Genomic DNA, 144,179 nt, shown 5'->3' with positions numbered 1-144,179 from the left:
GGACAATCAGGACATTTGACTCCTTACTAGTTTATAACAAGGTTTTCTGAGAAGTCAAATTGGGAATTAATACAACTTTGTCTCGAATGTAAACTGGCTGTTCCTGACTCTTGACTTGCCGAAACAGAAACTTCATGCAAAGAGCCACTGATATGCTGGTCCCTGAATTAATAGAGTACATGGCAAGAGTATCTTGCCATGACAAGATATGCATGGAAGTTTCCTGACAGCTTTATTTTAATATTCAACCTAATGAATGGTCTGCTACTAATCTTTGATTGGCCAGAAGTTATTTTTAATGGAAAGAACTAATGACATAATAAGCAGTGACTGAAATATTTAACAAGAAAAAGGTAATTCTAATAATATGTAGCAGCAAATGATTAAATTGCTTTTTCTTTGTTACATGAATTAATAAAGAATGTGCTTTAATCATTCTCTGTGAATTAATGAATTGAACCCAGAATTTGAAACTGTGTCAATCTGATAAAAGAATTAATAAAATATATAGATGACAGGCAGCTTTGTCCCATACATCTGGCGAGGCTCAACTCTGCTGACAGTCTGGAGAGTTCACTTTATAGAAGAGTGCATGTGGGAGAAGAAGGGAATTATGTGGAAAGGAACTGGGTCATCCCCACAGATTTTTTGTTTTTTTGGCCAGATGCAAATGAGTTCATAAGAGAGATAAGCTACCTAAAATGACTGTAGGCACCAGTGCAATTAATTGCAAATCCAGTGGCATGCAGTTATTAACAGCTTTGGTTGCATCATTGCAACCAATAAATGGAGTCACAGTAATTGATAGGATTTACATTATGTTTAAATATATGGACCATAAATTTGGTCAAATTGTCTAGTATCAATTTAAGATGATTGAGCTACAAAAAAGGGCATTTAGAGAAGTTGCAGAAAAACATTAAGGGCTGATTAATCTTGCAAATGTTTAAATGTGTTAGAGATTTAGTAATAATTTAGCTCTGTGGATTATACTTGGACAAGCAAATGCTATAATCTTGGGCAATATTGAACAGTATGCTATAGAAGAGCTAGCATGGTTAGAATATTGGACTAGGTCTGAGAAGCCTAGGTTTAAATCTCTACTCTGCAGTAGCAGCTCACTGGGTGACCTTGAACCCGTCACTCTTTCTTACCTCAACTCACTTCACAGGGTGGCTATTCTGAGGGAAATGATCTTGTGTGCTGCTTTGGGCCCCAACTGAGAAGAAATGCAGTATATAAATATCTAAATAAAAAAGCAAGATAAAAAAATGAAAATGCATAGGTAGTTCTTGTATTCATATGGTCTCAAGAAAAACAATATCCAGACATAAAAACGAAACAAAGAACTAAGATTGTTTGACTAAATATTGCCTCTGATAAATACTTTCTGTGGCTTCTGGGTAGTTCCATATGACCTTTTTACCAAGCGGTAAACATCACTCTTTTTGTGTGTGGGGGGGGGGTGGGGGTGGGGGGTGGGGTGGGAATTTGGTAATCTAGTGTCCATGCCCAAGTGGAAAGTTTTACAATGCATCATGCTCAGATATGTGGTAAAATGGTCATTTGTATCTACCCTTAGCAGCAGAGGACAATTGGTAATATTTGTGTACCTACTGGCCCCCTAAGCTGAGCAGATTTGATATACAGGTAGATTGGTTAGTCAGTGTCCAAGACAGAGCATCTTGTCCAATAATTCTGGCAATCAGCTTTGTCCCAGATGTATAGTATCCAAGAATAGAGTAGGATATGTACTGTGATAGTGCTTACAGGTTTCCCTGCTTTCCTTAAGGATACTGTAATTTAATCCATATGGTTATGAAGAGGCGAGGGTACTTTTTCTGTTGCCTTTCCTCTCTTCTTCTCCCAGGCTGTGGTCTATGTGAATAGTTTTCTTTAAATGCTGGATCATGTTTATCCTTTCAAATGAGTAAGTCTGGGTATCATAATTTTTGCCTAACCCACAGTAATAAAATTGCTTGCAAAAAGTGTTGATGTATTTGAGGCAGAGGTGATTAGTTCTACTTGACAGTATTTCATAACAAGGAAATACCAGTGTTAACATTACTATTTATAATGTAATCCCATTGGAAATAATAATGGTACTTTGTTTTATATTGTATGATATTAGTTTCTAGTCCGTATTTAGGAGACTTCCAAATAGCCTCTTAATGCTACTGTAAATCTGTCAACCCTCGACCGTGAAAGCAAACACGTGCTTGTGATTGTGCAAGGGGTTTCTACCATCTCCTTGTAGACACATAATTTTTTTTGATTTACGAAGGATCTAGGTACTTAAGTAGTCATCTGAAACAGAAGTCTCTTTTTTTGCTGCATCTCCTCGATTGATATTCAGAACTTCCTAAATATGTTAATCCCATCAAGAGTAGTCTAGCTTTTGAAATGAGTTTTTGGCTTGCCAACGGTAAAAATATATTCTTCCTAATATGATTTTCTCTTTGAGAAGAAACATTGACACAGCACTGAACAGTAAAATCAAGAGCAAAATTATATGCAATCTAGTTTTCTTTAGTACTGGGGGAATTGCAAAGCAGAAGGGTTTTGTCGCTAAGTTTTCAAAGCGTTTCCCTTAAGAACCAAGCATTCTACGTAGTTTATGGAAAATTTTGCTCTTAGTTTTTAGAGCTGTGTTAGTATTAAAACGTATTACACACAACGGTTCGTTTCCAGAAAGTTATGCCAAGAAGAAAATAGCAGGTCAAGTATAAGAAGAGCCCTTCTGGATCAGAGCAGTGGCCCAGCAAGTCCAGTATCTTGTGTTACATGGCAACCAAACCAAGAGGACCAGGAAAGCCCTGCAGGCCAAGGGCTTCCCCGAGTGGCTCCCCATAGCACTGATACTCAGAGGTTTGCTGCCTTGGTGTATGATGGCTCCGTTTACTCACCATGGTTCATAGCCATTGATGGACCCGTCCTCCATGAATCTAACTCCCACTTAAGGCCATTTGTGCTCATGGCATTGAATCCCACAACTTAATTACTCATTAAGAAAAGAAGTATTTCCTTTTCCTGTCCTGAATCTTTTCATTGGGTGCCCCTGAGTTCTAGTATTGAGAAAGAGAAAAATCTCTCTGTATCCACTTTCTCCACCCCATGCATAATTTTATAAACCTCTGTCACATCACCTCTTTTATAAACTAAAAACTCCCAGACTCTTTAGCCTTTCCTCATAGGAGAGGTGCTCCAATCCACTCCAGGGGGGTAGAAGAGTCTCAATAGGATTAAAATACTTCAAGTGCTTCGTATGTTGGTTGAGGGAGAGATGGCAAAAGTGTACTTATATTTTAAAATCCTTGTAATACATTTGTTATTAAAACGTGCTCTCGGTCTGCAGCACATTGAACTATTGATTGTTGTTCTTGGATCTGTTCTATGGAAAACAAACATAAAGGCAGCTGGAATTCTCTTTGTATATTTCTTTTCGAGGATATTTAATGGCCGAAAATACCGAATTTTCTTCAGACGTGTTTTTGTGTCTGAATACCATTAGGGCCAAGCTACATGTGACAGTTGCAGCTACATTGTCAATTGTGTATCTACCTTAATCATGTATAAAGAATGCCTGCAGTGGGTTTGGCTCTAATATAAACAGGAACAAACAGGTGATGGGCGCCAAACCTTCCTCCTGCCATCATATAGCACCTCTTGAATTGGTCACCTGCTCTCCTCAGTCCCTGTACCAATACTGGAAGTGATCCTTGCTGTGGTAAAAATACTGAGGCAAGAGGTAAGGTAAGGAAGGTTACATTTTTCACCTGCACACCTGTTTTGATTTTAACATCAAGTACCTTGCTCCTGTGGCTTTATATTCCAATACATGATGAAACAAACATGGCTCCTGCAGTCTTGTCTTATCTGGCCCTTAAATACAGCCACTGTTTCACCTATGCATGCAGATATTAAACTAGGGTAGACCTCCCAATAGAGAAGCATGGTGTTCTTGGAGAAGGTATATGAAGTTCCAGGGAGGTATAGGATCCTGAAGCAGGTGGTTTTCCTCTACCCAAGACGTGGCTGAGCTGAAGTCCACTGGAGAAGTCCCTCAGTGTTCCGTTGAGTGGGACAGGGGTGACTGTATCCTCTCTTAAGACCGCCAGCCATTCCAGTATAATTGGAGAAGTAGGTAACTCAGAAAGATGGATCCTGTTAAAAAAATTATGCCCATATTAGAATTAATACCAACAGAAAAGAGAGAGAAATTTCTCGTGGGAATCAAACCAAGAATTAATATACTTTTTATATGATATTATAAGGTAATTTCAAAGGTAATTGCACGAAAATTATACAAACTGTTTATATATAGCCAATAAAGATGTCCAGAGAGTCTATCATCTGTGTGTATTCCTCAATGTGTATTCCTTAATCGCAGAAATATCACGGTGTGCAGATGAGTCTTCACAAAGTCTTCTCATATAAATTCAGCCAAACAGCTTCTCATATGCATTCAGCTTGGAATATAATCACAAAAGTCTTCTCATATAAATTCAGCTAAACAGCTTATCATATACATTGCCACGCCCAATCTGGGGCCGGCCACAAACAGATTTCGTCCCCTTCTTCAGGGGCGTGGTTTATAGCTGTAAAAAACAACATTCTTACTTTAATATACAATAACCAACATTTAAGTATTATTGCAATCCCCCAAGCGGAACTGACCTGTTGTATTCACACAGCATAGGGTATTTGAATCAATAATTATTGTGGAAACGTGTGTCTCCAGTATCACAGTCACAGCAGCTGTATCTTCTCCTGCTTGTGGCCAAACCCTTCAACAGCAGTTTAAATCACATACTCATTATCCAATCTCAAAACTTTAAAGCAACATAACTGATTATAAAAAACAATTCAATGATAGTTCCGTGTTGAGGCCGTGCGGTCTGATCGTCTGCAGAAAGACAATCCAAAATGCTTCCCTCCTCAGTAGCTTAATTTGATTTGCATGTCCCTTAGTTACAACCTCCAGTACCGCTACTTTAAAGGAATTTTCTTCATGACGATGCTCGATAAAATGTTGTACCAGGGGTGCTTCCATTACTCTGTGCCTAATTCTAGACATATGTTCAAAGATCCTAGTTTTCAATGGTCTTATCGTACAACCCACATAAAAAAGAGCACAGGGACATTCAAGTAAGTATATCACACCCGATGTGTAACATGATGCAAAGTGTTTAACTGTCAGTTTCCGTTCCTTAACAAAAATCTCCTTCCCCTCTAGCATAAATTTACACAAAGTACATCGGCCACATTTAAAATTTCCCACAGGTAATGATGTTTCCTGAAGTTGAGTGCGCATCATAGCATGAACTAAATCATCCCTTAGGCTCCTGGATCTTCGTAAACCACATAACGGTGGTTGTTCACATCCCGCAATCTCCTCAATAAGGGGCCAATGGCGAGCTACGATTCTTTTAATTTTATATGTTAAGGGTGTGTAGTCCAATGCCCATCTAATTCTTTGATCTGGTAGGGCTTCCCGAGTCTGAAATAGTACAGATCTATCTATAGCTCTAGCCTTAGAAAAGGCTTGAGATATAATTTTAGATGGGTAACCTCTATTAGTAAACATTCGTTCCATCTGCCTACCAGCCCTGTCGAAATCAGTTATTGTGGTGGAATTCCGTCTGATGCGCAAAAATTGGCCATATGGTATATTTTGTCTAAGGTGCCGGGGATGGAAGGAACCAAATTCCAAATATGAATTCCGATCTGTCTCTTTACTGTAGGTTCTAACCTGTATCTTTTGGAAGGCATCCCGATATGTAACTACATCCAAAAAATTGATTTGGTTGGGGTCTGACCGCCAGGTGAATTTAACATTCGCATCCCGTTCATTGAGCCATTTACAAAAATCCGGTATCTGGGCAGCTCCCTGAAATAAAAAATATAAATCATCCAGATATCTACAAAAGAAAACAATATTACCCCTGAAAGGGTTGATGTCTTGTAAAATGTGAAATCTCTCCCAACGGGCCATAAATAAATTTGCGATGCTGGGTGCCACCGGGGACCCCATAGCAACGCCTTTTTTCTGGAGGAAAAATTGATCATCAAAACAAAAATAGTTTTTTTCCAAAACTAAATCGAGAAATTGTAGTAGGCAAGATGATGGGATAGTGTTTTCTGTAGTTGTAAGAACTTCTTCTACTACCTCTCGGGCTTCCTGATGAGGAATGATGGTGTATAAAGAGTTAATGTCCATCGTTAAAAATACTGTGTCCTCCGACAGGGTGATGTTCTCAACTTTTTTAATGAAATCACGTGTATCATGCAATAGACCTTCAATTTTAGTAATAGCCGGTTGTAAAAAAGAGTCCAATAAGATTGCCAATGGTTCCAAAATTGAGCCGCAACCAGATATAATTGGCCTACCTGGCGGGGGCGTTGTTTTCTTGTGAATTTTTGGAAGTACATAGAATAATGGGATTCTAGGTGAAGTAACCTGTAAAGCATAATAGAGGGTATCTGTAATTTCCCCCATCTCCCTTGCCTCATCCAAGACAATCTTAATTAGGTCTTTAATATGATTAGTTGGATCCGAAGAGATCCGTGTGTAAAAGGTGGTATCCCTAAGCTGTCTGTGAACCTCATTAACATACATATCTTTATCCATGATCACAATACCCCCGCCCTTGTCGGCAGGCTTAATGACAATGTTAGCGTCGGAACGTAAGGTTTCAAGAGCCCGTCTCTCTAAACGAGACAAGTTGTGCCAAGTACCGTAAGGTTCATTTTCTAATTGAGAAAGGTCCCTGAACCTTTTGGGACAGAGTTGGGGGTGTCCAGAAGATAGAATCAATTTTGAAAGGGCAAAAGGAGAACAAGTTCAAAAAGTATGAGAGACGCTGACATGCATGAGAAAAGGCATCCTTAAACACTCTGTTTCTCTTACATCATTGAGACAAGAACATGCTCCCAAATTAATGTTTCAGAATTAATGCTTTGTGACGTCAGTTTCATAAAAGAGCTGGATTTGCTTAATCACTTTTTGTTTACTTTGGACATTTAAAAGGCCTCCTCTTCCATATATATCCTAGAGGGGAAGAACTTGTGCCACTAAACAAGCCAGCAGCAGCACCATTTTCTCTGGGTTTTTTCCCCCTCTAGAGAAGGAATGGTAGAAATGAGCATATTGTGAAAAAACCTTGAGCTTTGGTCCTATAAAGAGGTCATGGTTTTAAAAGGCTGGAGACTTCTGGTGTAGAAGCCCTTTTAAACCCATTGAGTGGCTTCTCTGTTGAGCGGACTGCAGTTTCTGGAACGCCTGGTTATTAAAAATGTGTTTGGTGATGGCGACAACCCATTTGCAGAGGGCAGCCTGCGTGGGCTGTTGTGTTCATGTCTTTGTGAATCATAGACTGCATGGTATTGCCAAACGGTTCCTGGCTTAAAACTTTAAGAAATCTCCTTTTCCTCTCCTGTACCACAATAGCTTGATAAAAATTGGCAAACACATTTGGGAGTGGGGAGGGATGATCTAATAAATAGTAGAAGCTAACACTGTATCATTTGAAGTTGAAGTGAGTACAAAATGTTTCTAACTCTCTTCTAACCCTGTTTGTTGCCGGTGCTTTAGATTAGAATTGTTCTGAGAATGTGTGCAGGTTTTTCTAATAAACTATTTTTTGTAAAAGCTGGAGGAACTGACCTCTTGTATTGAAATGAGTCCAGGCATGGTGCATAAATGCTTTCCAAATTAGTAAAACGTGATGTCTTGAGTAGTTAACCAGTGTGTGGTATCATACAGTCTTAACAGCTGTTGATTGCTCCATGTGTGTATATATTAAATTGAAAATCAGTCTCTGGGAATGCAGTTGTCTTTCTGCACAAGGTTTTGGTTACTTTTGAAAAACTGAATATACACCTGGCATAAATAATATATGGCTGAAAATCCTGACCCCTTCTCTGCTCTTAAGGAAAGGAAATGATAAAAATTAAAGCCTGGTTCTAATTCTTTTAGAAATTTACAAGAAGGAAATTCAATAAAATTGTTAGGTAAAGTGTAATTTTCTTTAAAAGTTAAGATTTTTGGACAGCAGAAATGTAAGGCAATATCCATATTTAATCCTAGACTCAGTTTTACGTACACACAGGCAGCAGCAGCAGTAGCTTGTTCATGAGAATACCCTCTTCTAAAATTCTGGGCCTCGCACTGGCAGCGTATGACAGTTTGTTTAGCCTCCAGAATTTTCAGTCTGTTTTGCCTTTGCTTTCCTGCGTTTCATATGCTTTGGTGTGATTTTTTTTTAAATGGGTCAGTTTCAGGATGAAAGTTCCCATGTAGAACAGAGTTGTTCATCAGGCAAGGTGAGTATTCTTCAGGACATAAAATGATATCTCAGAGATGTTAGATGAAAATTTCAGGCTTAAATACTTGTTTTGCTCTGCATGCACATACTTGAAGTAGTACATTTTTAAAAAAATGTTCATCCAATATAAATGGTTCATCCAATAGAAAGTATTACTTCACTGATTGCGATGGGAAAAAGTTTGTCAATCTGTGAACAGTGGAAAATTTGCAATATTTTCATTTCTCCAGGTTATATAAAGTAATACTGGCGATAAACTGGATAGAGGTGGTGGTACCTGGTGCTGGAGAAGACTAGAGGTGGGCACGAGTTGAAATAAGAATCGAAGTTCGTCACGAACCGGGCCAGTTCATGGTTTGCAAACCAGCGGTTTGTGGGAGATCATTTCTCACAAACCATGATGAATTTTAGCCAAATTTAGCCTGTATTTCAGTTCATCACTGCAGATAGCCTGGCGCCGATCTGTTGGTTTCCTAGGCAACCGGGTGGGGGGGAATGGGCTCTCTGCAGACCTTTTGCTGACCCGGAAGTGATGTTTTCACGAACTGAATGAACCAGTTCGCAAACTGGGGCAAGTTCATGAAGGTTCGTGGTTTGTGAAATGTGATGAACCATGAACTGCACAGTTTGGAATTTTCCCAGTTTGTGCCCATTCCTAATGGAGACATTTCATTTTCTATTGAGTATATACTGCAGGGTATGTAAGAATCTGGCCAGACATGAAGAGAGAAAAGGGGACAATGTCAGAAGGGAAGGAAGACTAGGTTACCAGATCTAGTTCTAAAGAAGGAAGAAAGAAATATGTTTGGCAGTTACTTCTCTCTGTTCTCTAGGGTATGGTTACATAACTAGTTGTTTTGTGATAGGCACTGTGAGATCACCTTATCACCTATTTGATTGCATTTTCTGGATTAGAGTGAGATGGGAAAGCATCAGTGATCCATGGCAAAATCAGGTGCGTGACATCTCTCTTTGATGCTTCTGGGTTTTATTGACTGGCTTTTATGGTTGTTAATTTTAATGCTTTTATGTTTCTGTGATATTATCTTTTATTTTGTGAATAATTTCAAGCAGATCTCTGAAGAGGGGCATAGAAATGTTTAACTATCCTGGTATATAGTCATGAGGTAGACAATTCAGTATTGAATGGGCTGGACTGGGGACCACTCTGAATAGAGGCTCACAGCTCTTAGTTGTTTGGGATGGTAGATTTCTTTTGGAAAATTAAGAAATTCATACTTTTAGATTTCATAAATGTTCCAAATAGCACAATTGGGTATGCTGCCTAAGTTATAAGTGATGCATTTTATACAGATTTTTTTTGTTTGCTTATTTATAGTCTGCTTTTCTCACTGAGACCCAAGGCGGATTACACAATTTGAGGGGTAGGAAGGGCCTCCTCTGCCTCCTTCGCTGATGGCTGGATGGAGGGGGGAAGAGCTTAAAGGGTAGAAGGCTCCGCTCCCCGTTTGCAAACGGCGCACGGAGCCTCCTACCCTTTAAGCTCTTCCCCTCTCCCGCTGGCTGGAGGCACAGGGAGAGAGCTTAAAGGGTAGAAGGCTCCGCTCCCCGTTTGCAAACGGCGCACGGAGCCTTCTACCCTTTAAGCTCTTCCCCTCTCCAGCTGGCTGGAGGCACAGGGAAAGAGCTTAAAAGGTAGAAGACTCTGCACCTCATTTGCAAACATGGTGCAGAGCCTTCTACCCTTTAAGTTCTTCCCCTCTCCAGCTGGCTGGAGGCACGGGGGAAGAGCTTAAAGGGTAGAAGGCTCTGCGCCTTGTTTGGGAACGGGGTGTAGAGCTTCTACCCTGTAAGCTCTTACCCTCTCCAGCTGGCTGGAGGCACGGGGGAAGAGCTTAAAGGGTAGAAGGCTCCACGCCTTGTTTGCGAACAGCGCGCGGAGCCTTGTACCCTTTAAGCTCTTCCCCTCTCCAGCTGGCTGGAGGGAGGGAGGGAGAACTTAAAGGGTAGAAGGCTCCCTGCACCATTTGCAAATGGCGTGGGGAGTGTTTTTCCCTTTAAACTCCCCCCTTCAGCATGCCCAGGAGGCCCTTTAATCTTCAGCTTGCCCATGGGCCAGCTGAAGTTGAAAGGGCTCCGAAGGTTCCTGAAGCAACTTGAATCACTTCGGGAAGCTTTGATTCGGATGTTCCAAAACCTGGCCCCGATTCGGAAAACCCGAATCTTTACAGATCGGGTCCAATTTGGGCATTTTTTCCGAATTGGGAACCTGAAGTGCACACCCCTATTCAGAATACTTAGTAATAAAATACTTTTAGTAAGTAAGTTTGATAAGTAAACACCATATATATTCAGTTTCTGGCTTTTTGGAAGGCACTCTCCCCGTATCTTCAAATGTCCATAAATTTCTCTGTTCAAGCAATATAGTAAGAGAGGTGAAATAGAAAAGGAAGACTGAACTTGCAAAGTAAAAACCATCATAAGTTTGACTGCAGCTGAGGCAAGAATAGTGTATAATTGAAAGGAAAACATGAAGTTTACTTTGTGTAGGATAAAGTAACTTAACAAATCTGTATATGCTACTGTTTTGTTTCAGAATTATTTAGAAAGAGGGAAGCATAAAGAAAGGACAGTTATGTATGTCAAAGAATGCAACGTGCAGTGGTTCTCTAGGTTCCTGTTTAAATTTGGCATGTTTGTATATACAATTAGTCATAATTGGGAAAAATGCAAATTTGAAGCCAAGTGGATTTCATATGTATTTATGTAGTTAGCAGTGGTAGAATGCAATGCTACAGACAAGCTGTTGTCTGGCTGTAAGTTTATTTCATAGTGTATGTGGTTTTGTGTGTGAACTTTTTTCCATAAAAGTCCTAAAATCTTCCAAGTTGCTGAAAACTGCATTGGCACAAATACTTTCCAAGGGAAGAACTGGCTTCAAATGAATTTAGCCTGAATCCTGTACATGCACCATTGAAATGAATGCTCTCAGTTACTTTGCATTCATCTGTAATTTAGTTGGCTATAGCCAATATGTCTCTAATAATGCATTTAGCCATTGTAATAGCATATAGACAAATCTAAAACTGTTAAATTCTTTCTCACAACTACACTGCACCCAGTCAAGAAATGTTGAGAAACATCCGCAAGCATGTACACTGCCCTGTGCTGAACTCATATGGTGGTGGAGAGTGCTGTCAAGTCATAGCTGACTTAATGGAAGGGAAATGGTTTCTGATGGCACTTTAAAGACAATGGGTGTAAATTTCTCCTAACCAGCAGCATACATTCTCAGAGTCATCAAAACAATACCTTTGAGGAAGCAGAGAATTGCCTTCAGAAGATCATGTCGCAATACATTTTTTCCCCAGTGCTGCAAGACTTTGTTTTAGTTGCTGCAACAGAAGAACACTTGTGATGTATACAGTGGCAGTTGTCACCTTTGAGAGCACATCGATTAGAGTGTGGATTGCATTGAGAACTACCCCTAAGAATCAATCAGTGTGGTCCAACAATTCAGAGTGCTGATCTTCTGGGAAGTGCGAGTACCCCCAGTTGCAGCCTTTTACTAGGAGAGAGCCGCTACTGGGATGGGAGAGGCTTATCCATTCATCCAGTAATGGTCCAGATCTCTCTTAAAAGCATCTATCTGTTCTTCGCATATCTATTGGACTTCACTGCAAGATATTTGCTTGTGAAGTTTCTCTGTGCTGCTCCCCCTCCCAGAAGCCCATGTAATCCAGAAGCCCTTATTAAACTCCTAGCTCTTGTAACACTTGGGTGAGTAGGAATGTGCATCTTCTGTGTTTGGTGGTGTTGGTTATTCCGTGGGATGTGGCATGTGGTTATTTCCCAGAATCAGTAGTCTTTCCTTCCAATGTCTTTATATTTACAAAGGATAGCAGCTCAGTATTTAGGAAAATAACACACACACTGGATTCTAGCACTATCAACATATTATGTACTCTGTATTTTAACAATCCTTTTAGCACACACTTTATATTTGTCTTGCTTGCCCCGTTTTTTCCTCTTTCTTTTTCTGTACTCCCTTTTTGTTTTAATAAAATATTTTAAAAAAACATATTCCAAAATTCAGAAGAGTTCTGGGAACACATTTCTTTATGAACATTAAAGTTAATTTCATTTCTGCATCTCCCCTATAGGCTTCCTTTACATTTTAAAGTAATCTGTGTATCTGAGGCCAGATACAACTTTGTCCAAGGAAATTTTATTGTTTCCACCTTCTTGTTAAGAGAAAGAAAGATGCCACTGTACTTAGTTAAGAAAACTTACCCTGTATTTTCAGCCTTCAGTGGCACAGACATGAAATTCTGACATTCTGTATGTTTTGTTCTTAATATTTTTTGCTGTTCCACTTAGAATGCCTGCACAAAAATTAGCAGCTATCAGATTTTACAGCTCCTTAATGGGGGATAGTTTTTCCAGACTTCATGTTACAGTTGAGATTGATGAGATACCCGAAGGAAGTGTTTCCTTCAGGGCCTGACTTTCTGTTTGCTGTTATGAAAATAACAATTTGTGATTCACTTTAAACATAGTCGCTTTGAGCCTCTTGTTTTCCTAAATCCCCCAAATGGGAGACTGCTTTGGAGACCAGTATCCTAGGAAAGGAGAAACTTAATTTACTCAGTGTGAATTTTGGAGAATATGTAGCAGCTTATAAACATTTTTCTATAGCATATGATTCTGGAACAAAGGAGGTTTTAAAAAACCCTTTGTGTTTATAAAGGTGTTGGAAGAAAGAAAGAAGCTTTGCTCTCAAAGCACTTAGCAGCTACTATAGTTGCTGTCATTTTGTGGAAAATATAGTGTGGTTGTTCATTTTCAAGTGTGCAACTTCAGTGGTAATTTTTCCCGTGTATTGACAATGTCTCAGCCATCCATTCCTGGTTCTGTCTTCTGCGGCTGACTTTTTTTCAGATCACTGTGATGGATAATGTTAGCTGATATTACTTGGCTATAGTCCTTGGATAATACAGCTCTTGAAAATCTGTGTAGTCTTACAATTGTTATGGTGCAGCTCTCAAGCTTAGTTCGATCTTGTTGAGCTTAAAGAGGGAGAGGTAGGAACTACCAAGGAATTTTGTGGATGCAGAGAACAAGCTGAGGCATGTTTCTTAATTGTGGGAGTGGCATGGTTGCTGGTCTCCCATGGCTCCACCACACCACTCCATAATCTGAGAATGTAGAAATGGAGAGAGGCATTTTAACATGGCCCTCTGGTCTGGGCCTCTGACACTAGCCTGTTCTTCTCACATGGACGGAGTCCTCTGGGCTGTAGAGCCCCCTAGGCTTGATGCAGTCTGTTTTCCAGAGCAGTGGAAGAGCATGAATGCATTGGGTCCATCTAGCCCAGCAGCAACCTGTTGAACCATTGAGTATTTTTGGAATTCTGTGAACAGATGTCACAACACAATGGCATCACAATAAAACAGATCACAACAAAATGGCTTTATATACACAACAGGTATCACAACAACATTGCTTGGTCCAATCACAAAATGATGGGAGGTTCTGCAGTGGAGGCAGCTGCTTGCAGACCAGTGTTGCCTGCAGGCACAGAGAAAATGCCTCGTGGGCTCTTCAAAAGCATTTCCTACTCTAGTGAAGCAGAGAGAATTCAGGATTGGCTCTTAACTTTAGAGAAGTGACGGTTTGGGGAAGAAGTGGATGGGCACTAGGAAATACGGCAGCAGGCACCATGTTGGGCACTACTGATTTAGCCTGTCCCTGTTCCCTCTGACTGAGGCGATCCAGGGTCTTGTGCAGAAGCCTCTTCTAGCCATGTTGCTTGTGTTATTTTTAACTGAGGATTCCATAGATTAAATCTGGGATCTTCTACAAGCAAATTATATACGCTTCCACTAAGATAAGGAAAGGGGAGGCAGGAGGCAGAGGGGAGGCCTTGTGCTGGTGTCACACTTTCCTGGCAGTAGCTGTCTGGTGTGAAAGCTTTTCAGGTAATGACAGCATCTCTATATAATATTGTAGACTGTGTTTTTATTACAGAGATGCTACTTCCACAAAACCCCAAATTCCTCTTGCCTGCATTATGATGTGCATATCTATCTTGAAAATGAGCAAAGAAGAAACACCTTGGATCAGAATGGAATGAAAGAAACTGAGGGAATGGAGTTAAGAGGAGGGTGAGATGGAAGAAGGAAGTGCAACACTCATCCGTTAGCCTTATCTACTTTGAATCTGTCCCTTTGTTCTCTGCTCTGAGTAGGTCCCTAACCCATCTAGAAGAGCGCAGTAATTGTAATTATATTGGACTACGTCTGCTTCCATTCAGGGGATGGATCAAAAGTAGATTACCTATCTCTTGAGATAATTGCCGTTTACTCTTCTGAGTAGAAAGGGTGTATTAAGGATGTTGCTGAATTGGGACCCAGAAAATTTACTAACTATTAATATCTGCATAACAATCCCTTGTAATAATTCTAATTTTGTGTCTGTTTGACAAGTACAAACTGGAGCGTAAACACCTGTTGGATTAATTACTATACCTTAATGTTGAATTATATGTAATATCTGGATTGCATTAGAATATCAATTAGGGCTTTTTTCTTAAACCTTCCTTTGCCCCAAATCCAGATTAAAAAACAAACAAAAAAAGGGAACAAAAATCAATTGAGATGCTGAACAAAAGTGCATGAAAGCATCACATGGAATTATTTGTCAAGAAAAAATTAAATGGGTCTGTTTGTGCTTTTTTTTTTAAAGAAATGCAACTGCCTGTTTTACAGGTTTACAGGTTTAAATGATACTCTCATGCAAGGGTTAAAATATATTCTGCTTGAAATGCTAACCGTCAAGTGGATTTCTTTTTCGAGTGAAGTGTTGTGTTTCTGAAAGCTGGTAGGGGAAGGATTCTTGCTCTCTGTGGGCTTTATCCACTTAGAAAAAGGTTGCAGCCCTGATTTGCAAGTCTCTTTTGTATGCTGTCTTCTCCCATCCGACTAAATTTAGATGAGCCTGTGTGTGCAGGAGTGCTCGCATTTCCAGTACGAAAGAAATGGAAAGAAAATGCTTTGCTGTTTCTTTAAGGCAACAATTAAATAGGGAGGGGTTGAGGGTGATGTTTTGACTGCTGGCATTTGTGGCCTCTTGGCAGTGTTTCATATTCTTTTCGCTTGCGTAAGAGGTGGACTGTCTTTACTGTAGCTACTGTTGCCATGGAGAGATAGCGGGGGAGGATTCCTAGGATCCCTAAGCTTGTGAGAGATTACGTCTTAGAATTGCTCTCTGAATATAGCATGATGTGGCAGGGCAATTCAGGTGTATTGTGCCACTGATAATGGGGAATGACCTGTCAGCTGTCGGGTAATGTGACTGTTAAACTGCTCTCTAATTAACATAGACTAAAGAAATGGAATAAACCAATGTGTACGAGTTAGATTTCAGGAGGAGGAGGAAGATTATGATTTATTTGCATTGGGGTGTCTTCTTTTAATACATTTTTTGAAATGTTGTATTCACTTATAAGGGAGATCTTATAAGGGGTGACATTATGACTGGACGTAATGCAAAAAAGGAATTCCTGTATGATATCTGTATCTAGCACCTGTTCTAGATTTGCCTGTCATGTGATCAAACTTTAAATCTGCATGTTAGATTATGATTGTTTAATTTTATTCAGTCTTTAGGCAAGAAACTGCATATGGCAATTGCCTAGTCAAAGTACGGTTGTTACAGAATTGCATGTAACTAGAAATACATTTGTGTGTGGTGCTTGTTGGTAAACACTATCTTAGTGCAGTAAGCTTTGTGCCAGTCTATTGATAGGGCTTTTTAAAAGCATGAATGAAGGAAGTGACAGAAGAAGGCATTGTTGTCTGCTTTGGTAAGTTCTTCTAGTCATTTCTAAAATTCTTCAGTTGTTTCCACCAGCCCTGACTGGGCATTGGAACGAGACTAGCTGTTGCTCATCTGTGGTCTCTCAAGTTGTCAACAATTTTCCTGCCTTTAAGATTATCATCAGTCTTAAGGAATTAATTAATTTCCTGGAATCTTTTCCAGGGGCTGTGTCTGAAATGGAAACAATTTTTTAAAAACAACCCTGATATGTTACATCTAAAATGAGTTAAGAATATATTTTTTTTGCATTCAGTCTTGCTTTAATCACTTCCTCAGATTCACTGTGTAGTTTGATTAGTAATCAGATGTGGAAGAACAGGAGAGGGGGGGAGAATGCCAAATGCTAAAATAATTCCGCAGCAGCCAGGTGAGAAACAATTTGGAATGTGAAGAAGGAGAAACAAGCTTGTATTACACCATAAAAGTATTTACTGTATATTAGTTGTGATTCCTATTGGCAGCAATTAATTGACTGGGATTTCCCCCCCTCCCCCCCTGCTGTGGAACTCAAACTGCACGCTAAGCACATTGGATGGATAAATTGTATTTTGGACGCAGAATTTCCTTGCTTTGCTTACTACAAATCTTAAGGGACAATGTACAAACTGTGGGGGTATGGATTCTGGAAAGCATGGTAGAGATAAATTCACTATTATATAAACAGTCTTGAATTGTTTATCATTATACTGAAAATTGCTCTGAGAAATAGATATTAGCTACCATGCAGCTCACTGAAGAAACCTTCCTGTAGTACATGTAAATTTGAATTTGTGCAGAAGATATACGTTATTAGCAAGTATAGGCTTGTGACTTGGATAGGTTCCATGTAATGACTAGAAATATGTGCTAGAGAATAAAGTTTACAAAATTTAACATTTTTTTTAAAAAAGAGAGTTATTTTGTGTTTTGTTTTTTGTCTTGTTCCTCAAAGAGCGTTGAAGATCATAATAAACATTTTTAAAAAGATAAAATAAATGTTGACAAATACAGAAGTGTGAGCTGGGGCAGATTTATTGTTGAAATGTTATGCTATAGTTCATAATCTGGATAGTTCATTAAAGAACGGAGAACAACAGTTTGGTTAAGATGAGGTGCAATAGTAAGATAATGGAGTCCATTAATGGATAATAGCACTACAAGTCAGAAATGTGCTGTTTATTGTAATCAGAATCACTTTTACAAATAAGTCATAACATAGAATTGGTTTTGTTTGTGTGTCTGTATAAACTGGGAGTTACTTTTGCAGGTAGTTGGTTGTACTACTTAAAATACTGTCATTTTATTCAGTGCTTGCGTGTGTATTTTTCTTCCATTTAGGTTCAGATTAATATCCAGCTATTCTGCTTCAGTCATATAATAGAGGTGGTGGTAGGGAATGTGTTGTGCAGTAGTTCTGCAACATTGTAAAAGAAGACAGCTAAATAAAAAAATAAAGCGGCACATACACTGCTATATTCTTTTTTCCCCTCCCCAAACTGGCAACTGTTTTGTAATGGATGTCATATTTAAAACTGAATCATCTAAAGGTATAATTTTCCTCAGCCAGTATATGCCATTCTCTCGCTTTAATGCTTGTTGTAGACATGGGGATCTATAATATTAGCTTTTCTTGGAATGCATCTCTTGTTAAGTATTTTGGACAGAATGTTAGCTAGGAAAATGGGGAGTTACTTGGCAAATGGATCAAAATTAAGATTGTGTTACTTGACCTTAAAATTATTTTTGGCTGCACTAGACATGTGCAGCTGAAAGCAAAGAATGAATTGTTTGTGTGACAGCGACCTTTGACAGTATAGGATTTCAGTAAATACTTCCTGTGGAAAGGAAGCAATGCATGACACATCTCCTGATTTAGTTCCAAAGTTCCTCTGAAGCTTAGTGGATTTGTGGAAGGCCTTCAATTATATAACTTACATATTTGATGAGGAAGGGATAGAATGGAATTGTACAACTGCCTGGGATAGCTTAGTGAGTTGTGAATGCTGGCATTCTAGTAAATCATTGTGTACTGTACTCAACTTAATTGCCTTGGAAAATGAATAAAGTCTCTCTTTTCCTGTGAAAAGTTTAGAATTTGGGTAATGTCTTGGGATGGACTTCTGTCTGTCACACAAATGATGCCCTGCTCTCCGTCCATCACCGGTATATTTACTGTTCATTCCACACTGCTCCATCCCACACATTATTATCCTTCAAAACACGTGCTAATCAAAATCCAGATATTGCGTCGCCTTTTCTCCTGCACCCTTAACTTTCACACCTGAGGCATATCAGTAATTATTCTGAAAAAAATCCTGCTGGACTCAAACCCTGCTGTCCTGTTGCAGGACAGCATTGCTACCCACTTCATTATTACTTTGGGATTTTGAAGAAAGAGTGTTCCATATGCTCACTAGACTTTTGACGAGTGGAGTTCAGAGAAAAGTATTTAATTAGAAGGTCTGATTTATTTGATCTTCCAACCAAAGTAATGACAAATTATCAACAACTTTGGGATGTTCAGAATTAAAGGGACAGGATTGGGAAAGACTTGATGGCTCTTTTAAAAAATATTTGTTGTTTAGTTGCATTGAATATGGAAAATCTTGCCATAGTAAAACCACCCTGAACAAACAAACAAACAAATCTTTTCAAAAATCTTGAAAATTATATTTAAGGATCAAACCAGATGAGAGACCGCGAGATCCAATTCCTGAGTATCTTTAAAATAGGTAAATGCCGACACAGGGAGTCCCTGATCAAAATGAGAGCCACAGAGGGAGGGGAAGAGATAAATCCCTCTCTGCTTTATCATTTTCGGACCTTAGATGGCTCATTGAAAATGCTGTTTACCTCACTGGGAAAAATGTAAAGCAACATGGAGTGGGGGGCATTTGAAATTGGAGGGGAAAACAAAGGGGCTGATCCCACCATTGCACACAATAAGCCCAATTCAAGTTAGGGACCCTTTTGTTGCTATTTATCAATAAAAATGTTATTTGGAGATACTCTAGTGTTTTGTCTTATTTTGTCTTAAGACTAGCCAAAGATAGAAAAGAGAAGCAACATGGACCTATTTCTGTGGGCCTGAGAAAGGACTTAAAACCTATAAAATAGTGTTGCTACTCTTCTCTTTGAACAACAGCAGTCAGAATGGTTTATGACAGGAGAACTGAGAAAGCACGTTGTCTGCTAGTATAATCAGGGCAGAGTTAAAGAGTAACTCACGCATTCCCTACGAGTTTCCCATGTCCTCCTATGTAAGGTAATGGGGTCAAGGTATTTGTCTAGAATATTTAGTAATTTGGAGAAACCGTTAATTTTTAAAAGTCAAGGACTATTCAAATAAAATACCCATTTATAAAAACAATCACGTATTTATTTATGTATTTATTTACTTAACTGATACTCACCATTCTCTCCAGCAGGGACCCAAAGTGGCTAATATCATTCTTCTCTCCTCCACTGTATCCTCACAAGAACCTGTGAGGTGGGTTAGGCTGAGGGTCTATGAGTGGCTCAAGATCATCAGTAAGCTTCTGTGGCAGAGCAGGGATTTAAACCTGGGTCTCCCAAATCCTGGTCTGGCACTCTACCTACTATACCACATTGTCACTTGGTGCAGATTTACTGAGCATTGTATAATTTCAAGTGCAGGTGGGAGTGGAATCTCATAAGTGAACAATCCATGTAAATAGAATACTTCTATATTTAAAAACTGATATAATTGAAGGGCTGTAGCGTGGCCTTCTCCCTGATGGAATAGTTTCTCTGTCATGAATCGATCAAACCCTGGAATATTGTACTGTGTGCTATTTTTTCAACATGCACATCAGCTCGAAGTTCTGAAGGATTAATTTCTAGGGAAATCCCATATACAGGAAGCCAGAATGAGGAAACTCAGGAGCTTAGAAGGGGTGTGGTATTAAGCCTATTTTGTAGAACATTCTCTTTAACTAGGAAAAAGAATTACGTTTTTTTAAATTTCACTTTTGATCAGTGATAAGCTGGCATAGTGATCTTTTTGGTACTTTGATGAGAAAATTTGCTAAGCATGCCAAGACATTAATCTTACCAATTATTCATTCATTCATTCATTCCTTAACATTATTTATAGTCTGCATGACTCAAGGCAGATTACATAGTGTTAAGTCAATACAGTCAACAGCAGGGACGTTCCATAAACAATGGAATAGAGTATATAAATGCAAATTTGAAGAGATTTAAAAACAAGTATAAATCCAATACAGAGGTGAATCAGTGCTGAAACAGAACATTAGCAGTTCTAAACCTAACATATCAAACAACTCAGAAATTACTTAGTAGGATCATACTTACAACAACAGACGTTACGTAGTAGTATAGTCTATAATCCCTATCCCTTTACCAATGCATCTCTTTGAAACCACTTGCCTCCTATTTCCTCCTACAGCTCTCCTATCTGAGTGGCCTCAAGTACAGCACAGACAGCTCTTGAAGAGATTGGATATGGAAATATACTAAAACAGTTATTATTAATTTGTAAAATAATTGATTTAAAAAGAGAAGCATTTATTAAATTTAAAAAGAAATGTCTCATACATAATCAGTGATGTCACATGCATTATCTTGTTATTCGTCATGAGACTTAACAAGATTAGATAAAGTCCCAGTTTCCTTGGTTCCAATAATTTTATTTATTTGTTTATTTTATTAGATATTTATTTTATTAGATTTTTATACTGTCTCTCCCTCAAATGAGGCCTGGAGTGATTTTCAGCATTAAAACAATAAATATTATATATTAAAACTTAAAAACATATCACTAAAAGTTGAGGGATCCCACAAAAATGCAACTAATCATTAAACTTAACCAGGTGGCAAAGGTTCTATGATACATCATGGCTCGTTAAAGGCCTGCAGGGCACATGTATTGTTGGACAGAGCATTCGACCAGGACGAGACTATCACAGAGACAAAGCCCTTGACCTGGTAGAAGAGAGATGAGCCACTTGGAGCCTGGGCACCACTAGTAGGCTATGAGATGAAGAACTCAGACTTTGTGGACGGTCATATCAGGAGCGCCAGTCCTTCAGGTATGACGGTCCCAGACCATGTAGGGTTAAAGGTTAAAACTAGCATCTTGAATTTGATCTGGAAACCAATTAAAAGCCAGTGCAACTGCAATAAAGTAGGCTGCATATGTACAAATAAGGATGAATTAGGTTAGGAGCCTAGCAGCTGCATTCTAGATGGCCTGCAGTTTCTGGAGCATCTTCAAGGGCAGCCTTGCATACAGCAAATTACAGTAATCTAACCCAGAGATAACTGAGGAAAGCGCCACATTTTTTTTGGAAACAAAGACATCGACTACAAGTTAAGTTTTATCAGCTCACACACTTTCTTTTTTGGTACTAAATGTTGCAACACCACTGGCAGGAGTGTTGCATGTTTATATCAATCCAGTGTGGAGCTCTCTAACCCGGGGGAGATTGCCTCATCCTCTTATTACGAATTGTCTAGCATCTGCTTAGAACTCTAATGTGTTAGAGGGCTTTTTAGTGGATTAATTGCTGCTGATAGTTTCTATTTGAATTCAAGGGAAGAGGGTTTTTTTGGCTGTGTGTGTTCCATTTTTGGACTTGTTCGTTGTTGTAAATGGTGCTTTTAAATTTACTGGAAACTGCCTAGTGGATTCAGTTAGTGATTGGAAGGGCAGGATAAACATATTCCAATAAAATAAACCAAACTGAAACTTTTGTCCACATGCAACATGATAGAAGGGCAGATTCAGGCGCTTTCTCCTGAGGAGGCCTGGAAGAGAAACCCAGCAGGCTCAGCTGCTTGTATATTGCAAACTGTGCCAGGGCAGATTGTGCAATAAAATAAATATGCGTTGTTGGAAACAGAAATCCTGACACTTGGTTAAGTGGTGGCAATCTGGATGGAGTATGGTGATCTGAATAGAGCAGGAGTTAAACCTGTGGCACTTCCTCCTGTGTCTGTGCTAGATCTGTTTAACTTTTACACCTGTTCTTTTCCTTCAGGGGTGACCTTTGGCCCAGCCACTCTCAGCCAAACTTAATCCACGGGTGGTGGTTGTGAGGATAAAACAAAGATGGTGAAATGACCTTGCTAGGCTCCTTTGTGTCCCAAGTGGGGAGAAAAGCAGGGTGTAAAGATATAAATAAACAAGGGAAAGGGGTGGGGATGATTAACCCTTCACCTGCCAGACTTTTGGCTATGAAACATTCCCCCCAGTGTTTTTTTTCCTGCCATGGGGCACTGTAATTCACAAAGTCAACACTGGACCATGGGAGAAAGGAGGGGAGAAGCAGAAGGGGGCAAAGGCATTTTAGGAAGGGAAAGCTGGCAGGGGAAGGGTTAAGTACTCCATTGCCTTCCACCCCTTCTCTGCTGCATGGAACCCTCTGCTGCAGGAAAAGGGTCACTTTAACCCTGAGATTCTCTTGGTACAGACAAGGGAAAATCCTCTATTTCGAACAATACTTTCCATCAGGCTTGCTCTTTCAAGTATCTTAAGCCGAGCTGTGGGCCTGTGTAGCCTCGCTGCTTTCTTGAACTACTTACCAGTTAATAGGTAAGAGAATGACTCTGGTGGATTGCCTTTGTCTCCTCTTGCTACCATCATGCGCATACAGAAAGTGTGCGATAAACTGTCAGCATCACTGGTTTTGTGTTCACTATTTCTTACATGAAGGATAAAGGTTGGTGCGGGACGTGATCTGTGCAAAGCTGACTCCTAGTGGTGATCTTCAGGTGGTGCAGGCCTCTTGTTTCTTTCTTGTAGCCTGGTTAGTTTGGGTACCGTCTTCAATCTGTATATTGTCTGCCATTAAATCCTGACTTCAAGTTAAAAAATAGACAAAGTTGTTTCATTACATATGAATAGCATGATTAAATAGAAGTGGGAGAAAGGTCTATTTTTAAAAACTCTAACTATAGTATTGTTGAGTTTAGAATTGGATAATGACATTATGTTTCATGTGGATCTATCTTCTAGCTGTAGTGTGAATATTTTTAGTGGGTTGGATATGATTAGAAGTTAATATTAACACAAGAGAACAGGAAAATATAATTGGGAAAAGAGAATCGAATGCCAATAGCAGTCACTGAAACCTCTGCCCATTGCAAACAGTACAACTTCTCAGACCAGAGTGAAAGCCAGCCTACACCGGGCATTGTGTCCCTAGACATTCAAGTATATCCAGAACTTAGCGGTGAGTAGACTGCCAGGGTAACATATTAAACGTATTAATACCAGCAACTGGATCTTGAACTAGCTTTTAATTAAAATATTGTTTATATGCCTAGCTATTCCAAGATTTTCTGCTGGTGTAAACATACGTGCATTTATAGTGATAGTTGTATATGCTGGTTACAGTTAATGGGGATAAAGGGTTATTTGTGCAAGGCTGGAAGTAACTGAGCAAAGATCTGGCTCTTCAGCTGACTGGTGAATAGACAGGCTTTTGGCTATACCTGATCAGTCAGCCTGTTACTATGGTTATGTCGTCTCTTGGCCCTGAAAGGGGGAAGCAGTTGCTGAAAATAAAGAACCTGTGTGTCTTGACAGTCTGGGAGTTTGAAGATATTCTTGAAACGCCATCTGCTTGGGCCCATCTGCTTCCTCACATCCTGTGACAAATCACTAGAAGTGCAATGCTAAGTACACAGTTTAGGTTGCAATTAACAAGCACGTGAAAATATAGAATGTGGTCACTGATTAGAAACCCCTGCATGCTTGCCTGTGGCGCATGGTATGTTACAGTTTTGGCTAGGGCGCAACCACATGGTGGTTATGCTAAATATAGTGTATTGCTTATTCCAACCTGGGTGTTCAAGGATTCTATTGCTTCACTAGAGCTTGTGGTAGACGGTGGATAATTGGATGTCGTCTGCCTATTAATTGTCTTATTCCAGATATTCTTTTGACTTCTCCTAGCAGCTTCATGTAGATGTTCTTTCTTAAGAGATGAACTTTCTTAACAGGCAATAGGATCAATTTCAGGTTTGAAAGATAAGCTTAGTCAATCTGGTTCTTCAAAGTAATGGCAAAAGCAACTTCAAATCAAGCAGTTCCAAAGCAGATATACTAAGTGTGAACAGACCTAAACACAGTTATATATAGGCGGCAAGTACCACATTTTGGAGGCTGGTGAAGTGCCTCTGACATCACAGAAATTGTTTAAACTGGTAGCTGTGGTGTGTGGACTTTGTACAGTTACACCTGCTAATGTGTTCATCTGAACAGCTCAATTCTCAATTAAGCCTTAGTTTTCTGTCTTGGAAATCTTTATTTAAATACCAAAATCCTAAGCGTACTCACTGAATGGTCTTTTCAGTTTCATTCTTCATCTCTAAAATTGGTTAAATTCCACTTGCTTATGAATAAAGTGTGCTGCCTCTGTTATAAAGGAAGCTGTTATTGAAGGCTGTAGTCACAAATGTATGGGCATACAAAGAGCATAATCTCTAACCAGGGCCGTTTCCAGACAGCTTACCTTCTGCCGCTCCATGCCGCAACGTCTCAGCTTGTGCCGGAGAAAACGTGAAATAGTGTGTTTTCTCGCGCGAGTTTTGCGCAACATCGAGCAAAACATGCGCGAGAAAACGCGATATTTCGCGTTCGCCCCGGCACGAGCCGCGGCGTTGCGGCATGGAGTGGCAGAAGGTAAGCCGTCTGGAAACGGCCCAGGTAGGTTGTCTTTTTAAAATCTGAATATTTTCCTTGGTGGCACTGGCTACCATTTCACTGCTGTTAGCACTTGACTGTTTTCTTTGGAAAACGTAGTACCCTAGTCATGCTGTTTACCTCAGTGGATCCTAACCTTTTGTTCTTCAGCTGTTGTCTTAGTGTACTATTATCACTAAATCACTCCCCCCAACAACAAGAAAAATTAGGACATAAAAAGTAACCCAGGCATTTATATGTTGTGTGTGTGTGTGTGTGTATACACACACATGTATATGTGTATATATATGTGTGTGTATATATGTATATTTATGACATAAACATATGATGTATAGATTTCAGTCATACATGTCAAGAGACCCTTGTGCCTGATGGTCATTTTTTTGTTTGATTCCTGTTTTCTATGTGTCACTTTTACAGAGCCTGGGTGACAAATCTACAGTCTTGGATTTTATCCTCTGGGTGGGTGAGTTGTATAAAACAACTTGCCTCTATGGGCTGTCAGAAATATCTGCAAATAGGAACAAGGGACTGCTTAAAGTCCCAAATGGGCCTTGTTCCTCCCACGTTGTTTAGAAGCCTTCTCCCTAAGATTTTTAAATTGCCTCTGGAGTGTGACCAGGGGGATATATCCTTGGTTAAGAATCATTACTTTATCTCAAATATTTGCCTATCCATTCCACTTCCTACTGCTTGGTCTTGAAATGAAGGAACAGTTTGGACTGCCTTTTCCACATGAACATCCAGGCTAGGTTCTTCTTCTCAGTTGTGGAATTAAGAACAAAGAATTAGAACAGAAGTAGACCATAGGATGAGGAGCTGAATACATACATACAGGGCTTTTTTTTCTGGAAAAAGAGGTGGTGGAACTCTGTGGGTTGCCCTTGGAGTAAATGGTCACATGGCTGGTGGCCCCACCCCCTGATCTTCAGACAGAGGGGAGTTTAGATTGCCCTCCGCACCACTGAGCGGCGCGGAGGGCAATCTAAACTCCCCTCTGTCTGGAGATCTGGGGGCGGGGCCACCAGCCATGTGACCATTTTCAAGAGGTTCCGGAACTCCGTTCCATTGCATTCCAGCTAAAAAAAAAAGCCCTGCATACATATCACTTGCTTGATTTGATTTTTTTTAAAAAAACACTCTCCTTTGTCTCAAGCATAACTCTGGTGTTTTTCCTCAACTGGGGTTGCAGCTGTCCATCCAAAGTTTTGCAACCGTTACTACTTGCAGACGCCAGCCTGAATGTAGGGCGGCTTTCCGTCTACACCAAACTGCTTCTGAATTGTTCTATAATCTTTGAAATTATAATTTGTTGGGACTATACAAGTCCATGAATTGTTATTGTTACTACAATTGTGGTTTAAATGGAAATATACCTTTTGCTGATATATCACGCCCAGTAGCGCTTTTTGGTGTGCTTTCTTGAGCCTTGGGCTCTCTTGTGATCTAATATTTGTCAGAGGAAGTGGTTCCCTGCCTTTTGTTTTGGTTCTGACCCCATACTGCATGAATGTCTCTCCAGAGTTCTGTATGCATTGTCAAAACACCCCAGTTAGTCTTCAAACTGCTTCCCAGACTTTTTTGTGTTCTACATTGCAAAGTAGATTCCTCCCCCCCCCCCCCCCGGGGCCAGGATTTCTGCAGTTTTTCTCATTGTGCACATATCCTGATGTTTTTTTCCTGCAAAGTCAAACAGTGGCTTTTTTGAAGTGCAGGATGCTTTCTTTACTGTAAAGACTGGCCCTGGACTTGCCTTTCACCCTCCCCTTCATCCCCCTGCATCCTGATTGGTTGAACAGCAACCAATCCATTAATTCTTTAAACCTAATTTTTAAAACAACAATAGTGCCATGTTGCAACATTGGTACTTAAAAAAGGTGCAAGTTTTCTAAGCCTATCAGCTGTGATATGGCTAAGAATAGACTAAAAAGTGTTGTGTGTACACGCTAACCTCGGCGGTAAGAAGTAAACCCCTTTTTATTTTTATTTTTTAAAACAACCATGTTGCATGATTGGTGCATTAAAAAAAACTTTGCAAGTTTACTCAGTCAATCAACTGATGGCCTCCTTAGCTGATCAGCTGACAAAACAGAGAGCCCACAGCAGAAATAGAGCATTTTTCTAGTGCAGAAAAAATAGACAGAAACCACTTTAATTTGATTCCCTAAACTGTGGAATTACAGAGGCCCAAAGCAGATCCAATTCTCGTGTATCAAATAACCAGAAAATCTGGTGTAAGTATGCATGTGGAAAACACCTCTGTCAGGAATTCACTCTGATAAGGGTATGGAAAGTTACATGAATGAGCTTATGCGTCCTATTATATAAAAGCCAAACTGTATTGACGACAACTCACTTTTTATCTTGGCACAGGTGCACTGAGGGCCCTGTGGATGTGCTTGCGCCAAGATAAAAGGCGAGTTGTTGGTACAGCCCAGTGTGCCATTGCGGCAACTGGGGGCCTTAGGAGGGCCATGCTGGGCCCCACCTGCACCAGGCCTCTGAGGAACTGCAGACGCGGTGGGAAGGCATGGTGCCACAGCCCATTGCCAAGGCCCTGCAGTGGCTGTGGAGGAGGCGGGGATGCCATGGGGGGTGGAGCTCTGTGGCCGATATGGGGCCTTGGGAGGGCCGTGCTGGTGTGGCCCTCCCAGTGTCCCGCTGCTAGAGCCCATTGTATTTTTTCAGACAGCGGGCTCTGCTGCTAATTTGGCATACAGTCATCATGATCTAATAAATGAGCCTTAAAGCCACTCACATGCCCTCACCTGTATAGCCGAGGCAAGCCTGATCTCCTTAAATCTCAGAAGCTAAGCAGGGTCAGCCTTGGTTAGTAATGAATGGGAGACCTCCAAAGAAGACGAGGGTTGCAGAGGCAGGCAATGGCAAACCACCTCTTAGTCTTTTGCCTTGAAAACCCCACTACAGATCACTGTAAGTGAGCTATGACTTGATGGTACTCCACCACCAAAGCCAAGACATAATATTATAAAGAAAAATGACTTCCTATTCTTAAGGAGTCCATGCTGGAGGTCTGGGGCAGGAGACCAAAGAACAGTAGGACTTCATTTTGGAGAATATGCCTTACCTCCTAAGGAAAGCAATCTTCATATCACTTAGGAGATTTCCTATTTTTATTTATACCAACTGTACTTGACAGTTATGTAGGGCTGGTGAAGTCATGACTAGAGTACGGTTTGGAGGAAACCTCCACCTTTCCTACCTGGAATATTTAAAGAAAGGAGGAAAGCTCCTCAACATTTATTATCTGGTCTCTTTCTTGCTGTTGATAGTCTAGTGGGTAGGAAGGATCCTGCGTATACCTGTTTTGAGTGCTGGGTTTGGAGATTAGGTACATCTGGGTTAAAATGTGCATTTGACGGGGGCAACAGCTGGGGGAGCCTTGGCCTCTGTGCGCTGTTGAGTCTCTAGAGGAATTGGTTCGCTGCTGTGTGAAATAGGATGCTGCTCTGAGCCAGCAGGACCCTCCTTAAAGCCAGCAAAATTCAAACATTTTCAGATGAGCCAGACTATTATCAGTGCCTTCAAGAGAGGCCCTGAACTCCCTCCTAAACAGTTTAGTTTTACAGCCCTTTCTGAAGGGCAAATAAGGATGGTCTTTCCGCTTCCCCCTTAGAGAAGCTGCTCGAAGGCATGAGGAAACGACAGGAAAAGGCCCAGGAGAGCACTGCAGCTGTCCTCAGCTTGGTGCACAAGGGGATGGTGAGCAGGTGCTTACCTGTTGAGGTAAACAGAGTTGCTACTCAAAATGAATATTGTACCTCAAATTATATATGGTTTGCGTGCTATTCCTTTTCTTATACTTATTCATAAAATTAATACTTTGTTTTGGAAATTTATGTGGGGTTCATTATGCCTCAGATTTCTTTAAAGAGGGTGCAGCTTTCGATCAATGACGGAGGACATGGTTTTCCTCATCTTAGTTTATATCAAGCATATTTGTTAACTTGTAAAAATTATTGGGAGTGCTCCTCTCAATTGGATTATCCCTCTCAGGATCTTTTGGGGGCTTTTTGTTTGGAGCCACTCTTTAAATGGAATGGTTTATTTATGTTAATATGGAATGTCTGCAGTTAGAGAAATATGGCAGATAGTATTACCACAATATCAATTTGACCCATTCTCACACACTAAACTAACATTATGGACCAATCAAGATATAAAAATTAGGAGGAAATCTTTCTTATGGAATGTTTGGACAGACAAGGAGATTTATTTTCTCGATCAGTGGATAGGCTGTGGTGTTGAGTTCCTGTCATTTTTTCTGCTGAAGTGTAGATATGATTTGCCACTTTTGCTGAATGGCAGTATTTACAGTTGTAGCATTGGTTGCTATTTAAATATGGCCCCGCAGCTTTGAGTGTTTCAGAATTTCTTCCACTTCTGGAAACTCTTATTGAATCAGCATAGGAAACGATACCCACAGTATTTGTGTATAAATACTTTATGTCGTTAATAAATACGATTTACAAAGTCTCAGACATGCATGGGATAGGGAGCTAGATCATCCGGTTCTGCCAAAGCAGTGGGACACAGCTTTAAGCATCATACTTGTTGCTTCTGTGGATCTTAAGCTGCAAGTTATTCAGCAAAAAAATTATGTTTAGGGTATATTGAAAACCACAGCACCATTTAAATAAAGGATTGAGTACAGTGGCCAGTTGTTGGCATTGTAATTAAGAAGATGCATCTCTTAAGCATATGCTTTGGACATATCCAGTTATTCCATCCTTTTAGGAGAAAGTCATTACTCATATTAATTTTGTATCAGAATACTCATTTAATTTTCAGGATGTCTATGTACTTTTTAAACTGTTTGCCTGTCTCATGGAAGTTAACCGATGGTCAACAGAAATGGACCCTTCATGCCCTTGCAGTCGCTACAGCACTGGAAAGACAAAAGCCCAAGTCATTGATTTGAAGACCTTATACATTTATTAACATTTGAATATGTATTATATAAATGACAACTGCATATGGACTTATTTTTACATATTTGGAGACCTTTTATAGAAGCCTATATATAAATTTGCCACCGTTGGTTTTAATTGTTTTTGTTTCTTTTTCTTTGCCCAAGTTTTTTGTTTAAAAAAAAACCAGTTGCTGCACAGATTCATAGAGGGATAGGTGCCCATTCTGTTAATTAAAATCTTAGAACGATATAGAATTGCTTGATTAAAATATAAAGTATTGCCTGTCTTTTGCTTGTTGTCAACAAGTATTCAAAAAGAAAACCAGCCTTCCTTAGTATACATACAACAACATGTATTTCTAATGCTTGGATGGTTGTGTGTGTGTTTGTAATTGTTCCCTTAAAAAGTTGTATCATATATGTTTATATGTATAAACACACACACACACACACATATCCCAAAGCTGCAGGTTGTATACGCTTTTCAACAGATTTATTACATATGTTGATGGCTAACTATATTCCTTCCCCTTCACTGTTGTGGCCTGGAACAGTGAAAAAAGATTTGGCCTGTGTACAATCAGAGTTCATAGGTTCAAAATGTATGCACTGACCATTATCACATATGTTGCCTCCAAGTCATTCAGCTATAAAGGTCTAATTACCAGATAGATAGAGGCATCTGAGATGGCCACTTTTCACAGTCTGGTCTTGTTTATTGAATGTTGTGAAATTTAAACTCTTAACCTCTGGCTCCAGGAAATTTATTCACAATATATAAACAGGTTTTCAACAGAAAACTGTTAAAGTTGGTTTAGGACTATTTAAAAGTGGAGAAACAATACAAAGGTTAATAAAAATACATAAACGGTGAAAATTTCCACTAACCTCAGATGCCTGATGGATTGAAAGGGTATCTCCTGCATATAAAAGTAACCTAAGGAGAATACAGATGGATTTCCCATTCAAGAGCTTTTCAAAATTGACAGCCATACCGTTCTAAAGGAGAGTATCCAGTGCAGGACCACAAGTACTTTATAAGGCAAAGAGGACTTCTTGGGACCCAAACTCTATAGTGCTTTAAAGATCAAAACCTGTGCTGTGAATTGGGCCAAGAAACGAACTCCGTAACCAGTGAAGGTACGTTAGAATAGGCACATTTTATAAACCCATTCTTATTTACAGATAGGTAATGGTGTTACAAATTAGCTATAATTTTTGAACCACCTCCAAGGTCAGCTCCATATTAAAGAAATTACTGTAATCTAATCTAGAAGTCTCCAATGCATGCCAACAGTAGTTGGATCTCTGTCTTTCAGCAATGGGCAAAACTGGCAAATAATTCAAAGCTGTTAGAAGACATTTGAGAGGCTATAATTACTGCTTGGGAATCCTAAAGCAGTGTAGGAGTACTCCCAAGCCCTTCAGGGGGACTGTCAGCCCATGAAGGATAGTTGTTTCTCCAGCTTGCCAGTCCATTGAGTTCCTTCTCTCAGTAGCAACAACAGTGATTTGCCTGAATTGAGCTTGAGGTTATTAATTTACACACAGCCCATTAGTGACCCAAACAGCACCAGGGAAACAACCACCTCATCCAGAACTGATATAAAACAGAACTAGAGTTGGGATCTTGCCTGCATGCTGATGCCACTTCACTCCATGTCCATGAGAGTAAGACCCAGCAGTTTCAAGTACATGTTAGAGTCTGAGGGGTAAAGATCTACCCTAAGGAACTCTGAATGAATTCCATTCCCCATGGTGAGAAACAACAGATGCTATTGAAAGCTGTCACAATGTCCAGAAGAACCAACAGGGTCATAGTCTGTTGGTGTAGATCATTAACCTTGGTGTGAGGCGTAGAATGGTATCAAGTGATTTACATAACCTTTTAGATTAAGAAGTAATTCGGCATCTGCATTCATGAAACATGGAAAGATCACTGGTGAAGACCCATTTCAGGAAAACAGTGGATACAGCTAGGTCTGCAAGATATTGTGGCTGGTTATAAATAGGAGTTTGCACCCCCTCCCCAAAAAAGGTTGGTGAATCTAAATCTGGGTTTCAGATATTACCCCCCCCCCCAAAAAAACCCGGTGTCCCTGAAATCCAGGTCAGATTATCTAATCCCGTTAGAGAATCCCAAATTCATCTGGCCACTAATCCTTATGGGGGAAACTATCGGCACAAGGGGCATTTTTCAAGCAAACTCAACCAAATTTGCAGGGAACCTACTCCTTTTCTGCTAAAGAACCCTTCCTCAAATTTTAGGAAAATTCCATTTCTGGGTCCAATTCTGTGAGCCCCTGAACAAGGTCCCCCAAGCCACTCTCCATCATTTCCTATGCAAGAAATATTTCCAAGGCTTTCCAGACAAAGGAGGACCTTAAGCAAAGGCAACCCCTGCTCAAAAGCCAGTCCCAAATGCAAGTCCCATTCCCAAAGCAAGCTGAACCAACAAGCCCAACAGAACCAACTACAGCAAGGGAACCAGAGAATCCCTATGTCAAACCAGAGAAGTCCAAACTGAAGCAAAGGGGGGGTGAGGCTCAATGGAGTAGTGGAGTTTAAAAAGGGGCTACCGGCAGCTTAAAGGTTATTTTGGAGCATGGATGGGGGTAGAGGGGTGAGAGGGGATGGGAATCCACTCTGCCTGCTGCCTCCTGTGCCCCACCAGCCTCACACCACTTTCCTGCCGCAGCACAGAGCTTGCCTCCACTTCGTGCAGCTGCCCTCTTGCTCGCTGGCTGCTGCTCCACCTCTGCTGTGGCTTCTTGCAGCCATATAATTCAGCCCATCAGAGTCCAATTTACTATATCCAATCTGGGATTCTCCAGTGTGATCCAGCTGTTTAGCTGGTTCACAAATCCCAGATCTCACATCCCTAGTTGTAAATTTCCCATGAGATTGTGAAGGTAATAATAGTGCATGTGTAAGTAGAATTGCACCCTTCTAAGCCTGCTGGATCCAAGTCAATGGATTCAGGAGCGTGTAACTCTTAGGATTGTACTGTAAATTTATTTTCTTACAGTGTCGGGCAAATAAAAATGCAAATTGGTTAATAATGAAGCTGAATAATCAGCATCATTTCTTCTGCTCCCCTGTTAAGGTGGCATTAAGACAACAACATCTAATACTTAAGGCTAATAAAGCATGTAATATTTAGAGTTGTAGCAATAGCTCTTGTCTAGAGGGCGTTTAAGGTAAAACTAAACTTCAAAAGTTAGAAAGTAATAGGTTTACCAATCCACATGGGACTTGACACAACCCGCTGACAATGAGCAGAGAGAGCTTTTGAATCCAGAAGCCATGACCATCTTCTGCCTTTATGAATGGCCAAGATCAAAATGGGATTCATTTCTCATACCATGCAAGCATAAATCCACTTTAATCACAGAGGTTGTCTGCTTAGTCATAATGTTCTACAGCTGAATCATTTAAAATGTCAGCATGTGTGCAGGAATGAGTTATTCTCCTTAGGATCATGCACATGCCCAGCTCTTAACAGGAGCGTTTTTGTCACTTTGTGCTGTATGTTCCACTAACAATCCCCCTGGGTTTTTTCGCAGGAATTACTCCCATTTTTTTTACACATTTTGCAGGTACCATGCACAGCTGTTTGAAGGCTACCATGTTAGCAGTGATCCTGTTACTGCGGTTTCACAAATGGGAGTTATTAAATAATTAAAAATAACTGATGCTTCTGGGAAAACTACTGGGCTCCCCAGAAAGAGGTTAAGAAGGGAGGCTGCATATATTTTAGCACATCTCATCTCTTATTAAACCTTTTGTAGATGATTTTTATGCCCTGTTATAAATTCCCTTTCCCTTGCACTGCATTTGGGCCGCAATGAAATGGAGACCACCCCCCACACACATTACAATGCTTGGTTAAATATATCTTGTGCTTGTCTGTGAACAGGCTCACTCTTCAGCTGAACTGAGCACCATTGCACACGAGTTCCTTTAAAGCGGGGATGCTAGGGATTTGTGCCTAAAATTTACATGTGCAAAGCATCTTCTCTGTAAGTGAGCTGTGGACCTGCCAATTGATTCTAATGGTCCTTGACGTTTGGTACTGACTGAAGTCCACCATGCCTAGTGATTCCTTTTGAAAAACGATTTAAGCAAAAACAACTGTGCATAGTTAGATAGAATTTTTAGCACTCATATTCAGGTTTCAGTTTCCTTAGCATCTAACATTACTGCTGCGTGCAATAAAGTAGTGCTAAATTGGGTAGTGTCCCCTAGAAGGAAATAAACAGGCGCTGTCTGAAAGTATCCTTAATAACCAAGGTTTTGGCCCCATTCCTATAAACTCCACAAATGCACCACGTTATTTTCTCCAGGTCACTGACTTGCAGAATTTAAAAAATCACAGAAGTTGGTGAAGAGAGGATAACATTCTTTCCTCCTTGATTCTTGCTTGCCAGAGATATCATACTGGGTTTGTCTCTACTTCAACTGTATTCCTGAGAGTAGGCGCCCCGGTTCTTTCAACGGCTGCGATTTTCCCCTGCAAAAAAATAAAAATAAATATAGAATATTGGATGTGTTGCTAGTAAAATATACAGACATTTAGATATTGAAATATGAAAACTCTAGGGATCTGTGAATCTTTGTAGTATCTGCGTCTTCATAAACTCTAGATTCTAAAGTCTTGGCCCTTCCCCAGAAATCAGTACCAGAAGTTGCATTGATCGTCAGTGGATTTGGTGCTGTAGTCTAATTATAGTTCAGATACCATCATTCTCAAATCTTTGATGTCTTGAGGTGTATGTTGATGCATTATAATTTTTCATTTGTTGAAGTTGTTGCAGGAGCAGCCTTCATAGTGGTCACGTTATTGAAAGAAACTATAAATAAATTACCACTTGCTGCAGAGTACGTCTTATTCAAGTAAGCAGACCAACAAAGCCCACTTCTGGGAAACAAATGAAATATTGGCTGTCAGTAATGATAAGTAGATGCTGTTATATAATGATTACTCGTACACTGTAAATGGTTGTTTTAATCTGTCGGTTCAGCTGGTGCCCTTTCTCCTTATTTGTTTCCCATATGGTTCGTCCCAATGGCTGTTTGCCATAGATTTAAAAAAAATCCTCAGCACACACACACACACACACACACACATATCTTCCCCCAATACTAAAGAAAGTTTTTATATCTCTAGGCCCAAATTTAATGAGATACTCAGTACTGGTAAATGGCAGCCACCGTGAGGGTAGAGGTACTGATTTATACTGTGGCCCTGCATAGTTTGTTCTGATTTCAAATGCCCCCTCCCTGAAACTGTGATTTTTATCTATTTTTATTTATTGGAGATGGTGGTTTTTGAATTGTGGGTATAGGATGAGGTTCTTAGAGAGCAATTCTAAGAATACTTTCCTGGGAACAAGCCCCACTGAATAGACCTGAGTAGGATTCTGATCACACCTGCTTACGAATGCTCTCTTAAGTTTGTATAATATTGTTTTTATTGTTTGTAATATCAGGTGTTCTAAGATCCTTAGGACTGAGTGGCTATGTAGAAACATATTGAATAAATATGTAACTCTTTACAGAAAATGTACATGTTGTCAAGATGCCTCATGAGTATATTGCTTGTCTTTGGGGAAGGGTTATTTGAGGTGGGGTTTGAGGTGAGGAAAATGGCATAGGGAAAGGATTAATCCCCCACTCACATGATCTCGACTTTTCCCCCACACCACCCCAGCTTCTATTTACCACACAAGTGCTTGTGCGCTCACGCGCTTGGAAGATTCAGAGCAGAACCACAAGTGACAAAAGGCACAGGTTGGACACTTGTCAGCTTCCCTCAAGTTTTGATGGGAAATGCAGGCAGCTTGGCGGAATGTTGGACAAGTGACAGTTGAAAAGTCCATTGGACAGCAGTCAGAGAGCCAAGCTGCAAGACTAGGATGCCTACATTTCCCATCAAAACTTGAGGGAAGCTGACAAGTGTCCAACCTGTGCCTTTTGTCACTTGTGGTTCTGCTCTTGGTCACAAATACTTCCGCTCTCATTCTTTGTTTCTTGAGCATCGGGAGAGGGGGCAGATCGGCCATTTAACTTGCAAGGGAAGTTCCTGGTGGCTGCTACCCTGCAGGGAGCGAGCAGAGACGAGTGCCAGTGCTTCCGCCCCAACAGTGCTTCCGGTGCCCCTCAGCTTAGTTTGCCCATGGACCTATATCAACCTCACTGTCCGTCCCCGGGATAATTCAGAGTGCTTTCTACGTCACCGTCGCAGCCTCTAGTGGTGTAATGTGTGCGTTTGCATTTCTACAAAAAGCCGCTGGGCGGCTGAAGTCAATTAGCTGTGTATTGAATATGTATATTTAATGTGTATTGAATACGGTATGCCTGTATGATGTAAAAATGACTGAACATGTATTTACATCCTAATACATAAATCAGAAAAGAACTTTAAAAATGCATGATACCAAATTAGTGATGAATCAGACGTATTGATCATGAAGTGATTGCAGTTCCTGATGGATTAGACCATCAGTTGTATAATGGCAATGGTACTTAAAACTTGGTGGTTGTGCAAAGGGGACTGGTGGTACTGGTGGTACATGGTCAGTATTGATCCTGAAAAATTATTACTGACCACAGAGTTTATATCAAGGAATGTTTGTAAAGCAGCAGCTTGAAAATCTAAGTGTACTTGGTGTGCTGTTGGATCGAGCACTTCACGTGATCAAGTCAGCAATTCACAGTGAGTGGCATTTTCATTTGTTTTGCATCTACACAGTGGCAGCATTTAGCATGTTGACTCATAGTCACAATTCGAATTACGTATGGCTCCAGTTCATCACGGACAACCCATGCGTCATTTGAAACCAACTGTATTTGAGGATATGTGCTGCTTTTGAGTAGTTAGGAGCATTCGTCTTGTTGGAGCATGCTCAGAATTCACTTAACTTCTCTGGTGGCAATGTCAAAAGGTGTAAATATTTTACAATTGGACATGCTCAGCATTGGTAGTCAGGCAAAATGAGCAACGTTGGAGTATTAGATAAACAAGCCATGAAGCTTCCTTCTCCCCCGTCCCTGACCACAACCGGAAGAACTGGTACAACTAAGGAAAACACCTTTTTAAAAATGGGGGTTTGTTATTGTTGTTCATAAAGTCTCAGTAGTTGAAATCACAGTTACCAACATGACTTGCACCTTTTGTCATTCTTACAGGATTAGTTTCTGATAGGATATGCAGGTAACGAAAGTTCACAGTGTGTCTTTTTGCACAGCTATGTCATGGTCAGTTATTTCTTTTCCTTGCCTGTTTTTTGTTGTTGTTGTCCCTTCCACTGGAAGGAAATAGGGAATTTTGTAAGGAATTCTTCACATTTGAAGGCTGTCTTTCTGTAGTACATGGTTTATGTTTCAGTCTAGAGTTTACTGCATGTACAAATAAAGGCAAGAATACACATTTGGCGGAAACCAGGAGAAATACAGAGGATTTAATGCTCTTTCATGTCAGACTTCCTGCCAAGCCTTTAAGAAAGAGTGGCAGATGTTGCAAGCCTAGATTTGTGTGGATACTATTCAAACATGTAATTTCCTGTCTGCAGTCTGTACCATATTTTCATATTTTTAAAATATGTATAAAGTATCTTCAATATACTATGTTTGGAAAACCATTTTTCTGTGGGATCAATCTTCGTTGCAGGTCTATGCAAACTCTTGTTGTGGTACAGCAATCAGTATAGTTATTGTGCAGACCCTTTAGGAAATAGGCCGTAAATGTAATAATAATAATTACTGCACTTATATACCACTCTTTTAGACAGATTAGTGTCCTGTTCAGAGGAGTGAAGAAAGTCTGTGTTATTATCCCCACAATACAGCAGAGGAGCTGAGGCTGAGAGGAGTGGCTTGCCCAAGGCACCCTGCTGAGCTCATAGCAGTAGCAGGATTTGAACCAGCAGAGTGCTGATTTGCAACCTAGCAACTTAACTGCTATGCTACAGCAATTAAAATATCCATGTGTTTTCATCTGAGGCAAATTAGTCAAATTCATAAATGTAAGATGGGAAATTCTAGGTAGTGGGCCAAGACAAAGAGGTTACAGGGGATTAAAACATGTCAACCTGAACATGAGGCGGGCTAGGTGTGCTAGTGTTGTTTTAAGCTATATTAGCAGGACTTGTCATTTTAAAGATATGGGTTCATTAGTAGAACCTCACCTGAGATATTACAGATCAAGTCAAAAAGGATTCAGAGCTACACTGCATAAAGAATAGTGTCTAAAATCTAGTTAGTATGTATGGGAGCATTACCAGATTTCCTGTGTATAATATAGGGTTGCCAGCCCCCCCCCCAATCTCCCAGCGGGGGATCAGGGCCTGGCTCTTACCTCTGTTCCGGGGGGGGGGGTGCACTTTCAGGAAATGATGTCATCCTGTCGTCGTCCCCCAGCACACCCACGCTCCCTGGAGGCTTGTGTTGGGGGCTGCTGTGGAGCGCAGGAATGCTCCTGCACTCCATAGTGGCCGAAAACATGCCTGTGGATTGGGCCCGTTTTGAGGCGCTGCGGAGCACAGGAGCGCTCCTGCGCTTTGCAGCGCCTCAAAACGGGCCCGTTTTGTCCCGGATTGGGCCCATTTTGAGCTGTAGTGGAGCACGGGAGTGCTCCTGCACGCCACAGTGTCCCAAAACGGGCCCAATCTGCGCCAAAATGGGCCCGATCCGCAGCCATTTTGGTGTGGATCGGGGCCCGTTTTGGGGTGCTGTGGCGTGCAGGAGCACTCCCACGCTCCACAGCGGCTCAAAGTAGGCCCAATCCAGGCCAAAACAGGCCCATTTTGAGGCGGTGCAGAGCTCAGGAGCGCTCCTGTGCTCCGCAGCACCTCAAAATGGGCCCAATCTGCAGGTGTGCGCAGCTCCTCAGGGGAGCACGCACAGAGGGTGTGCGTGCCCTCGCTGGCCAGGTAAGTGGGGGCGAGGTGTGGGGGGCGAGGGCGGGGGAACCCCTGCCCCACCGGGGGTCTGACATCCCTAGTATAATAAGATGAGCACACACATGGAGAGTCATGAACTGGAAGCAAATAAGTACATGTGATTGCTGCAGTTTCAATGGTCACAGCAGAATTCTTTTTTTCTCAAAGGGGTTGGGGATACACAGTGCAATCCTAAACCAAATTACTCTGTTTAGGATTGCACTGTTAGTCTCTGGATAAACTCCAGCTATGCTAGTTGGGATAGATATATGTTTTTCAGTTCTTGCAATACTTTCTTGGAGCAATTGCAGACACGTGAGACTGATAGTGTGACATGAAGCAAATTTAGCACATATTTTATGTATAATGTGTTTTGTCTAGCAATCAATCAGTGGAAGCCATGATTCTTGGGATCATGGTATCCAGGAGGATTAATATCCATGATGGAGAGGCGGGGGGAAGCTAAGGACTAAGGCAGGGAAAGGGGGCAAAATGGCCCTGCCGTACCTCTTCCATCAGTACAGCTCCATTGAGGAAAGAAGTAGGTGGGTGATATGGTAATAAGTCCCAGCAGCAGCGGGAGCTAGCTCATACACTGTGATTAAAAGGTGGAGTGGGGGACAGGAAAGAAGGGATCACCAACTCAGGGAATGATTTTAATTTTCATAGGGATCTTGAAGTTTGAGCAAAATCTGCTCAGACATTTTTGATTAGGTTGACTACTGTTCCTTCGACTACTGTGTTAAATAGATGTTCACTCGGTTGCTTAGTGCAAGATGGGAACTAGCATCTCTTACTGGAACATTAACTTCTTAGTTCCCTCCAAAGAACAATACACCTTATGGTGGGACTAGAGCCAACACAATTAGAACATAACCTAGTATGAAGTTGCCCTGAAGGAAAGTAAGGAAGGGCCATTTTAAGTTTTCTGCTTATTTTTACATTGTCTCCCTCCAGATCAGTGTAAATATTAGCACCAGGGGAAGACCCCATTGTTTACAACATTTCACATACCACCTGTGTCAGTTATGCTTTAATTCAAACTCACTCATGCTTAAAAATAAAATTTATTGATCGAATAAAAGAGTACTTGTGTTGGCTTGAGGTGTAAGAGGGATTTTATTATTCTGCATGGCCTTTAAAAAGAAACTGAGTATCAGATTGTAGTTCCAGCCTCTCATTTGCTTAGTAATGAACACTTAAGCCTCTGAACACAAAGCCTCTGAGTTTAGAATGGATGCATCTGTTGTATCTATTAACTAGCTATAGCATTTCTATCCCTTTGTTTCTCCAAGGAACTCAAAATAGCATATGTAGTTCTGTTTTCTATTTTATCCACACAACAACCCTGGGATGTAGGCTAGAATGAGAGGGAGTGATGAATCCAAGGTCACCCATTGAGTAGGAACTGGGTGTCTCTAGACCTATTCCAAACTTTTAACTACTACTTCATGTGGTCTCTTAAATGAGGAGGTTTGATTTTGATATCCATGCTTCTAAAGAAAGGACCAGCATGCATACATATGTGCAAGGACTCTGGGATTTGAATCAGGGGCCTCATAGTTTGATTCAAAGGACCTAGACTAACATGGGAAATGTGTGCTTGGGCCTCAGGATTCTCCTTAGGAGCAGGAAGGAACGCTGGTGTGTAGCATCAGTCTCTGAAGTTGGTAAGCAGTACTGAAGCCTTGGGTTGGCCAGATTTGGTTATAAAGGATTGGAAGCATGGCCTGGCCTCTGTTACCTTTGCCTGGTAAAAGAACCCAGTTCCTTTCACTTACCTTCAGATTCTGGCTTTTCCATCTTCAGCCACTGACTTCAGGAACCCTGGGCGGATGAATGCACCTTCCAGATTTCTGATTTGGTCACAGTTGTCGGCTGCCTATCAGAGCCCATGACAATTGCAAACTTGTAAGACTGGGTTTTCCCATCACTCAGCTGTTTGTTCTTAAGTTGCCAGATATCTTAAGACCCTTGGGACAAATGTGCCCTAAGCCACAATTCACCCAGATTTTGAAAAGTTGTGGAGAGGAACCACAGCATGGATTTTACATTCCTGCAGTGGTGTGGGAAGGGTAGTACTTCTGTGGTCTCACCTAAGATTACCCTCCCTGTTCCTCACCTGAATCTCTTTTTTCCTGTAGCTCCATACCACTGGAATGCCTTTCCAACTGATACCTGACTTGTACCTTCTCTTGCTGCATTCAGATGCTTCCCTAAGAGAGCATCTATTCACTCCAGCTTTTCCTAAATGGTACACCTCCATCCCTGTTCCTTTCCTTTCTTTTTCTTCCTAATGCATCATGTCTCAAATCAGGTGGTACATCTACTGGCAGCATTGTTTTATTTTTGATTCGGTGCAGCACCTAGTGGTGTAATAGGCTTTAAAAATAAGAACTCCCTCCTCGCATATCACATTTACTTTTCATTAGTCCTGCCCATCAAGATGTCCCCCTGATTTAAGGAAGGCATATTTTTGCACTGTGGATTAAAGCGGTCTTTGCTCTGCATCAGGAGTGGCAGAAGCTCTACCGCTTCTGCTCAGAAATATATATCCTTCTTCCCAGATGATTCAAGGGATAGTGAGCTGGGCCAAAACATGGTGTGTATATACAGAAATAAATCCATTTTAGTGGAATCCAAGAGTATTCGGGGGGCCAAGCCAGTCTAAAAGCCTCTTAAGATATGATGAGTCATGAGACTACATGGATTGGGCAAAGGCAGACTTGGTTACAAGTTTTCACTGAGCCCAGATAAACGATGCTTGGCCCTGACAGTGGGATTCCAAGTTCTGTCTGTTACAACTGGCGAATATGGGCAAGAATGGGCTGGAATAGAATTCTAGTAAAACACTATTTTTGCTTTGACCTGCTGTCCTGGATCTGAAATGTCACTTGTTTCCTAGACCATAGTGGTGGATACGCTTATCACTTGAATGAGTGTACAGTGTTGAGTGTTTAACAGTGAGATACTAAGCCAAGTTACACCCTTCTGAGTCTATTAAAGTAAGTAAGCTTTGAAGTCTGTGATTCTTTGTAGGATTGCACTGTAAGTATACTTAAGGAGTAAGTTCATTACATGCAAATGAAGTTCTACTTAGGTAGTACGTAGATTGTAATATTTGAAAACTGCCTACTACAGATATTTAAATTTTTCTAATAACTGAGCAAAGGGAGAGGTTCCTTCAGAATACAGTTTTTCCATAGCTTCATAATTTACATAGATCTGCAGCTATGTAAATTCGCCCTGGCTCTTACATTAGTGGCGAGTCTGCTGTGTTAATGCCTAAAAAGAGCAGTGCTGGGACCTTTATTTGACTCCTGCCATGAAATTATATGCTTTTTTTAAAGTGGTGACCCCAAATAAATCTTCTAATCCCATTCTTGTAATTCAATGTTTAAAGCTTTTCCCGTTTCCCCAGTTTCAGCTCAGGTGGGCCTTTTCTCTCTCTCTCACCTGCCAGAGTTTGGATACAGGTGATTTTGTTTTTTTAAAACATTAAAACTTTTCATCATACTTGGCATTCTCAAGTCTGTAATACTATAAAGTTTACTGTTACATATCTGTGGCTTTGAACTTGTAGCACATGCTGGCCCGTGTTTTTTTCTAAAACAACTGGTTAGTGAAAAGCACATAAAAATGAGCACGTGGTGCACTTAGGTAAGGTAACATGAGTCTGTTTGCTTTGGAGAGCTGGAATTAGGGTAGTAGAATCATAGGGCTAGAGTTACGGTAATTTGCAGTGAATTCCTAAGTACAGTGATTCCAGTTATTTCAATGGGCTTAAACTGAAGTAACTGTGCTTAGGATTTCACTGTTAGCGCAACAGTTTGCACATGTTAACCCCCCCCCCCCTTTTATGATTTTAGGCTACTAGCACCTAGCAGAAGGACTCAACCAACCTGGAGATGTCTGCTGGCAAGGAATAGTTTTATTGTAAAAATAGTGTGAGAGGTGCAAAGTCCCCAGGGATTTTGCAAAAAGATTAATTTGGTTGGAGCAAGCTGTCATTCACCATTTAATTGCTCTCTCAGTCAAACACTTCTTGTGATGTCTGGGAACTTCGGCCAGACTTATAATGTTGTCTCATTGCACTTGCTCCTCATTTCTTCAGTAATAGCGAAACACTGCAGCCATCAACATTTGAGGCATATTTTCCTTTTCAGATTGCATCAGCAAGGTGTGGGGGTGGATTTGATTATCCCCTGTTGAATTTAAACACTCGGTCTGTAGGCAGTGTCTGTCTGCTCATACAACTTTTTTTGTTTTAGAAAATAGTTCATTCTTAAAAGCTGCAACTAAAACTTTCCAGACTCTTCTGCCCTCAGTCCTATTGTAATGTAATGCATAATTTACCTGTAAAAAATAGAAGCATCAACACTTTTGGGAAAACAAGAGATAACATAATTTGCTTCATGCCTATGACATGGAAATGTAGAATGAAAACAAAGTCAACATGTGGCAGTGGACAGGGTGGTAGAGATTGGTCGTATCACATCTTGGTACAAACCAGGATGGGGAAATTCACTTAATTGATGGCCTTGATCCAAGCTACCTCTAGGGTCATAAAGATGATATGAAAATCCATCATCAGGGGAATGATGTAGAACAAGGTCTGTAATCCATCATTGTTTTCTGAAATGATTACTGAGAAATATGTCACTTTTCAATTGAATGTACTGTTGTGGAGAGGTATTTTGAGATATTTTTAAAAGTTGCTTCTGTGTTACGTGTGCGCAATGGGCATGTCACCATAGAGGGAAAAGGCATGTTGTCAAGGTCAGGATTCAAATGTGTGATGTGCAGGTAAGAGAATCCCTAAAGACCAGAATTTCACTTGCTCCTGATGGCCCCGTAGTTTCCATTCTATCAGCATGGATTACGTTGAACCACCAATCTCACCCAGTAAGAGCTGCTATAATTAATGTAATAATCTTACTCTGTAAATAATGTAATACAATCTGGGGGTTTGTTCCCAACCTAAGATTTGGCAACAGAAGAGCTGAGAAGGCAAAATTATTAATATTTGCCTTCAATTGATTATGTCAATTCCAGCAATGTGTTCCTTTCCAGATCAGACTCACATGAGTTCCAAGAAGTAGCAAAAAATGAACAAGATCAGTCTGAGTTACTGGGAGCTTCTTGAGTAACTGATGATTTGGGGGTCAACAGAGTGTGGGACTTAAGACAGGCATGTCTTGTTGTGAGAAATGACACAGAAAAATAAGATAGGACAAAACCAGAATGATTCCTAATTAATGGTTTTTCGGTGTTTAGAGGATTCCTCTTAAAAACAAAACACTTAAGGCTTCCTGCATATTCCATGGCTGCTGATCCTGTTCAGTCCAGTGTTTCCACTAGTAGCAACTGCTGCTTTCTCCTTCAGGGAGGTCATATGAGTGACCACTCCCTGTTGGGGGTTGCTTCATGAATGAGGCGGTCTTTTGCCTCTGTTGCTGTGATGTCACTGAGGACAATTGAGAATGAGGCCAATTGAAACAAGTAAATAAACATGTTCACAAGGAGTGTCGAAAAGCAGTTGAACAAGGGAGTCATTGTGCAGCACTGCTGAAGTGATTTGTGAAAAGAAAACCGTGAGCAGTTTCAGCTCAGCCCTAAGAATACCCTTTGGGGGGCTTTAAAGTGAGGAAGGAGATTATGTTGTATGAGAGTGGGGGGTGCAAAATGTCCAGAAGTGGAAGTGGTGCAAAGAAGCAAGTGGAGGTTAATCTTTGCAGTCCTGTTTTCTATGCAAACCCGTTAGTGATCAGAATAACAGCATGCCAATAATGATGTCACTGCCATGACCTAAAATCATGTGTTGTCTCAGCGTTACAGTTTAGATCACTGCACTAATATGTAATCCAGACTTAATTTTCCCTGGTAGAATAAAATGTTCCTGCCTCTCCCCTCCTGCTGTGGCCTACTGATCTCCCTGCAATGTTGCTCATGGGTTTCAGGGGAATCCTGAGGCGTCTGCAGCTGGAATCAGCAGCCATTACTCACCCCTTTCCACGAGTGGAAAATTTAGCCTGGATCCAATCCTAAGATTGCTGTTTATTCAAGCAACAGAGCAACCCTGTTGAACATAATAAGACTACTTCTGAGTAAACATGCTTAAGGCTCAGGCTGCTAGATCACTTGAAGGATACTGAAGCAAAAGTAGTTGAGAATAGAGGGAATGGAATGAGCAGAACAGAGACTCAGAAGAGATGAGGAAAGCGGATATCAGGACAAGCTGAGCGGTAGGACACGGGATGACTTTGTCACTGAAGTGGCTTCAAGGACAGTTTTGCTTTTTTTAATCTTAGATGTTGGGACAGAGTATAGGAAGCTGAATGTTACTCTTGCAGCTGTAATAGGATTTTAATGATCTTTTCCAAGCTTGTAATTTTGTAATGTTGTAAAAAATGGTTTGCCTTCCCTCCATCTTTTTTGAAAAAAGTAGCACTGATTTAAACCCTGTGTACATTGAAAGTGAAATCCTAAGCAGAGTTACTCCAGTGTAAGCCGCTTGATTGATTGATTTCAGTAGGCTTAGACTAGAATAACTCTGCTTAGGATGTCACCGTTAGACTTCCAGAGATGTACAAAAAGTTTCGGAGTTTTTGTTCCACTTACAAAAGCAATTGTTGCCATCTGATGACTTTCCCCCCCAAAACCCAGACTTGAAGACTCTGCATTCTTTTTTTTCAAGGGCAAAGATGTTGAAGATTTTACTACAAAACGTTTGTCAAGGAATAAATAAAGGAAGCCCTAAATGGCTTGAATACCACCTACCTTTAAGACTGTCTTCCCTTCTGTCACATTGTGATCTTAATTCCAGCCATGTACTGATGGCATTGCAAATGCATTCTTGGAAGCTATCCTATAACACACAACTCCTGTATCCTATTTTTATGGTATAGTCTGTGCATCTTCCTGGAGAACTTACTAAACCTTGTTTTATAAGTGGATATTGTTTCTGCAGGCTGGTTCTGGATAGCCAGAATTAAAGCCAGTAATGGGTTGGCTAATTGACTCTGTTTTATGACTTTCATATTTCAATGTATTCCTTGTGTTAGTGTTTGCCCTAAACATTCAGCATAGGTTGACTCTCTACCAAATAATGTTATAATTCATATGAGGATAAGTAAATGTTCATTGTCCAAATCATTGTCAGTCAGGGAGTGGCAATAAAATCATTTGTATTCAAAACTTTTTCTTCTATTAATTCTGATGTATTTTATTGTTTTCCATAGAAAAAATTGAAGAAGCACAAAAAGAACTTAATGAAACTGAAGACCCACAGAAAGGTAAACTGCAGCACTCCCTATCCGCTTCTACAGCTCTGTGAACTCAACATATTGTTGTGATATATACAATATGGCCTTCTGATGTTACAAGTCTATAAAAGACCACATTTTGTGTATACCTTCATGATGGAAAAAGATCACTATTGCAGATGAAAAAATTAAAATAATTTCACTGTTCCATAAGTACTTAATTACAGCTTTCTACTTCTCACACTTAGTGCTCACACCTAAGTTCAAAGTGCATCCTGACAAGTACAAAGTGTGCTTGCTGTTGACTTACTCCGTTAGAATAGACCTACTTTTGAGCTCCATAAGGATTCCCTTTGTTTTCAAATTCTACTGGATAAAATACTAAAGAGACTAAGAAAGTAGGAGACAGTTTGATAGTTAATATAGTGAATTCAGCATTGGAGGGGGGAGGACTAGTGATTCTGAATAGAATAGAATAGAATAGAATAGAATAGAATAGAATAGAATAGAATAGAATAGAATAGAATAGAATAGAATAGAATAGAATAGAATAGAATAGGGGTGTGCATAAAAAAATTCGGTTTCCCACTTCGGGAAACCCAAAGTAGGGAAAACATTCATAAATAAAGGATTTCCGAAGCAGCAAGCCGCTTCGAGAATCACTTATTTAACCCGCTTCAGTGTGCTCCGTAAAGATTTGGAGCACACCGACAAACTTCCCTTCCCAGCTGCTTATTTCATCCAATGGGAGGGGGAGTAGGGGATTCCCTCCTCCCCTCCCATCAGGTGAAATAAACAGTGGGGGGGGGCATTAAATCCCACTGGCTTCAGCTGCCTGACAGGGAACTCCCTGCCAGACAGCTGATTTGGGGGTTTAAATGCCCCTTTCCATGCCGCTACACAGCACCATGGAAAGGAGCATTTTAACCCTGCTGGCTTGACTCAGCTGCTTGGCGGGGAACTCCCCGCCAAGCAGCTGATTCGGGGGGTTAAAATGCCCTTTTCCATGCTGCTGTGCAGCGGCACGGAAAGGGGCATTTAAACCCCTTGACCCAAAGCTTCCCGAAGTGATACAAATTGCTTCGGGAATCTTTGGTTTGGGGTTTCTGAAACGGACCCGGCACACTGGGGCCAATTCGGAAATCCTGAATCTTTGTGAATTGGGTCCGATTCGGGTATTTTCCCCAAATCAAAAACATGAATCACACACCCCTAGAATAGAATAGAATAGAATAGAATAGAATAGAATAGAATAGAATAGAATAGAATAGAATAGAATAGAATAGAAAGGTCTTTTGAGGGATAGAAAGGTCTATTGAGGAACTGGCTGAGCAGTTTTTAGTAAATGATGTTGTAAACCGTTTTAAACCATTCCAAGCTTCTTTCTCCCACACTGCTGGCCCCAGCAGCAGTATCATTGCCTTTATTGCTTGGGCAGAAATCTGGCCCTGGCCACCAAGTAAAATGTTCAGATGTACTGCTGTGGGCTGGCAAGCCAGGAGCTGCCTACCCCTATTTTAAAAACAGAAATAGCATTTTATAACCACATTGACAGTGACAGGTTCCATAAAGATGACTAAAATATGTGTAAATACTTAACTAAAGCCTTTATTTTACGGATCACTGAACTTCGACAAACATAAATAAGCATCTGTTGTCTGTTTCCAACAACCTGGTTTGCAGTCTAATTTTATAAGCAAACTAAATGCAAGCCAAACAGACATCCGTTTTCCCAGTGTGACTGAAAAACTGGTTGCTCCTTTATCCTTTACAGGGTATTGTTCATCCAGATTCTTCTCCAAATTCTTTTTTCCTCCCTCTTAGTCTTCTTTTGGGTCTGCTTCTTTGGCTCTTTTTAAAGGTCCTCTACGCACTTTGCAGATGTGAAACTTTGTTTTTCCTTCTGGGAACAAGCAGGGTTTGGATTTTCCAGAAGTATTGGGTTGGTTATGGCTCCTTTGGTATGGCCAAGCCCTCTTGCTATTCATGGATATCACACTCTGAGGAGTTCCTCATAGACCTTCAGAGTCCCCGCAATCTTTTCCCTATTTCACTGCCCCCCCCCCTCCCCGGCACCCCCAGTATAACATTTTAGACTCAAGATCTTGGCTTCTAACTTGTTATCTGAAGTTAATTTCTGTTGATGATTTTTGAAGAAAGCTCAACATTTGTAAGTGCATATGCTTTAAATCTCTCACTGCAGAAATCTACTCAGTTGTTGGTGCCAGACCCAGCAGAGCTGGAATTGTTTTGACAATATGGGAGAAAACAGACTTAGTGTGTTTTTTTAAAGTAGGATTTCATTTTCTAAAGTGATTCTGACAATTCTGTCTCAAGTATGATGATAAAAACAAGTGGCTGTTGATTTTGTTTGGCTAGTTGTACTAAAGGCCTCACTGACTAGCCAGAGAAGGATTTCATTTTGTGAGGGACATTTTAAAATCCAAAAGAATAAAAATGGAAAATCCCACATACTCTGTCTATCTCTGTCTATCTAGTACTGCTATTGCCTTAAGCAGAAATTAAAATGGGAAGAAAATCTTACTTAATGTTATCTCTCTGGTATTTCATTGTTGCCCCTAAGTATTTTGCCACAGAAAGAGTAATGGAATCATTTGTATCCGATACTAACCACATCACCTGGCCTCTCATATTAGGTAGTACCATATTTTTAAGTAGGAGGTAATTAAGCTAGCCCTTAACTCATTAAATATGGGACACTATAATCATATGTTCAGTGGTTTCATCTTTATCATTCGAGCATCTGCATGTTCTGTTCGCATATGGTGCTTTCTTATATCTAACCTCTACAACCACCAAGGGAAGAGCATTTATTCTTGCCGGAGTAAAAAGCTCTTCTGAGCTTTGGTTCTGTCAAACGATAAAAATACTTACAGTTGCACCAGGAGTAAGTAAAGAGTCGAACATACCCTCCGTGCCCTAACAGATGTACTAATAATATCCAGCTTCCAGATACACGTTTTTATTTGCCTAATTATATGTGGTCTCTGTAGTCTTGACCAGGTCATTTGTTATTCCCAGCATTTTATTTTCTTTCCCAATAGTTGATCCTATTGACTATTAAATTTATCTGCCTGGATGAGTCCAAGTAGAGTGGGCCTCCCTTAGATTTTAAAACCTTTGCTTTAAAAAGAAGTGCTTTTATCCATGCCTTAGCTTCCATCAGTAAACCCCACAGATTTACTTCCCCTGCTCTCAAACTAGGTGCAGTATAAATCCCTTGGGAATTCTTGTACTTGTAAAAACATTCCATTTGCATCAAACAGCCATGCAGCCTGCTAATAAAAGTAACTATTCGCTGAAAGTAGTTTGAAAGACTGCGGAGCCCTTTAGTAACTTAATTCTTCACTCCCAATCATAGCCATCAAAGATGGTTCATTATAAAATGCCCTAGTCATGGAATAGGTACAACTGTAGGAAAGTTTCTATAAAGCCAGCAACTCAAAATGAATAAAGCAAGCCAGGAGCTGGTAATTCCTGCGTGCGTGCAGTTCTTATCCCCTTTCTGAAAAGTTTGTATAAATCATTCCCACTGGCAAAATCTTTTGACATGTATTTCAAGGAACTCATCCCTGGATACAGAACACTATAGAACAGAATGTGTAGCAGTATTTTATGTCTCCTTGCTCCCGGTGTTGGGATATTTTGCAGATAAACTATGCCCATAAACTATGCTTTCCAGTCCCCCCACCAATTCTATCCTTATGATTTCAAGATTCTATCATCATTAGGAGTTACTGCTGAGCTGCAACAAATAGAGGTGTGCAGGGACACAAAGATTCAGTTTTCCCGCTTTGGAATTTCCAAAGTGGGAAAAAGAATTAGAAATAAGCGATTTCCGAAGCAGCAAGCTGCTTTGGAAACCACTTATTACTCTGCTTCAGTATGCTCCGTGAAGATTTGGAGCACACCAAAACTTCCTGCCCCACTGCTTATTTCACCCAGTGGGAGGGGGAGGAGGGGTTTCCCTCCTCTCTCTCCCATCAGGTGAAATAAGCGGCAGCAGGACTTCCCGTGCTTCAGATGGCTGGTGGGGGGATCCCACCCCCCGCCGGCCAGCTGAAATTTAATAGGCCCTTTCCCTGCCACTTGCAAGTGGCAGGGAAAGGGCCCTTCCTACACTTCAACTGGCCCGCAGGGGGGGATCCCCCTCCCACAGGCCAGCTGAAGTTTAAAGAGCCCTTTCCATAATGCTTTCAAGAGGCAGGGAAAGGGCCCTTTCTGCACTTTGCTAGCTTTATAAACTGCTTTGAGTCACTATTTATGATGAAAAAAACAGAACAAAAAGTTTTAATAAATACTTAAAAATCCTTTTGCCTCTACAAATGTGCTTATGGGATGTCCCATTCATATTGATATGAAGGATGCAGAGAGGTCTGTGCAGCAGTGCTGCAGTTACTTGATCCAAATTCAGTTTGAACTGAATACTGAATAAGTGACACTGGAATATCAAAACAGCCAGGGTTTGTGGACTTCACAAAAGTCATTAGTGCTAATAAGGGAGGTATGATTCAGTTGACAAAATATCAGCTCTGAATCCCCCACCCTTGCAGGCCAGCTGACACGTGGAAAGGGCCCTTTAAACTTCAGCTGGTTCGCTGGGGGATTCCCCCCCCACAGGCCAGCTGAAGTGTAAGAAGGGCCCTTTCCCTGCCATTTTCAAGTGGCAGGAAAAGGGCCCTTTAAACCTCATCTGGTCTGTGGGGGGATCCCCCCGTGGGCCAGCTGAAGCGTGGGAAGGGCCTTTCCTTGCCGCTTGCAAGCACCGGTCAGCTGGAGCCGCCGGTCAGCTGGAGCCAGCCATGGGGTTTGAACGCGCCCTGAATCTTCCCGAAGCGAGCCGAAGCTTTGATTTGGCATTTCAGAATCAGGGGCAGCATGCTGGGCCCGATTTGGAAATCTCGAATCTTTACAAATTGGGTCCAATTCGGGTATTTATTCCGAATCGGAAACCCAAATCATACACCTCTAACAATAAACTTTAAAGAATTGCATTCATATTTAATTGAGTTAACCACGCAATTAGTTCAAAGAGTAGTAGTGAATGAAAGCATTAGAAAGGGGATAACTTGTATCAACAACATATTTTAGTATGTACCAAGCTGAAGCAAATGTAGCTGAGGTGGGGTGAGAATTTGAAGCAAATTCTCCAAATTCAAATAAATTCAGAAGTTTAAGATCACATTGTTAGGTTCAGACCCTTGTTCTGTTACACACTCTTGAGGTGACTGTTGGCATAAAGTTCCTAAGCAGTGAGACTAAATGACATTTGTCTGTATCCTTCAGATAGTTCTGGCAGTGCTGGAGCTTCCCTCTTGTCCAAAGAGGCTTTCCCTGACACAAGTGTTTCTTCTGTCCTTGAGATAGCCTTTTGCATCCAGAGAGTGGTTACAGAGATTTCACTTGTTAATAGATCAAGATGGGTATCCGTGTTAGTCTGTCTGTAGCAGTAGAAAAGAGCAAGAGTCCCGTATCACCTATAAGACTAACAAAATTTGTGGTAGGTTATGAGCTTTTGTGAGTCACAGCTCTCTTCTTCAGATAGCTGTGACTCACAAAAGCTCATACCCTACCACAAATTTTGTTAGTCTTATAGATGCTACTGGACTCTTGCTCTTTCCAGTTGTTAAAAGTGCTCTGTGGATGATAATACAGTTTGCACAGTCATTGTGTAACTTTATCTGTTTCTGTTTGGACAGAAATCTCCGAGGCTGTTGCAAGAGGGAGCACAGACGCAGTTAAAGGCGTGAAGCGTAAAAAGATTGTAACTGAGAATCATCTGACGAAAATACCAAAATCGCCTCTGAGAGCACCATCTCGGGTAAAACCTAAGGAAAAAACAGAAGGCACTCTATCGTCTAATATTCTTCCTGACTCTTCAGAGCTGATTAAAGAAGAGCACAGCTTGGCTACACAAAATGGGAAACAAAGCAAACAAAACGAGGGGACACTTAGCAGTGAGGTAGCTGTTAAAACGTCCAGATCTGGAACTTTAGAACACGCCAAGCTGCGTCGGTTACCTCAGTCCTTGGACTTGAATAAATGGCCAGTGGAAGACTACAGTTCAACCCAACTAAATCTACGAGTCAAGAAGGGTCTCCCTAGCTCTTTGTCAACTCCAGCCAGGGTTGACAGTAATGAATGTATTAATTTTGTTGATTGTAGCAATTCATCCTCATGTACAAATACTGCATTCGATGTCTTACTGAAAGCTATGGAGCCCGAGCTGAACACCTTAGCCCAAGAGTGCCCTTCTAGTGGGATGCAAATAGAAAAACTGAAACCAAATAAAACTGTAAGCGCCTCTTCTAGTCTCGCATCCAATACTCCGAGTGTCCAAAGTCACGCTGCTTTGCTGCAGCAAGAATTTGTAGCTGGATCTCAATATTATCCTTGCACTTCACAGACTGTGCACGTAGCAACATCAGGGAAGAGTGAACAAGCACAGATGCACTCAGTGACTCACTCACAAGAACAAGTTCTTTCCAGAGCTGGGCAACAGAACCAACAGATTACAGCATGCTCCAGCTTTCCTAATTCATCAGTGCATCAGCAGAATCAGGAAAATCTCAAACTCCAGCATATATACAACATAGCGGTCACCTCTTCTATAGTCAGCTCCCCATCTTCTACTGTTACTCAGGTTTTTTCTCAAAACCCATTAGTAGCAAAATCATCTTCTCCTTTGTCCATTCACCCCTCCAGCTCTGCCACCCAGTTACCTATAGCTCCCTTGTACAATTCAGCCCAAATAGCTTCAGTTGTCAGTCATGGTGTGGAACAAATATGTAATCTTCTGAAAGACCAGAAGCCTAAAAAACTGGGGAAATACGTCTGTGAGTATTGTAACAGGGCTTGTGCCAAGCCCAGTGTTCTCCTGAAGCACATCCGTTCCCACACAGGAGAACGACCATATCCGTGTGAAACTTGCGGGTTTTCGTTTAAGACCAAAAGCAATCTGTACAAGCACAAAAAGTCCCATGCTCATGCGATCAAGCTAGGACTTGTCCTCCAGCCAGATTCTAGCGGTTTGTTTCTCTCCCATGAGTCAGTTAAAGCACTTAGCATCCATTCCGATGTGGAAGAAAGTGGCGACAGTGATGACGAAGGCACAGCTGACGAAAGACAAGATGACCAAGGACCCTTAGAACTGGAACACACACACGTAATGAAAATGCTATCCAATTCTGAATCATCATTCAAAGGTAGCTCTGTTTCACTAAGCAATCCAGAATATATGGGTGACTCATCCTCACAGGATTCATCCACACAAGCAAGGACTTCTTTACCTAAAGTGATTGTTCACCCTGTAAATGTTTCTCCTTTAAGGTCCGATAGCCCCAAAGTAGCAGAAACCACCTCAACAGTTTGTATGATGCAACAAGGAGACTCGAAAGTCATAAATGTGAAACCAAATTTAATGGGAACAGACTTGGTTAAAGAGTCTGACATGAAGCAGCATCAGAAAACAGAAACAAGCATTGAGGAACAACATGGGACAGTGGTACATGCTCAGCTACAGAGGCAGCAGGCAACCGATTGCTCCCAGGATCAGCAAGGAAAATGTCTCTTGAGTCCTAGAAGTTTAGGTAGCACTGATTCAGGATACTTTTCACGTTCAGAAAGTGCCGATCAGAACATGAGTCCACCAACTCCATTTATGAAGGGACTGCCTGCTTCTGAAAAAGACCTAAGTAAAAGTCTACCTTGTGTGCCACGGATGAGCACCACAGTGGCATCTGTTGTGCAAACAGTTTGTCCTGACAAGAACTTGATTTCCTCTGGCCAAATGAGACCACCCTTGGCCACAAAAACTCTTGAAGAACGCATTTCAAAGTTGATATCTGATAACGAGGCTGTAGTGGATGACAAACAGTTGGATAGTGTGAAGCCACGGAGAACATCCCTGTCAAGAAGAGGCAGTATTGACTCTCCAAAATCCTACATTTTTAAAGACTCCTTCCAGTTTGACTTAAAACCAATGGGTAGAAGAACTAGTTCCAGCTCTGACATACCAAAGTCTCCTTTTACACCAACTGAAAAATCAAAGCAAGTTTTTCTCTTATCTGTACCAACTCTTGACTGTTTACCTATAACCAGAAGTAATTCCATGCCTACTACCAGTTATTCAGCTGTACCAAACATAATACCTCCCCCTCATCCCCTACGAGGAAGTCAGTCTTTTGATGATAAAATTGGCTCCTTGTATGATGATGTATTTGTGCCAGGGCCTGCCACTCCACAGCTTCAAGGTGGACATCCCCGCACTCTTGTTAGACAAACAGCAATAGAAGATTCTTTGGTAACTGAAGGGCACAGTTTTGGACCAGCACGATCTGTAGATGAAAGCTACGGATGCAACACATCTAATGAATTCGTAATAGCAAGAAGCAAATCCTTTGTTCAAGGGTCAAATTTGGATAAGACAAAGAAGTCGCATCAAGGCAGAGGGACAATGTTTGAATGCGAGACTTGCAGAAACAGATACAGAAAACTGGAAAACTTTGAGAACCATAAAAAGTTTTATTGTTCAGAGTTGCATGGACCAAAAACCAAGGCAGCTACACGAGACTCAGAACATAAAACTGTCTCCAACAGTACGCAGCCCCAAATCCTTCACTATCGTGTTGCCACTTCAACTGGTGTCTGGGAGCAGACGTCTCAAATAAGGAAAAGGAGGAAGATGAAAAGTGTTGGAGATGATGACGATGAGCCACAGACAAATGATAGTAGCAGTATGACCAAAAACGTAGAATCAGAAAGTCAAAATAAGCCAGGAAATACGGTCAGTGTCTCTAAACATGCTGCCACTGTCCTAGGCTCCCACAGCATTTCACTTCAAAAATTGGCTCAAAATGAGCTGGAGGCTTGTGGCGTAGAACAGGCCATGGAGACAAAGACATCCCTGCATGGTGAAAAGCAGATGGTGGCAGCCGTGCCAGAAAAAAATGAACTGAAAAGGCAAGGGGCCGGAATTTCAGTAATACAGCACACAAACTCTTTAAGCAGACCTAGTTCATTTGAAAAATCAGATTCTTTTGAAAGAGTTCCCCCAGTTTCCTTCCCGGATGCTAATAAGCTCGTGAAGCTCCATTCCCTGAATACCATCATAGTTCAAGAGGAGAAGCATTCCCTCCTGCATGCCTCCCACAGTCACCAGATATCAGACGTTTCAAGAGTTCAGCTTCACGAACGTCCAGTTGCTCCTAATGAAAGGAGCGCACCCTTGCCGTCACTAAGACTTGTTCGCCAGCATAACATCCAGGTTCCTGAAATATTGGTCACAGAGGAACCAGATAGAGATCAGGAAAGCCAATGCAGCGATCTGGAGAAGACAGAAAAATTTAATTGGCCTCAGCGTAGTGAAAGCCTATCAAAGCTCCCCACAGAAAAACTTCCGCCTAAGAAGAAAAGAATTCGCTTAGCTGAAATTGAGCACTCCTCTGCTGAATCCAGCTTTGACTCTACACTTTCTAGAAGCCTAAGCCGGGAGAGCAGTCTGTCACATGCATCTAGTTTCTCAGCTTCTTTTGACAAAGATGATCTCTCTAAAAATGGGAGTGCTTCCAAAGCGGAACCTTTGAATAAATCCCTGGAATTCCTTTCCATTCCTCACAGTTCCAATTCACTCAGTGTGCCTCATTACAGAGAAATGCGACGTGCTGCTTCTGAACAAATTAACTGTACCCAGCCGTCCATGGAGGTTCTGGATTATAGAAGTAAGTCTTTTGACTGTGGAAGCATGTCTCCACCACCCAAACCTGCCTCACTTACTGAGATACCTACTTCCAAGTTCTCTACTTGCAGTGGTGTTGTTGGTCATGTACCTCTGTTAGAAAGGAGGAGGGGGCCCCTCGTGAGACAAATATCTTTAAATATTGCTCCAGAAAAAAATCAGCCTGAAATTATGTCAAGCACTTCCTTTCAAACCACTCCTGCAGCAGAGATTTCCACAGCATCCTTTCCGAGATCTCAGTGCTCTGGGAAATCGGAGGAATTTCCTTCAACTTCAAAGCACCCTCAGCTTTATGCCAAGTCTTTGTGTGAGCCTCTGTCCATTAAAAGCAGCCTCTCTTGTACCTTGCCTTCCAGTGAACAGGCTTTAGGTTCTGGTTTACAGCATCATGTTCTGCAACCTTCAGCCAGTCAGTATTCACAAACTTCTCTTAAAGGACCAGGACATGGAACTGAGAAAAGGGTGAGCATGGTTACTGGCCAGCATAACGTGCAAGAGGATTGTTTTGCCCCCAAATATCAGCTCCAAGTTAAAGCAGTGCGCATAGGTCAGCAATATCCTGTAGGTCTTCCAGGCACAACTGGCAAAGAGCAGACAGGGGTTCCATTAGAAGTGCAGGTGAAACAGAATGACAAGATGGCCAATCCATATGGGCCATCTCCTTTGCAACATGTGGTTCCTGATCATAGCAGTGGTCGTATGTATCAGGTGGCACCCTTTGTTGTCCCTGTCCGCATTCACAGTAATATTCCATCCTATGGCTTGTCTACTGTTGCACCCCTTCCTCATATTTTAGTCACACAGGATCAGGCCAGCCAGTCTCTTTGTAAAACAAATCCTGCATTGGTGCCAACACTCAAAGATCAGCTGCCAAAGTCCCACGCAGATCCTCTGAGGTGTTTGCCAAGTTCACAGCCAGGACCTGTATTTGAAAATTTGCTTTATGAGACAGGAATAAAAAATTCCTCAGCATCAGGATCCTTACATATCATTCAGAAAGTGCCGGTTGGAGGACTTTTCCCTCAGCAGGAAGCCACAGCCTCAAGTAAGCGCATGCTCTCTCCCGCCAATAGTTTAGACATTGCCATGGAAAAACACCAGAAGCGTGTTAAAGATGAAAGCGGAGCCGCTAGCTCAACAGGTGCTCTGTCGCTGCATCCGCTGAGTGTGAAAGCTGGTGAAACTAACAAACAGAAGAAGCCAGTCTTAGTGCGACAGATCTGCACCACTGAGCCCCTTGAAAGTTTCTCATTGGATCAGGATGTCTTACCTCATAACAAAAGCAGTGCAGTCAATAATTTGTCAGATGTACCACTGCTGCCTGCTTTGCCTGAAGGTGGCCAGTCTGGACTATCTTCATTCACAAAGGAATCCTCAGAACATAAAAACTTACCAGCCTCTGAAACTGTAGGGTTTACAGTCAGAAAGCCACTTGAACCTGCTCTTTTGACCACTCAAGCTTCCTTTCTGAAGTCTCTAGATGACAGTCAAGAAAGGAAATCCCCCGGAGTTGTTAATGAGAGTAGACCTACTATCCAGCACCAAGCAAAATCCGGAGCCAATTTGTCTGTTGTGAATGCAAGCGATATACAACGATTATCTTTCCCAAGCCTAAAGACAACGACAAACTTCACATGGTGTTACCTGTTAAAAAGGAAGCCTGTGCATCTGATCCAAAATGACCAAAAGATTTCAGTTTATTCTTCTTGGTCTGTTAGTTCCAACAATCCCAATCCACTTGGTTTGCCAACAAAAGTTGCTCTTTCCCTCCTGAATTCAAAACAGAAAGCTGGAAAACCATCCTACGCTCAAGCAATAAGTACGAACTTTAGATCTGACATACTGGTCTACTCAAGCAAATGGAAGAACAACTTACTTAAGGTATTGAACTCTATTGGTCTTGAAGGTGGGGGGAAATTAAATGTTTATATTGAAGCCCTTCTTTGTCTTTCAGGGTGGGGGAGAAGCATAATATAATTTGGGTAAAATGGAACCCCAACAGGCATGAGGAAGGCCAAGGAAGAGCTTCTAATTATTGGATTATTATTATTCTGCTTCTATTATGAATATTTTTAGTGTGCACCCTGCTTCAAATGCTTTATTCTTCTGTTCCCATCTTTTCTCCTCATATTCTATGTGACCATGTCATGTTAGGGCTAGAGATAGGCACGAACCTAAATATGAACCAAAAAAACCCCACGAACCAGCCTGGTTCGAGGTTCGCGAACCAGGATTCGTGGAAGCTCGTTTCCACGAACTTCCATGAACTGGACTACTGGTTTGTTTGGTTCATATTAAAGAGCCAGTTTAAATGGCCATTTCCCCGGGGAAAATGGCTATATAAACTTTCCCTGCCACTTGCAAGTGGCAAGTCCCTTTAAACTATCAGGTGACAGGTGACGGGGGGATCCCCCCTTCACTGACTGCCGGCTGATAGTTTAAAGGGACCTGCCGCTTGCAAGTGGCAGGGCTCTTTAAACGGCCCAACCCCTCAGCCCCAGCCCCTCACCCTCCTCCCCAGCCCCCCACTTACCTTCCATCTGATGCTGGGGTGGTGGAGGCCTCCTCCACTGCCCTGCAGGCCCATGTGGCAGCAGAGGAGGCCCTCCCTTTTTTTACTGCCATTTGGCTGCGGCTGCCATTTGAGGGGAGGGGGGCCCTTTTCCTCCTCTGCTGCCCTGTGGACGTGCAGGCCAGCAGAGGAGGCCAAAAACGGACTTTCCACCCCTCAAATGGCAGCTGCGGCTGCCATTTGAGGGGCGCAGGGCAGCGGAGAAGGCCGAAAAAGCCCTTTCTGCCCCTCAAATGGCAGCCGTGAATCTCCCATTCAAGTTGGTATGATTTATAGCTGCTGTCGGCTAACATACTGTCGGCTACTTGTATGTTCTTTGTTTATTAGATTATTATCTGTGTTTTCTCCATGTAGCTCAGGGTGGCATGTAACCATGAGGGTTTTTTGACTGCAGAAATCCTGAGATCTTTATTAAATGTTGTAGTCTGAAAAGAATTCATAACCATAAAATCTTGCTCTGTTCTGTTCACATTTTTTTCATTGGAACGAGAAAGTTTGCTCAGTGTAGGAAGAATAATTTATGTGTATTAACTGACAATTAATTTGGAGTGTTGCCTGTATTTTTGGCCATTTTATATTCTTTAAGGATTACCTTTCAAATGATCAGAAAATGTAGAATTTGGCCTAAAGATAGGGAAGGGGTTTTCTCATTAGTAAGAGGAAATAAAGATATATTTTGACCTTTTAGACAATTGGTATACTAATTATCTTGCAACTAGAGATAAATTTGAAAAATTGCTTTGGGGACCTCTTGTTTTCTACAGCTTATAAATCATACTTATTGCTACTTCCAGCTGCAAAAATTTAAGCCACCTATGTTTTTTCAAGCATATAAATGTTTTTAATGACTTTCTCTTTCACTGATCCCTGCCTTTTTGTTCTTCCCTGTAAGATTTACTTGGCTGTTTTGTGATATGTCAGGGAACATGAAGTACTTAGGATGTAATAGAATGTAAGGATATTTTGAGATATCACATGCCAGCTATAACATTCAAGGATATGCCAACATATACCAATTCTTTGGTTTTGGTTTTTAAGAGATAGCAAAGAGTATAGATTCTCCCCAAGAGCCCCATGCTATAATTTTCCTTCTCCTACTCATTGACAGCGAGGATGGCCACAATTCCATATGGGATATTATCTAATGCCCCTCTAGTCCACCTAGTCATATCCCATATGGAATTGCCTTATCCTGAGTTGGCCTGTGAAGGTCAATACCGTCTACTCAGACTGGCAGAAGCTTTCCAGGGTCTCAGGGAGAGGTCTTTCACATCACCTACAACCTGATCTTTTAAACTGGAGATGTTGTGGATTGAACCTGGGATCTCCGCCAAGCCAAGTAGATGCTCTGTCATTGAGCCATGACACCTCCCCAGTCTTAATGAGTCAAGAGCAGGGAAATGCACAAATCAGCTCTGGTTTTGTTATTTGGATTGCTGGGTATTTTTATAAGACTATCTTATGGGCATTGCCTTCTTGCCAGCTGCAAGACCAAAAATCCAATAAGAATGTTCACATCTATTTTCACAGAGCTGTGGCACCTCCCACTTGCATTTGATGATGGTGATTTACACAGAGCCCTGATTACATTGAACAGCATTGCATATAGGGACAGTATAATATCTCCACCCACCAGATCATTTTATTTTGTTAACATGTTTGAGTGTGTGTGTTTACCTTCTTATCCATCCTATGCTAGTATAGAACAGGCCAAGTTCCCTGGAGCTGAGCCTGGATGTCTGTGGCAAAGTTGTTGGGCAGCAGTCTATAACAAGTTTCAGACAAGAAAAATTAATTTTGTTAACCATGTCTCTAAACCTTATTGCTGAAATTTCTGTAGTTTCTCATGACATTTACCACATATTAAAGGGGTTTTTTTGTGAGATAAAGGGGGAAATGGGAGTATTTATTTATATATATCATTTATAGTCCAACTTTCTCACTGAGAGTCAAGGCAGATTACATAGTGTGAGATTAGTACAATCAGTAGCAAGGACATTTCCATACAGTATCAAGGACATTTTCAAACTGTCAAGGACATTTCCCTAAACAATGTCATAGGATTTTACAAAGACATAACATTAGCAAGGATCCAATACAGAGCTGAAGAACTGCTGAAACAGAACATAATCAATTCTAGGACTGACATTAGATAACATGAAGCCCAGGTAGTATATAGGAGTGCATATTCAAAACAACAGATAATATGCAAGGCAAAATAGTGGTGAACTCTATGGTCCCTAACTCATTAGAGAAGCATCTGAGACCCCCTCCCTACAATACTTCCCTCCTATCTGAGTAAAAAGCCTTTTTGAATAATTCGGTTTTGCATCATTTGCGGAAAGCCAGGAGAGTGGGGGCTCTCCTGACCTCTTCAGGCAGGCCGTTCCACAAGATAGGGGCCACCACAGAGGAAGCCCATGTGCGAGCTGTTTTTGATTTCGCCAATGTGCAGGCTGGCACCTGCGAGAGACCCTGTTCTCTTGCAGGTTTTTTGGAGAATTAGAATGGCTTAAGTGGCTGTTAATGATAGAATCTGCCAGTAATTTCTAAGATAAGTCTATAAATAAAGGGGTATCACAACTTGGTCCTATGACCTGCTATACCAGCAAGTGTTTTGAACAGGGTGCAAGAATTGCCTGCAAAAATCAAAAGTAGCTTGAGTTTGCCTACACATAAGAATTTATGCACCCTGACTTGGATGGCCCAGGCTAGTCCGAATGTATCAAATCTTGGAGGCTAGGTAGGGCTGGCCCTGGTTAGTACTTGGTGGAGACCACCAAGGAAGTCCATGGTCATAGCTACACAAGGGTCAGTAGTGACAAGCTACCTTTGTTGATGTCTTGCTTTGAAAACCCTACAGGGTTGCTATCAGTTGGCTATGACTTGACCGTACTTTATATACACACAAGTACTTATGCACGTAAATGTTGGCCTTTGAGAACTATACTGCCAGGTATTCACTTGCAGTAATTGTGTTAGCCCAACTCATAGCCCTTGGCAGATCAGGAAGGAACTGAAGAGTATTTTTGCTTTAGGCAGTTTCGTTAAGCGTGCACTGGCCCAAATGTCCATTTGTACTACAAGTTCCTCCTCTTTGCTTTCTCTTCCACATCCACACTAATCAGACATCATGAATTACTAAACCAGCTAAGGCCTGGTCTGTGTATGCAGGAGAATGAGGTGGTAGAATGGGTTGCTCCTCTAATGTATAAAGGTGGTGGGTTTAAATGCACCTCTATTAAAAAAATAATCTCTGAAAACAGTAAATTTCCACAACAGAGGAGAAGGAAAAGAATTGGGTAGAAACTTTGTGTGCTGACTTTGTTTGCGATGAGTTTCTATTGAATTTCTTGCCATAGATAGTTTTTGATGCCTTAGGCAGCTTTTGTTCACATTGTTTTCCAGTTCTGTAATCCTAGTCCTATTGCATTGTTTATTAGAGGCCTTTGCTATGTGATTGTTTTTCATAGTGTAATTTGCCTTGAGAAAGGTGGGCTATAAATGAAGTAAGTAAAATACATAAATATGTCAAAAATAAGTAACTTACAAATTGATTTTTCTTTCAGCGGGCATTAGTTAAACAAAAGGCAGCAAGGGAACTGAGCAATAAAGAAAACTCTGAAACAAGCACTGATCAGGATAATGAGAACTCTTTAGCCAAAAGTGAGCCAAGAAGAGTGAAAATATTTGATGGAGGGTAAGTATTTTTAATTTTTTTCTAAGCAACTGCTGTATTTGGGGAAAATGCAGTTAGAAGGGGAGCTCATTATTGCCCCTACATTTAAACACCTCAAAACCATTGAACAAACGGGAGCTTATTTCTGAGTAGACCTGCTCAGATTGCTCCTTAAGAGACTCCATTCCTTCCAAATTTACTAAACTGTCATTTGCTCCTGATCTTCAACTAAGAACATTCTCCTGTCCTTTCAGTTATTTTCTTTCCCTATATTTGAGCACATAATTTCTCATGCTGTGGAGTACAACAACCCAGTTTCAACTTAATTTTCATAAGGCTTAATTCCTACCAGCTACCTTTCTGCATATATTTATGAGATGAAAGCAGATCGTGATTTACAACATGGTAGGAAGGAACTTGAAACAATGCCACTAGGTGGCTCAGAATGCTTGGAAAAATGGTTTTGTAGGCCAGACATGTTACCATTACCTCTGCTTTTCTGAGCAGTCATGAAGGGGTGGTAATAATGAACTCTGTACTCCTTGTGGTAGAGCCAACCAGTAACCAGTTCCCCATACTACAAAAGTTACCACATGGAGACTTATTGTTGATCATGCTTAAAGTGGCTGTGTACACCCACAGTCATACTCTGAGTAGGGCTTGTGCCACTCCCTTAAATGAAGAGTCCTAGCTCAGTGGCAAATAACAGGCTTTGAGTGAGATAAAATAATTGAAAAAATACTAATAATAAGTGGTAGGAATTATTTTCAACTGTTGGAATTTCTAGTGTTGCTCTTATACCAAGAAATGTCATAAGTCCATTGGATTATGTTGTTTATATTAGGTACAAGTCAAATGAAGAATATGTCTATGTTCGTGGAAGAGGAAGAGGAAAATATATATGTGAAGAGTGTGGAATACGCTGTAAAAAGCCTAGTATGTTAAAGAAGCATATTCGCACACATACAGATGTCCGTCCGTATCATTGCAACTATTGCAACTTTTCCTTCAAGACTAAAGGTAAATTAGCTTGAGATACCTAACTGCTTTTGGTTAAGACTAACCCAAACAATGGTTTTGGTTTTGGTTTAGGCCAACATGAATACCTAGAACCTCTATCTGTATTCAGTCAGTAGCTTTTTTCCCGATAAGGAAAAAATGTTGATATGGGAAGCTTATGTGCTGTTACTGTGCAATTAATCATTATTTATTTACATAATGCTAGTTCTGGGGGATCCCACCTTAATTCACTTTTTTCAATAGAATGCACAGAAAATGGTTCTACATCTTTGTCCTATTTAGGACATTGTCACCTGCACCTGCAAGCAGTGTCCCCGGTCACCATTTCCCAATTTTCTTTTTGTGCACAAAACAAAACAAAGCTAGGGCATAAAACACCGATATCCCCCATTTACCATTGGGGTATTTTATTGTTTCCACCAATGCAATGCATTGGGGTAAAAATGTCCCATGATTTTTTGCAAGAGTAAGCTGATCCAAGTAAGCACTGAAGTGAAATGTTACAGTGGTCTGTAGACTGTAGAAGGAAAGATCTTCATTTCAGAGATCAGCACCAGTCCATTACGTGCTTCAGAGACTTCAAGATCTTAAGTACAGCATCTTGTTCCAGTAGTCCACACCTGCTGGGGACCAGGTATGGAGTGGTCCCCTACCGAACAGAGTAGCATTTACAAGGCCAGTAGAGGATGTGCGCTTTGCATGGCCATATTCTTGCTTTAGAATGAAGGTGCCCCAAGAAAAAAGGGAAGTGCCCTTTTTAAAGCGCATCCTGTTCTGTATAGGAAGTGTAGATAGGTGTTATGGTGATGTATCTAGAGAATGAATTCATACATTCTTTTTGCTGGTGGTCCTAGTTCACACCGGTTGGTCACATGCTCATTTGGGGACTCTTGGACAAGATACTATTTAGATCCACTTTCTTCTGTGAAAAAATGGAGTTACGAGGAACTGACTTTATGGAGGTGATTTTAAGGAAAACAACAAGAAGACTGTGTAGTGTTCTGCTTGAAAAACTTTGTTATTCAGGAAGCGTTGTTCATTCATTTCTGTAAGCTGATGTAACATGTCCTACAGTTAATTCATTTATTATATTTAAAACATTTATTTATAACATTTGAAAGCCGCCTGTCCACCCAAGTTAGGGACCCGGAGGCAGAGAACAATAAAAACATTAAAACAAGATTAAACACAGTTGGCTGGAAAGGCAGCTTTAAAATGTCAGTAGCCTGCCAATGTATGTCTTTTCCTCACTTTTGTAATCCACCTTTCTCACTGAGACTTGGGCCGTCGTCACACGGGCATCTCTTCCGTTAAATTTACAGCATGTAGCGTCCTACCTGTTATCGGCACAGTAACGTTTCTTTGGGTCACCTAACGGCTCTTTGCGCCACCAGCTGTCCACACCGAAGCACTCTGTTCTGTTCTCTCTAACCGCGCAGAAGCAGCTCCTCCCCCTTTTTAAAAAAAAATTATTCAGGCGTTTAATTCCGCTATAACGGAATAACAGCATATAAACATTCCGTTAGAGCAAAACATTACGACCCTTTTGTTTTTCCAGCTTTGAAATTATATAAATAGCCCTTTGCCCACAGAAAACTCCCTGTCTGACGTGATCCCCATCGCTGAAGACTCTGCCATGGCGATTGAGTCATTTTTACTTCAGCAGAAAGTTTGCATTGTGTTATTTCGTTATGGCGTTATAAGGACATAATAAAATTTTAAAAAGGGGAGTCACAGGAAGAAATGGATTCTGGGATTGAAGGGAGGGCATAGGACGTTGCGAGGCGAAATACATCGATGTGAGGCATTCACACTGAGGCACAAAATAGCGCGACTATCAAGCACAAAGCAGAAGAGAGAAAATCGCTACAGTGTTGGAATAAGGTGGGTGTTTGCCGGGAAATAGCGCCATTTTAGCGCTAAATAAAAGCCCGTGTGACGACGGCCTTGATTACAAAATTGGAAAACAAGTCAATAAAACAGTATAGTATATACAAAACAGTGCAATGAAATGCCTAAAAACGGCACGAATATTAAAACAACCCTAATCACTTTATAAAAATGCTGTCCTGAACACATTCTGCCAAATGGTAAGCTGTAAGAGTCTTCCCATTCTTTCATGTTATGTTCTAGCATGAGCTAAATATTAAAACTTTTTTTTTTTTTTAAAAAAAGACAGTTTTATAGGAGAACTTTGTCAGGATGTCATTCATATCTACATTAGACATAATTACATTTTCTTCACAGCAACAGCTCTATTTCATATTACTTTTGATTGCTTCTTTCATGATGCAAATACAATGTAATATAATAATAAACTGCATGTTCTATATGGATATAAGAAAGCATTTATTACTAACAGATTTGCTCTTGTAACTACCATGTTATTGGTTATGAGCAATGTAATGAAAACATTTTATAGGAAAAGGAGTTTAGGTGGAATAATACAGAAAGCAATATTAGGTGTTCCACATTCCTATTTAAATTCTGGCTGTGCCCAACTTGACTTTGCTGAAGTCTGTAGGCTAACAGAATTGAAGCTGGAACCCTGGGGAGTAAAAGTCATTTACTGAATTCCAGCACAATACTGCAATAACTTACTGTTAAGCTGCCAGACAAGATATCAAATATATAAAACCATTCAGGGCACCTATTATATCCACAAGAGAAATGGAAGCCATCAGTTCTTTGCACATCTTCTTACCATTCTAGTAAATATCCATGAGAACACGATATGTGGGGGTGGGTAAGCACAATATGTGGCCATGGAAATTAGCTTGTTGACCATCATGGTCCTTTGTGTCTATACGTACCATAAAGTAATGCATTTTTGTTTAATTTTTCTTTCTTAAGGAAATTTGACAAAACATATGAAGTCCAAGGCACATAGCAAGAAATGTATGGATCTGGGAGTCTCCGTAGGATTAATAGATGACCAAGATGTAGAAGAATGCGGTAAAGATTTTAAAACTGTGCTTTGGGGGTGGAGTGCTTTGTGTCTTTATTTTTATATCCTTCATAAAAAAGGTAAAGGTAGTCCCCCTGTGCAAGCACCGAGTCATTACTGACCCATGGGGGGGATGTCGCATCCCGACGTTTTCTTGGCAGACTTTTTACGGGGTGGTTTGCCATTGCCTTCCCCAGTCATCTACACTTTACCCCCAGGAAACTGGGTACTCATTTTACCGACCTCGGAAGGATGGAAGGCTGAGTCAACCTGAGCTGGCTACTTGAACCGGGCTTCCGCCAGGATCGAACTCAGTTCGTGAGCAGAGTTTGGGCTGCAGTACTGCAGCTTATCACTCTGCGCCTTCATATTTCACTTGTTTTCCTCAACATGTACATTTAGGCTACTTTCATTGGATGAAAAGATGTTTAGATGAGCATGCATATATATGTGCTTGGTGAGATCATAAATTGATCTTGTTCTTACACATTTTCCATGGTCCCTTATGTATATAGCTTATTTATTTGTTTGCTTAAAGCATTTATAAGGCTTCATTTATCACAGATTATTGGGTATCCAAGGAAAGTGGTAACGCTTTAAGGTTGTTATCTGCCCTGAGCCCGCTTCGCGGGGAGGGCGGAATACAAATATGATAGATAGATAGATAGATAGATAGATAGATAGATAGATAGATAGATAGATAGATAGATAGATAGATAGATAGATAGAAAGAAAGAAAGAAAGAAAGAAAGAAAGAAAGAAAGAAAGAAAGAAAGAAAGAAAGAAAGAAAGACTGTTCAAAAATATCATTCTGAAAATAACACAAAGCAAGTATCCTGAAGAGCCAAAAGCCAAAGAATTGCAAAAGAGACATAGATCTTCTAACTTCCTCTGTCTGTAAGACTGTTCCATAACATGAAAACAGCCACAGAAAAAGACCCTGAGTGGGCAGCAGTGGAACATACCAAAAGATATTGTTGTGCTTTGGGGAATAAGAATGATCTAGTACATACTGAACTTCTGGAATGCTTCTGACAAGGCACCTCGCCAAAGGCATCTGCACAACCTTAGCAGTCATAGGATAAGATAATAGTTTGGTTTATAGAGTAAAAGTTGATTAAATGGCGTAAACCAGAGAATAAATGGACAGTTTATCACAGTGGTAGGAGTGAGCAGTGGGGGTCCCACAAGGATCAGTGTTGGATCAAATGCTATTTAATTTGTTTATAATTAATGTGGAATTGGAGGTGAGCAGAGGTTGCAGCCAAGTTTGCAGACGATACCGTATTATTCAGGATGGTGAAAACTAAGCAGGGTTGTGATAAGCTGCGGGACAATCTCCACGAATTGAGTCAGTGGGCAACAGCCTGGCAAATGAAGTTCTTTGTTGATAAGTGTCAGGTAATACACATTGGAGCACAAAATTCCTAACTTTAAATATATGCATATATGTTCTGAACTGGCTGAGACTGAGAGAGATATTGGGGTCATGATGGATACCTCGATGAAAATGTCAACTCAGTGGTGCAGTAGCTGTGAAAAAGTCAAACTCCATTGTAGAGATTATTAGGAAAAGGATTGAGAATAAAACTGCAAATATTATAATGCCCTTGTATGGACTAACGTTGTGCATGCATTTGAAATACTGTGCACAGTTCTTGTTGCCTTATCTCAGAAAGCCCAGCTGCAGAATTGGAAAAAGTACAGGAGAGAGCAACCAAGATAATCAAGGGGCTGGAGCACCTTTCTTGTGAGGAAAAACTGAAGACTTTTTTGTTTAGAAAAAAGACAGCTGAGGGTGGGGGGTGGGCAAGATACAGGCTGGTAAAAACTTTGCATGGGGTAGACAGAATGGATAGAGGGAGCTTTTCCCCTCTTCCACAATGCATGAATTCAGGGATATCCAATGCAGTTGATGGGCAGTAGGTACAGGACACACAAAGAAAATACTTCTTTACTCAACAGGTGCTTAAATTGTAGCATTCATTGCCAATGGTGTAGCTGTGGCCACAAGCATAGATGGCTTTAGAAGAGGATTAGACAGATTTATGGCATATATGTGCATTGGTGACTACTAACTATGATGAGTAAAGGGACCCTCCAGACCCAGAGGCAATAAATCTCTTAATGTCAATACCAGGAGGCACCATCAGGGGAAGACCTCAGCCTCTATGCCCTGTTGTTGACCCTCCAGAGTAACTGGTTGGCCACTGTGTAAAATGGGATGCTGGACTAGATGAACTGCTGGTCTGATCCAGCAGGGCTCATTTTCTGAGCAAAGCTGTTTCATGGGCTCATATCAGGAGCTGTGGTCCTTCAGAATGTAGTATCTGAAGCAGTAGTTTCTGTTTATTTTGAACATGGGAGTCCCCAAAACCTGGGCTGTTTCGACACTACTTACCTTCATCTGGAATGCTGCAGAACGCCATGAAAAAAATGTAGAAGATAGCATTTTCTCGCACGAGTTTTGCACGATGTCATGCAAAACTCATGCAAGAAGACGCTATCTTCTGTGTTTTTTTTTTTTTGCAGCGTTCTGCGGCGTTCCGGAAGAAGGTAAGTAGTGTGGAAACGGCCCTGAGATACAGAACTTTTTCACATGTCATCTGAATCATGAGATATTAAGGGCAGTTCTGTTTTCGTGTAAGATAGCATCTCTCAATTCAACCCTCATGTTTTATACTAGGGGAGGAGAAGAGCTAGTAAAGTTTCTGAAGTGTTAGAAGGGATTGTTCTGCATTAGACTGCCAGTGGGGGAGAACATTGTTTTTAATGGTTTTTGTGTAAAAGAGTGCTAGCATAGGAAGCTGACTATAACCTTTTCCCCTGGTATGTTTGTTGTTTGCATACAGTATTTTTTTTATATATGAGGACAAAGACCAAATGAGTTTCCCAGTTTGAGTCTGTAGTGGTTTAATCCATTCTGCAGAATGACCATACTTCTATATGCATCCATCATATCTTAAACACATTTATTACCCATTGATTTCGTAGGGACTGAAGTGTACATTGGGTGGTAGCTGAGAACTTACCTGAGGGCTGACAAATGGGGGGGGGGGAGGAGAGATAGTACCAGTTTTTTGATTTAGTACAAAAGAAGACTTTGGGCATTACATACTGGTTGCTTTGATATCTGTGACAGTGAAGATGTCAGACCAATGTCAGAGCAAGTTTGTAAGCACCTTTGGAAAACTGGAGTTCAGCTGTTAGCCAACACAATTTTATAGAAAACAAACTTGCCGGGCAGACGAGTTCATTTGTTTCATCAAGTTTTTTGCTTAGTAAACTGGGGCAATGGATCTAGGTATGATGTACATGGCATTTGACTGAGACCTAGATAACGTCCTTTTGAGAGGCTGATAATGTAGTAGTCCTTTGCAGAGTTACCCTAGTCTAGGCCCACTGATTGCAGTGGTCTTAGACTGGAATAATTTGCATAGGACTGCGCTGTGAGTTGTGGGGCAGAATGAAACACCATAACATGGATGCATGATTGGTTAATTTGCCAGTTTTTCACTACATATTGCATAGTTTTATTGTGGTAGTTGTCTAAACTGCACAATACCCGTCTGTGATACGTGAATTGTCAATTTTCCCATTCATAGAAAAATATTGATAGAAAATTTCTGATTTTATTAAATATTTTAAATTAAAAGTGGAGATATTAAAAGGACAAACGGTGCTCTGTGTTTTGCCATATATGGATAAACCCATCCAGTTGCAAAGAATGCCAGTCTAATAACTACCAGGATACTGTTCCGTGATCGGTATACTGACTAGTTTCCGAGGAGTGAATTTCAGTCACTAAAAATGACATAAACCATATTTTTTATTTTCATAAATATATCAAAAGCAGATATATGTATCTATAATAAAAGATAGGGCTGGCCGCATTTTTTATTGTGTGTTATTTTTCTTTTTTTGTTTCCATTGGTTTCAATCAGAACACGCTTCTGAATGTAATTTTTTCCACATCCAGTCAGTACGAAATCCTCATCCAAGAGATCTTCCCTGCCAGATTCAGGCAGATAGGAGAACGCATCCCTTCTCCAAGAAGCAATCAAAATGTTAACTTGCAGAGGAGGCAGGACCCAAGAATACGGGTGGGCGCAAATAGTATATTATAGGTGGGTTCTCATGTATGACTCCAGGTGGTCATAAAGGTGTGGGTCCACTTTTAAGCAAAAAATGGTACACACAGACAAGAAGAGCTTCTACGCACCCGCAGAATCCTTGCCTGGCTGCACTCCATTTCTTCCAAAAATTTTCCCAGGCTGGGAACAAAAATGTGAATTAAATGAAGTGTTACAAGATAGGATTCAGGAGAGTGCAGGTGTTAATTCCCTTCACCTACTCATTCTTATTATTATTAAAAGCAGATATGCACGTATATGTTTCCTTTACAGATGAAGACGTGGTTATCTGAGTTTTTTCCTAATTAGGCTTATAGGCTTAAATAAAATCCTTAAATAAGATTAATTTGCAATAATCTGTTTCAAGGGAAATATTTTGGTGATGGGGTGGTGGGCGACTTAGATTGTATGCTTGGCTGCTTTTAAGGAAAATTATGAGATCTGTCCTTATCATTGATATTTCACACATCATCAGGTTTGATCTTAGTTTTTCAGCCTGGAAGTTGCTGCTTGGCATCTGGGGGCAGAGAGTATAACATTTGCCTCCGGTACTGCTCTCCTCATCCATCTCTTCCACTGTCTGCTTATCAAGTGAGCAAAAACCTTTCCTCTTTGCTTAACAGGCGCAACATGAGAGAGGAAAGACTAGCAAGAAAACAGGAGTCACTTCACTTATATACATTCAAATAAAGGCCTTCTCCCCAGGCCAGTGAATCAGCAATTTGAATGGTGTAATAAACAAAACTTTGGAAAGACCACGCAGTCTTCTTTAGTGGCAAGATTTGTGTGTGACTCTGCCGATCTGTCAGTGTCAGTGTCACTTAGTTCTGTGGAGTCTCCTCCCCCGCATCTCCCTCTGGTCTTCTAGAACTCTAAGGTGCCAGATTAACAATCAGATTTCATTAATATTCCGTTTTGGGTCAGGTGTAGTCACAATATTAAAGAATACTGTATGTTCATTTTGAGTTTGATTAGCCAATATCCAAATGCGTATGTCTAGGTGCCTAACTCTTATTGACCCAAACATTACATAAAAAATCTTAGATCATTAAGAATTTGAGGATCAAAAGGACTTGTTGGGGAAGGGTGAACTTCCCTCCCCTCCGCCACTCAAACTGGTGTTTCATCACTGCTGTCTCTGCCTTCCCCCAAACAGTTTTTTTCTGACCACTCCCTTTGCTGGCCCAAGTTTTTCCCATTCCATCCCTTCCTATTACTTAGTTTGGTTCCCCTCCAGCCACCTCTTCCTGCTCTTCCCACCCGCTCACCTGCTTGGGTTGTACATTCACTACTGGACAGGGGATGGAGCTGAAAGTTCAAGGGAGAGTGTGCCAGACATTAATGATCACCTGGCAGTGGTGGGGAGCCTTACCTGTATAGCACAACACTCATGGCCTCGTAGCACAACCTGCATGGCCTTACCTGCACAGCACAACACCCGTTGCCTCTGTCACTGCCTCCCAGCCTTCTCCATTAAGGGCAGCACTCCCCCTTCAGTGAAGCTCTGTGGTTGAAATTGGGACTTAACACATGACCCACTGCTAATTGGGCAACATTTTCGATTGATAGAGCCCACTCAAAATGCTGGCCAGTTGCTCTTGTGTGTGTGTGCGCACATGCATGTGCTCACACATACACACAAACATCTTTTTTTTTTCCCCATGGTCTTAAATCCTGCCAAATCCTTTCCCTGAATTTTCAGCTTCCTTTTGAATTTTTTCTGTGTTAAATAATTGATCAGATTGTGAGGAGCTTAGAAAGACAAAAGTAATTAAGTTTATTGAAAGAAGCAGAAAGGGTAAAAGATTAATATACTTTCTCATAGTTGGCACCCAATAGCAGAGTAAATAAATCAACATGAATCCAATTCTTTTAAGATGTGAGGGAAGTGACTTGGTTATCTTCAGTTGATACGACTCCATAACTTTACCTTTTATTGAGAAAATTGAATTAGTTCTTACCAATAGAAATAAAAGGGCAACAGCAATATCTGTTATTCATAAAGAGCAATCTATATATATATATGGACCTTTTGTTAGCCTGTCACTATTAAGGCAGGAGCAAGAGCAAACTTACCTGGGGGGTGGCATGTAATGCAAAGTTCAGAGGAAACAGTGAAGATGTGCAGAACTGGAACTGGTTCTTGCAAGAACAGAGATCCATTGTCAGCATTGCTGCAATACCAACTTCCACATGTGTTCTCACTTTTTAAACACAGTGGTTGTATTTGTGGTTTCTCCATGCTGTCGTGCACATATGCTTTGCTCTGTCCTACCCTCACTTGCAGACTGTGATGGAAGGTCCCCAGGTATGGGACACTTGGATTCAGACATCATGGAGAGCTGAAGTTTGATTCAAGGCTTCTCATACCTGGGAACCTTCCTTCATACTCTGTGTGAAGTTAGAAGAGAGACAAGAATGGAGCGTGCAAGCATGCCAACACGCTGTGTTCATGTCCATTATGCACAAACCTGTTTTAATGACATCTGAATGCAGCTGTTGTTGCAATTCCAACTGAATACAAAAGAGTAAAATATTTGGGGAGTTCTGTTTTATTACCCTTTAAAGGTTTCACTCCGCCAGTTGGATTTTGCAGTACTGATTACAAAACATTTATTTAAGCTTAGGTATGGTGTATAATATTGTACAAGTTCAGTTTACTTAGTGCAATAGACGATTCCCTCCCAGAACTTCCAGACTGTTCTTTAAACTTAGCCAGTTGAAAAAGCAGTTTGGGGACCTTGGTCTTTATCTTGATCTTTATCAAGAGGGAAACCATAGCAAAGTATGAGCACTATCTTCTCCCAAGGTGCCAGGGAGAGTCGTTAGTCTCCTTCTTGCAGCGTTGCTAGGATACCTGAGGTTTAAAATAGGTGGACAAACTTTACTTTGGAAATAGTAGATCCTTAAAGGGATCCAGCTGGTTAGCCACTTGCGTAACACCCAAGGGGACTTTCCTAGCCTTGTGCAGATTTAAAGTAAAAAATACAGACTTCCGTCTAAAATTTATTCTGTCAGATATTGAAAGGCATGCAAAATGTTGAAGGTTTTTTCCTTCTAACCCAATTTTGAAGCTCAGAAGAACAACTCTTTCAAGTTAATGAGCTAGAATGTGATTTTGTGTGCGCGTATGCATGCACAGACAAACAATCTGTTAGCTTTATGTTTAATTTAGACTGACAATAAAATTGCTAGGCATAGCATAGCTAAACACAGTGGCCACAATCTGGCAAGTCAGGATCTCAATCACAACTATCTTCCTATTTTATACCGTGGCATTGCTTTTTGCACTCATGGCTCTTGGTTGTCCAGAGCCAAGACTTACCCAGCTGTACATGCAGTTCTCTGGGCTTCAGCCAGCATCTTCTTTGAGCCAGCTGTAGCTTACAGGTATGCTGCACACTTTTATACCTCCTGCATCTCTTGATGATATATCTGTTGACAACACTTTCATTAAAGTATCCTGATGGATAACCTTCTGAGTTACATTCTAGCTGTATCTGAAGAAGTGAGCTGTGGCTCACAAAAGCTCATATACTACTACAAATTTTGTTAGTCCTATGGGTGCTACTGGACTCTTGTTCTTTCCTCTAGTCCTAATCCATTGTTAAGAATGACAGGAAAATGTAGCAATTTAAAACAGATATTTTGACTCCTGTCCAGCACTGTCAGAACTTGTATTGTTTGGTATTACAGACATCTTAAGGCAGTGTAGTAACTTCAATCCTAAACATAAAGACTTGAGCAGCGTATTTGAGAGAGACAAACAGAGTAAGTGCTATAAGAATAGCTATTCCTCATTTTAGGAACGCTTAAGCTGCTGTGGAACCTCCGTTCATTTCTTCTTCAAGCTTCTCCCCAGATAAACAGAAGATTTTCAAAGAGAGTTGAGGGGGGCAGGGGTGTGACAGCGCTGTTTGTTTGGATTTGCCATCATTTGGGCATTAGTGAATACCACTTAGTTTCACCTTTTATGTTCCAAATCACCCTTGCGTCTTTCATCTCCTGATCCAAGGAATGCCTTTCCACCGAAAATGCAGGTCTACAATGTTTGGAATGCTGGCTTCTGAACGGAGCTGTCAGACCAGGTGAACCATTCAGCATGACAAACTGCAACTTGGGGATATCATTTTTCACTGCACTGACCATAGTTTTTATTGTAAATTCCTCTTAATTAGGGCATCAGCGCTCCAATCCTACATATATTGATTTGGAAGAAAGTCCTGTTCATTCCAGTGAAACTTACTTCCATGTAAGTGTGTTTAGATTCACAACCTAAGGTCATTTACCAGTGATACATTTTCTTGTAAATGTGAACACAAGGCTTTCAAGCTTAAGAGCCAGAGCCCTCATTTGGACCCTTTAGGGATCCCCGCTGTGATTTGCAGCACCCTTTGCACAGGTATTGGACCTTTTCTTCGGGGTAGGAAGCAAGGCTGGATGAAGAAAATGACCTTCCAGAAGCTGTTGCAGCACTGTGTTTCATCGTCTGTCTCTTGTGAGCCATTGGCATTGGAAGCACAGGTGATAAGGAGTGTGAAAGAAGTTTAAGTTGTAGTTTTTCAGAATTTGGGAAAATAATAACATAATAATAACATTTGATTTATATACCGCCCTTCAGGACAACTTAATGCCACACTTAGAGCGGTTTACAAATTGTGTTATTATTATCTTCATGACAATCACCCTGAGAGGTGGGTGGGGCTGAGAGAGCTCTGAAAGAGCTGTAACTGACCCAGGGTCATCCAACTGGCTTCAAGCGGAGGAGTGGGGAATCAAACCTGGCTCTCCAGATTAGAGTCCTGCCGCTCTTAACCACTATACCAAACTGGCTCTCGGGGAAGCAGGAGGGAAAGGATATGAAATGGCCAGGGGAGACTTGGCTGATGGGGCTCTTTTATCTAACAGGATGTGTGGGGCAGTTCTGGACCACAAGAGGATTTTGTAAGGCAGAAGGGAGAATTTCAAAAAGGCACTCAAGAGGTGGCAAACTGGCAACCACAGACAAGAGCAGAAGTGCTGGTGATGAATAGATTTCAGTTACATATTTTATTAGTTTTGTTTTGCATGTTTATAAGCCAGTTTTGGGCTCTTAATGACCTCTCAAGGTTGCAGCCAATTCTGAAAAAAGTCATATAAATATGGACTCCCTTTGCATAACTATATTTTTATACAATTATCAATATATCTAATTCTCAGCGTGGCCCCATCTATCAATACATAAATCCAGAGACTGGAGCCATGAATAGACCACACATCTTTCTACAGGCATGAGAAAAACCCCAAGTTTGTAGAATAATCTGAAATTTTTTAAAAAAAGTCATTGGAGGGTGTTAGAAGCAAAATAATAGAAGCTGCACCTGCAGCTTTAAGAAACAAATGTTTTTTGTGGGTGTTGCTAGTATCGCCTACATTCAAGCCTTAGTTTCTGTTAGTCAAAGGCAGGGGAGGGAGCAGGGCCCGTTTCAAGGTTATTTTGGCCTTTAAGAGAGGAGGACGCAGATCCATTCTTGGCAGCAACAACTGGGCAACTTGCTACCACCCTGCTTGCATAACTCACTCAGGCCCAATTGCTTACTACTGTTCAACAGCAGCCACAGCACAAAAGCCAGTGTGGTGTAACAGAGTTTCAGACTAGGTTCTGGAAGATCCGGGTTCAAATCGCCCGTCTGCTGTGGAAGCTTATTGAGTGACCTTTAGCCAGTCTTATTCTCTCAACCTAACTTATCTTCCATGACTGTTGTGAAGATAAGATGGAGCAAGGGAGAATGATGGAAGTCTCTCTGGGTCTGAACATGTGGAATAAGGTGCATGTAAATGCAGTAAATAGATAATAAATATCACTGTAGGTTGCTTGAAAAATGGGACAGAGAGAAGGAAGCAAGGGAAGGTGAGGATATGGAGACTGCCAGGAGGAGGGAAAGAGGAAAGAGTATGGTGAGGGGGGTATAGGAGAAAGTGAGATGCCCCGTGCAAATCCTCTGCACAACTGGCTGTGGCTCGGACCAGCAGACAGTACCGTGCAACAGAGTTTTCCCAGGAAGAAACTGCCTGCAGGAGGGGAAAGCTGAAGACAGAGGGGCAGGTGAAAGTAGGTGGGCTGGTGGGTGGGAAGGTGAGAAGGAAGCAGGAAAAGGAGAGAGACTGTGGGGGCTTTCAGAGGAGAAACACGGGAGATAGTAGTGAGGGAACTAAGATGCGCCCTGCAAGTCTCCCACTTACATATTATGAATCTTAAATAAAACTTGATCTCTGGAGCATCTTCTAGCGACTAAATCAATGGACGATTAAAATAGGAGAGGCAGCAATAGATTAACAGCAGCTAAAGGAAATACGTGGTAAATGTTAATGTGAAAGTGGATGGAGATTTAGCAATACTGTTTCAACTGCAGTATCAGCTGTAATGTGGGGGCGTGCTGCCTTCCACACTGGTTATGTGGGGAGGTTCTCTCTGTTTACCGACTGCTCCTCCTCAACAGTGGCCAAGAAAGCTGACTTGCAGTGTGCAGGTCTGTGCAGAGGCCTTTCTCTGCCAGCTGGGTGCTGTTTGGACAGCTCTTTAAACACCTTTTTTTAAAAAAAAAAAGTAGTAGCAGTTGTGGTTTGACAGCCCAACAGCCTGCAAGCCCTGTTCTGCCTAACATTTCGGGGCAGGCATCAAAGCTCCTTTTCATCTCTGGCGTTTCAAGGTTTTCCAGGGTGTGCTTTCCCAGCAGATGTCAGTGTTAGTCTCTGAGGCAATGAAGAAGAGAAGGGAGCATCCAAAGGAAGATAAAGTAAACCTGGTTAAAGCAGGTGTAATCTTGAGCATTTTCTACTGTGATCATACGAGGAATATATATAAAAATACCATTCGGAAACTGGTCCGTGTGAATATTAGTAATAGTTGCAAAGTGATTTATGTAGTGGCCTAATATCATGCATTGGCGGCGGAGGGGAACTATCATTGATTTTTAAAAGAGCAAGATTTGACTCTTGTTGGTCTGGGAGGTGCCATTGAACTCGAATCTCGCTCTTCTATTACAGACAAACACAGCTACCCACCTGAAACTGCTTTTTAAGTTACTCATGCGTTACAGGTTATGATTCCTCCCAAATCTGGACCTTCAGTGGCTCAACAACAGACAATTAGTTGTGACACCTTTGCAAATTTTTTTATGAATGAAATAGCTCGAATTTACTCTGATCTGGATGTCAGCTGTAATATAGGCAAGGCAGAAGTAATGCTAAATATACCATCCAGTCCACTTCTGAATCATTTTGACCCAGTTACAGTGACATACATTGACAACTTCTAGCATCTGTGAAGGCCACTACTTGTACACTAGACCCCTGGCTATTAAGATCTTGTGAAAACCACATAAAGGAGCCCTTGATACCATAAATCACTAACACAAGGCACCTTCCCTCAGCCTCTCAAAGAGGCGGTCATCTGCCCGCTACTTTAAAAAAAACATCCTTAGATAAAAATGATGTAGCTAATTATCACCCAGTCTCTAATCTGCCTTTTCTGGACAAAGAGATTGAGAGAGCAGTAGCTGACCAATTCCAGGCCTTCTTGGACAACTCTTGCGCTCTGGACCCTTTCAATCTGGTTTTAGGCCAAGCTGTGGGATGGAGACAGCTGTAGTGCCTCTAGTTGATAACCTCGGCCTGAATGTAGACAAAGACTGTGCTTCATTGTTGCTCCATCTGGAACTATCTGCAACTTTTGGTACAGTAGACCATGCCATACTGTTGAGGCATTTGGAGGCAGAAGTAAGTATCAGGGGATGTGCGTTGGACTGGCTTAAATAGTTCTTCATGAGATGGACTCAGAGGGTTGGTATTGGAGCCCAGCTATCCTCAGTGTGAGAATTATCTTGTGAGGTTCCACAGGGCACAATCTTATCGCCTGTGTTATTCAACCTCTGTGTAAAGCCTTTAGGAGAACTCATCCGAAGCTGTGGAATTGGATGCCATTAATATACTGACGGTATCCAGCTTTATATCTTCCTATCCAAATCTCCTGGTGATGCAGTAGAAGTACTGAGTCACTGCTTGACAATTATCAGCTGGCTGAAAGCAAATAAATCAAAATTGAACCTAGATGAGATGGAAGTTAAGATGGTTGGAAAGCAGAGAACTTGAAGGGCATTGTGCTTCTGACCTTTGATGGGGTTCAGTTGACCCTGGCTGACTCAGAGCAGAACCACAAGTGACAAAAGGCACAGATTGGACACTTGTCTGCTTCCCTCAAGTTTTGATGGGAAATGTAGGCAGCTTGGCGGAATGTTGGACAAGTGACAGTTGAAAAGTCCATTGGACAGCAGTCAGAGAGTGAAGCTGCGAGACTAGGATGCCTACATTTCCCATCAAAACTTGAGGGAAGCAGACAAGTATCCAATCTGTGCCTTTTGTCACTTGTGGTTCTGCTCTCAGGCAAACCTGATCTCGTCAGATCTTGGAAGCTAAAGAGGGTCAGCCTTGGTTAGTAATTGGATGGGAGACCAATGAAGACCAGGGCTGCAGAGGCAGGCAATAGCAAATCCAGTCTGTTAGTTTCTTGTCATGAAAATCCCACCAGGGCCACCATAAGTCAGCTATGACTTGACAGCACTCTCCAACAACAACTTTGAGATTAAACAACTGTAATTCACTCTACATAGGTCACCCCTCAAAGTCAACTTGGAGATGCCAGCTGTTGCAAAATGCTGCCGCTTTTTTATTTTCAGGAGCTAGGTGGAGCATGTATATCACTCCCATTCTGCAGTTGTTTCATTGGCTACTCATCAGTTATCAGGCTCAATTCAAGGTCATAACTATTACATTCAAAGACCCACCTTCACCCAGCCAAGATCAGGAGTGGAGCAGGGGGCAATGACCCCCCCACCCCCCACCTTCACTCGGCCAGGATCAGGCGTGGAGCAGGAGGCAATGTCCAACCCCTCTTCACCTGGCTGGAATGAGACGCAGAGCAGGAGGCAATGCTGCCCCCCCCCTTCACCCAGCCAGGGTCAGGCGCGTAGCAGGCGACAATGTCTGCTCTCCCTTCACCCGCCCAAGATCAGGAGCAGAGCAGGTAGCAATGCCTGCACCTCTTTTGCCCTGCCCCCTCTTCACCCAGCCAGGATCAGGTGCAGAGCAGGTGGCAATGCCCCCCTTTCACCCGGCTGGGATCAGTCATGGAGGAGGAGGCAATACCCACCTTCCTGCCCTCCCCTTTCTAGAGCCCGTTGTATTTTTTCCCACAACGGGCTTCATTACTCATTGATTATATTGATTGTATTGTATTCACTTGCAGTATGTAATCCAACTTGGATCTCAGTGAGAAAGGTGGACTATAAATAAACAATAACATTATTTGCCGTCAGTTGAATTTGGAAGTTTACTCCATCTCTAGTACTGGGTCTTAAAGGATTGTGTTCCCAATCCGAGATTATTGCTAGAGGTAATTTTAGGGCTGTCAAGTCAGTTTCCTTGGCCTTGCTTCTCTGGCAATGTATCGTCATTACCAGCACCGCCACTTATTATTTACTGAGATACCTAAAGGTGTGCTAGATTTTGAACATAACATACAGGCTCATAATATACATACTTAATTGGATGGTATGATAACATCGAAGATGTTTTCTGACCGTTTGTTTGTGTATATGTGGTCTAAGCATAGGATTGGTCCGGTGCGCCTTTGCTTGATCTTCCCGGTAATTCAAAGAATCAATGATAGTCTCTTCCTGTTGTAAATCTATCTGCAGTTATCCCCCTCTTCTTTTATACAATTGCCATATTTCTTTTGCCAAATGAGAGTGAAATCAGTCTCGATCTGTTACATTTTACATTTCTTGCCCCTGAAAATATTTCACAGACAGTGTTAGGCTTAATTCATTTAAATGGAGATATAAAATAGAGTCATCAGACAACATTCATTTCCACTTTAAAGGTATCTTTTGTTTAAACAACATAGCACAATTTCTTCAGCTAGTCAGAGTCTTCATAAATAACTCAATATTACCAAACACTGTGGAAGTACATGGGAAATAGTGAGAAAAGTACATGGGAATAGTGAGAAAACACACACACACACACACACACACACACACACACACGTATTATTGGACTGAAATACAACTTGTTTTATATGATTATATGTTGTTTCTTGATCCGAAATGCATTTGTTGCTAAAAGAAGCAGTTGACGGTGTTAAACAGAGGCTTTTAAATGCTGCTCCAAAGGATATTTTGGCAGTGAAGGAGGGGAAAAAAGGCTGAAAATGCCTCCAGCACCATTCTTAACAGCTTATTATAGACATTAGTGGAAACACCTGAGGCTAGATGAGACCTTTACTGCTTTTTGCCACTGGTGACTGGATAGAATTACCATTATATTCAGAATTTTTCATTTCAGAATTAACAATTTCTGATACTAATAATTAGTAGTATATTTCAGGGTCATTTTGGATTATTCCTTCATTTGTATTGGGGGTTTTTTACTCAATAAATCACACTGTTGTTAGTTGTTGTGTAAAATGACATCCGCCTCTCCCCATATGAACCCCAGAGGACTCTTCGCTCTAATGGTAAACATCTATTGACGGTCCCTGGCCCCAGGGAGGCCTGCCTGGCATCGACCAGGGCCAGGGCTTTTTCAGTCCTGGCCCCAGCCTGGTGGAACACTCTGTCTAATGAGACCAGGGCCCGGCAGGACTTGTTATCCTTCCGCCAGGCCTGTAAGACAGAGCTGTTCCGCCAGGCATATGGTTGATGCTAGGCGGAGCCCCCACCCTGTCTGGTTGAGTATGGGTTGTGCCCTCCCCACTGGTAACATCCTCCATCTGTTGAATACTTCCTAATGCTCTGGTGCTGGCTAAAGGGTTGTGCCCTGTGCATATGTATAGTGTATTTTATTGTGCTGCTGTGTATATGTGTGTGTGTGTATTTTAATCTTTGAATGTTTTATAATTTATAGTTTTAAACTGTATGAACTATTTGATGTAATTTTAAACTTGTGTGCAAATTATGATCCGCCTTGAGCCTGCTGGCGTGGGGAGGGCGGAATATAAATCTAATAAATTAATTAAATTCAATCCAGACATCTTTTCAGCTAACTCAAGCATTGGTTATCATTGTTTACTGCTAGCACTTTTCCCCAAGTTGAGCTGTGTTTTGGCAGTAAAGGGAAACAGAAATCAAGTGGTACCTTAAAGATTAACAAAGTTTATCCCAGCATAAGTTTTCAGGAATCAAACCTCATTTGTTCAACTGTGCCTGAAAAAATAAACTGGAAGCTTATCCTGGAATAAACTTTATTAACATTTAAGATACTGCTTGATTTCTGATCCACTTGGCTGCAACAGACTAACACCACCATTTTGCTTATGGCAGTGAGTAATAGATGGCCTGTTGCTGTGAACACGGCATTGGCCCTTTTAACTGGAGGAGCTGGGGATTAAACCCGAGACCCTGTGCCTTCCTTAGGAGCAGACAAAACTCTCCTCCTCTCAAATGTTATCAGACTGTTAATTATGAGCTTCTTCCCTGAATGATCAGGGAGGTGAGGATGGAAAAGATTCCTTAAGAGCTCTAAATTAGATTGCAGTATTTTGGCATAGGTACCTTTTGGTAGTACTGCTTGGGAATTTTAGACAGGGCAGGCAAATAGCAGGGTCTGTCCTATGCACTTAGGCAAAACTGGGCTGCTTCCTTAATGGACAATTGTATATTGCCAAACTTTAAAGGGAGTGAAAATTCAGTGCCATTTTAAAAATCTCAAGTCAATTTCAGTTATCTGGAAGGACAGTTTAATAAAGACTTAGTACAGGGTTAAAATAATCACAGTCTGAGTATGCACCTCTTACTGGACTCCATGGTCCTGGTCTGATAAATGCTCACTGCATAGATACAAAGGCAGGACTCTGCTTAAAATAAATCTCTTTATTGGCTGTGAATGGAGGAAGAGTGCAGGGTAAGGGTGTCCCAAGAAAAAGTGAAAATGCATACTGCAAGCCAATCATTAGTTTTAACCCCCTGTTAAAAATCGCCTGTGATACTCAGGATGACAGGCTGTTTTAGACAGAATAATGTTTTCCATTTTGTTGCTTGCCACACTTGCAGAAAAGAAGCTTTGACAAAACATGCATGAACTGTCCTCCCCTTTCCATCCTCTATTTAAAGCTTTTATTTCGTGTGAGGTTTTTGTTTTTTGTTTTTTGGCTCACTAGAATACTTTTTATAGGTAGTTGCTGTATAATATTAGCAGATCAATGTATTGTCGAAGGCTTTCACGGCCGGAGAACGATGGCTGTTGTGGGTTTTCCGGGCTGTATTGCCGTGGTCTTGGCATTGTAGTTCCTGACGTTTCGCCAGCAGCTGTGGCTGGCATCTTCAGAGGTGTAGCACCAAAAGACAGAGATCTCTCAGTGTCACAGTGTGGAAAAGATGTAGGTCATTTGTATCTACTCAGGAGGGGTGGGGTTGAGCTAAGTCATCCTGTAAGAGTTTCCCAGGGTGTGGAATGCTAATGGAGGGAGGCTTCACTATATCCTGAGGAGGTTCTTTTGCATATGGATTGGTACTTGATGTGCTAATCTTCTCTGCAGGGCTATTGTCGGGGATAGAATGTTTTGTTAGCCTGGTGTTTTTCAGAACTGGAAACCATGCTCTGTTCATTCTTAAGGTTTCTTCTTTCCTGTTGAAGTTTTGCTTATGCTTGTGAATTTCAATGGCTTCCCTGTGCAGTCTGACAAAGTAGTTGGAAGTGTTGTCCAGTATTTTGGTGTCCTGGAATAAGATACTGTGCCCTGTTTGAGTTAGGCTATGTTCAGCCACTGCTGATTTTTCAGGTTGTCCAAGTCTGCAGTGTCTTTCATGTTCTTTTATTCTTGTCTGGATGCTACGCTTTGTGGTCCCGATGTAAACTTGTCCACAGCTGCAGGGTATACGGTATACTCCTGCAGAGGTGAGGGGGTCTCTACTGTCTTTTGCTGATCGTAGCATCTGTTGTATTTTTCGGGTGGGTCTGAATACTGCTTGAAGGTTATGCTTTTTCATAAGCTTTCCCATCTGATCAGTAATTCCTTTGATATATGGCAAAAACACTTTTCCTGTAGGAGACTGTTTTTCCTTGGTTGTTTGATTCATCCTGGGTTTGATTGCTCTTCGGATTTCATTTCTGGAGTAGCCATTTGCCTGAAGTGCGTGGTTTAGATGATTAATTTCCTCATTGAGAAAGTGCTGATAGCTGATAAAGGCAATGCTACAGTGATCATGAAAACAGAGGAATACAAAAAGAAGATTAAGGAACTCCTGGACCCCTCCACCTACAAAAAACTAAAACGAGATCCCACTTGCAAAATCACCAGGCTAACAAATGCGCTGATCAAGAATTCCTCACTACATCCTGACACGCACAGAAAACTATGCAAGACTGAAGCACAGCCACCTAGACTATATGGACTCCCCAAAATACATAAGGATTCAGTCCCACTCCGACCCATTGTGAGTGCCATTGGTTCACCGACATATGAATTAGCTAGACATCTGGCCGATCTCCTGCAGGACCACATCGGGAAAACCTCGTCTTACATCAAAGATTCAGCAGATTTCATCAACAAAATCAGTTCTCTGAAACTCAGTCCACAAGACATACTTGTCAGTTTTGATGTTGTATCCCTGTTTACCAAGGTTCCAGTAAAAGACACTATTGCACTTATTAATCAGATTTTCCCAGAGGATGTAACAGCCTTATTCCACCATTGTCTGACAACCAGTTACTTCCAATGGGACAACGAATTCTATGAACAGATGGATGGGGTGGCCATGGGGAGCCCACTCAGCCCAGTTATAGCAAACTTCTACATGGAACATTTTGAAAAAACAGCTCTAGAATCAGCACCCCACAAACCTAGTGTATGGTTCCGGTTTGTGGATGATACATTTATCATTTGGAGCCATGGGGAGGAAGAATTGATGGGGTTTTTGAATCATCTCAACAACATCCACCTGAACATACAATTCACAATGGAGAAAGAAATCAAGGGAAAACTCCCATTCCTGGATACCTTGGTCATCCGCAAAGCAAACTTTCAGTTAGGTCACAAGGTCTACAGGAAACCAATTCACACTGATCGGTATTTACACAAAAACTCCAATCACCACTCCCGACAGAAAAGAGGCATAATGAAAACATTAGTGGATCGTGCAAGACGGATATGTGAGCCGCACTTTCTCAATGAGGAAATTAATCATCTAAACCACGCACTTCAGGCAAATGGCTACTCCAGAAATGAAATCCGAAGAGCAATCAAACCCAGGATGAATCAAACAACCAAGGAAAAACAGTCTCCTACAGGAAAAGTGTTTTTGCCATATATCAAAGGAATTACTGATCAGATGGGAAAGCTTATGAAAAAGCATAACCTTCAAGCAGTATTCAGACCCACCCGAAAAATACAACAGATGCTACGATCAGCAAAAGACAGTAGAGACCCCCTCACCTCTGCAGGAGTATACCGTATACCCTGCAGCTGTGGACAAGTTTACATCGGGACCACAAAGCGTAGCATCCAGACAAGAATAAAAGAACATGAAAGACACTGCAGACTTGGACAACCTGAAAAATCAGCAGTGGCTGAACATAGCCTAACTCAAACAGGGCACAGTATCTTATTCCAGGACACCAAAATACTGGACAACACTTCCAACTACTTTGTCAGACTGCACAGGGAAGCCATTGAAATTCACAAGCATAAGCAAAACTTCAACAGGAAAGAAGAAACCTTAAGAATGAACAGAGCATGGTTTCCAGTTCTGAAAAACACCAGGCTAACAAAACATTCTATCCCCGACAATAGCCCTGCAGAGAAGATTAGCACATCAAGTAACAATCCATATGCAAAAGAACCTCCTCAGGATACAGTGAAGCCTCCCTCCATTAGCGTTCCACACCCTGGGAAACTCTTACAGGATGACTCAGCTCAACCCCACCCCTCCTGAGTAGATACAAATGACCTACATCTTTTCCACACTGTGACACTGAGAGATCTCTGTCTTTTGGTGCTACACCTCTGAAGATGCCAGCCACAGCTGCTGGTGAAACGTCAGGAACTACAATGCCAAGACCACGGCAATACAGCCCGGAAAACCCACAACAGCCATTAGCAGATCACTTTTAACTCTTTAGCAAATGGGATCGGAAATAAAACATGAGGGTTCATTGACGAAGTGAGTTTTTTAACTTTAAGAAGCTGTAAGGGAGACAGATATTAGTGCCCATTTCCTTAAGTCTAGCATCAGCAGTTGAGCATTGTGCAAACTGGAAGGGTATGTTTTAACTTTGCTTCTCCTTGCACCCAAATGATCCAGCCAAAAGCTAATAACTGAAAAAGCTTAATTGATTTAAGTGGGAATATTAAGACCATGCCTGACTCGCTTTCCACTGAAATCCAGTCTTCAAGGCGTTTAGCATTGGTAAGCTTGTGTCCGTGTTTATCGGTCCCTGGGCAGGAGAGAGCAAATTAATGGCTCTCTGCTGTGTGATCTAAGTGCACATTTGCTTTTCTTAGTCATTTATATAACTATTCTGCTATTAAAACAATGGATTTTAAGAGGCAGCTTAAGAGTTTAGATGGTTCCATGAATGATACAAATAAAGGAGCATAGTAAAGCTGTAACTTTCCAAGTGGTTAAGGGGCATATTTAGCAAGGTTCAAGTGTTGGAACCAGTAAACAAAGATAGATATTAAAAAGTCAGTTCCCCCGGATATCTCAGTCCCAGTTCAAGCAGTAAGCCAAAGCAATGCATAAATCACCTATTACAGAGCAATGCAGACCTTTCTCCTTCCCCAAGTAGCCTCAGCGTGAATTGGACCCTCCAAGCGAACATCCCCTTTCATGAAAGAACAGTTCATGTGATCTTCCCCATCCATAACGAAAAGGAAGATCGTGCAAACTGGGCCTCCGCACAAGCGGCCAGTTCACGTTGTCTGCTTGGTGGAGAGGAGGGGTTTATATACCAGCCCCTTTACTATATTGCTTCACTGCAATCATGGCTTCATGTATGGACTGGAGCTTGAGACAGATTTACAGTTTTAGGGCTCTTACTGAGTATTCGCTTTCCTGTGGCAAACCATCAATATATCTAATTCTCAGTGTGGCCCCATCTATGCAATCTGGAGACTGGTGCCATGGACAGACGAGACAGATCTCTTTCTGCAAATCTGAAAAAGCCCCAGGTTTATCATACAAGCCTTTTAAGATGTAAGTAGGCTTGTATAGTAAATGTAAATGTACAGTTAGTGACCTTGAGCTACTGACAATTGCATCTTAACATAAAAGGGGTGATGGGAAAGGTTTGGCCCAATTATCATTGCCAAACCATGATTTGGCTGTCTGGAATGGGCTTCATGCTTATATGCTTCCCTGTCCTTCCTTTCCTTGCACACCAATTCCTTCCTCCATTGTTTGTAGTAACTGTGGTTTGCAAACCAAACCAAAATTAGAAACACATTTCAAACCATGATTTCAATTTCACTAGGCAGGCTGCATCACTCCCTCTGCCCTGAGAGTTCACAACAGAGATAGGCAGTGGCTGGACTTGGCTCTATATCTGGTTCTTTAGTACAAGTGTCACAAGCCTTCTGCTCATCTGCATTGCAAAGGGGGCAGTGGCTACATGTGTGGGAGGGTGGCCTTGGTCCACACCCAGCCTCCTCTGCTGCTGTTAGGACTGTTTAAATGTCACTGTCATGAAGTTCGCCATTGCTTATTGTCAAAAGTTAGATGGACAGGAATGAAGAAAGAGGTCAGAGATTAACACTTCTAATGGTTGGGATGGGGAGGAAACGAGCCAGGTGTATTAGGTGGAGGGTGTGATGATTCAGGTAGACAATCAAAAGAGGAGACTGGAGACAGAGGGGATCTGCCCAGTTGCAAGGAGAGGAGCACCCTAGATGGTATTTAGAAGTGGAGAAGCAGTGAATGGTCTTGACAGTAATGAGCTTCTATACAATGAAGCAATAAAAGATCCCTTAAAAGGAGAAGAGGTCAGGAGAGCTCCCACTCTCTTGGCTTTCTGCAAACTTTGCAAGAATTATTCACGAGGGCTTTTTCACTCAGCTAGTAAGACTGTGCTGTAAGAAAGGTCTCAGAGAGATCCTTTGGTAAAGGGACAGGGACTACTGTTGATGTAGATACCCTCCTATTGGGTAGTTCCACATCGTGTAATATGTCAAATTACTTAAGTTTTGTTTCAGAAAACTTTAATCTCTGTATTCAGAATTATGCTTGTGTTTGAATTTCTGCAATCCATAGGCTGCTGTATTATTTATTGCATGACCTACCCACTGATTGTATTGATTTACACTGAGTAATCCACGTAGAGTTTCAGTGAGAAAGGTGGACTATAAATAACATATATGAAATAAAGGAGGAAAGGAAGGGTAGGCAGTATAGAGGTTAAAAATCAAGGACTAAAAAGCATGTAGTATTCATTTTCATTAACTACGAGAAAACTTCTCTATGCATTTTTGAATAGACTACCGTCTATTTTTTAAAAAATTCTTTATGAATTTATTCCTCCCTATGCCATTATTAGTGAACCTGTAAACTAGAGGGCTAACTCAGACATGCAGAAAATATCATACATCACCCATCTGTCCATGGAACTCACTGTTAATGCTGGTTTTTTCCCCATACTGTGTGTGTGTAAACTCTATGATGGACTCACTTCATGCATCTGATGAAATGGGCTCTATTTATTTATTTTTATGTTACTTATAGTTTGTTTTTCTCACTGAGACTCAAGGCACATTACATAGCGTAAATAAATGCAATCAATATAGAATCACAGCCAGTGAAAGCTTATGCTACAATAACAGTGTTGGTCTTCAAGGCCCCACAGGCCTCTGTTTTTGTCCAGAACTAATTTACTACTTTAGACTTCATAAGTTCAAGGAGAAGGAGTCTGTTGTATGTTTGAATGTTTCTTTTATGTCAGTCAGGTCAGTATGTGGATAGCTATTGCATTTTGGAAAAAGCTAAGATAAATCCTTTCTCCACGAGGAGAAAATGGGAAGCTTAACTCTGCCCTTTCCTGAGATCGGAAGTGGAGGTTTGAGTCCATGAATGCTGCATCATTTGCTGTTTATTACTTTCATGAATGATTTGCTCCTCAGACCTCTTTTTCTGTAGATAAGATGTCTTAACTTTTTTAAAAAATAATCTTTCTCCAATGGAATTAAATACAAGCAGAAAAGAAAGCTCTGGTGGGATATAAGACCTTGGGTGTGGTTGGAGGGCTCAGTCACAATACAGCAGTCTTATCTGTATGGAACATTTATATTTATATTCAGAATGTGTGTGCTGCCTCTCCAGTGGTCTTCTTGTGGTGGCTCAGATCTAAGCAGCCCTAGGTCTTGATTGTACGTAGATAGGTAACAGCCAGGGAATCCTGTGTAAGTCGCCTTGAATTCCATGATGGAAGAACGGGAAGATATAAATGTAATAAGTAGGGTTGCCAGCTTCCAGAATTACAGTTGATGTCCAGGCCATAGAAAACACTTCCTCGGGCAAAAATGGCTGCTTTGGAGAGTAGACTCTATGGCATTATACCCTGCTGAGGTCCCTCCCTTCCCCAAACTCCACTCTTTCCAGGCTCCACCCCCAAAATCTCCAGGAATTCCCAACCTGGAGCTGACAACTGTAACAATAAGGCTTCCAAAGGGGGAAATGAGCTGAAATGCAAGGTGAAAACTAATCGCTGTTTATAGCAACGGCGGAACGCCATAGCTTTCTCTGTGACATGGGATGCTACTGTTCGATGCTTATAATTTTCTTTCTTCCTAGGTGACAAGCAACGGTCGGGCTACGATCGCTCTGGATTTGATGCAGAGGATTCCGACGTCCCTGATGACGATGAAAATGACAACGAAGAGGAGGATGAAGACAGCCAAGCAGAATCAGTTTTATCCGCCACTCCCTCGGTTTCGGCCAGCCCACAGCATCATCCCTCTAGAAACATTTCCCAGGAGGCCTCGAGTGCTGATGAAGAGATCAGAATCACGGATTGTTTTGCCAGCGTTCACACAGACTCCATGGATGGCCTTCCAAAAGCACTTCTCACAAAGATGACAGTACTTAGTTCAGTGCCATCTGAAAGCAGCCGCTCAGGGCTGCCAGGAGCAGCTGTGCCCCATGAAGCAAGTGACGGCCACACGCAAGCCAGAGAACCAAGCGCTGAGGCTGCTGAGTCTTCTGAGGCTGTTCCCAGGTCCCCATCCCATCACATGTATGTGGACTATCCAGATACAGAGGAAGCATTAGGAACTTCTGCTGGTGCTACTGTTGTCACGACCGCAGTTTCCAAGGTGAGTGGATTCACAGTTTTCCAGAATTCTTTTGTGGGGAGCCCACATTTTCTTGGCTGAATGGTGCGTCAGTGCCCTTGGCTGTGGCGCTTAAGCCTGCTGCCTTGGAAGGATTTCAGCGAAGCTTCCAGTGCCTGAAAATAAGTTGCACTCTAATTAATTAGATTAGATTTCTACATCACATTAAGTATGAGCCGTCAGCATAATGAAATTCTTGGGATTTATGTTCCAAATAAATATACTTCTGTGATGGGCGTGTAATTCTTCATTGCAGCAATATATGTAGGGAGTGTATGACTGTAATTTGTACATAGGTACAAATGGAGGAAAGGCTCGATCCAGCAGATGGCCCTATGTGTGCTAGCAGGGTTTCCTCGTTGCCAGCAATGGAAAGAGTCCATGATATTTCCCACAAGTAGCAATAGAAGTAGCATGGGATTCTATACAAAATGGTTATATTTTAACAGCATCCAGGCTGTTGTCAGGGGTTGGTTACAGGGATCATATCATATCCCAGTGCTGAAACAATCCTGCATTGGCTACCCATCTGTATTTGGGCAGAATTCACAACACTGGTTCTCACTCTGTCAAGGAGATATGGCCCTCTGCCCTGTACAGCAAAATCCAGCATGCCAACCCAGGGTTCCCTTTATGTAGAGTTGTCTCATGTTTCTAACAAACACTAGAGAACTTTGAACCGGCTGCCTTATTGCTGCTTTTCTGTTGTTTGTTCTCTTATTGTACTAGAGCACAACTTGTACAAGACTTCCCTCTCCACCTGTGGACCGGAGTACACAGACCACAATGGTGGCTCCTTCAGTGGCCTCTCCTTACCCAGAACTTCAAGAGCAGAAACATCAGGAGCCTCAGCAACAGACCACGAATTCTGCACCTCCCCAGGCCCACCTCTATAGCCACCTCCCTTTGCACTCTCAACAACAAGCCAAGACCCCTTATGGTATGATTCCCGTGGGAGGGATCCACGTAGTACCTGCTGGCTTGGCCACCTACTCAACATTTCTTCCCATTCAGGCTGGACCAGTGCAACTCACTATTCCTGCTGTTAGTGTGATCCACAGAACTGCAAGTGCTCTTGGCGATTCAGCCTGTGCAGTCTCTGGCACTGCAAATCGCCTCGGTGTTGCTGAAGTGAACAGCGTTGTTCCCTGTATCCCAATCGGCCAAATTAATGTGCCAGGTCTCCAGAACCTGAGTGCTCCGACCCTGCAGTCTCTTCCATCTCTGAGCATGGAGACAGTGAACATCTTAGGGCTGACAAACACCAACATCGCTCCGCAAATACACCCTTCAGGGCTAACCCTAAATGCGGTAGGGCTCCAAGTTTTGACTGCAAACCCTTCCTCTCAAAGCACCCCCAGCCCTCAGACACACATTCCAGGTCTACAGATCTTGAACATAGCCCTGCCAACTTTAATTCCTTCAGTCAGCCCCGTAGCCGCGGATGGGCAGGGCGTCCCAGAAACACCAGCTTCCAGTAACAAGGCCTGCGAAACTCAACAGGAACGGGGCCCTGTAAGTTTTGTCACTGATGATCCCGGTCAGATCACCAGTGCTCTATCTCCTCAGGTGGCACTTGCCGACCAGCGGTACAGAGTTGAAACCCTGTCTGAACCTGCTTCTTTGAGCGATTACCAACGGCGCAATAGCTTGGATAAACAGGACCCAGAAAAGCCTGACTCAGAGAGTCATACAAAACCAAAGTGCAATATCAGTTCTGTTCGGATTGAACAGGCTTCGGTATCAGAGCCTCCCATGAAGGTGAATTCTGACGTTGTATCCGGTTCCCCAGGTCATCAAACTGTCTCTCCAGATAGACGAGCACTTCGGCGAAAAGGGTTGCCTGAGCGACAGAACACTGTTGAGTTCAGCGACAGCAGCAGCGATGACGAGGGCAGACTTGTAATAGCAACCTAGGGTTTGGGGTTTGCTCTTGGGTTGCGTGTGCGAGCGTGCGCGTGCGTGTGAGTGTGTTTGTTTTATTTTTTTTTAAAGTAACACTTAATAGGTTTCTTTGCAAACCTCCCTTTTACTTAAAGCACATTTTTTCTGACACAAACTCATTACTAATCTTTGTGCAATCATGAACTTTTGACCAATAATTGTTGTTTCTTGTCAGCTCCGGCCATTTTTTGTACATGTTGTATAGACAATTGTGCCTTTTTTTGGAGTTTTATGTTTAGAAAGGTGTACAGATTGTCAAAATGATATATATTATATGTATATTAAAACCAAGTAGTTTCTTGTGTTTCGTAAGTAAAAAAAAAAATCTTATGTCGGATGAAATAAATGATTAAATTATATGTTGCACTGTTAAATGTAAATTTTTATGGCTGTGGGGCGAAGTTTGTGTGTACAGATTGAGTATGTAAAACTCCATATTTATTGTATCTGTATTAGTCTTGTGGGGGAAGGATCTGTCCATCTTTCTTGTGTATGCCATTAGCTTTACACTTAAAAGAGAATCCCGTATCTGTGTTATTGAACTATTTCAGTAAAATTTTTGTTTACTGACTTTACCGCTGCTCAAGTTGTGCCTTTTTGAAGTAAAGTGAGCCAACAAGAATAACTTACTTTAATGCATTTCCCTTTTAAACCTTCACCTGACACCCCCTCCCCCATTGACTCTTAGGGCATATCTGAAATAAATTGCCTACTAAAGTGATTTCTAAAAACATTCAATAGCTGGTGTTTTTCTGCCTTCAATAGATTTTTTTTTTGCATTCACAGAGAACAAGCTATCCTTTTCAAATTTTTGTAAGAAGTATAATTTTCTTTAAAAGATACCTGTTGAGCTTTATATTCTTAGTAAATCAGTAAAATCAGTCTTCTTAACACTTACATTAACATTTTGGAAAATGATAAAGAAGTATTAGTCCATATTACTTAATGTTGTCAAACAGAAGTATCAAGCTGTGTTTTAGTAACTTAAAAATGTGGATAAGAGAGAGAATTTTTGCCTCTGTTTTTTTAATGGTTTCTAAGTTAAAACCATGTTGCAGCAACTTGTTTTTCGAACTGCTAATTATTTTAACTTCCTTCTGTAGCTTCTAAAGAGCTTTTCTCTCAGGTCAGCATCTTAGACTAGAAGGCTTTATTTTAGTCACTGATTCAATCCAGTAGGGAACATTTGCCCACGTTGCACTTCTCTCCCCAAACTGCTGGACCCCGTTGTCACTATTCAGCTGTCTGGGAAGGAATGCTTTGGTACACTACCCACCGTGAGAATTGCTGTAACGAGAATATGAGGCCGAGTTTTTATTGCCAACTATAGTATAGGCAGTCTCGGGGGGCTTTTGAGAGGCATGCAAGGCCATCTACAAGCCAGACCGAGTATTCTTTTCTTTTCTTGGAAGTTGTAGTCACAGCCTTAAGTGCTGGGGAAATAAAGTTGCAATTTTATACATTAAAAAAAAACTTTTCAGAAAAACAATGCCAGTTTTAAGACTAACAATTATGTGAGACTCGTGTACACATTGTTCAATGTTAGAAAGTCTGAATTTTGTACATAAGATAAATTGGACTGTTAAGCAATGACAAATATGGAAGCACTAAAATGTATTTATTAAAACAGCTTTTGATGTATAAGCTGGGAAAATAGTCCAATGAAAAATTCACAGTCCAGTCCATAATTTCTGACACATGGGGTTCCAGAAGAAGTCAAGGAGGGTGATAGGCTACAAGTATTTTTGTTAGTGGTCTGCTTGTTAGACAGCCACAGGTCATGCAGGGGTTGTACAAAAGCATACATGCATCTTATGTTGCCAGTAAAAACATTGGTGCAGGGCAGAGACCTGAGGAAAGATAATATGCAGCATTAAGAGAAAGAGAGAAACATGGCAGGTCAATACTGTATGAATACCGTTCAGAGCTTAGCTTCAGCAATATGTCTTTCTAGACACAAATATATTCCTTTATACCATATGAGATAGACACGAGTCAATTCAACCCTGACCTGCAAAAGCAAAGGTCTTGAAACACCTGTAATTATTTTTAGATTTTTCTCCTGGCCTATGCTAATGGTTCAAGACAAATTCCATATATCCTCCTCAGTTTACTCTCAATGACACCCCTGTAAATTAGGTTAAGTTGAGAGATGGTGACTTGTCCAAGGCCACCCAATACGCTTCATGATGACTAAGCAAGCAATCTGTTCCCCCAATGAGGCCTTTTCACAATACCATTGCGGAAGGAGGCACTGCAGAAAAAGCACTTCATGCAAGTTGTACTAGAAGCCCAAGCCATATGGGAAGAGTCTACACTATATCATCTCTCCACACCAAGACTTTCCCCATTTTTTTTAGAGGGGTGATGCTGATGGAGGGAATGTGCTTCTCCCACAGGACCTCCACCATCTCATATTAACTTCAGGGTGCAGGAAGCAGTTGTCCCACAGAAGCTGCCATTACTGCTCCATTCTATCATCTTTTCCCAAAGAAGGGCTAAAAATTCTTTAATTCTTTCCCCTATGCCCCTCCTCCCCCAATATAACATAATAGGCTGGCCTGGATTTTTTATATCCATCCTGCATTTGTTTCTACAGGTACTGGATTGCCTTTGTTGTATTTTGATAGCTCTCCTGATATCTGAGTAGGATTGTTGAACAAATATCATAATAATATAGCACTTAGGAAATACGGTACTGAAAGAAGTAGAATTCTTATTTCTAGCTTGATTTTGTTAGGGTTAATGGTACTTGAAGTGGAGCATCCCTAGTAACTGGAGAGCTCTCTGCTCCAACTACAGTTGTGGAGATCTGAGTGCCTGAGGCACCAAGAACAGTTCTGTACAATTCAGAATTGAATTCTGTATGCATATTATATTTATACACTCTTGGAAGAATGTGCATGCTTATTCTGGAATGATGTAATGATAAATGGATTATTAATGACCCAGTGTTGTCATTGTTACGCAGTGTGTTGGGGGCAACTCTTGGCAACATAAGTAGAGGCTCCTCTATAATAAATTCTGTAGCAGGCTATTGTGCACCAAAGACTGGAGGAAGGAGTAAACCTCCCACAAATACTACTCAGTTATGTAGAATGTTTCCTAAATTCTAAAAAGTGCTTCACAAGCATCCTGTCAGGGCTGGGTCTATATGTGCTGCATATGAAATAGTAGAGTCCTGAAATGATAAAATAGACTATACCACTTCAGACTGCAGGTGAGGAGAAAAGCATTTTTAATGTTCTCCCAAACAGAAAACAAACCAGAAATAGCCTGTTAATGACAGGACGTTTTGGAGGTCTCTCATTCATAGGATCACCATAGGTCAGAGGCGACTTGATGGCACATACACAGAAATAAACTCAGCACACCAAGGAGAAAGGCTTTTGTACAGCCCTCTCCCTGAACATAGGAAAGCTACTGAGACTGAGACAGACTGTTGGTCTTATCAAGGTCAGTATTGTCCACTATGGCTGGCAGTAACTCTCCAAGTTTTTCCACATTATTTACTACCAAACCCTTCTAACGAGATGCCATGAATTAAACCTGGGACTTTCTGTATACAATGCAAATTCTGCCACTGAGCCATAGACCTTCCCCCAAACTGGCATTTGGGCTGCCTTCAGATGACTGGTTTGTCAAAGTCAGTATTGCTTACACCAACCAGAGGTATCAAGGTCTTTCACATCTCCTACTTACCTGTACATCACCTGATCTGGGGACTGAATCTAAGACCTGCATTCAAAGCAGATGCTCTGCAACTGAACTACAACTCCTTCCTCCAGTGTGCTAGAACTCTACGAACGGGGAGCATTGAGAATGTGAGACCAACTGCAATATGAAATGATTTTATTTACTTTGTTTATACCCCGCTTTTCTTCACACTGGAGACTCTGGCTTACTACATTCTCCCCTCCTCCATTTATCTTCACAACAACCCTGAGAGGTAGATTAGGCAGAGTACATGTAACTGGTCCAAGGTCATACAGTAAGCTACCGTGGCAGAGTAAGGATTTGAACCTGGGTCTTCCAGATACTAGTCTTAACACTCTAACTACTAATCAAACACGCTACACTACCTGAGACCTTAACCTCTTGTTATTGTATATGTCGATAGATCCAGCCCATGTAATCCTTACAACAACCCTGTATAAAGGTCTATCATTGCAGGCGGAAGCTAAGTGTGTCTGGCATCCTGAACAGCACTTGATGAACTCCTGAAATTTGACAGGTTTGCAGTAATCCCTATATAGATGCCACCATTGAGGGGGTTGGTTTCTTGCTTTGCTTTGCTTTGCTTTGCTTTGCTTTGCACAAATAAAAACATTTTTAAAAGGTTTGCAGTAATAGCCTCTAAGAATGTATGGAAACCCCTGTTTGGGCTGGAAAGATTAGCTGCAAAATTGTCTCTGACCTGAAACCCCATATGCATATGGAAGTGTTATGCTTAAGCCCCATTTGAGATTATTGAGACTCCAGATCGTTACAGTTAACATATACCATTTGTGTCAGTGAAATTTAACTCTTGACTAATGTCCAGTTCTAAATGCAACCAACACCTTTGTGTCTTTCTCCCTTGAGGGTTTTATTTTATTAATGAAAAGTAGCCTTGGGTAAAGGTGAGTATGCAAAGGAATGGAAGGGTAACTAAAGAGTTGCATAATCCTTTTCCTTTCTGTCTTTTGTTTGTTCATCCTCCTCTCTTCCCCAAGTATCTTTCCTCCTACAGGGGAGAAAGCAGCTGGAGGGGGGGGGGTGTCAGTTGGACAGATGGCAAGAAAGAAAAAAGATTAACCAGCCTCACCTTCTTGTGCTCCACTTGCAGACATATGAGTCTGCTTTTCATTCCACACCAACCATGAGGAAAGTAATATACTAAACCAGTATCTAGCGACTCTAATGTGGACTTCATGCTTTAAAATCTAGTATATTCTTTTTGCTTTGGACATCCATCAGATATTTGGATAAATAGATGGGCTAATTTTGTTGGACTGTACTATGTGGATCTACCTGGGAAAGATGGCTGGCTTTGTGCAAGAAGGAATGGTATATAACTTGTGCTTTGCACAGTAATATTCCAACCCTCCCAAAGTCTATTCTGAAGCCCCCCAAATAAAAAGGCTGACATTCCTAAGGTTCACTCAAGGAAAGCAAAGACTGCCTTGAACTGTGTTGATTAGCCAGGCATGCTTAGCTTTATTTTGTAATACAAGGTTTGCTTTGCACGGAAAGGTCAAATGTTAAGGTCTGTTTGATTCACATGAGTGCAACCCTTCCCCCTTCTCTCTTTTAGGGATGTTCTAAAGTTTTCCCTTGTGTCACTTGATGGTGTATATAGGATGGAAGCCCTGCACAGAAATGCAAAGGAGAAACCAGGTGGGGTTTGCTCTTGTACATTTAAATCAACTTTAGATATTAACAGTGCCATCCTAAACACTGTTACACCCTTCTCAGTTCATGGAAGTCTGTGCACTTAGGAGAACGTAACTGTTCAAAAGGCATTGATGTGAACATGTCTCAGTATGCTTCCATAGTGATCCAAAAGGGAAGTATGCAAAGGAGAGGCATATGTTCAAGATGTTCATACAGATTGCACATGTTCCCTTTGAGACTTTCCCTTGTGGATAAAACTCTGAAAATGCAAAGCTTGCTAGTTCCCTGGGCTTGCTATAACACTGATTTCTCCTAGCATTTTGTCCCCTTGCTCTTTCTTGGCCTTTGTGAAAGCAGTAAAGAATGCCTAGACAGCCATTTAGAAGGGGGAATAGCTTTAACGGTACATCCAGTACATCTATTGCCCACAGAAGAATCTTTGAATCTCACAAGGAAGCAAAGCAAAAATAAATAGCCTGTATCCTACCACAGTACTCAGCAAAGTTTGAAGCCTTCTTCCAGTTTAAGAAGCCTTCTGCCAATTTAGGTGCCTCTCCTAGGGTTACCAGCCCTAGGCAGCAACCAGTGGGAAACTTTGGGGGTTGGGGACCTGTTAATTCCAGCATCCACTCATATCATGATACCACTTCTGTCATGAACTGGAAGTGATGTCAATGAGTTGGGATGATGCTCTAGCAATTGCCCCCCAATTCTATGGTTTACCAATATGGTTTACCATAAAGTTGGGGGTAAATGCTAGAGTGTTGCTCAGATGACTTAACATCACTTCTGGTTTGCACCAGTTGTGACGTGACATAAGGGGGGAAACACTGATTGCCGCCATTTGACCTCTTCCACCCTAGCAAGCAGCAGTGGGGGCATCGGAGACCTGACTGCTGGTGGAAGAGCCATAAGCTGAAGGAGGATACTCCTTAGACTGGAAGAAAGCTTCAAACTTTGCTGAGAAGAGTGGTAGGACAGAGGACAACATAACAGATTCTAGAGAAATAATGCAACATAATTAGAAAGAAGGAAATGAGATGGCTTTACTTTCTTGCTCTTGTTTCTAAGCTAATGTCTTTTCCGGTAGTTAAGTTTTTAAAATAAATTCTTCAGACCAGTTTTTTTGCATACCATTACTATGGGCCTGCAAGGTCCTTGACTGTCAGCAGCAGGGCTGGAGGAAACTCGGGTCATTGTGATTTCATGGTACAAGATAAGCGCTACTGGATGTTACACATTTATGGCAACTGTGCATTCCCTTGTCCCTGAAGGTGCATCAGTCTTGCATGGGTTAGACTAGAGTTGTTCAAAGTAAAATACGAATGTCTTGGACCTCACAGCTATTGTAATATACCATGCTGCTAGGGAAGGGGGTTGTCAGTTGAAGCTGGACCCACTTGCCAGGGAGGGCTGCTTGGCTACGGCCTCCTCTTCCTCTTTTGGTCTCAGTGATACCAGTTGGTGGCTGGAGGGAAGGGATTCTCAGAAGGAAGTGGATTGAGAAACAATGGAGGGATGTGGGGCTGCTGCCTCTTGTGGAATCTGAGGAAGGGATTCTCAGCTAAAGCGGCATCCAGGCATGATGGAACATTACCTGGCTGCTGTCCTGCATCCCACCTTTGGGTATTGGCAATCAAGGGCACAAAAAAAAGGTGTCCACAAAACTCTGCTATTCCTTAATCACCAAAACAGAGATTCCATTATGCTCCCAAATATATAAAAAGTACTGAATATGTGAATATTTCACACAGTCAGTGACACCTGTCGCACTCGACTACTAATGCCCAGCAATTTGATCCTGATTGAGGATACTCATGCCCCATCAAACGATGCATCCCGCTGTTTTAACGGGGCTCACATGAGTATCCGTGCACATGCACCTCTGCTGGATTGGAGAGAAGAATATTCCACTTTCGCATATGCCTTAACTCGCTTCCTGGGAGATCCAGGGCAGAATCCCCACTCTGCCATGGATGCTTGCTGGGGGACCTTGAACCAGTCACATACTTTTAGGTTAACCTACCTCACAGGGTGGTTGTGAGGATATGGAGACGGGGAGAATGTTGTAATCCACTTTGGGTCTCCATTGAGGAGGAAGGTGGGGTATAAAAGATGTAAAATCAATAATATTTTACTTACTGGTTTCCTCTTTGCTGGTTAGTTAATCTTCAGTTTACTCACATGGGAAATTCAGCCTTGAAGTAGAGGGTTTGCTCTGATCATCTAGCTGCAGACTCCCAGTGACATTTTTATGCTATGCTGCTATAGAGCCACAAGTGTTCGTTAGCCTAGAAAGGTCAGAGATTTTTTTCTAATTATGTCAGAATACAATAGGTGTTGTAAACTATTAAAAGTTTAAAAGTTTTTACCCTTGTAGCTTAAGAAGAGTACTTTTGAAGCGAGCCCTTCAGATGTCAACCCTCGGTGGGTTACCTGTCTAGTATGACTCAAATGTGTGCTATTGTGTCAGATTATCGACTGTAACATCTCTGGCAGCGTGTGAGTTGAAGGAAGCAATTTATAAAATAAGGTCTCGGCAACATAATTCTCTGCCTCCTGACTTCAAGAAGTTATTCCTCCAGCTCTTGAAAATAATTGCAAGAACCACTAGAAATCTGCCCTTTCCCCATAACTAAGGGAAAAGATGGATGTTCACATTTCTTTGATCTCCACGATAGCTCTTTTTCTGTGGTGGGTTTGAGATTACTTTCACTATTAGAGCTACTCATTCACTACCTTGCTGTCTCAAGAGAGTAGAGGTTACTGCAATATAAAACAAATCTGAGTTGGTCTGGATCTGCCAAGCTGACTTTTGCAGGTCCCAACCTGTAAGCCCAAGCCCAAGAAACCTTTGGTTCTTGTCCTTTGGCTCTTGCTCAAATGCTCAAGCCTCTGGTCTCACCCAGGCTGGAAAAGGAAGAAAAGAAAGTCCGTCCAGATTGCTCTCAACTGTGCTGGCTTGAACCCAGAACGGATCTTCCCCGCTCTCCCGCCCCCACCCCCGCCACAATTAAGGCTTGCCCTAACCCAGCCTGCACCAGGAAGAAGACTTCTCAGAAAAAGAGGATCTCCCTGTGTCTCTACTCTGCCCAAGGCTTTGTGCGCTCCAGAAACTCCTGGAGAGACTACTTGCCTCCTCTCCAACCACAGGCTCCTGCTCCAGTTCCTTTGGAACCAGCAGACTAGGAAGTCACCGAGTGGGCCAGTCTTCCTCCTGCCCCTCCAGAGTTCCCCCAGGAACAGAGAAGGCAGAGAGTCAAAGCTAAAGCCTGGACCAGGCAGAGGAGTGCACGCTCAGCAGCTCAAGCCCCTCACCCCACCACCCCAGCCTCTCTCAGGAGGAGGATGCAGACCTTTAACTCTTGAAAAACACAAACCGGAGAGCAAAGGAAAACGTAATGTATATGTATAGAATTATTTAATTAAAGTGCAAAAGTGCAAAATTGTGCAAGATGCTATACAAGATACATTCAGTTATGCTAGGTAATTCACAGAATTTACTCCAAAACAAGAACAGATGACAGATGACAAATTGCGCTTAGAATTACTTGTGGGGAGTGAGGAGAGATGGCATCTGTGGACCCATGAATACTAGCCCTGGAAGAAGAAGAACCGAAACGGGAATTGAGAACAACAGCTGATGCCCGTCGGCTAGTTTTGTCTTATCAATTCCATCTCTGGACACATGGACTGCCTTTCCCCTGATTGTGCACTCTCCATTCTTGATTGTATATTTATATGAACCAGTGACTGTTTTTTGCGACAGACGTTCTTGTTTTGGAGTAAATTCTGTGAATTACCTAGCATAACTGAATGTATCTTGTATAGCATCTTGCACAATTTTGCACTTTTGCACTTTAATTAAATAATTCTATACATATACATTACGTTTTCCTTTGCTCTCCGGTTTGTGTTTTTCTTGAGTTGTTCCGGGAGCTTCCCTTTCGTTGTTGTGACCTTTAACTCTTGGCAGGATCAGGACCTAACTCTAGATCGTTGCAGGATCAGGGACCTACTCCTGACTACAGGAAAGGGTGAGGCTGTCAGTTCCCAATATAGTCCTGCTGTGGAAACCCAACCTTCACTGCTTCACTATCTCCTGTTAACCAGCGTGTGCTTTATTTTTATTGCTAAACTCTAGTTCTCTAGGCCCTGCCTACCTCTTGTGGAAACATCTAGTCTCCAGTTCCGGCAACTGGTTTGACTGCTGGATCCTGCTCTTCTGATTGTTGCCTGCCTGCCAATGAGCTTTGAAGCCAGCAAGCCATAATGCCTTCCTCTGCCATGAATGCCTCTCCTTAGAGAGGGGTGATGGATCTCTCTTCAGCAGCCCTCTTTACCCTTGATAACAGACCAGAATTCACCCTTATGTCTGACAGAAAGCGAACAGCCCTGTGGAGGCAAGCGAGGCATTGAAAGCCAGTGGGAAAGTTTCATGCAGCTCAGAAGCTTGCATATCCCTATAGCAGCATGGGAGGTGGCCCTGATAGTGCTACAGTCTTCTTTCTAGAGGCAAGGTGAGTAAGGGCCAATAAAAAGGAAAGAAGACCCACACCAATGTGTCTAGTTCAATCACAAGGGATTGAGTGCTGCATATAGCAAAGTGCCCTGGCTGTGATTTTATATCCGGACAAATTGTGACCTTGCACACTTTGCAGTTTGCTTTCTGGGTCTTCCATATTCCCCTAAAGCCCTGCATTTTTCTTATCCTCAAAACCATGGTGTTCATTTCTGTCAAATTCCAGTTCATTTTAGCCCTGTTGTCAACTACATTTTGGCATTGGCCGTCTGTGTTCTGCATATTGAAATGAACATGCTCTTTGTGACATGTCCATCATGATCACAGTCAGCCTGTCTATTTTGAGAAGGTTTGGCTATTGTGAGAACCTCTCCTCTAGCTCTCCTCTGTACACAGCCGTGCCATAAGTAGAGCCCAGCAATGTGCCCGAGGCATTCCTATGAGGCAATAGATGAGCTGCCCCACAACAGATCTCCTGGAAGAGATCCTGTACCCCCAGTGTGTGCTCTCTCTCACACACGCATATCTCCAAACTCAGAACTGCTCTTTCCTCTCACAGACACATACATGGGGACACCTTCAAGCTCTAATGTGTTTATTGGTGCAACTCAAATTACCTTGGGCCAACCAGCCTCTCTCAGCCTAACCTACCTCACAGTGTAGTTGTGAGGATAAGTTGGAGGAGGAGAGAACTACATAAGCTGCTTTGAGTCGCCACTGGGGAGAAAGATAGGGTATAAATGGAATAAATAAAGTGTTGGCGTTAACCTTTAAAATCTAACCTGTAGTGCTCATATCTGTAGGACCATCTCCACCAGTATGTGTCCACAACGTAGCTCTGACCGTCAGACCTGGGATTATTAATGGTGTCTCCATTTAGGTTAGTGGGAACTGTTGCTGCTCGTCTCAGGCTTTCTCTTGTCTTACGGAATGAGCCTCCCGGCAACATGAGGAAAGCCCCAACCTTGTGAGATTTCAGAGGCTCTGTAAAGTGGAGCTTTTGCAATGTGCTTCTGGTGGCTTGTGAGTGGAGATAAACAGCTTACCATCATCTTGTTATATTTGTATTGCATTTTTGTAAAATCAGATTTAAGGTGCTTTGAGTTTCATTGGCTGGGAGAAAAGCAGGATATAAATATTTTAAATAAATAAATACTTAGAGACCATCTTCTAACAAGTAGCACCTCCACCCCCAGGTACATTACTATTCTTTTGTCATGTATACTAAGGGCTCAACGACTCATAGGCCAAACCTACTCATATTAATCTGGTGGCAGTCTTAAAACATCCAATTATTCAAGGCTCCCATCCACTCAGACCCCAGTCCGGTTCCAGTTCTTGGCCAGGCTATAAGGATGTGGAATGTTCAGAATGGTCTTTTCTTCCGTTTATCTATTATGGGCTCAGGATAGTGTACATGGTTCTTCCCCCAGGGTGTGAAAGAGAATGGCTGATTCAAAGCCATGCAATGAATTTCATGGCAGCATGGGGATTTTGAACCAGGATCACCCATATCCGAGCCTCAGCCTACTACACTATGCCGGACAAGAGCCCTACTCATGCAGTATAAGTGTGTGTGTGTGACCAGTCAGCCCGGCCTCTGCCGTTTTAATAGCCACTTATGATATAAAAATCATAAGCCACTGAATCTAATGCTCTTCATATCACATTAGCAAGCTGCCCAGCTGAGCAAAGCGTTGCCAGATCCCATCTGGAAGAATGAAACATGAATGCGAGTACATGCCAAGCAACTGGGCATGATTGGCTCCTGCCTCCCCATGCTGCGGACATGCTATTTTTGACAATAGAAGTGCTCATGAGTCACTGCCCTGAACATTCCAATTTCTCCTCTTCCCATTGATTAAATCCTGTCCTGCAATCGAGGGGCATTAATCAGCTCTGATAAGTTTAAAACTTTTCCTGGGAACATTTAATCAAAACTCTAAATACATCTGCCAGCTCCAGGAACTTTTAATTAACTGTTGTTTTTTCGTAAGACACCGAGAGCAAACTATCTAATTCCTTTGTTGCTTTCCGGCACCACCAATCAAGGTACTCAAGCCTTTTGTCCATCCCAGGAGACAATCATTAGGCCCAGGGCCTGATTTGCCCTATAAGAATGTGGGCTCTGCCCCCCTCAAATTGTGCACGCTTATTCGGATCCGAGCACTGTACCCTCAGAGTCTCCCTCTCTGAGCCTCTCCTGATCAAGAACACTGGTCATTTGAAGCCCTCTTCCTCCGTGGACTACTTTGCTCCTTTGATAGATAATTATCACCCAAAACCCCTTGAAATCTATTCCCATTTCCACCTCTGCTTTCCTAGGAATCTTATGTGCCTGTGATTTGCTTCTTGTATGTATGTATGACTTTTCCCCTTTAAATAAAAACTACTCTTTGTTTTTGAAGAACACCCATCTCTTTAGTTTCCTTGGTAAGGGGACCCCGTTAAAAATTGGTGGATGATCTCACTTGTTATCCCTCTCACATAGCCTTCTCCTTGCAGCTAATTCCCTCTACTCACAAGGTGACCAATTCCAGTAATGTGTGTGTATGTAATGAACAGGTGGTGAGATCACATTCTCAAGCCTTGCATGTTAAGGCTCAGGTGGAAGTGGGCTAGTTCTGCTCCCAACTCTAAATACGCTACCTTTACACGAATGTGTATAGAGAGTTTCAGAAACTATGGTGGTGTGTGTATGATTTAAGCCCTGTGTATCTAATTGCTCCCTTTATATTCTCCTTCATTCTCCCTTTATATTTTTCCAAGCCCTTTGCTTGCTGTTGTATCTCTAAAGTATTGCTCAACTGAAAAAACGCATGACTTAAGCTAATCGGAGGGTGTGGGGCAGGAATGCCTTCTATATCCATGCTTTCTTGCTGTCCCTAGTTCCATTTGCACATCCCAAATATCAGCAAAAGAGATAGAGGTGTATATATAGACAGCACCAAGCTTTATGGAAATAGTTCTGTTTTTGTAACTCAGGTCATCACTAGCTTGTGCCTAAATCCCTACTTCTACAGGCTGCCCAGATGTAGCTGTCCTTCACCTAACATAACCTCCTCTCCAGCAAACCTTTTCTAAGAAAATGCTGCAGTAGCTTCTCTTATTGAAATTTATTCTTTTTAATAAGATCCTCTGCTGCACTCAACATCAACATAACAGCTGCTGTGAGACCAGACACCCCCTCTAAATTCATTGAATTGCAGGGTGCATGTGAATGTTTGGATAAAAAACCCCTTTACAAACACCATCTTCAGAAGACATTCCTGCTAGGGACAATAATTTGATTTAAAGCTGATAGCTGAATTTGGAAGAGGTACGGGTGCCTGTAAAGCCAAGCGATAGTATGGCATTATTGGGGTCTGTCTTTGTTTCTTTCAACATTGTTTAGAAACTAAAGCTGTTTCCCCACAGATGCAGGTGCCATGAAAATGGAATAACTGCCTGCATCCTTTTTGGAAATAGAGACATCAGAAATCGCGTGGAAAAGCCGCCAGCATTCAGTGAGTGGGGCGCTATTTTTAGGCGGTGGGGAAACAGCCTAAGTATCTAAAGGCAATAGTAGAAATCTTCTGCATTAGGTTGACTTGGGGCTAACTTGTATTGCAAGCAAGGAATTGTTCCAAGAAACCTTTGGGTGCCTTGTTATGCTTCTGTGCTTTCCATACACTATTGATTTTTGATATTGCAGGTAGCTGTGTTTGTCTGTAGTAGAAGAGCAAGATTCAGGCCCAAGAGCACCTTAAAGACCAATTAGATTGCCAGAGTACGAGCTTTCAAAAGTCAGAGCTCCCACCAAATTTTCTCCAAGAAACTGCTTAAACATCTGATCAGTGTCTTGTACTACAAACAGAAACAGATTAAAGAGAACCTTGCTGAATTGCTAAGTATTCATGTTTTAGGTTTCCATAAGAATCTTGGCAAAGAATCAGTCCCAGGAAATCTTCCTACATTTGAGAACTGTAAGACAAACCCAGGACGTATACCAAGATCAATCAAGATCCATTCCACAGGAGATGAAGTGAGTAATCCTAGCTACCAGTATGATAATAGTTCAGTGTATTTTGAAGGTTTTAGAGTCTGGAAGTTGGCCCAGAAAAGGAACAGTCCTTAGGAAGCCGACAGAAGAATGTATCAATATATAGTCTATTCTAAGGGATAGATTTTTAAAAAAAAATTAAAATTATTTTCTAAAGTTCTGATCAATTGCCACTTCTTCTTTGGGTGCTGCCTGGCTCACTAAGAGATCCAAGTTTGTGTGTGTTGAAATATTCCATGGACTATACAATATCTCAGAGAGAAGGTCCTCATGAACATTCTCAGTTCAGATACAGAGCCAATCATACTGGAAGCAACACATGAACTGAAATTGTCATGCAGTTTCTGGCAGTGTTGCCAGCTGATCTCCCCTAGCCTGCTGTTGTGCCTTTTAACAGCAGCTTGAATGACAGAAAGGGACAGGTGCAGATTTTCACAGCATTACAATAAGTATTCCCTCTCACTTTCACTTTAATCACAATAAATACTATCACTGCAGATAAGTACATTTATGGTACCTATGAAGGCAAACTGAAATTTTGGCAATCCTAGCTCCTAATATGACGACTGCTCCTTGAAATCTGCAAGACTGCCTTACTAACTAGGTAAGCTGGGGCCTTTTGGCGGTCTACAATTTGCAAGGGGGCTTCAAAGAGGCAACTGTGAATCCTTTACCAACCTCATATCCTATTTAAACTACATGCCTGCTTGGTAAATACTTGTAAGTTAACTTCTTTAGTTCATTTCATCTGTCTCCCTGCAAGGAGGACATACTTGTTACTTGGCGTGAGCAAGGGAGACCAAATAAGTGCTTCAAACACCTAGGGGTATTTAAAACCTACAGCCAACTTCTTAAAATCCATTGAGGTAGAAAAAACAAACAAACAGAAATGGGGAAGGAGAGGATTATTTCAAAGGGATTAAAAGGTCAAAGGGCCTTGAGCAGAAAAGCAAACCCCAATCCATACAAAGCCCTTACTACCAGATCAGTCGAAGAGCCAAATCCACGGGCTCCTTCCTTGGCTGGCTTGGAGCGGTAGGTGGAAGATGCTTCCCTCTAGGACAGAACACTCCCAGATACTTGATGCCATGCTGTCTGGTGTCTCTTCAGTACACTGTGTTCCCTCTATGGTCTGCATACCTGAACCATTTATAACCCCCCACCCAGGGCTTTTGGGGGGGGGGAAGAGGTAGTGGAACTCAGTGGTGGAACTCAGGACTGCACAATGATGTCACTTTGGGTCAGCTGGAACAAGGGGGGAGTTTTTTAAAGTTTAAATCGCTCTAGGTGAAAATGGTCACATGGTCGGTGGCCCCACCCTCGATCTCCAGAAAAAGGGGAGTTTAGATTGCCCTCTGTGCTGTGGTGCAGAGGGCAATCTAAACTCCCCTCTGCCTGGAGATCAGGGGCGGGGCCACCAGCCATGTGACTATTTTGAAGAGGTGCTGGAACTCCGTTCCACCACGTTCCCACTGAAAAAGCCCTGCCCCCACCCAATCACATACAACCCACCAGCAGCATACTGTGGCCCGCCAAATGTCCCCTTCTGCATTCCCAAACAAATAGCAAAAATTGGATGTTTATCAAGTTCCAGTGGGCCACCACAGAGAGCAGAGAGGACAGTGTTTGGCTTACCAAGCCACTGATGGTACAGGCATGTTTGACAACTTCCCCACCCTTGGTAATGTACCTGCTATTAGGCAGTGCAAGACAGCTTACAAAACAAGTGAAATGCTGAAGAGGAAGGAAGTGTCCTCCCTGCAAATTCTTGTACACCAGACTCTATCACACACAGAAGAGTGTTAGTTTTTTTCCTGGCACGCTGGCACAGTTGGAGGTAATCATATATTCATAGATGTGAGAAGAAAGGACTTGACTGTAATTTGGATTGCAAATGATTGATTTGATTTGCATGACACAAGTTTCTAGACAAGAAGCTCATGGGTCTGATCCTTTGTGCTGAGTGACATGCCTGCCTTCCTCAGAGCGCAGATCCTGCTGCTGAAGCAAGGCTCTCACTTAATGGGAAGGAGCTGGAAAATGCCCTTTTTTAGCCAAGCAAGCCCAAAAGGCACTCGCATACTTTAGCATGATCTGGCAAGAAGTTCTCCTGCACAGGGTAACTGTCTTTGCTGCTTCAGGTGGGTAGCCGTGTTGGACTGCAGTCAAAGAGCAAGATCCAGACCCAATAAATGGCTCTTTTTTCCTGCCCTTAGCTGGGAATGTGTGCATGTGTGTGTATTCATTAGCTTCCAGGAAAAAGAAGGCAGTTCAAGAAAAGGTGTACCCATGGAAACGGGGAGAGAGCGTTTTTTTTAAAAAATGTGTTCATCCAGATGACCAAAACCATCATTTCTAAGGTCAATTCCTGCTTCTTTTTGGCCCTCTTTTACTTAAGGTGGCCATCTACAGATGCAACATTTGCACAGAATCCACATACACTAATAGGACTTACGTTAGAACTTTTCAGAAGGGCTTTTTTGCAAACTGATGTGCTGTTTTCAATGTTGTTTTGTAGGAGTTTTATTGTTATTTACCAGTTTTATTTGTTGGTTCCAAATTTCTGCTATCCTTATCCTATTGTACCACTTATTGAATGGCTCAGTCGATGGTCATACTGACTTATACTGTATAATCTGCCTTGAGCCTCATTGAGAAAGGCAGACTATAAATAGTGTACATCTTTTAGTTTACTCTGACGCTCCCTCTTTGGTCATCAGAGTGAATTATTGTTTGAGGTATTATAATGACCAATTCCATGCAGAAGCTGCTCTTGTGCCCCTTGCCCTGCTCATAAAGGCTCCATTCATATGCCATAAACAAACTAGAGCAGAGCTGGATAAGTACATCAGTGTGTGTTGAATTGTCACTGCACTCGAGCAATCTTTCTCAACTGGATTTTCATGTGAGGACAAGAAATCCCACCATGTTTGGATGCAGCCTTTGTTTGTGACAGGCACAAACCTGATTAATTGCTGGGTTCCCTTTGTGTAGCTTGCCAAGACTGAAGTCTGCAACTCATTCATGATTTGTGAGACGGTTGCCTAATGAGGTTAGTTTGTTTCTCGGGAACCAGCACTTTAGACAGAGATTAAACTGAAGTTAAGAATCTTAACTATTGCAAAAGAAGGAATTCAGACATGAGGGTTAACTGAAGCAAGCTGAAAATGCTGGCCTTCAGAGGAGCTGGAAGAGAGCGTAAGGACCCAGTGGTCCACCATGTCTGTTACTGCCACAAATTCCAGGTGGTTCAGGATAGTGGAATGAAAGCAAAGCCTAGACTGCCTTGCTTATGTGAATCCTTCAAGTCATAGTCCCCACGTCACTAGCACAGCTAGCACTAAACTTTCTGGGCAGTCAGGAGGATTCATGTATCAAACAATCCATTTTATGCTGTCCCAGAAGTTCCCTTTTCAAAGCCATGAGCTCTCCAACCCTCCATCATTTGTTGTAATGTGGAAGACACAAGTACAAGATGCCACATATGTAGGGCAAACAGATCCCACTGCTGTCCAGTAGCACTGGCAAATTCTAGTTTGTGTTTATTCCGTTCTGGCTTTTCCAGTATGAAATTTTAGAGCAAAGCTCCACCTTGTGGCCTGACACATTTACTAAAGCAGAGTCACTTGAATAACAGCTTCAGTTTGTCACATAGTTGTAGCATGACAGGTAAAACCATGGGCCTGGAAGGGATTCATGTCCTGGGCTGGCCCTAGACCAATTGCTACAAAATATCACTGGTTTCCAGAGTGCAATAGTTCTTGCATTCCAACCACAGGTTACCTTTAAGGAGGGTCTGTGGCTCAGTAGTACAGCCTCTGCTTTGCATGCAGAAGATCACAGGTTCAATCCCCAGCATTTCTGGTTAAAAACAGGGTAAGGCTGGAGATGATGTGGAAGGCCTCTGCCTGAGACTCGGAAGAGACCCTGCCAGTCAGAAGAGACAAGACTGACCTTGATAGACCAAGGATCTAATTCAGTATAAGGTGACTTCATGTGTGAGAAGCAGGGCATTTTTTCAGCCGGAACGTGGTGGAACAAAATTCCGGCACCTCTTGAAAATGGTCACATGGCTGGTGGCCCTGTCCCCTATCTCCAGACAGAGGGGAGTTTAGATTGCCAGATGCGGAGGGCAATCTAAACTCCCCTCTGTCTGGAGATCAGGGGGTGGGGCCACCGGCCATGTGACCATTTTCGCCAAGGGCTATTTAAACTTTTAAAAACTCCCCCCTTGTTCCAGCTGACCCAAAGTGACATCATTGTGCAGTCCTGAGTTCCACCATCTCTTTTCCCAGAAAAAAAAGCCCTGGTGAGAAGAAAGTGTGATATTATGAGTAGCAGGATAGGAAGGACTTGGACTGAAGACCCCCGGTTATGCATCCTGTTCAGCCATGAAATTCATGGGATAAATCACAGATTAACCCATACAAGCCCTCCTGCTCTTTAAAATCTGCCAGAGATATCCAAGTCAGACAAGCAGTCAGGTCGAACAGAAGATTAGCACCCACACTTCCGGTGGCCTTTTTAGTAGTTAGTATCCCACTTGTTGGAAGTTGCTCCTCCTAGAGGGATTTCTTACTTCTCTCTTTGCCTCTTTTTGCAAGCACATGAAGACTTCCTTATTCTGCTATGTGCTCGGCATCAGAACCTTTTAACAAATTATTTTTATATTGCTGCTAGTTAATAAGTTGGGTGAGGTGATATGTGATGTTTTACAGGATGTTCGTTTTAAGATTTTAACATATAAATACGTTGATTTTAAATTAAACCACTTCAATAACTTGATTAAAAACCAGCGCACAGATGTACAGAAGATCTTTAAGAAAGCTAATGTTGAGTCCAACCATTGATCCATCTAGTTCAATGACGGCTGCCAGGACCCCTGGCAAAGAAAAGTCTTTCCCAACATTTGCCCTTTAATTCATCTTCACTGTATGTGCCAAGGGCTGAATCAGGGGCATGGGGATGGTGAAGATTAAGCCATTCTTCTGAGCACAGGGAGGATTTTAAGTGCCACCTCTGGAAGATGGCGTGTGTGTGTTGTGTTGGTGTTTTGGTGGATCCATGCCAGTGTTTGTTGAATGGCTTCTGGGTAATCATCCAGCTGTTAAGGGCATAGGAAGGCTGCAAGGAAAATAATTGCAGCCCGCTATATACACCGTTTCAGTTGTCTTTGCTTTGTAGACCCAAACAGGTGGGAATGATTCCATGCCACATTTCCCATTGTCCTCACATATGCTGGGAGCAGGACTGAATCTCAGAGCTCAGTGGCTCCATGAATCTCCTGCGGTGATCCTGGAGGAATGCAATGCATATTGTGAGATATCATCCAGGAATGTCTGTGTGGGAAGAAACTTCCTTGCTGGCAAGAAAACACAGAATCCTATCTGCATGTTTGAAAAGGCTAAGCAGATACCTTCGTAACACAGTGCTTTATCACTACCCAGGCATGGGAGAGATCTCAGAAAGCAAGCACCTTTGAGACCAAGGAGTTTCCTTTTTCACATAGGATGACTTAAGAATAAAGGTTTCCAACATCTTTATAACAAGGCCTTTGATTACCTTCAAAGAATGAAGAATTCAGAGGGACTTTTTCATTTCCTGCTAATACACCTATCTGGGAAAAGATTTGCCTGCTGCCCTTTAGCTTATTATGCGGTTATTAATGGAAAAGAAGCCCTGACAGAAAACAAGTTGACAATACTACATAGTTGGGCAATTAGTAATACCGATACTCTGGCTAACTTTGTATGGTGGCTAGTAGGACATTAAATAGTGAAATGCCAGAAGCATCAAACAAGCGCCCCCCCCCCCAATTGTGTTTGTGGAGGGGCAGTGGCTTTATGGAAGAGCCTCTGCAGGTCCAACATCTCCAGTTAAAAGGATCAAGTGATGAGAAAGACTTTGAGACCCTGGAAAGCCAGTTTGAGTAGACGGTACTGAACGTAATGGACCAACCGACTAATTCAGGATAAGGCAACTTCAGGTGTTCACATAGCCTCGAACTTTGTGTCCACAAAGACTTGCATATAGCTTAATGTGTTTTTATTCCACCCTTCTTCCAAGAAGTTTACAGTGGAGGGTGGACTCCATTTTACCCTGACAACAATCTTGTGAGTAAGGTTAGGCGAAGAGAGAGTGAATGGCCCAAGGTCACCCAGCATGGCAGAGTGAGGAGTCGAAGCTGAGCCCCCCAGGTCCTACTCCAGCACTTTAATCACTACATCAAGCTGGGTGCATTTGGAAAGGAGGCATGGTGACTTATAAAACTTAAAATAGCTGTATTTCTGCTTGCCCAGCAGTGGTCAAAGGCAAAGGCGCTCTGGTAACAAAATGCTGGCAGGAAGGGTGTGAGCTGCCGCCGCCCCACCAGGCCCACTGACTCCGCCTTCCGCTGTGTTCCCGGACACAGCAGTGGGGTGGTGGTGGTGGTGGTTCTCCCTCGGCCTCAGAATTGGTGGTGTGGGGGAGGGGGTTTCATCACCTGGTTCTCCCCCTTTGGCCTGCTGAGTAGTGACTCTCACGTCCCATTCTATTGGCCTCTCTCTAGCCTCCAGTCACCTCAGCGTCTTCCTCGCCGGCCTCATTGAGATCTCCCCCCTTTATAGCGTCCTTCTATCCCACCCCCTCACCAGGCTGCCAATCGCCCTTTCTTTCCCTCCTCCCTCCTGCCCCATATTCCCTCCACCTGTGTTTCCTGTCTCCCGACTGGCTAAAGACCTGCCCGTCATTGGGGCCATTCCCCTGCCCCCAGATCCAGCAGCCAATTATGGGTGCATGCTCCTTCGCCTGGGCCCACATCTCCTCCACGGGTTGCCCCATCCGCCTCCCCGGCCAGGCATGGCCCTTCCTCAGCGTCTGCCTTGGCCACTCTGCCTCTTCTGGCTTGGGTGGCACCTCGGGCTGCCGCTGAGCCGGCGTTGGGGTCTGCTGCTATGCTGCTGCATGGATCAGCTGTTCAGCGGGTTCCAGGGCTGGCCGCTGCTGTGCCGCCCAGCTGTCCCATCCCCTCCTTGGGCCTCCTTGTAACGGTGCCTCCCCCCGCATCCTCGAGTGGGGTAAGGAGGGGAGTGTCGGGGGTGTGGGTGGGCAGCAGCCCTGGAGGGGCTCCTGGGGTGGGTTCTGCTGAACTGGGCCCCCATCCGCTGGACCCAAGTCCAGGGCAGCTACGGCTGGCTCCGGACAAAGGGAAAAGCTGCCATTAATCCTTTCCTGGGTTTAAAAGCCAGCAGGGAATAAACAGCAAAATTAGGAATTGTTCCTGGCTTTGGAAAAATAAAATAAGAGAGTGGGTGCATACCTGGGAGGAAGGAAGCCAATGGAGAAGCAGCCTTATGACCCTTACCTTGCTTTACTGGAAAAAATGGCGGAAAAGGAGTTCAGAGAGCTGAGGAGGGTGGGAGTGGTTAATTCTGCACAAACCAATCAGCTCCTGGGGAAAAGGAAAGGGGGGAGAAGAGAAGCAGAAGGGGAATATAGAGTTCACACTGACATTAATCATGCCAACCACAACTCGGCAGTGGCTTTAAAATAAACTCATGGTATGTCTGCAGGGGGGAAAATCAGGGATGCTGTGGACAAACATCGGTTCTGCATCCCATGACTACGTTACAAGTGTGAAAGTCCTGCAAACACGGGAAACAGAAAAGGTGCTGAAACACTTTAAAGTCCCATTGTGTAAAGGACCTACATCTAATCCAGGGTTTCTCATCCTTTTGATACAAGGGAAGCAAGGTGGGCTAGATTAAATTTGTAGACATGTTCAGAATGGGTAGTTATTATAATACATATTTCTCAAATCTTCCAGAACAATTGGCAGACATCCGCCTTGCACCTGCTTACTTAATATTGCCTCCCACTTCCCTCCTACCTGTTCCATGCCTCAGCCATTGGAAACGGGGCACTGTCATGGCGATGTCTTTGGGAGGCTCCTACACTTCTTACAGAGTTGTCAGCCTCCAGATAGGGCTTGGAGATCTCCTGAATTACAACGGATATCCAGACCACAATGGCAATGGCAGCTTTGGAGGACAGACTGTATGACATTATACCCTGCTGAGGTCCTGTCCCTCACCTCCCCATATCCTTCCCTCTCCAGAATCAACCTCCAAATCTCCAGGAATTTTCCTACCAGGAGCTAGCAAGCTTAGCACCCTTGCATGAGCTGGTTCAAAGAAATCTTCATTTCTCCTTGAAATACAGATAAATGCTTGTAACCCATCCATTTACAGTGATTTGTAGATACTTCTGCTGAGGTCAATATAGCTATATACAAGTAAATATATAGCTATTTATAGCTATATATACAAGTAAATAGATTGTGTTGTCGAAGAATAGATTGTGCATTGCTATCATAGTTGACTTCTAAAGGCTATCCCTCCAGACTCAGTCTAGGGGTGGGACTTTCTCTCTCTCTCTCTCTCTCTCTCTCTCTCACACACACACACACACACACACAAAATTTTAATTCTTAATTTTATTAAAATTATTTGACTTGTCTTTAAATTGTTCTTACCAGACTGCAATAATGAGTTCCTAGAATTCTATAGGGAAGTGACTTTTTAATGGACCTCTTTAACTGGGACTTGAACAGTGGTGTAATCTGCAGCGAATAGCAGGTGCTAACATTTCTCTCCTGCTAATTCCTACATTGTAAATATGCTGTTCAAGTTACAGACAACCCCAGGCCCACTGATGAACTGGAAAGCCTGGCCTGCTGCCGCATATTGCAAGGTGTGTTTATGATGCTGATGCTTCCTGTAGGTTACTTGCAGCTAGTTATTTCTATAATTTAGCTGTGGTAATGTTTTTTTAATCATAGTTCTTGTTCCAAGTTTTACAAACTGACTTGAGAATATGTTAGGGAAGAAGCTATGTTGATATTTTAAAAAGTCAGTAAATCCCCAGATCATTTGATCAGCATCATAGAAGGACTCCTTAGTTGGTGTAATGCAACACATTTTAATCTCATGATTATGTGTAGTAGAATGAAATAGTTCTGAGTTAGAAACAGCTCTGGAGCAAGCTGGACCAAGTGGCCCCTGAAGTGCTGGCAGCACAGCACGGTCCATTTCGATCTCACTTGGGCCATAGCCATAATGGTAATGGATGAGCCCACACTTGTTGCCCTTCATCACCAGTCCAAGCTGGAGCCAAGCAGACCCTTCAGAGCAGACCCTCCTGCACTGCTGCAGGGACCAATTGACTCATCTTGCTCTTGGCCATCAATGGTCTTCTCGGGCAAAGGCCCACCAGCAACATTTCCAGTAAGATAAAGGGCCACTCCACCACAATGGTCTAGAATCATCCTCTCTTTTTTGAGGCTCAGTGCAGACATCACAAACCAGTTGGGTTTGGACAAACATGAGCCTGGTTAGGTTTGTGCATGCCAAGACTGAAGATGAAAATCTTCACCTAGTTCTTATTAGCCTTGGGGTCTTTTCTCACACCACCTTTCATCCAATTTGAGAAAGCACAGAGAGATGACAAAGGAATCATGCAAAGACAACAAATGAAAATGAGGATGCAAGAATTCTCAGAGAAAACAATGGTACTGGTTGATACCCAAACCAGGGGGGAAACCTCTGTACAGAAAGTCTTCTGGTGTCAGAATCTAATTAACCTCAGTTTATCAAGACTAGGGATACTTGAACCTGCCAGTTTGACTCACATCTTGTTCACCAATGATGATCTGGAAACCAGTTAATCGACGAGCTGTTCACCTGTTTGCAACCTGTTCCGATCTATTTGCAGGGTTGCCAACTGCCTGGAGGGGTAACAGAGGGTAAGTGGGAGGTTATTTACCAAGTGATGTTATTTAATTTCATGACATGAAAAGCTTCAACTGCCCATTTCCACATATTTGTGGTGGAAAGTGCCATTGGGACATAGCTAACTTACGGCAACCCCTGCTGTGGTTTTCAAGACAAGAGACTTAACAGAGGTGGTTTGCCATTGTGTGGCTCTACAACCCTAGTCTTCTTTGGAGGTCTCCCATCCAATTACTAACCAAGACCTATCCTGCTTAGCTTCAGAGATCTGGCAAGATCAGGTTTGCCTGGTCAGGGTTTCTACGCATTGATCTCAGTTAAAGGAACAGAACATTCTTTTCCTTTCCAGATTGCTGGCAACCATTTGTAAGAACAGGCTACTTGCAACCGTCAGAAGCCAATGTCCAGTGTGTGGGATCAGCTGGGAGCCAGCTTCTAACCTGTTGGAGAAGTTTTGCTCTGTACCCGATTGCAGGGATCATCTGGAAGTTTTGGTCTTTTGATCTCCCTCTTTGGAAACTTTGCTGCATTTCAGAATTACTGAGATATAGTCAGGGTCGGCACCTCCATTGAGGCAAGCCTGGTGATCGCCTCCAGCGCTGAGGCACTGGAGGGGGCGCCAGGGCCAGGGGCGCACACCACGGAGCTGGCAGCGGTAGTGTGTGGGCGGCTGACCGGGAAGGATAGGAAGCTGCCCACGTGCCGTCCCAGCTGCCTGCCACACCTGGCCCACAGCTACTGCAGCCTCCCAGCTCTCCCATGCTGCTGCAGCCGCCCACACGCACCCCTGGCTGGGAGCAGCAGCCACAGGCCAGGTGCGGCAGGCGTCCAGGGTGGCGTGTAGAACAACAGAGTGGGAGGATCGGGAGGACGCACACGTGGTTCCCCAGCCACCCGCCATGCCTGGCTGGGCCAGCAGCCTCTCAGCCCTCCCACCCAGCCGCCCGCCACCCTGCAGTACAGGTGCACACGCGCGAGGGGGCAGGATCAGTCCTGAAGCTTCCCCCCCCCCCAGCCTCTGGCACTAGAAACTCTGGTGCCAGCCAGTGGATATAGCAAAGGGGGGGGGTCAGAGGCCCTGTAGATTCCCCTTCTCCACGTCCCAGGCTATCATCTTGGGCTATAGAGAAAAGGAGATAAATGAGTGCTTTCTTTTCTCCCTTTTGCAATGGGAAGCTTAGAAGCTTCTCTTTCACTTTCCTCCGGCTTGGATGGCAGAGAAGAGAAATTAGTTCTTTCTCATCTCCCTTTTGCAATAAGAAGCATTTGGAGGGGGTGGTGGAGCCAATTCCCCCATCAGCTGAAGGGTGACTTCTAATTATCCCTGAAACTGTCCAGTGTCCTCACACAAGGATCCTCCTAAACCAGCTGTTATTATATTGACTTACACTGTGTAATCCGCCTTGAGTCTCTGTGAGAAAGGTGGACTATAAATAATAGAAATAAATAAATAAAATAAGTTCTGAGCTGCCTTCTGACCAAGAAGCAGCTGCAAACTTGTTTGGCAGCTCTTTGAGTTGTTCAATGCAGCTGAATGTAACGTTGATCAGCTGATACAGTCCGATTGTGCCAAATAGGGGATGTTTGAACAGCTTTGCTGGAAAAGTTGTGGCATCTCTAATCAAGGTCCATCTTGTTTCTTCCTCTGGGATTCTTAACCTCAAGGAATTAAGGCTTCTGGATTCGGATGTCTCAGATAAGTGCTATCCTGCTTTTCTTGGAAGGAGGACAGGATAAAACTATATAGACAAGACAGACATGAGAAATGGGCCTTTGGCACATTGTCCCAGGCAAATTCCTAGAAGGAAAAGTAGATCTCCCCCCTCCCTTGCAGTGGCAGATATAGCTGGCCCAGTGTTTCAGCCTGTCACAGTTTAAGTAGCTTTTTCAAAGGATGCCCACTTGACTTCAGGGCTAACACCCCCAAACACAGGCCTCTGTGATACCTCCTCAATTAAAAAAAACTTATCCTCTTAAAAGCAAGTTGCTCTAATTAGCTGTCAAACCCTCCAGACATTTCATGTTAAAGCACATGCATTTGTGGCCTGTAACAAAGGATGAACTGGAGCTTCAAAGCTGTGCTAATCCTGGACTCTGATTGAGGTGTCTCACAGTGACAACAGTTGTGAAAAGCTTCAATGAAGTGAGCGGTGTCCAGGCCTTATCTTCCACACCCTTTCTGAAAAAGGAGTCTTCTACTTCTGTTAATATAAATCTCTAACAACCTGAGGAAAAAGAGAGATTAAAAAAATGTGTGTATTTATTCAAATCCTTTGAAGCAAGATTCCCTGCCCGCCTCACAAAAAAGAAGCGTGTAGAATTAGAAATGAAACTATGGCTGATTCCGCACACGTTAGATAATGCACTTTCAATGCACTTTAGCTATTGTTTGGAAGTGGATTTTTTGTTTCACACTCAAAAAATTCAGTTCCAAATGATCTCTAAAGAGGATTGGAAGTGCATTATCCAATGTGTGCAGAATCAGCTTATGAAATACAAAAGGAACCTTTCAAAAGTCTATCAAAGCAGAAGTCTATGTTGTCTGTGAATGGTTTCTATATATAAGTAGCAAAGTGCTCATCTTTTTGACAGACTCTGGATATGTGGGGGAAGAGGAAGGCTGCATGGTATAGCCCGATCTCAGAATATACTTAGTACCCACGTGGGGGACCTTGGCTGGGATACCTTCACATGGCTTGACAGTCCATTAGAGGGAAAGAAGCCTCATAGGATGGACCAAAGATATCTGTAAAATAAGGGAGGATGATGTGATTTTGGTTGCCAATTTTTCAACTTTCCAGTACCTAAATGTGGAGTCCTATGCAGGAAAGAAATGGCAGGTGAAACTCTTCAGCACACAGAGATGATGTTATCACTTAGTAACTGCTGTATATTGAGCACAGAACCAAGGCTGGTCCAAACGTCTGTATGTTCCATTGTATTCTGTGGGTCTGAAGAATTAATGAGCACCTCCCTAAAATAAAGGATGTTTGGCAGCCTTAGCATATCCTCCAAATGAACTCATTTAATAGAAAAAGGGCTCATTTTCTCAGTTCATGAAGTAACTGTGCCACATTCTGGTTATTAGAACATCCAGTTGTCTCCGACTGAATGAAAGCAATCTCTCTTGATCTGGTACTTGATCTAACAGCCTTGCTTCCATGTGTTGAACAGCAGCACTCCTGCAGTCTTCCCTTGATCTACTAATTTTGCACATGCACACAATTTTCTGTGTGAGAAAAGGAATTCCCATTATCAGAGGGTATATATGGTAAATTTTTGCCATGTAATTGTTTTTGTGTGTTTTACTTCCGCTAATTAAGGTGGAGTTTTGGATGTGGTTTAAAATGCAGGCCTCTAAGAGAAGAGAGGAGACTGTATGGGTGATTAAAGTGGGTTGCGATTGGATGGTAATTGTACTGGGGATGGAGTGAACTGCAGTTTAGTTAGAGTTGTTCTGAGGGAAAGAGTTCAATGTGTTATTCTAGTGGTGATCAGAGCTGTTCTGAGGAAAGAAGGAGAAGGAGTGAAATGTTGAGGGAAATATGTGTTGTTTTTTCCTTTGTGGATATTATTAGCCTAAGTGGCAACAAGAGAAAAATAAATCTTTGTGACTGTGTCTTAGAAACATTTGAAGATCTGCACTATCTTGAAACCATTATGCTCATGAACTACTCTGAAACCATTGTGCATGTATTCTTATAAATAAACTCTACTTGTCTTTAAGAAAAATGTTTTATTTTATTTAGAATAAAGGATCCCTTTTTACCTTATAGCCACCTTCACATGCTGACTATTCTGTCAATCTACTAAATATAACTAAACCTTGCTATATTGCGGGTCAAACTGAGAGAGAACTAAAGCAAGAGCTTTTAGTGGGAGAGAAAATTGAAGGGAACTCTACAAATACAGCATAATGGTGTCTCATAAAGAGCAAAACACCACATATAAGGTGTTCGTTTCTGGATTATTGTTTCCTTTGGCAGTCAGATGCCACATCATTGGCAAAAGTGGGTATCTTTTAACAGAAAGTTTTTTCCCCTGTTGTGCTGTTATATCGAAGTAGTATGATTTCCTAATAATAGAAAGAACCTTATTGGCAGTATATTCTCAAAAATTTAAAAAGAGAATTTGCAAAGATTCATGTCTCAAAGATAATTTTGTGAAAGGATTATTTTCTTGCACCACCCCTTTCTTCCTATAAAAGTGCAAGCCAGGGAAATAATTAGCTAGGTGCCAAACCATGTTGAAAAGGACTAACTGAAACTTGAGAAGTCTCAGAAATTCCAGGAACAAATAATTGGGAAAGATGTTTTGGAAAATCTACTTGAAGTGAAATTATATATTTGCTTGGATAGACAGAGTGTTTAAAATAATTGTGTTCTTTATCAGCAAACAGTGTTAACAGCAAGAGACAATGGTACTGAAAAACATACACTTTCAGTCCCCAGGGAACTGGTTACAGACCCTAGACTATGCACAGAATTCGACTTTCCGCACATAACTGCCTTCCCAAATTGATACATTCTGAAAAGATAATGTATATGGCAGAGTTCCATCATTTTTTTCCCTATTGATCCTTCTTTTGTTCTCTGGCATGCAAACACTTAACTAGTAAAGCTTTAAAGTGGCATAAAAAAAAGCAATGGGAGGAAAGTCACCAGCTTAACTCTTGCAGAATCGGCTGCAGTTAAAGTCACAAGAGGAGTACCAGAAAAAAGTTGGCAACCCACTACATGTAGAAATCCACCTTACTATAAGCCACAAGATACCATAAGCAAGATTTTAAAGCAGCAGCTATATGCTAAGGCCTGCAGAAGTAAGGTTGCCAACTTTCTCCCAGTTCTCCCAGAATTACAATTGATCTCCAGACTATATATATATATATATATATATATATATATATATATATATATATATATATATATATATATATATATATCAGTTCCATCAGAGGAAGTGGCAACTTCAGAAGTGGACTCTATGGCGTCACATCCCTCCCTTCCTCAAACTACGCCCTTCCCAGGCACTGCCTCCAAATTTTCAGGAATTTCCCATGTTAGAATGGGCAACTCTATGCAGAAAGTCCCTGTCAGCCCTCAAGGGAGGGCCAAGGCAACTGATGACTAATTAAAAGTTCCCAATGAAGTCGTTTCACAGGATTGTGAAAGGATCATGTTATGGCCTTTATCATATAAACATTCAGGATCATTGATAAGTAATAAATAATAAAGCATAATCATCATTACCTCTTGCCTCCCTAGATATGTGCAAGTTTGTCCAGCCTTAGTCTTTCCATTATATATTTTATAGGACAGAGTAGCCTTTACTTTACTTTGCTTGAGTGTGGTATGTGGATCTCGGACATAGTTTCGAATCCCTCGTAGCAATGCTAACTCTACACAACTGGACAGAATGTGGGGAAATTGTTATTATTCCTGGTGTCTTTAACTGCGAAGTAACCATGGGCCCACAAAATGGATCAGGGCGCTGCTGGCACTGGGGGAATGGGCTTTTAATTCCCCCCCCTTTGTTGTCCATGTCTTAATTTCCTCTAAAGCTCTATGAGTTTGTCTTACTGAGGTAAACAAACCGGAAGAGCTCTCGATTGGGAAAGCAGAGGAGGAAGAAAAAGCTGAACATCCCAACACAGACAGGCTTCACATTAGCAAGGGAAGGGACTACTTCTGAGCAAAAATTAAAGCTGTTAGGAAAGCCAGGGACCAATCCTCTGTACTTTTATCAGTATCTGGGACAATTTATTTTTTTTTACTTTGTGCAATTAACGCAGCAAATTAGAGCCAATTCACAGTGAAATGCTTATGATTTGGCTGATCACATTTCTGGTTGTTGTTACAGGGGGGGAAACCCCCTCTTAAGCCTCTGTCTGAAGTGGTTGAGTGAATCAGTTCCAAAATGCTGATCAATGTCAAAAATAATTTCTACACTCTGGGGGAAAATCAGAGCTATTTAAAAGAATACAAAAATATGCAAGATCATATTTTATGAGTGGAAAAATGCAACACTTGGAACTAAGTTTCTTCCTGTCCTAATATAATGACAGTTATTCAGCTACAAAGACCATTTAAAAAAAAATTCTGTAAATCAGAGAAATTTGCTGTTTCTTTGGCTTATCTGAGAACTGTTGAAGAATGGTGACTTAACAGTGCAATCTTATACACAGTTTCTCTCATTACGCGTATTGATTTCTGTGGGTTTAGACTGGAGTAACTCTGCTTAGGATTGCAATGGTAGAACAACAGTGTTAACTTGGACCCTAATTAAAATCTCTGCTTGAATCTAAAAGATAAGGTGAGGTATAAATATCTTAAATAAATAATGTTAAATAAAATCTCATCTCAGTCATAAACTTATTGGGTGTTCCCCATGAAATTGGGAATTATGATAATAACACTCTCCTATCTTGTATCTCTGGGATGATCTACATGATGTTCAGTGCCATCCAGAGCAGAGTTACACCTTCTAAATCCACTGCTGGGTCCACTTTAGGGGTGCCAGACCCCTGGTGGGGGCAGGGGATCCCCCGCCCTCGCCCCCATACCCTGCCCCCACTTACCTGGCCAGCAGGGGGGCACGCACACTCCGTGCGCGCTCCCCTGCAGAGCTGCGTGCTCCCATGGATCGGGCCCGTTTTGGGACGCTGCAGAGCACAGGAGCGCTCCTGCGCTCTGCAGCGCCTCAAAATGGGCCCGCTTTGGCCCGGATTGGGCCCATTTTGAGCCACTGTGGAGCATGGGAGCACTCTTGCATGCTGCAGCACCCCAAAATGGGCCCAACCCGCACCAAAATGGCAGAAGATTGGGCCCATTTTGGCATGGATCGGGCCTGTTTTGGGATGCTGCAGCATGCAGGAGCACTCCCACGCTCCACAGTGGCTCAAAATGGGCCTAATCTGGGCCCCAAAGGGCCTGTTTTGAGGCGCTGTGGAGCGCAGGAGCGCTCCTACACTCCGCAGCGTCCCAAAACGGGCCCAATCTACAGGCGCGTTTGGGGCCGCTGTGGAGTGCAGGAGCGTTCCTGTGCTCCACAGCAGCCCCCAATGCAAGGCCCTGCAGAGCGTGGGCATGCTTGGGGGGGGCATGCGCAGCATGATGATGTCACTTCCTGGAAGTGACATCATTGTGTTTTGCCTGTGCGCCCCCCCGGCAAGACAGAGGTAATAGCCAGGCCCCCGATCCCCCAATGGGAGCTTGAGGGGGCCTGGCAACCCTAGTCCACTTACCCTCTGGGCGGGAGGTAGGAGACCTGGCACTTACCTTAGTGCTGCCCTCGCATGTGAGCTCCCGGCCTGCATGATGACATCACTTCCGCAGCGGGCCAAATTGATCCCGATTTATGCCAAATCAGGCCGCCGTGAAGCGTGGAAGCCCTGTCAGGGCAGTGCAAAAGGCCCTGGAGCGCTCCTGTGCTCCGCAGCAGGCTGAATCAGGCCCATTTCAGGTCGAAATTGGTCTACTGTGGCATGCGGGAGCACATCCCGGGAGACATGTTCCCCCGCCTTTCCCCCCACTGGCCAGGTAAGCAGGGGCAGTTGGTGGAGGGTGGGAGCAGGGGATGCCCCGCCCACAGCATGGGACTGACAACTCTAACTGACCTTATCAGGGCCAACAGATCACCAAATATATTAAGAATGGGGGCAGCAAATGTGGGATATTTTGTTAATTGCCAAATAATAGCTTCTTTTAAATTGTTTATACTAGGGAGAAAATTTGGACTTGGAGATTGTCTATCTGAGGAGGCATCATACTGGAACACCCAGTCATGAATATTCATGCTGGAGAAATAGATATAAACCTTTCTTTATTTATATTGTGCTGGAATAGCCACTGCTCAGACTATTTATATAAGTTTTTTTAGTTTGTGTAAAAAGAAAATTCTCCACATACGCGTGGAAAGAGTTCAGACACCTCTATTACCAAACTACAGAAGTTTTCTACTCTTTTCAGTCTAAAGTCTCATGTCTTGAACTGGGTAGAAGGGATTGAACCATCTCCCTTTAGCCTTCCGGTTGTGTAATTCAGGGTGTTTCTTTTGTAATGGTAGGGTATTACAAGTAGTATACTAACAGTGCAATCCTAAACAGAGTTACTCCAGTCTAAGTCCACTGACTTCAATGGGCGTAGATTGGAGCAACTCTGTTTAGGATTGTGTCATATGTCCAAGTTGTGGATTTTGAGATGATCATCTTTATTTTAAAGTTTCTCTGAAACTATTTTATTTTATTTAAGAAAATTTATATCCTGCCTTTCTGCCTTCATAAGGGCCACCAAGTCCACTAACAAGTGAAAATATACATAATAAAATTAATGATTAAAACCAACCAAAACAATAACAACAACCACACATAATTAAAATAGTTAAACCACCTACTTACCTACCTAGTTAAACCACAGATAAAACATACAAAGACATTAAAAAATTAAAACATTAAAAAAAATTATAAACATTGAGCATGAAGAAGGGACCACTGATAGAACGCCAAAAAAGTCTTCACCTGCTAGTGAAAAATAGCAACAAAATGGGACAGACAACTCTCTCCGGGGCGGGGGGAGTCCCAGAGTCTTGGTGCCATGAATGATAAGGCCCTCTCCCAGGTCACCATCCACCTAACCACCCACTTATCACCCACCACTCACCCACTCCACCTCTGTGGAGATGACCACATAGGTTGGGTAGGTTCATAAGGGAGTAGGTGGACCCTCAGGAATTTTGGTTCCAAGCCATATAGGGATTTGAAGGCCAACATCAGCACCTTGAATTGTGCCCAGAAACAAACTGGGAGCCAGTGTAGATGGGCCACTGGAGTGGTATGTTCACTGCAACCTACTCCAGTCTACAATCTGGCTGCAGCATTCTGTGCCAATTGACATTTCCAAATACTTCTCAAGGGCAACCCTATGCACAGCACATTGCTGTAATCTAATCTAGATATAACCATGTCATTCACCATAGTAGCCATATCTTTTCCACCCAGGAAAATCCACAGCTGGCTAACCAGATGAAGCCGGTAAACGGTAATCGTGGCCACAGCTGCCACCTGCTTATCCAACAGAAGACCTGGTTCAAGAGAACACCCAAACTATGGGCCTGTTCCTTCAGGGGAGTGCAACCCATCCAGAACAGGCGACACACACTTTAAATCCCACGTCCAACCTTCCACTCACCAGTAGCGCTTCTGTCTTGTCAGGATTAAGCTTTAGTTTATTAGCTTGCATCCATTCCAAAACTGCTTCCAGACACTGTATAGATAACTATTCTGTTATCTTTATACTTGTCATTCCTTATTTCTTTCTTGTTATTTATTTACTCTATTTATGGTCCACCATTCTCTCTGATACTCCATGTGGATTACAGGACAGTGCAATATGGTATATGATATGCCATAAAAAATGTAAAAATTACAGTGCAGAAACTGGATTACGAGGATGAGAAGACAAGGCAGTAAAACAAGTCATTTTTCACACATCCTTTTATAATCCTTTGTAAAAAGCTACTTAGGGGGAAATTTTTAGTACAAAAGAACAAAAAAAATAGTGCAGTAGGAAAAATAATTTTATTTCATTATCCATTATTTTCCCCATTGCACTATTTTTCCCCCCTTTGGATCTGTCTTTGGTGTGACCTCCTTCTCCTTTATTCTGAACTGGGAAATTTTCAGTACCAGGATTGGGGGGGGGGGTCCTGGGCAAGACTTGCCTCTCTCTTATGTCCAGTGCCCCACCCTTTTTGAACATGTGAAGCTGCTTTGTACTGAGTCAGACCATTCATCAGCATTGCCTACTCTGACTGGCAGCAGCTCTCAGCCAGAGGTCTTTTGCCTCACTTACTACCTGATTATTTTAGGTAGAGATGCTGGGGATCAAACCTAAGACCTTCTGCATGCCGAGGAGATGAACGCACTGCTATGGCGCCATACTGTGCAAAAACACACACACACACGTTAGAGATTGAATGGCCTTCCCTTTAACACTACAAGGCTCCTGAGCAAAGCTCTTTTAACATGCAGGAAGCAGCATCTTCCAGGGATGAGTCATTTGGACTATAGATGCATTCGTGGAAAAAAAAACCTTGGAAATAGTCTCTCTTTTCAAAGCTTTGGCACAGGAACTGTAATTAAGTGACAGACTTGGCACAGTTAAGCATATTTATGTGTGATGCAGAAAGCCGATTAAGCTTGGGAGATACCTTTCCACTTATACTCTGGTTCTGTCCTTTATTTTAAAAAAGCTGCACTCGTACCTGAGCTCTTAGAAAGGAAACATTCAGGAATTTCCAATGTCCACATCTAGGCACAGGGTTCACTCTCCTGTTGGGACCATGCAGCTCGGGTTGGGTTGTATCAAAGATCATGCTTTCAGATCCACAGGTCTGATGCACACCTGGACTGGAGAGCTGCTCCTCTGCCGGAGGCACCTTTGGGGGTGTCAGTGCAGGGCCATCCCAAATCGTCTCCACAATTTGCAGAAGCACAAGAAATGGTGGCAGGCGCTCAAAACTTTTCTCATCCTTACATGCTTCTTGGATGGCACCAGCAACCCACTAATGAACAGGGCAAAGAACACTGCGACTTACAGTGTGATTGCACTGTTAGTGATTTCTGATGGTTTGAAAACAAGATAGAGCAGCTTCAAGAGTGAAGGACTTACACTCTTGGTAAGTACTTTTTTATTTGGTAGGTAAAGGTAAAGGTAAAGGTAAAGGTAAAGGTAAAGGTAAAGGTAAAGGTAAAGGTAAAGGTAAAGGTAAAGGTAAAGGTAGTCCCCTGTGCAAGCACCGAGTCATTGCTGACCTATGGGGGGGACATCACATCATAATGTTTTCTTGGCAGACTTTTTGTTACGGGTTGGTTTGCCATCGCCTTCTCCAGTCATCTACACTTTACCCCCAGGAAACTGGGTACTCATTTTACTGACCTCGGAAGGGTGAAGGCTGAGTCAGCCTTGAGCTGGCTACCTGATCGAACTCAGGTCATGAGCAGAGCTTGGGCTGCAGTACTGCAGCTGACCACTCTGCGCCACGGGGTAAGTACATTTTTATTGCATCCTTCCTCCTACCTCACAACAACCCTGTGAGGTAGGTGCCAAAAGGAGTGTGACTGGTCAAAGGTCACCCAATGACCTCCCCATCACAAAAAGGGTTTGAATTGGGGCCATATCAAAATTGCAGGGCCGTATAATTAAAAACACTTTTATGCATTTCAATAATCGAGCAAGAGCCTAAGAATTGTCCCGATGTGCTGAAGGAAAATTCTACCTGCTCCTGCAAATCAGCGGTCAGGCAGATGCCCTGAGAAGCGCCCAGCAAGGATCCGACGGGAGTGAGCTGTTCTCTTGCCTCTAGCGAGTGGTCTTACTGATTTCTTTAGAGCAAGATCGTCTCTGCACATGGAGGTTCCACTTACAGGTATCACAGCCGACAGCCGTGATGGGTCTCATTCCATGGATTTTTCTAATTGTTCTTTTAAGAACCATTGAAACTAAAAGCCACACTTTCCGACCATTCATTCCATACCCGAGTTATGCACATTCGGTGAACCTGTCTCTTTCGTTTGTTTGCTTTTGGGTTTTTCGTAAGAATGAATGAGATTAAAATTTGCAACCGCCAACCTGCGTACGTTCTTGCGCAGCGGCATTCAAGATACTGAGGACCGATATCGGTCTTAAGGCAACCCTATGCGCGCTTCCTTCAGAGCTTGTCCCATTGAAGGGGCAAAAAGATCCGTCTGAAAGAGAGGCCAGAACCGTCCAGAGCAAGGAGGGAATGCTTTCCGCCCGCTCCTGTGCACGTTTACGCAGGAGTAATATGCCTCCATGTGTTCCAAGTTTGCAGTGGATTCCATGGTTTTGCCTTCAGTGAACTAAAAGCCAAGCCCTCGCCTTTGAGAAGAAATTGCATACCTTAAAAAACACACACCTCTGACTGTGGTGGTGGTGTCCATTGAATAAAGAGTTTAGAAGCTTCCCTTCCATGCAGCAAGCAGATATATTTTGGGATTTTTTAATTGTTATTAAATGGCCATGTTAGGCTCTCCCACCGTTCTCCGATCCCTTTGGCAGCACTGCCGGCCAGCATCCTTGCCAGCCGTCCCTTCGTCCTGCTCCCCCTGCCCTTCTGCCCGCACCCTGCACCGAGCCCCGAAGCCCCCACCCCCGGAATGCCGGAGCCCGCTCGGGCGAGGCGCCCCCTGCCGGCCGAGCGCGGAGACGCCCCTGGCCCTCGGGCTGCTGGGTTTCCCCGCGCCGGTATTTATTTTCCTGCGCGGCGCTGCCCCCGGCTTGCCGGAGACGGCGTCTGCCTTGCGAAGCTCGCCGCGACTTCCTCTCCAGCCGCCCCTTATCTCGCCCTGCACGTTGCCGCTCAGTGACTAAGAACACAATAACATTGTCTCCGGAGAAAATCAAGCAGGAGCTGTTTACTCCGCTCGCCAGGGGCGCGTATAAAAGGCGCGGCGGCGCGGCAGGCGAGCCAGAAGCGCTCGGGAGTCTCGCTGGAGCGCAGCGCCTCGCCGCCCCCTCCTCGCCGCTCCAGCCTCCGGCCCCGCTCGCTCTGCGGCCACCCGAAGCCTCCCGAGGGAGCCCAGGGGATTTACAGGGATCGCCCTTGCATTGCCTTGCAGCCGGAATGGATTACGCGCGGCGACTCCTGCCCCTGGTGTTGGTGCTCTGCCAGGGAGCTCGGCACGCAGGTAAGCCGAGGGGCCGTTCTCCTTTCGCCGGAGGAGAGATCCACGCGAGGCTCCCTTGGCCCCGGTGCTCTGTGCAGGCGCGCTGCTAGTAAGGGGTTACCTGCAGGCCTCCCGCCCCCTGCCCTCCGCCTGCCGTGCCCCGAAGGCATTAGCAGCCGCGCTTGCGATCCACAAAGCAGTTCAGACGGGCTTCAGACTGGTCAAGTCCCCTCGATTCCCATGGAACGCTAGCCCCCTACCCGATAGGAGCATCCGACCGTTCTGGCTTCTCTAGTTCGTGGATCGCGTTGTTTTGACGATCAGGGTTATTGTTTTTTTTTAATGCGGCCCTATCGCCCTCCCCCCAGCAAAGATCCGGCTGCGCCGTTTGGCTTCTCTGGGGTGAAAGTCGTGGTAATGCGGTGCCCCGCGGCGCGTCTCTGCCCGAGCTGTCGTCTCTCCCAGGCTTCCCAGGCGCGCTGCCTGCAAGCTGCCCACCGCCTGGTCTTGTGCAGAGATCAGTGCGCCTAAACGGGCCGATTATTGCAGAGGACGTAGAATGTGCGCAGGGACGGGCTACCAAGAGATGCCCTAAGCGAGGAGGGGGGTTCCTGCGCTGGACCGTGCAGAAGCCACAGTGTGGGGCAGGGGCTGGAGTGAGCCCCTGGGGTCCGGGTCCCTGGCCAGCCAGGAAACTCTCTGGGGGACCTTGCTGCTGTCATTTTCCCTCTCTCGCCCTAAACTACCGCACACGGTTGTTGTGAGACTGAAACGGAGGAGGGGAGAATGAGCAGCACGAAGGAAGAGTGGGATAAAGATGTACTCAGTGAGGTCTACCGGCCCCCTTCCATGCAGAATAGGCGATCAAAGGGATCTTGACGGTCGCCGATGTTTGCGAAAAAAGCTCCGCCCAAGCGGAGAAAAACGCCCGTGTGGATGCTAAAGAACCCGTGCATCGGTCAAAGTGCCTCGGGAGCGCACTTTCGGGGTCTCCTCGGGATATCACTAAGGCTGCCATCCACAACTGAACCCCCGGGAATTCTTCCGAGAATATTAAGGGCCCCTCTCCGAGAAAGAGGAAAATATAAGGCGGCAAATTCGGGGGTAGGGTGCCCATAATTGGCGATTCTTTAAATAAACTCTTGGTTTCACACATGCTGAATAATGCATTTTCAATCCATTTGCAGCCCAGTTTGCAACTGGATTTTACTGCGTGAAATGGTCAAATGGACTTGCAAATGGTCACTAAAGCGGCTTGAAAGTGCATTATTCCGCATGTGCGAAAGCGGGAAGTAGTGGGGCAAAATGCGTCTGGGGACCTTAAACGGATTGTAAAGCAGAGCCGCCGTTCCCGCTCCGGTCAGAAGAGAACGCGGCGGTGGGCGCTGGTCGGGCGCCTGGGTGCAGCAATATCCCTGCCGCGCTCGGCAAGGCAGTTCTTGCCGGCTCTCGAAGAGCGCGCCTTCCCTCTTGGCCAACCCGAAGCGGGCGCGCTGGCGGCGGCGGCTCCGCGACTTCCAATGAGCTTCTAGCCGCAGGCGCCGCTCACCGCCGTCCCCTTTTTCTCTTCTCCAGCGGCTTCGGAGGCTCAGCCCGGCGCCGCCGACAAGCCGCCCTCCAGCGCCCCCTGGCCGCCGCGCAGGTCCAAGCGCTGCTCCTGCTCTTCTCTGGAGGACAAGGAGTGCGTCTATTTCTGCCACCTGGACATCATCTGGATCAACACGCCAGAGTGAGTGCTGCCTTCATGCCCTTTTGTTGCCTTGCAGTGGTTGGGTGACTCTTCTTGCTCCCTCAAGGCAATGCCTTCAGTGTCTCCCTAGCCCGCGATGCTGGTGCTACCTGGCCAGGTAAACCCGCACCAAAGAGGCCAGCGGAAAAGGCTGCGTTTCCCTTGGTATAACTCTGGCAAAGAAAAGAATGAGCTTCCTGCATCTCTGTTAAGCATGAAGTTTGCCGTGATGCTCCATGATAAAAGTAGATATGCCTGGGAGCATCACTAACAGCGCTGTCCTGTGCGGTTTTACTCAAAAGTAAGCCCCATTGAGTCCAGAGGAGCTTACTCTCAATTAAGCAAAAGGAGATTACAGTCTCCCCTGAGCAGGTCTTTTTGGAAGCTTGTAAAGCTGCAATTCTGAGCTTGGAAGTCCCTTTGAATTCTGAGTAAATATGGTTAGAACCGGGTTGTTGTTATATACTGTTCTGGTCCAAAACATATCTTCAGGAATGAAAGTTACTCTGAAAACTGAGGGAATTTCAAAAGTAAATGTGCTTGCATCCAGGTACCTCATTACCTAATAACATTAAAAGTCAATGTAACAACTTATTTTGGGTGGTGGAGAAAAGTCTTGTTGTATTCTCTGGGATCAGTCCAGAAACAAAGCCATTTACAATGTTAGGGTAAAAGCGATGTTTGAATTTGAGCCCAAGAAAATGTTTGGTACAGCCTGTCAGTTACAGAGTCTGGCCCTCAAATCATGTCATGGACCACTATTTATTTATTTATTTAATTTGACTTATACCCTGCCCTTCCTGTAAGCAGGCTCAGGGTGGCTAACTGGTTTAACATAAGATCAGTGAAGATTATGGTTAATTGCCACACTTCATGCATTCACAAACCAAGAATCAAACAACTGTGACCCAATTTTAGAATACACACACGTGCTGAAAAATTACCATCTGTCTCTGTTATACATTTTCTTTCTCCAAGAGGGGGAGTTGCTTACTAAGTAAATGAGAATAGTACAAACTTACTAGCATTTTATATCGGGACAGATCTCGGTACGTATGAATGAACATATACGTTAAGTTCTGTATGTCAAAACTGTTTCATACATTCATAGAATCATATGGTTGGAAGGAACCGCTAGGGTCATCTAGTCCAACCCCCGGCACAATGCAGGAAATCTACAACCACCTCCCCTCCCCACGCCCCCAGCGACCCCTGCTCCATGCGCATACAAAGACAAGCCTGGTATTGCCACTGGGTGTGCATTCGACAGGGCACTGCATCCTGCCATGACTCTCTGATTAGCATTTATGTGTGAGGCATGTGCTTGCCATAGTCACCGCTTAGGAGCACCCTTACAACATCTTAAGTGCCACTCCTAAAAATGTAATGTAGGAAGCGCTGTTCAGATCAAGCTAAGTTGGGGTTTTTTTTGCAGTTTACCATCTTTTGCCCTTTGATCAGTATTTGAAATTATTTTTGAAAAGTTAATAATCTATAACAGCCGTCTTAACTACCACCTCAGGGAATGTATGATCATGTTGAGGCTATAAGCAAAAGACCTTTTGTTAAAAAGAAAGAAAAGAAAAAAGCTGTTCTCTAAATAAACTCTAAATCAAGAAGCACTTCTTTTTAATAGGCGAATTGTGCCATATGGACTTGGAGGCCCTTCTCGAACCAGGCGGTCTCTGGAGGACTTTGCAAACCTGGAGGGGACTCACGAGAGATGCCAGTGTGCGGACTTAAAAGACAAGAAGTGTAGAAGCTTCTGCCAAAATGGAAAACAACACGGGTATGTTTTGTTTTGTGCTCTGTTCCCCCTGCTCCTTCTTTTCATTTGTGCTAACTGCAGGGCTTTTTTTCAGCAGGAACGCGGGGGAACGGAGTTTCGGAACCTCTTGAAAATGGTCACATGGCTGGTGGCCCCGCCCCCTGATCTCCAGGCAGAGGGGAGCTGAGATTGGTGTGGAGGGCAATCTCAACTCCCCTCCGCCTGGAGATCAGGGGGCGGGGCCACCAGCCATGTGACCGTTTTCTCTGAGGGCAACCCACTGAGTTCCACCCTCTCTTTTCCCAGAAAAAAAGCCCTGGCTAACTGTAATAATGAATGGTATGTTAGACTATGCCACACTGATTCAGTCAATGTCTTAAATATTACCAGAGGCCTTTGACCCACTATCGCCTGAATTCACTCTGTCCAAAGCCTGAACTGGAGTTTCTTCTGATGTAAAGAGCATCATAATTTTTTAAAAAATTGTATTAAGTTTAGCCAAAATATCAGTGTGGTATAGTGGATAACTGTTGGATTTGTACCACATTGCTGGGCACAGTTGTCCCCCCCCCCACCGACACGTGCTGGGTGACCTTTCTTGGTTAACTAACTCAGAGGTCTCCAAAATTCTTGAGCCGATGGGCATCGTAAAAAAAAGGCTGCCATGGCAGTGGAAGCAATCATGAGATGATTCTTACGGATGTTGAAGCCAATCACAAAATGTTTGGAAGTTGTACGGAATGTTAGAAGGTTGCGAGTCATGCAGGCCCCAATGCTGGAGGAAGGTGTTTCCACGTAGGTGCTCTCCATGGTCACAAAAAGATCTCTTCTGAAGCAGTTGCTGCTGTAGTAAAATGGAGGAAAACCAGGAACGGGTCTTACTTTGGGGAAGAAATATTTTTGGGGAAGAAGCAAGCGAACACCAGGGATTACATTACAGGGTGCCGTGGTTTCCAGCTGGGAGATAGATCCCTGGTCTAACCTATATATCAGACTGTTGTGAGGATAAAATGAACGCGGGAGGGGAAATGAGTTTCTTAGGGGAAGGGCCTGATAAAAATGCACTTGGAAAGAGGGTACTTTGTTTGTAAGGAATTAAGAGTGGACTGAAAAAAGTTCTCAGTTGCATCTCATTTCTTCTTTTAACAGGGCCCAGTCTACAAGAGAGAAGGGTTGGAAATCCCTTCCTAAAGACAGAGCTTGCAAAGGTCTGACCTGCGCATACATGCAGCTGGTTAACAGCAAGAAAATGAGAAGGTGAGTTGGTGTCTTGCCTCCTACAAGGAAGGCTACATGCAAGAAGTGTTTGTGCAATGAGTGCGTAAGGGGCTCAACTCCCAAAAAAGCCAGTGGAAATTTAGCCCTTAGCTTTCAATAGTAGCTGGGTGGGATACCAACATATCACAATTCTTTGCCTGCTGCTATTCATGCCCCATATCATTGCCAAGCCAAATGACATCTCCAACCATGTATATAAAGATCGCATGGTTTTCACATGCATGGGTGACGCATCAGCAAGTGTCATAAGCAGGCAATAGGACCTTGGATGGCTTGCAGATGCATTGATCTGAGTGTGTGAATAGTTTTGCTCATGTGCAGATCCCCATATTAGGTGCTTGGAATGAATCTTTCCACAGATAAGACGGAGAATGACCTTAGAAGTCTTTAAAAAAAACTTTTCCTGCAGCAAATTAACAGCTTATTTGAATGGGATTTGTTGAGCTTTGTAACAAGGGATGTAATTCAGTTTATTTATCTATTGAGAACATTCTGCCTTTTCACCAAATCCAGGGTCCCTTTGGTGGCTAACGTCAGAACATCAGAATATTAAAAACAGTTTTAAAACAGTGTTTTACAATAGGGTGTATACTTATATATATATATATATATATATATATATATATATATATATATATATATATATATATTGCCTTAAATAGCTTGTTAGCAGGTTCTGCAAAATGTTAAGCCCCTTGGTGAGACAGCCCTTCTAGGCTTCTGGAGGCAGTAACATAAGATGACGCCTAGAGTTCTACTTGTAAGCGCAGAAGAATGTGCTCTGCTATAGTTGTGTCACAGTACTGAACCAAAACTGTTTTAATTAAAAAGAGAACGAACAGCTAGGTTAAAAGGATTGCTACTATTTGCTGAGCTGGTGTTTTCCACAGCAGCCTAATATACTGGAATTTTTAGCAAGTTACGTTTTTTTTTATCACATCTGTCTCCAAACTGGAAAAAAAATGACAAAAATAACTACCAAATCAACCTAGATTGATCCAATGTAGCAAATAATACATCCGCTTCGGAGTTTCCCAAAACATTTTCTGCTGTGGGAAAGCATTCTGGATTACAAATAACTTTAACATTTATACTGCTGAAATATCCAATTAATGAAACGATCACATGTGAATAAGTGTATCAGAGGGCATGTGTTAGACTTGATGTACACATACGCGATGATTCTCTCTTAACATATTTGATGATGTCTTGTTTCTGCAGGTTAGAGGCCATTGGTAACAAGATCAAAGCATCCTTTAATGCTGCTAAACTGCGGAGCAGGCTGCACAAACGAAAACAGCTGAAGCATAACCGAACATACAGAAAGCAAAATGTTTGGGAAAGCCTAAAGATGACGTCTTAGTGGAAAGATCACCGTCTCTAATCCTTGAGTCATCATGAATTACTGACAAAACATTGCTGAAGCTCTGTTTTGACTTCTTAACATTCCACTCCAGGAGAAGATCGTCAAGGAATGTTGTTCTAAATATTAACTCTCAAAAAGTAAAGGAGGGCCCAAATGAATCTTCCATTCAGACAGATGGCAACAAAGCCTTTGAACACCGTTGTCCTTTTGAAATTCAGTTGGACAGGTTGGGTGAAGAACGTCCCTTCAGTGGACTCTTCTTCCCACTGGAACTGTTGGAAGAAGAAGGCACTCATTTTGCCCCCAGTTCTGAAGAAAGGGGAAAACTAAAGCAGTGTTCTTGGTCAGTTGGGCCGCTTCAGAGACAGAGAGGTCAAAAATATAATGCAAACCTTATTGTGATTAAGATCTGAAATTGGGAGCTCAAAGTTTTTTGCTTTACAGTTCAGTGCATTGTGTTACATGGATCAGGACGCATCTCATACTTGACAGATCTACCTCACCTGCTGTATGTTGCACTCTTGCCAAAGTATTGTTTCAGGTTTTTTTAGTGGTCTTGCAACCTCTTCTTTTTAAACGTTTTGCTAATCCTTTTGAATATTCAGGGCTGTGGATCGCAACTGCCTATACTCCAAATATTGAGAGGGGAAAGATACCAATGGCCCCATTCCAAATGCAACGTAGTCTCCTGGAAGGAATTCCTATGGTTGTTCAGCGGATGTCACTTTCAGATAAGTGTGCGTAGGTTGGAAGTGTGCAACTGTCCATATGAACAGAGCGCAGTGTTACATAAGGCATTTCAACTTTAATAGTTAATGCAAGAAGAGCTATGACTATGACAATGTTTAGTGTAATGTACAGACCTGGAAAGCCAATATTACATGGACTGCTCTTTAAGCAAAAATACTGGAGCTGAGGCTGTTTTTCTGTTCCTTGTTTGGAGAAGGCAACAGATGGTTTCACAACAAGATAACAGGCTAACACTGAGTGGGTGTTCATAGCATTGAATTTATCAGTGTATGATGTGCTTATTTTTTATCTATATCTATATTTATATTTGTAGAACTGTCATTATATTTACCATGTTGAATACCCATTGAAACAGGCCATATTGGTCTATGCAGTATATCTTATGTATTTCTGTATGAAATTGGGGGAATGACTTATGCCTGTTAAGGTAAACATAACTAGAAATAAATATTTGAAATTATTGCATTGGTCTTTTGATAGAAGTGATATGGTTTCATCATTGGTAACACAGTAATCAAGAGAGGATGAGACTTACAAAGGACAGAAACCAATTTGTATATTGACTGTCACTCTCGTTCTCATTGCATTCCATTACCAAAACATTTATAATGATATCCAACTTTTCCCCCTAAGCAGGTCAGCTTACAAGTAAATGCGCAATGTGTTGGGTTTTTAATAAGCAACTATGAAATTTGGTACATATGTAGCCCTGAACATAATGGCTTGGATCCAGACTAACTTTTCCACTAAAGGGCAATTTTCGGTTCCCTCTTTCTCCTACAGACCCCCAAATTGCCTCTCATTTTGTTTCTAAGGGCCCCATATTTGCCAGGGAGAGCATTTTGGGGAGAGCAATGGGTTATATCAAGTGGAGGGAGCAGGAACATTCTATTTCACTGGCAAAAGTGCCCTATGTGCGTGGCAAATGTAGTCTGAGTCAACCCACTTATTATTACTACAAAAGTTGGAAAGGTGGACATTGAGACATCTCTCCCTAAAATCAGGAGCCTCAAACTGTAACAGCAGAGGGTTAAAGTTCTTCCAGGCTAGCAGGTATAAACATAGTCCCCAAAGTATTCTTTTTATTAGAAAAGTCTAAACAGTGATTATTGTTGCACCTAGCATTCAAAAATCAGGGCATGGACTTTACTACAAGTGGACTTTAAACAAAGGGCAGTGTTCCAGCACAGAGCAATACAAAGTATGCATTGGGACAGAATGTTAAGCTTGTGCTTGTCTTTTTACAGTGCAATCCTAAGAGAACTTTTCCTGGGTGTAAGCCCCACTGAATAGAATTAGGTAGGATTTTGAATAGGCCTGTTTCATTTACTTCATGTGTACATGCGTAAATTAAGAGAAATATCTCAAGAGTGTACATTATATTTTCCCCCTGCTCCCAAATGGAAGATTCAGAATGTACCCCATAGTGGTTAAGCTACACCCCAAACACTGATCATTAGAAATGATTAAAACGAAGGCACAATTATACCTTTTTCCTCCTTAAAGTCAGCACAACTCATGGTTGAAGAGGTTCGAAGCTATTCCAAAAGTTCATGTATTGTTTAAGACTTTCTGACCATAAGAACATTCTTGCATCAATCGCCATCACACAGCTAGAATTTTAATACTGCAGCCACCACAACAATTCTTTTCAATGGAGCTATGAGATGTCCGTTCATACAGCTGGTAGGCTGTCTTCAGGAGGCTGGTTGGTTCATAGCCCACCTAAGATCTTGAGGAGGAGTGCATGGCTGCTTTGATTTGTGCAGTTGTAATGTTCCTTGTTCAAATGGCTGCAAGCATAAAAATTGCAGCAACTGTGTGCATCCTAGCTGCCTCCATATGACTCCAGCAGGGTTGCAGGTCACTCTTGCCCATAGGCTATACAAATCATGCGTCAAACCATGTGCAGCCATTTTGGAGATTACCCTTAAGACCTAGCAAGAACGTGAGATTAGAAAGTGCCTTGCTATCAGGTTCCAGGTGAAACAAGGTTTTTGCTCCGTCACTTGCTGTACTAACATCTTCAACTAAATACACAAGGGAATGACATGCAAATATATGTGAGAGTGAGACAACACATAATAAACTTGTGGAATTCTTTGCCCATGTTGGGTTGCCAGGTCCCCTGGAGCCCAGCCACACAGGTGGAGGAGGGGGGCCAGGGGGGAGGGGGCTCGCTCTCGCTCTGGAGCTCTTCCTTGTCGCATTGGGAATGACTGTTGTGAGAGCCACTAACGTAGCCACCAAATTAGAGGAGGATCAGTCCAGCACCAGCTATTGACTATGAAGAATTTATGGAACCTCATTGTCTAGAGTGAGAATGCCTCTGAATGCTAGTTCATGGACTTGAATCTGAGTCTGAATGCTAGTTCATGGGGCTGGGTAACAACAGAGCAGGACTTGGGCATCTATGTTTGGTTTTCAGCTCTAGCAATTTTTTTTGTATTTTATTTACTTAATTTATACTCTGCTTTTCTCCCCAATGGGGACCCAAAGTGGCTTACTTCCATCTCCCCTTCTCCATTTTATCTTCACAATGATGCGTGAAGCAGGCTAGGCTGAGAATGTCTAACGGGCCTAGAGACACCCAGCAAGCTTCCACAGCAGCATCAGGATTCAAACCTGGGACTCCCAGATCATAACCTAGCACTCTAACCACTACACCATGCTGATTGTTTGGAAAATTTGGTTGGTCCGGAATGGATGGACCATTGATCTCATCCAGTAGGCCTACTTTTTTTTTTTTTTTGAAAAAATTTTTATTGGGTTAGGATCAAATGTTTACACATTACAGTCAATTTTCCCATTTCCCAATTTCTAACCCCCTCCCTTTCCCCCCCATTTTGTTGACTTCCAACAGTTTTCCAACCCTTTATCCCTTTTCCCTTACTCTTTATGTATTCCTCTATCTAACAAATATATATTCTCCCTTTATTCTAAGCAATACTTCTTTAACTATTTTTAATACTCTGTACCCTGTCTATGAGTCCCTTTTTCCATAATGGATAAACAATTTATCCCATTTTTCATTATTCCACTTTCAAATATTTCTATATATCCTAAACTATGTAAACCATACATTCATATAAATCAACCAGTTTAATTTATAATCTATATGTTATTCATTCTATCTTCTTCTTTCTATTTTAATTATATTTGTTTACATTAGTATTTCTATTCCCCTTCAATCATAAATCTATATATGATATCAATCAATTTGACTCATATACAGCTTCAGATAATCATATTCAGTTTGGTACATTGTACGGAATCAAAAAGAAAATATTATTAGTTAGTCAATCCTTATAGTTAACCCTTATGATTAATTGTTTTCTATCAATATTCTGTTTGTTATTCTATATATATCAATCTAATATCATAACTGCTTAGAAATTCTCTTTAACCTCTTCTCCTCCCCGGTAAAGTCACCCCCCTCTACATTTTATTGTACTTCAGTAGTTCTCAAACTGCCACAGTTCTCCTCCCACCTCCCATTTCTTCTCCAAATATTGTTTCAGCTTCTCCCAGTCTGTGTTAAACTGTCCTGAGTCCAGGTTTCTCAATTTTCTTGTCATTTTGTCCATTTCTGCCATATGCAGCAATTTGTGGATCCAATCTTCAATGGTTGGCACTTCTTGTACTTTCCATTTTTGCGCATACAAAAGTCTAGCTGCTGCCGTCATGTAAAATATCAACGTCCTATGATGGGCTGGAATTCCCTCCATTCCCAAGTTTAGTAGCAGGAGTTCTGGGTTCTTATTAATTTGAAATTGTAAAATCTCACTCATTTCTCTTATTATTTCCCCCCAGTACTGCCTAGCTACCTCACACGTCCACCACATATGGTAGAGGGAGCCCTCATGCTTCCTGCATTTCCAGCATTTATTAGAAGTGTTCGAATTCCCTAGCGCAATCTTCTTTGGTGTCATGTACCAACGGTAAATCATTTTGTAAATGTTCTCTTTAATATTAGTGCATGTCGTTGTCTTCATTGTAGTCTTCCACAAGTATTCCCATGCCTCCATTGTTATTTCTTTGTTAAAATTTATGGCCCATTTCACCATTTGTCCTTTAACTACTTCATCCTCAGTATACCATTTCAGCAGTGCTTGGTATACCTTAGATGTTCTTTTCTTGTCCTCTTTAAAAAGGGTCTGCTCTAGTTCCGAATTCTCTGTTCGTATACCTCCCTTTACAGAGTCCGAGTTATATAAATCTCTAATCTGTCTATACTGGAACCAGTCGTAGTAAGGTGATAGTTCCTCCTGAGTCTTTATTCTGAGTTTAGATGCTTCAGTTCTAGTTATTTCTTTGTAAGTTAAACATTGTTGCTCATTATCAACAGCTCTCGAGTCTATCACCTCATATGGAACTACCCACAAAGGGGTTCCTTCTTCCAAATAGATTTTATACTTCTTCCAGATTATATATAAACTTCTCCGTATATAGTGATGCAGGAACATCGAGTTCGCCTTTACTTTATCATGCCATAAGTATGCATGCCATCCAAATATTTTTTTATATCCCTCTAGGGCTAGTAATTTCTTATTCTTTAGCGTCATCCACTCCTTCAACCACACCAAGCAAATTGCGTCATGGTAAAGTCTTAGATTGGGCAGTTGCATTCCGCCTCTTTCCTTTGCATCTTGCAAAACTTTCATTTTCACTCGAGGCTTCTTGCCTGCCCATACAAAGTCTGATATTTTCCTCTGCCATTTTTCAAATTGCTTAGAGTCACTGATGATTGGTATTGTCTGTAGCAAAAACATTACTCTTGGTAACACATTCATCTTAACTGCTGCAATCCTTCCCAACCATGACAGATTTAGTCTGTTCCATTTAATCAAATCTCTCTCTATCTGTGTCCATAGTTTTTCATAGTTATTTTTAAATAAGTCTATATTCTTAGCAGTCAGTTCGATTCCCAAATATTTCACCTTGCTTGTTACTTCACAATCCGTTATTTCCGTTAACAATTGTTGTTTCTGCTTAGTGATATTTTTGCATAATATCTTTGACTTCTTTTTATTAATATAAAAACCTGCCAAATCTCCGAACTCCTTAATCTTATCTATCACTTTTGGCATGTTCTCCAATGGGTCTTCTACAATTAACATTATGTCATCCGCAAATGCTCTGACCTTGTATGAATAGTCCTTTATTTTAATTCCTCGAATTTCTTCATCTTGTCGTATTTGTATCATCAGGATCTCCAATACCAAAATGAACAGTAGTGGAGACAACGGGCAACCTTGTCTTGTTCCTTTACTTATAATCAATTTCTTAGTCGCTTCATCATTCACCACAATTGCTGCAGTCTGGTCTCTGTAAATTTCCTTAATTGCTCTAATGAATCTTTCTCCCAATTGTAGCTTTTCCATAGTGGCAAACATAAAGTCCCAGTTTAAATTATCAAACGCCTTTTCAGCATCAACAAAGAAGAAACCAACCTCTTTGTCACAGCGCTTATCATAATATTCAATAGCATTAATCACTGTCCTTAAATTGTCTCTGATTTGTCTGTCTGGCAAAAAGCCCGCTTGTTCCTCCTCAATGACTTCCGAAAGCCACCCCTTCAGTCTCTCCGCCAGTATCTTCGCAAAGATTTTATAGTCATTGTTAAGTAACGATATAGGTCTGTAATTTTTCACATTAGTCAAGTCTTGGCCCTCTTTGGGGATCAATGATATATTCGCTTCATTCCAGGTATCTGGAATCCGCTGGTCCTTTAAAACTCCATTGATCACCTCTTTTAGGAATGGTGCCAGTTCGTTGGCCATTACCTTATAAAATTTCGCTGTAAGTCCATCTGGCCCTGGCGCCTTTCCTAGATTTGCAGATTGTATTGCCTTATTTAGTTCCTCATCTGTTACTTCACTGTTCAGTTTATTTCTCCAAGCTTCCGAAATTACTGGAAGTTTCATTTTCTCCAAATATAACGCTATTGACTCTTTATTTACTTCCTTCTTATTATACAACTTAGCGTAGAATTTGTAAAAGGCTCTACTAATGGTAGTCTGTTCCAAATACGTTTTATTATCTTCGCATATTCTATTTATTGTTTTCTTTTCCCTTCTCTTCTTCAGTTGCCATGCCAAATACTTCCCAGGTTTATTTGCACCTTCAAACGCTTTCTGATTCAGTCTTTTAAGATTCCACTCCAATTCCTTATTATTCATTGCTGTTAACTGTTCTTGAAGTATTTTAATTTCTTGATATAGTTTCTTTTTCCCTGGTCTCTTTTTTAACTGTATTTCTTTGGCTTTTATTTTCTCCTCAATCTCTTGTCTTTTCTCCTCTTTCTTTTTTCTTGCTCTGCCATTTAAGTCCATTAGTATGCCCCTTATAACCGCCTTATAAGCGTCCCAAACTTTGTCAGTTGGTACTTCTTTATTTACGTTGTATTGTATGAAGAACTTTGTCTCTCTTCTCAATATCTCCATATTCTCTCCTTCCTGTAGCAAATCCTCATTTATTCTCCATGCTTTCCTTTTTCTCCTTTTCCCTAATTTCCACATGATTGGATTATGATCTGAGCCTACCATCGGCATTATTTCTACCTCCTTAGTCCGTAACGCTAAGTCTTTTGAGGCCCAGATCATATCGATTCTTGATAGTGTACAGTGCCTTGCAGAGTAAAAAGTAAATTGTCTACTTTTAGGATATTCTCTTCTCCATACATCTTCTAGAGTCTCCTGTTGTATCAAGTCAAAAAAGAGCTTTGGTAATAATCCTCTTTTCTTTTGTGCAGTTGTTATCTTTTTATCTAATTCCAAGTTCGTCACTCCATTGAAGTCTCCGGCAAGAATTATCTGGTCATATGAAAGATCATCTAGTTGCTTCCTCAAATCCTCAAAGAAGCTTTCCTTTGCACCGTTAGGTGCATAAACTCCGACTACCAACACTCTCTTTAAGTCCCAAGTACATTCCACTGCAATAAATCTGGCTTCCACATCTTTCATTTCAAATTTTGGCTGTAGCTCCTCTTTTATGTACAACACCACTCCTCTTTCAGTAGGCCTACTTTTATGAGCTGTCCTCAAGCAGGGTTTCTCCCATAAAATTCAAGTCTTCATTATAGCATTATCAGACACATACGTTTTTTGGCTACTTTTGTGTATGTTAGATGTTTAGTAACCTCTATCAGCATTGTTTACAAAAACTCTTCTTTTTCCAATAACAAACATTTGTGTTGATCTTTTCAAAGTCTCAGATCGAATACTTTTATTGGCATAACAGCATAAACGCACACAATCAGCAAGGAGACAAAAACATCTGTTACCCAAGCTCTTGAAATCTTCTCCTTTTAGACGCACAACAAAGACATTTAGCCACAAACAAAATGATCTCATGATTATGGGTGGGTAGTAGGAAGAGAGTCTTACCGTCATCAGATTGTCCTTCATGATTTTGAAGAAGAGGCTCTAGATAAACGGAGCAGATATCACAACAGAATAAACAGTACAGGAGAACATGTTCAATACTTTCTATACTGATATTTTATATTATTTCTTTGAAGCTCAAGAATAAAAATAACTTTGTCAGAGCTCCGAGAACGGCCTCAGTTCTTAGCACTCATACAGAAAAGACACACAAGCTAAACTTTAAGAATCACAGACATGAAATACCTTATTGTGCAGTCCATTTGGCTGTCTGCAGCATTGCTGAAGAGTGCAACAGTTTATAGCCATGAATGTAGGTACATTCCTGACAAGATGTGGCAGCAATATTTCCAGCTGGGGCTAGACCCCCGCCCTGGCCAATCTGCACGGAGCAGTGTCGGTGATGTCCTCCTGACTAGAGAGCCAGGGCAGAAGCAGCTGACTATCTCTAAGTTCAGTTATCTCTTATCCCTTTTAAGCACCTTGTCATAGTCACAGCGATAGCAACTACAGTGGAATTTTGTCATATGAGGATCTTCTCCTGTTCTAAAATGGATTACTATTCTTTAAATAGAGACATGTCATAAGTTAAAAACATCTTTGTTTTTTAAAAGGTGGGGTAAAATAGTGTTCCATAGGGTTGCTAGCTCCAAGTTGGGAAATTCCTGGAGATCTGGGGGGTGAAATCTGGAGAAACCTGGAGAAAGTGGGGTTTGGGGAGGGAAAGGACCTTGACGTCATAATTCCATAGAGTCCACCCTCCCAAAGTAGCCATTTTCTCCAGGTGAACTGATCTCTGTGGCCTGGAGACTGGTTGTAATTCCAGGAGATCTCCAGCCACTACCTGGAGGCTGGCAACCCTAGTGTTCCAGGTGGGGCAGTGCATCCATTGGTTGCTGCACCCCAGTTAAAGTCCTGGTTACAGCAAACATGAACGAGCACAGTAGTGATGGCTTGGTAACTGTGACATCATGTGATGAATTGCATGCTTGAATGGTGTGTCACCTCACCTCAAGAACACCGCTTTCCTGTGGAGTCAGAGTTAACACTTTTGGGTGAAGGTCATCAAGTGTTGAGAAATGAAGTGATTTGAGATAAAGAACAGTGCACATGTGCATAAATTAGCATTTCATCAAAAGTCCTGTGTCTCTGATTTAGGCCAGTAATACAGCACTTCACAGGTTGCTGGCTGCACTACAGCTGAAACACTATTTTAGTCAGCACAGAGTTCTTTTCTTGCATGGTTTCTGTCCCTTTAACAGCCACACAAGGCTCAGAGATTTACCAGGTGAAGACTTTCCTATCTTTGTATCTCCAGGTTGGTCAAAGCTTCAGTTTACCACAGACATTTTTAGGTAGCACTTTGCAGGAATTCAAGTTGGGTGAGGTAAGGTAAAATGAACAGGAATAAAACTGATTATGGCTAGGTGAAGGCCTGAGGCAATGGAGAAGCTGGTTAGCAGGGAGATGGGGAATGGGCCTGCTAGGCCTAAGGTTAGGCCCTGAATGGGTTTCTGCACCTTTATCAGTTCTACAGAACAAGTAGTTTCACCAGGTGTGGCATCACAGAGTTGTAGTGACAGGAGAAGCTGCTCCTGGTGGAATTTTCCTTTCTAAGCTTTCCCTCCTTTTATTTGCCTGAAAAGTACAAGTCCTCTTTCAGGGTTTAGACCTGACACTCATCTTGAAGTCCAGTGCTTAAGAATAGGTTTCAGGTAAGGTATTATTCAGGCTGTGTTTAAATCAAAAAGGTATGATGGTTTTGGACTTATATTGTTTTGATGGGGCTTAATTTTTCTAGGCATTGAAACTATTTTGCTTTTTCATGAGCTGCATGATACAATGCTATATATTCTTGTAACTTATTTGTTTGTAGTTGGCTCGGCTTGCAAAAAGCTTGGCCTTCTGTTGCCTCACTTTGGGATATGTTTAGGGTCTTAATGCTATGTTTGTGAATTGAGAAGTGTGATGAATAACTGCCTCTGGAATGATATCTTGTGTTTAATTTTCCTGAGGTAAGATAAGTCGCCATTGTGCATATATAAAACCATGTTAGCTCTCAGTTTGACATCATCAGCATTGTGTGACTCAAGCAACAATTTTCTCAAATGGTTTA

General features: G+C 42.2%; 2 protein-coding genes across 2 annotated transcripts; both read left to right on the top strand.

The window, feature by feature from the left end:
• The first annotated feature begins 39,210 nt into the window (after nucleotides 1-39,210).
• On the top strand, nucleotides 39,211-92,074 carry HIVEP1 (HIVEP zinc finger 1). Its single transcript, XM_054985852.1, has 8 exons — nucleotides 39,211-39,259; nucleotides 45,960-46,013; nucleotides 51,704-57,621; nucleotides 61,882-62,012; nucleotides 62,836-63,011; nucleotides 65,865-65,966; nucleotides 88,910-89,430; nucleotides 90,178-92,074. The coding sequence occupies exons 1-8, from the start codon at nucleotides 39,211-39,213 to the stop codon at nucleotides 91,363-91,365; spliced, it is 8,139 nt and encodes a 2,712-aa protein (XP_054841827.1). The 3' UTR covers nucleotides 91,366-92,074.
• A 35,570-nt stretch (nucleotides 92,075-127,644) lies between these two features.
• On the top strand, nucleotides 127,645-135,114 carry EDN1 (endothelin 1). Its single transcript, XM_054985275.1, has 5 exons — nucleotides 127,645-127,808; nucleotides 129,363-129,516; nucleotides 131,153-131,305; nucleotides 132,434-132,541; nucleotides 133,784-135,114. Exons 1-5 carry the CDS (start codon nucleotides 127,745-127,747, stop codon nucleotides 133,923-133,925), a joined length of 621 nt encoding a protein of 206 aa, XP_054841250.1. The 5' UTR covers nucleotides 127,645-127,744; the 3' UTR covers nucleotides 133,926-135,114.
• Nucleotides 135,115-144,179: the final 9,065 nt, after the last annotated feature.

This window comes from Eublepharis macularius, chromosome 7 (assembly GCF_028583425.1).
Source record: "Eublepharis macularius isolate TG4126 chromosome 7, MPM_Emac_v1.0, whole genome shotgun sequence".
Classification (NCBI taxonomy): Eukaryota; Metazoa; Chordata; class Lepidosauria; order Squamata; family Eublepharidae; genus Eublepharis; species Eublepharis macularius.
Note: the sequence above shows the minus strand (reverse complement) of the source record. Positions and strands in the feature narration are given on the sequence as shown.

What these genes read in the sequence shown, in the direction of transcription:
- HIVEP1 (XM_054985852.1), top strand. Translation starts at nt 39,211, where the DNA reads ATGGCCCTGCCGTACCTCTTCCATCAGTACAGCTCCATTGAGGAAAGA. An exon ending in CAGCTCCATTGAGGAAAGAA is followed by an intron (nt 39,260 to 45,959) that starts GTAGGTGGGTGA and finishes TGTTTTCCATAG; the next exon opens with AAAAAATTGAAGAAGCACAA. An exon ending in GGAAGAACAACTTACTTAAG is followed by an intron (nt 57,622 to 61,881) that starts GTATTGAACTCT and finishes TTTTTCTTTCAG; the next exon opens with CGGGCATTAGTTAAACAAAA.
- EDN1 (XM_054985275.1), top strand. Translation starts at nt 127,745, where the DNA reads ATGGATTACGCGCGGCGACTCCTGCCCCTGGTGTTGGTGCTCTGCCAG. An exon ending in CCAGGGAGCTCGGCACGCAG is followed by an intron (nt 127,809 to 129,362) that starts GTAAGCCGAGGG and finishes TCTCTTCTCCAG; the next exon opens with CGGCTTCGGAGGCTCAGCCC. An exon ending in ATCTGGATCAACACGCCAGA is followed by an intron (nt 129,517 to 131,152) that starts GTGAGTGCTGCC and finishes TCTTTTTAATAG; the next exon opens with GCGAATTGTGCCATATGGAC.